Source organism: Sturnus vulgaris, chromosome 8 (assembly GCF_052056855.1).
Source record: "Sturnus vulgaris isolate bStuVul1 chromosome 8, bStuVul1.hap1, whole genome shotgun sequence".
Lineage (NCBI taxonomy): Eukaryota > Metazoa > Chordata > Aves > Passeriformes > Sturnidae > Sturnus > Sturnus vulgaris.
The window spans coordinates 34103986-34221908 of record NC_142250.1 but is presented as its reverse complement, the minus strand read 5'-3'; the positions used below and the strand labels follow the sequence as shown (position 1 = coordinate 34221908).

Genomic DNA, 117923 nt, shown 5'->3' with positions numbered 1-117923 from the left:
TTTATCCTGGCTACTGCCGGCTCAATAAAAGCTAGCGTTTTTAGAATCAATTTACTCTCAAATTTCAGCTTCTTGTCTTCCATTTTTTCATCTTTACTTTAAAATATAATGCATATGAACACATGAAAATCCCCAAAACAGAGGTTCTACACAGTACCTTCTGTTAAACACAATTCTCCTCACCAGAAGTCCGTGATTTTGTGCAGATCATTGCTCTTCCAGGATCAGAGTCATCTTCCACGCAACCATTGTCACCAAAAGCAGAAAATAAACGCTTCTAAAACCGGATGAGTTTGTAATGCATTTCAGAAGTACCAAGCGCATTTAGGAACACAAAAGTGAGACTGAGACAACACACTCAAACATTTACATTAATTAATTTTAATTAATTCTTTGATTAAAGCAGAGAAAATCCAGTTTTCCATTGCTGGTAAATCCTATAAAACAATGCCATAAGTGACAAAAAGCAGAATGCTGGCTGTATTTGCTGCATTAGTTTGTGAAAGCCCGTTCAGGTCCATTTCCCGAGTCACAGACTGAGAACAGCCTGAACATTCCTGCACTGAGCCCTGGGTGGAAAGCAGAACTCGATACCCTCATTCCCTGGGTCTGTGTGTGCCACAGAGCAGCATTCTCCAACTCCAGAAGGTGAGATCCTACTGAAAATTAAATGAACCCCATCTTTTATTTATGGCCTCTTTTATTCATAGCCTCTCTCCTGTGCCGTGCGCTATCAGGACAGAACACGGGAGAATCCCGCTGCTCCAAATTTTGACATATTCAAGTTTCACGGAATCCAAGAATCATTTCAGTTGGAAAAGACCTTTGAGATATTGAGGCCACTGCGGGGGAAGAACCTTTTCCTAATATTCACTCTGGGTCTCTCCAGGCACAGTTTCAGGGTCAGTCTCTTCTTCCAAGCAGTCCGTGGCAGGACAAGAAGACATTGTCTTAAGCTCCACCACGGATTAAGGTGGACATTCATGTTTAGGGTGGACATTACGAGGAATTTCTTCTCAGAAGGAGCGATGAGAATTGGAATGGTGGGAGGTGGGGAAGTCAGAGGTGTTTTAGGAAAACCTGGACGTAGCACTCGGTGCCAAGCTATGGTTGGCACGGTAATGCTGGGTCACGTATGGCACTCAGTAATCTCAGATGTGTTTTCCACGCGAATTAACCCCGGCTCTGAGGTTCCCCTCCGCCACCCCCGGGCCCACGGCTCCGCTCCCGCCCCCGGCGCTCCCTCAGGCGGTTCCCGCCGCTGCCCAGCGCGCACGCGCGGAGCCCCCGCGCGGCGCAGGCGCGTCCGGGCCGCGTTGGCCGCCGAGGCTCGGTCGGTGCCGCTGCCCCGGCCCGGTGTCCCCGCCGGGCGCTGCCCGCGGCTCCGCCATGTCCAGCGGCTGCGCGGCGGCGGTGGCGGAGGAGGAGGAGGAGGAGGAAGAGGGAGGCCGGGAGCCGCGCTGTGTGTCGGCGCGGTGCTCTTGGCCCTGCGCGCCGCCGGGCGGCCTGGCCCGGGCGCTGTGCCTGCGGCGGGGTGCGGGGGACGGCGAGCCCGGGTGAGGGCGGCGGGCGGCGAGAGAGGACGCCGGGCCGGGCCGGGCTGGGCCGGGCTGGGCTGGGCTGGGCTGGGCTGGAGCGGGGCTGGCGGGACAACACATTGTCGCTTTCCCCCCGCAGCAGCGAGGCCGTGCTGGCGGAGCGGCGGGTGGACGGAGAGGAGCCCTGCGAGCTGCGGCTGCAGTGCCGGCCCGGCGCCGAGATGGTGTCGGTGGGGATCGTGAGCCAGGCCCGGAACATGGAGGTGTACGTGGGTGAGGAGTACTGCGGCACCGGCCGGGGGCAGAGCCGCGGAACCCGCCCGGCCCCGGGGTGAGTGGTGGGCACGGCTGGGGCTGGGTCCCGCACACGCTCCAGAGCCCGGAGCTCCGTGCGTGTCTCTGTGGGTGCTCCTGCTCTCAGAGACCTGGTGTCTTCAGCAAGGCTGAGACAATTGAGGTTGTTCAGCCTGGAGAAGAGAAGGCGCTTGAGGAGGCTGTAGAGCCATTTCCACTGCCTGAAAGGGCTGTGAAGGAGCTGGAGAAGGATTTTGGACAAGGGCTTGGAGAGATAGGACACAGGGAATGGCTTCACACTGGCAGAGGGCAGGGTGAGGTGGGATGTTAGGAAGAAATTCCTCCCTCTGAGGTTGGGGAGGCCCTGGCGCAGGGTGCCCAGAGAAGCTGTGGCTGCCCCTGGATCCCTGGCAGTGCCCAAGGTTGGATGGGAATTGGAGCACCCTGGGATAGTGGAAGGTGTCCCTGCCCATGGCAGGGAGTGGAACTGGAAGACTTTCAAGGTTCCTTCCAACCCGTTCTTGGGTTCTATGAAAGACCTCTTGTCTCTTTGATAAGTAGTCATCTCACACTTCAAAGAACAAGACAGAAGATTTAAAAAAGAAAGAAGGTTTTGTTTTCCCCTTCAGTACTTCCTTCCGTGCTTTGCCAGGGGAAGTAAAGCAATGTTTCAGTTTTGTTTTTAAGTCATTACATGGCACATCTGCTGCTTAATTAGCTAAATAGAAACCAGTCATCTCAGAGCCTCAGGGAGGATATGTGAATAATGTACTGAACCTCAGAAGCTTCGCTAGTGCACAGTGCATGCACACATACTAGTAATTTTTTACATAAATATTTGATAAGATTCCTTACAAGTTGCATGTAAGCATTAAAGCTGCTATTAGAAAGAAAAAATTGCTAAAAACTAGAAACTAAAGCTGCTGTTGGAAACCATAAATTTGCATTAGAAATGTGTTCCAGTCAGTCTTGTTTCTTATCTAAATATTTACCAATATAGTCTATGTCTGCCAAAAAAGTACCTTGTATATTGATGTCACAGCTTGCTTATTTTTTTTTTCTAGTGAAACTGAAGAGGTTACTTTGTACCACAAGTACCTTAAGTTTGAATGCCCTGCAGCCTCCTGTAGAATTAAGGTAGGGAGTTGAGCAGCATTGTTTTATTTATCTTTTGTCTTTTTAATCACTTGATCGACTAAATTACATTCCTCTTAGTAAAATTATTTGGTTTATACTTCATCTCTTCACATAATCACTTAAAAATCTATTGGCTGGTACTTTGTCTTGATGGCAGAGTGCAGCTTTTAAACTGGTGTCTCAGTTTTCTTTTCTTGAAGACTTCATATGATACATATAATTTAGTCTTGGAGAAAAAAACATAAACCAGTGATAAACTGCAGATCTGTGATTAGAACTGTCAGCTCTGGGGTTAAATAAGCCTGTGAAAATCGTGTGGCCACTACTCTTAAATGCTTAGAAAATCTTTATCTTTGGAACAGTGGTACCTGAGTGCCCCAGTCAGAATTTTATGGGGAATAATAGCAAAGAGAAATTGGCTTAATTTCCCTAGAAGAGTTCAGCATAGTTTTTCCCAAGACTCTAAAAACCAATGCATTGTCCCCTATGCACAAAGAAAACATGAAATGTTTTTTTTCCCTAACCAAATTATTTTTTTTCCTTCTTGCAATAGCTGCTCTCCTTTGGTGAGAAACACAGAGTACTCATCAGTAAAATAATTCTAGAAGTGAAAGCAGTGTCTGCAAAACTAGCAACTGATTTTCCTTCACTAGGCTCAAGCATAGATCTAGACAGAGTGCAAACTATAATGGAATCCATGGGATCTAAGTTGTCTCCAGGTGCTCAGCAGCTCATGGACATGGTCCGGTGTCAGCAGAATGTAAGTCACTTTTCCACAAGCACAAACTGGCACTTTACCACTTGGGAATGTTCTGAAAAGGTTTGGGGGTTTTTTAATCTGCACTTTCTGCCTTTTTCATCCTGATTTATCTGCTGCCACTCAATTGACTGCAATGAGTAAAGATTGTGTGCTCCAGGATTGTTATTATATGTGCATGGTTATAATTTTAAGCTTCACTGGCACCCTGCTCTCCTTCTGCCTCTTTCCATTGTAGCTGCTGGTCAAGGATGGTGGGCATTTTCCCTGGAAAGTTTGGGGTGTAGATAGCTGGGCTGGTTTGTCTCTAATGGTCGTTATAACCATGTCACCTTCAATTAAAAGGAATATGCTCTCATAGAACATTTACTATAGATCCTAATCCTGCAAAGTGGGCTGTATCAACAGAATTCTGACTCCATCTGATGTTAATAACTTAGTTTTGAGGTCACAGCATGGTAGAAATGAAGTCAGTAGAGCTCTTTTCTTACTTAGACACTGACAAGATAATTAATTCTTCATATTTACAAGGAATGTAATTCCAAACTACTTTTAAAATCTTTACTAGTAGAATACTGGGTTATAAAGTATCTATTGTTGTTATATAATTTCCAGTATATTTGAATACTCAAATACTCTTTTCTCCCCATCAGAACAGTTTCTCTCTTGGAGACAAACTCAGTTGGATCTTGGGGAAATATTCAGACTTTGGAGGTGACCGTGCAATGGATGGATTGCACAGTGCAGCCCTTCAGTCATCACTGAGTCCATCAGCCAGTGAAGCTTTGCCTGTTAAAAATCATTTAACAAGTGAAGCAGTGCATAAAGATTTAAAAATAACTCGTGATCTGAACTCAGAGGTACCTGAAAGAGGGAATACTTTGGATTCTGAAAGACTTCCTACCCAGCAAAATGCAGTTGACCTCAGGAATGATTTGAAAGTCATGGGATCTTTGCAAGTGAAGCAACAAGGAGGTGACACTCCAAACGTGGCCAACCCACAGGTGCTTCTTCCTTTTCTTCAAAACTTGTGCACTCAGGTGAATCACCTTCGGCTCAAGGATGGAGAGAGGCACCTCAGGAAGAGTGCAGTGGCTAAAGAGGAAGGTGTTCAGAGTGCTGGGTGAGTTAAGTTTGGTCAATCTCTCCAAGAGGTATTGGCTATTTCTTGACAATTTTAAGCAAAATGCATAATGTAAGAACTTTCTTCTCATTAGCAGCAGTAGTTAATCTTAGAATTCATGGTTTTGAAAGCTGTGTGATGATGAGTGTTACAGTTTTTCAGATGAGCTGCTTGAATGTAGGTGTTTTTCAGAAGAAATCACATCATTTGTTGTTACTAAACTATTTTGTCTTCTACCTCCATTTAATCTAATTTTCAAAGGATGTTTCTTCATACACACATAACTTGTCTTTCTCATCTACTATATTTTCATTTTAAATACTTTTACCCCTAAATTCTTACATCTTCCTTTGTTCACACAGTGTGCCTCAGTCTTCCTGCTGTACTTGGTGTGTATCATCCCACTGATCTTCCTGTTCCTCCTCACTTGTTGGCATTTACAGTGCAGGTGTCACAGTTACCCAGTTTAGTACCTCAAGAACAATAGTGGAAATCGTGAAATGTGGAAATATTGTGTAGGAATCAAGATTTAATGGAGACTGAATATCTCAGCTCCAGTATTTTTAAAGAATGCAGATGCAAACCCAGAGAGTTGCATAGTTTGGATAACTCTTGAAGCACTTTTGCTGACAAGGACAGTCTGCCATGCTGACAGAATACAAACTGTGTATATTGTTGACTTGTATGGATTTTTTTTTAATGTACTTAAGGTCTCTAATGCATAATTAATTGAGCCTTTGGAAAAACAAGGTTGAAATAAGATGACTATATGCAATAGCGTGTTTATAAAAAAACATTGAGGTTTAAAGTGTGGCAGGTAGGGTATTTTACTTGTGCTAAAAACCTAATGCCTGACAAAGTTCATTGCCTAATAAATGAAATTTTACATTTAAAAGATGTTCAGGTGCCCAGATTTCTATTTTGCCCCTTGTCATTAAGAAGTAGGTTATACTTATTCTTATATTTGCTCTTCTTACAGAGTGGAACAACAGCCTATTTGCTCCTATTTGGAAAAGATAATTTCAAAAAATCTGGATCTGATGGAGAAGAAACTGATGGACTATATTGACTGCCAAATCCAGGCTCTTCAGACACACATAGACAATAAAATGTTTCTCTTGATGGACTTGGTTCAGAACTCAAAACCAAACAAAATTTCCCAAGCACACTATGATTCTAACGAGGGGTTTTCTAATGGAGAGAGATAGAGATTCAGAGGTAGGGTTTCAATGTGAATACATTGAGTAATTACACTTTACAAAGCTTAGTATTTATGCAGTTAAAACTATAATGAACCTCAGTGTTAACTTGCATTTTGTTACTGTAATTCTATATCCACCGTTGTACACACTTGTTAGTTTTATGAAAGATCTTAAGAGTATGTGTTTTTTCCTGAAAGAGAGTTTTGTATGCCCTTTGTGGCTTATTTATTTAAAGAGCATTGCTAGAATCTGTATGACCAGTCCCCCAGTTCCAGTTTGAACAATGGAGTACTCTAAATAAACTGAGTTACTGCTTATCTTTTTAACTACATGTAATCAGTTCAATTTTTTTGGTTGTATTAATTTTTGATGTGAAATGTGTTCTCAGTAGAACAGAATGTAGTTTGTTTGTGGTTTTGTTTTTTTGGCAGTCCTGTTGAAGACATTTATTGTTCCACCTCTGAAAGGAAGGTTGGATTGTCATTGCCTAATTTGGGCAGTTTGTGGAGCTGTCTTTAGAGAGCTAGGGAAGTGTGAACCCAGCCTGTGTTCTTTGGAAGCCTTGTTGGCTGTACAGGCACCTAAATTAGGAATCCAGGCTCCTTAGGACATACCTACAAGACTGTGATACTTTTTTCCCTTCTAAACTACCTGAGTGTGCAGGAACAAGTGAAATGAATGTGTGCTCAGCAGACTTTATCCAGGTTTCATTATCCTAAGAAGTGCAAGTACTTCATCCATGGTTCCTCTCAAGTGGATGTTGTTCCCAGACAGGATGTGCTGGGGTAACTCCAGAAGACCAGAGGAGTTTTCCTTACTGCATCACACTTCCTTTAACCCGTTGGGATTGGTTTTGCTGTCATTTGGGGAGGTAAGAGTGTGACTCCAAATCCCTCTTCTGTGGAAGGTTGAGTTTCAAACTTCATTCTGTTTGTTGCTCTTGGATTCTGGGGTGCACCATTTAAATTGGAGGTGTGGGGACTTTATGCTAAACCCCTCAGTATGTGCACAAACATTTTTGGCAAAAGCTGTTGATGGGGAAGCAAGTGTTGACTCAAAAGCAGCTAAGCATGTACAAGCCAGTATCTTTATTTTCTCTGCCTGATATTTTCTTCTCCAGGAAAACTGATGTTTTTTGAAGACTGTCAGATCCTGATTGTATAAACCCACAGAAGTAGATTTGGAAGAGAGGATAATGTACTTTGAAAAGACATCTTGCAGTTGTCCCTGATCTTAACTCCTGCCTGGTGCAGTTTCAAAGTAATTCAAAAAGATACGTTTGTGGTTTTTTTTAAGACAAAAGGACCTTAATTATCTTGTACTTCATGCCTGTAAAGGTATAAAGTGTATCCTGAGGTAGACACACTCTTTTTCAACTCAGTGACTTGAGATGGTGTACTAAGTTTAGAGGTTTTTGGGTTTGGATTTTTTATTTGATAGCAAAAGAAGCTGAAATGGATTTCTAAGTGTTGTTGAGTTCCAATGCTGTTAATGTAATTTTTTTTTATTTTTTCCCTTTTCCCTCTGGTTGACAAATATGAATAGCAGTTGACACTAAACAGAAATCTCCAGTAGTTAAAATGGGCTCTGGACATTTTGATAGCTGTATCCTACCTGATGTTTGTGATGTCTTAGTGTCACAGCTACCACAATGAGAATGTTTGAAATTAAAACCACAAATGCCAGAGTGTAGAAGTTGTATTGTTGCAGGTTTGGTGTTTTTTCAGCTTCCACTTCAGTGAGGGATTCTGTGTAGAGAGAAAAATAAAGTGTTTAAAGTTTAGAATACTATATGATTTAACTGGGAATTAAATAAGCATTTTTTGAGTTATTTTCATTTGACATGACCCACACAGAGTGCAAATCCTGAATATGTAGTGCTGAAGAGTTGTAAAAATTGGTAATAAAACAATCCTGCAGAACATCATGATGTTCAATTCTTTGGTATTGCTGCAGCCAAGTTTTTGTCAAGCAGTGCTGTGACCATGAGAGAGATTTGAGACATTTGCTGAAGCAAGGCTGGGCAAAAAAAAAAGCTACTTGTGGTTCATGTGGTTTCCTATCTGCTCCTCGGTAAAACTCATTTTTTAAATTATACCTGATGTGATCTATTTGCACTTGAACCCTTTTCACATTAATATGGATGCAAAGTCTTTCACTATTGAAATAAATGAGAACATATCTGAAATGTTGCTAGAGTTCAGAAAGGTTAATTTAAAAAACCATTCTAATTACTATTAAGAGCAAGATTAATTCTAAATATTTCCTAGATCTGATAGCTGAAAGCAAGTGGCCCAATGTGCTTTTCTCAGGTGAAGCTTTGGGCTCCATTAAAGTGAGAACGACGAGCACAGTGGGAGTAGCAATACAAGCTTTTAAAAATAGCTTTTTGCATATTTTGTAGTTTCTATTTGCTCTCAGTACCTGACCACTGTAGATCAGACTGCAAATGGCACCTAAGCTTGGTTGTCTTACAAACACCTCTGCAGCTCTAATTTAAAGGCATGGTGCTTTTGGTTTCTGCTCTCAAGACTTCTTTTTATTCCTGTTCTGGCCAGTGCATGAAATGGGAGGATTAACCTTGCCTGGAATAAGTCAGCTGTCTTTATTATCTGCAGCACCAACAATAAACCTGAGTGAGGTGCACACATACGAATATTTTTATTTTTTTCCTTCTTACCCGAGTGCTCAGCAGCCCTGAGATCTCTTTTCAGGCGGATGGGCCCCACTACAGTGTTGGTTTTCCATGTGTATGGGGAGATGGCTCTTTTCTGCCTGGAGATGCAGCCCCTGGCACAGCGAGAGTTGGTGGTGTTGCTGTCACAGATCACAATGTCACAATGGAGATAAACTGATGGGAAGCTCCGCAGGAACCTGAAGGCCCTAAATTTGAATCTTCCATGGTTTCCAAATGCTGGGTAGGTTACCACAGTGTCATCTTTATTGCAGCTGCAAAAGAATGTACAAATGTGTTAAAACAGTCCACCTAGAATAATCACTCTTGCTAAGTCCTGTGAACTGTAACTACAGTATTTAACCACTGTTAAATATTTTTACAAGTGGGCATTCAATGATTGCTTTTTTTTCTTTGCCCAGTATAATTTGGTGCATATTTTTCCTAGCTCTGTTAGTGGAAGATCTTTAAATTTTTCTGCAACTCACTTCCAATCACAGCCTACTAAAGAAGGTACGTGGAAGAGACAAAATGGAAGTGCAGTTGACATTTGGATTCCATTTCCTCACACCTTAGGAGACTGTAATAAAATCAGCCTTACCCACTCCTGATCAAGTCATATGTCAGTGATCCAAAATCAGGCTGTGGAGATGCTGTGCAGGTATCAATGAACACCTGGAGATTTGGGTCAGTGGAATGAAGAGTCACTTCAGTAAAGAGAGTTTGGTTCAAGTCTACGTAGTATGGGGAGTATTGTATGGGCTTGGAGAACAAATCTGACTCGTAGAAGGCCATGCTGACATTGTACCTCCCCCCAGCAGTCAGGTTCTGGATGGCATTGTTTGTTGTGGTGTAAATGACTTCCAGGGTTTCATTGTTCTTCATTCTGCATTGTGCAATGATCTCAGTGTTCCTCTGGCGGGTGATGATGGCGTTGCCAGCTGGAGCCAGGGAGATGGTGTTGGTATAAGTGATGCTGTGGCCTTCATCCTGGGAAAGGAACCGTGGGAAAGGCTCAGCTGGGATTGCACAGCAGAGCAGTTGAAAGGAATTGTAACTAAAATTACAAACCTGTGTTTATCAGAGGCTCAAGATACCTTGGAAATGCGAAACAGGCTGCAACCAAAAAATCTTATCAGCCCTCTGCCTGGTTTTTTCCAAACACTGAACCAATCCAGGAAGCAAAAAGGTTGAAGATTAGAGCATGGAGTGTGGGAAGTACCAAAGCTATTCTCTAACCACCCTTATCAAAACAGTGCTATGAACTAGACCCTGGGAATCTTTTGGGGCTAAATTTGTGTGGATTCTCCCATATTTCTTTTGAAAGGTTCCCTGATCATCAGATTCTTAAAGAGGAAAAAATGTTCTTTGTACTTTAAGGAAACATGGAATGGGATGAGCTAAGTGAAAATAAAATCAGTTTACTTACATGCTATTCATACACTGCTTTTATCAGCACTTATCTTTCCTATGCTCTTGTTAGCTTATTCATATTTTTATCCCCTTTACCTTTTTAATTGTTCCACAGCTGGCCAATGGGAAGGAGAAGATCACTGAATCTGTTACAACTGGTCTGCAGGATGGATCATTCAGCTGCAGGTCAGCTTCCCTAAAGCCAAGGGAGGCCAGGTAAGACTTGCTCAGAACAATTCTCATGCTGTCTGAAAAGCAGGTAAGGGTTGCTGCCATTGAAAAAGAGCAAAACAAAACCAAAAACACATTAGGACAAACTGCAGTGGTCATTTCTCACTTTGTCTAAATCCTTGAACCTGTCACATGATTCTGGATTTGCCAGTGAAAACGCTCATGACCACTTGAGGTCATGCAGAAGTTGCACCAAAATTTTGTGCTTAACTTCAGAAGTAGAGCAAAACCCCATAAAATCCATGCTGAAAGTTTAATTTAAAATCCAGTAACACAGAATGGTCCTCTGCCTTTTTAAAAGGGAAAGGGAATCAAAGTGCTGTTGCAGAATGGTGGGTAAGGAAATTGATTTATCTCAGATATTGAGGCTTTAGAAACTCCTTTCTAGCTCAGTTAATGGGAAGATGGGCATGCAAGGATATAGGAACAAAAGGACAATAAGGTCCAGCTTAGGGGGAAAGGAAATTGCAACCCACATAAACTCTGACCAGTGCAGACCAGGGAAATTCCTGAGTACCTTAGGCAACAAAGCCATTTAAACAAACCAGACAATAAGAGTTTATCTTTGCATCTTAGCATGATAACAATGCCTGCTTTGTACAAAAAAGGGAAAACCTCAGATTTTAAATGGTGCCAGCCAGAAAAAAAGACCCAATAGTGAAAGAACTGTTTTTCTTTTGGAGATGGGTCAGGAAGTAACTTCTGCTCTATAGGTGAGATAATGTGGGATTTTTGTGTATAAAGAGGGTTGAAAGGCTACCAGTTAAAAGGCTTAACTCCTCAGTAGCAACCATCAGATCTTTTGGATGTTTGTAAGAGAAGAATCATGTCATAAAAAGAATCAGCATTCTCTCCATGTAGCAAGGGCACTCACCGTTGGGCTCCGTGGGACCTGGCAGGGAAACACTGGAATACTGAGCTGAAAATCCTCTGTAGGAGTTGGTGTCGTCTGTGGACAGCACAACTGTCATTGCGTTTGAAGAAGACTCAAATGTGGGCCGGGCAAGGCCACAAGCTTTCCCCAGTAATCCAGATTTTGTGGTGGAGCCATCATAGACTGCTGTGAAGTCAAGTTGGCAATTTCTGTCCAATTCCAGGCTGCAGACACAGAAAAAATCGTTACAGGGAAATCTGTGTGCAGACAGCTTTGGTTGTACTGGATAGAGGATCCAGTGCAGGTAAAGTGTCTGAGAGTTCAACTGAAGTAAAAGAATGGAGAACAGAACACCACAAATAGACATTATTAAAACCTTATTTTAAAAAAAAAGATGTTATTAAAAAAATTGGAAAATATTTTTTTAAGTATAAAGTTGGCTTCTGTGGGCCTCTGGAACCTCTTGTGTGTATCACAGATGAAGATTCTTGCAATTTTTCACCAGTGGGAGGTGGATTCTCCCAGAAGAGCATTGGCAGATGGACCCTGGCCAGGAATGCTCAGAGCACGTTCCACCCTGTGCAGAATTTATCATCTCAGAGGGTAGTGGTCAGGGTGATGATTTCCTGTGGAACCCTTTACATTTCATACTGAATTCTTGCAGGGCATTCTGCAGTCTGAATGTCTCAAGAAATGGACCTACACCTCGTGGTTGGTCACCTGAGGTGTTTTCTGCATTTCCCTGACTGGCCCTGTAGCAGCTTTAGGGTAATGTCCAGGCATGTGAAATACTTTGCAATCATTTTATCATAACAAAACCTTTTATTTTAAAAGTGTACAAATGTTCTAAAAGTTAAAAAGCGCTTCTTCCTGTGTTTGACAAAGTAATGCCTTTAAACAGAATGAATAAAGAGCATTAGGGAATTTACTCACAAAAAATCCTGGAACTGTAAGTTTATCTTCGAGTTTTTTGGTGCTTGTATGTGCCAGACACAGTATCTGAACTGAGGGTAAGGTGCTGGGTAGTTGGGGCTGCTGAATGTCCCATTGGGACCAGTTAATTGTCCCCCACAATTTTCATTTTCTGGAAAGGAGATATATTGGTAACAGAATAAGTCATATAATGAGTCATATATTTAAAAAAAACAAACAAACAAACAAAAAAAACCCCAACAAATCGTTATGTAACTACCAGGATTGATTATTTAGGACTCCAGTCCTTTGGAAATTATTAAAGGTACTAAAGATGGAAATTCTATAGGGAATTTGAGGTCAGGTGGAATTACAAAATGGAGCCAGTGGTCACTATTGCTGTGAGGCTCAGTGTGATGACACCTGAGCTGCCTGTAGATGAGTTCACTTTGCTACTGGGAGCAACTTAGTGAGAGCCATATTTTGGTTAAATTTGGTGCCCTCTCAAAATGATAATGAAGATGCTACACCAACCATACCTGGTCTGTATGGAAGTGCAAAATCTGCAAGTATGAGAGAGATTTTACTTGATAGGCAAAGGCAAAAAAAAAATCAAACCAGTGGAACTTCAGACAGATGTAGACTAGAAATAGGACAAAACTTTTCAGCAGCAAAATTAGACTGGAGCAGCATGAACTGAGATTTGGTAACTACTCTGTAAAGTTGTACTTTGAAAGAGCTTGATACCATGCCACCAGGTCAGCAGAAGCAAAGGGACTGGTCACAAGCTAAGATTGATTTTCTCTGAGCTATTCTTATCTTTTAAAAGAAAAAAAGTAAGGAGCTTCTTGAATTAATACCCTTACTGATTTCTGTGATCTGTACTTGACAGGAGTTCTGACTAGATGGTCAAATTCTCCTGGGTAAATGCTGTAATATATTTGCAAGCTGACTACATTTCATAGAAGTCTGGAAGTAAAAGTCCCATAATACCTCCTTTGCCATCACTTTTCTAAGTAAAATTTAACTTTTTAAGATCTCTGTAAATGCATTGTTTGTGCCCCTTTCACTGATTTTTGCCCCATTCCATTCTCTGAAGCCTGAAGACCTGAGTGAGACTAATTAAAGTTTCTTTTATTATATTTCATTGCTGTAGTTCAAATGTTATTTAATGACTTACTTGACCCTGGTGAAAAGAAGTAGTAGTAGACAAAGAAGTTTCGTGTGAAAGCCTCAGCGTTGGTAGTTATGAGAAAAGTTAAACTGTTTGAGGATGATTCAAGCACTGGGACTGCATCTGTGTCATCACACACTTGTCCAAGAAGAGGCGAATCAGTGGAGGGACCATCAAACACTTTAATGCTTTCTGATTCACAGCTTGAAGAAGGAGCAAATCTATTGGAAAAAACGTAGTGAGAATCACCTGATAAATGTGCACATGGGTTGGGACAGTCCCACAAATACAAGCTGGGTGGAGAATGGGTTGGGGAGCAGCCCTGAGGACATGGATTTGGGGATGGTGGTGGTTGAGAAACTCAGCATGACCCAAAAGTGTGCATGTGCAACTCTGAAAATGAATGAGTGTGGGCTGCCTCAAAAGAAGATTGAGGGAGGTGATTCTTCCCCTCTGCTCTCATGGGACCCCACCTGGAATGCTGCATCCAGCTCTGGCACCCCAACACAGGAAGGGTGTGCTGGAGTGAGTCCAGAGCAGCCATGGAGATGGTCCCAGGGCTGGAGCCCCTCTGCTCTGGGACAGGCTGGCAGAGCTGGGGGTGCTCACCTGGACAAGGCTCCAGGGAGAGCTCAGAGCCCCTGCCAGAGCCTAAAGGGGCTCCAGGAGAGCTGGAGAGGGTCTGGGGACAAGGGGGATGGCTTAACAGTGCCAGAAGGCAGGAATAGATGGGGTTTGGGGAAGGAATTCTTTTCTGTGAGGGTGCCCAGAGCAGCTGTGGCTGCCCCTGGATCCCTGGAAATGTCCGAGGCCAGGTTGGACACTGGGGCTTGGAGCAGCCTGGGACAGTGGAATGGGTTTTAACTCACATCCGACCCAAACCATTCTGGGATTCACTGGAGTGCACAACACAGATTCAATAGAGAGAGCCAATGCATTTCTGTGCTATATTCTAGTGAAATGAAACAGTACAAAAGCATACAAAAGTAGGAAATACTTACTTGAAATGGGAGAAAATGAGCCTAATTGTTTGATTTACATTCCTATGGATTTGCCAGATGCAGTTTGCATTTGCCTTTAGTTCAATCCTTAATGCTTTGTTGGGCTCATGAAGTGAAGTCCCACAGCGAGGCACCCCTGTTGAACAACAGCAACCACAAAAACAGCTTGCAAGGGTAAGTTTTCTCTTGCAGTAAATGTTTCATCCCCCATTATGCAATGACTGGCAGAGTCCATGAAACAGATATGAAAAATGCACTAATTGTAAAAACCTTATTTATATGCCTTCAGTTTATGAAATCTGATTAATCAGATGGTAAAAGAATATTTAAAAACATGGTTTATCCTGGTTTTCCTAGTAGCAGAGAAAAGGATCATGCCAATAGCAAAACTGGAAATGCCAAGTGATGAAGAACATGTCAGCAACCCTCTTCAGCAAGATTTGTCAGCACAAGTAATTCAAGCCTTGGGACTTGTGAGTTCTCTTATGAAAATAACCCACAACTTAACTATGTCTGACATCACTGATGCAACTTAATAAGTTGTGAAGTAGTTGAAGTCATGGCCATTGGATAGGAAACTTTAGAGAAAGTTTATAATCCACTCTGAGCATAAGATCTCATTTCTACTTTAATGTTAATGTAAAAATAGTGGTCTAAAGCAGTCAGAACAATTTTCTATAGAGTGCATGCAGACCCAGAAAATAAGTTCAGGCTTTCTGATGGACTCCAGAGGGAATTGAAAGGTTTAGGAGAGATTTTTACCATCACAAATGAAACCTCCTCACTGTAAGAGCATTACAGGTCAGTCCTACCCTCCTGCACTCTGGGGGAGGTTCTGTGGTCAGACACCACTGGAGCAGCTCAGGATATTTCATTATCCTACCATACCTACCCTCCTTTAATCAGCTACATGGCTGATCTGAGCACAGAATGGTGAACCCAGACTGAGCAACAAACAGCTCTTTATTGCTTCTGATTGAACAAAGGAAAAATGAGCAAACCTCTTTCAAAAAGTAAACATTTCCCAATTAGTCTCCTGATTGCTGTTATTCCAATCTAGTATTAATTTGTAAAAGCAAATTTATATTCCAGAGTAAAACTGCTTCAAAATCAAGTACTTAAACTAAAATAGCTGCCATAGGGTGGAATGTATAGAATTATTTTTTATTTTTTTTCATTTTAAATGCTTGCAGTCACATTTAGGTGTCACTATCATGCCATTGGCACATTAAAGTAAGATTTTAGAGGTGTTTAACATTTTGCCCTTCAGTTGCCTATATAAGACCTATTGTACAGGAATCAGTATCACAGATAAACAGATTTCCATACCTGCGAATTCTATTGAGTTGCCTTCACTGAGAGCCAGAGCAGAAAAGAGTGGCAGAAGGAGGAACTGCTTGAGCAGCTGCATTTTGAGGGCAGCTGGAGAAGGCAGGCTTTGGCTTTTCTGACTTTTATACCTTGTGCTATTTCACAATCCTGTGGTACAAGGTATCCTGGAGGGAGGGCTTAATCTGTCAGTCACTGTTCCTTTTTAACAGATATAAATGAGAAAGTAACAGGTGGGCCCATTTCTTAAACAGGCACTGTGTGGAGTAAGTTTAAAGTGCTTTTGTCAGCTCTCATGGTTCAAAGCACATTTTTCAGTAGATTTCATTGAGAGTGTGTTTAGGGGTGTTGACATGAGCAGGAATGTTGTGGAAGGGGTTGACAGACTCCCTTGGGAGACACATTTGCAGTTTTCTCCTAGCACTGCTCAGCAGGAGCTTGGTTTCTCCCACCTTCATTTAGACATCTGTCTCTTTAGGTTACACTGGGCAAATCATTCCCTGTCCTTGCTGAGGAGTCCTCAGGTTGTTAAGTGCAACTATTGTAAAAGAATTTTCATTAATATATTGCTGAAACACCCAGGGATGAGCAAGGGCAGGTTCATCTTTGTCACAGATTAAAAGAAGAAGTTTGCACTGCAACCACTTTGCAGACAGAATTTCTTAGCCCCACACTGTGAGCTACAGAAGAAAAAAGGAATCAGCCTTTCCTTCCTGAGGCAAGGAAACAAGCACAGCACTGAAAGCCTGAATTCCTTTTAGCACAACTTAAACAAAATACCTGTTCCAATATATTCACCCTGTTTTGTCTCATAAGGACCAAAGCTCTGAACTCCAGGGTATTTCTCAGTGCAGCAGTGAGTGCTCAGTCTTTAAAGCTCCTGAGGTTGTGCCAGTGCTCCAGGTGTGCTGTTACCTGGCCTTGGCTCATGGTTTGACCTGTGGGGTGTGGGAGCAGCCAGGGCTCCCTCAGGAGCTGCCTGTGCTTTGTTCCAATACAGGCAGCACAAACCCCACAGCTGTGCAAACAGGGCTTCCTCCAACTTTTCTAGAAAAGTCAAGACCTTCTTGAAACACAGCCAGGTGCCTTTCTTTCATAGTATTGTTTTTTGGGTTTTTTTGACAAAACCATTGTCTTTTATAAGCAAACTGATATATAATGCATATAATGATACTGTATTTCTAATATCAGACCTATGCTTTCTTTAAAACATCTCTCTCTCTGATTTTTAACTCCCTTTAAGGATTTTGAATGCAACAGTCTCTTCATCCTGAAATGTACTTGCACTGCCTTTGAATGTGAAGGCATTGCATACATGTTCAAAGATGTTGCAGAGCATTTGAATTCCCTTTGGCTTCTGGAAATGCTAAATTTGCATTTACTGTGTAGCGTTCTATTTCTTAAACAACCCACACGTACTTGGAAGGAATTTTCAGATGTTAACATCCCTTTTGTGACTGGGTGTGAATCTGCAGTGAATGTGTGAGCTGCCAGTCAGTGCTGTGTCCATCAGAACCAAATGCCCTTTAAATCACTACCTGTGAGAAGCAGAGCACAGGGTTATGAGTGTGGTGGGGAGAGTTTTGTATGAACTGAGCACAACAAGAACTGAAGGAACATTGAGAGGGAAACAAAGTCTCGATGAGAAAAAACAGGCAGGTGATCCAATTATTTTTTGTCACTGAGAGTATTTACTGAAGTTTAGGCTTTTACAGATCCACTGTATAGACCCAAAAGATCTGAAATTAAAGAACCCAAGCTCAGTTGAGATTAAATACCTTTAGATTTACACCCGCTACAGTATATTTTTAGAAATCAGCAGCAGATCTTGGGACACAATGAACAGGTCTAGAGGTGGTCAACATAATGCCATGGTCAGAAGGTTCATTGCTGGGGGACAACGACAACAACAATGCCATCGTTTGTGCTTCTCTTGGCTCTTCTAGAGCCTGGGAAGAGAGGGCCTCTGTTCCCTGGGAAAGGTCGGGGAGGAAAAGGGAGCCTATTCCCTGGGAAAGGTCGGGGAGGAAAAGGGAGCCTGTTCCCTGGGAAGGGTCGAAGAGGAAAAGGGAGCCTGTTCCCTGGAAAGGGTCGAAGAGGAAAAGGGAGCCTGTTCCCTGGAAAGGGTCGGGGAGGAAAAGGGAGCCTGTTCCCTGGGAAGGGTCGGGGAGGAGGAGGAGGAGGAGCATTGCACCCTGACACTTTGCACCGTAGGCAAACTCCGGGCTGTACGGGAGCTCTGTAACGGAACTGCACAAGCCTCTGGCCTGATGAAAGGTGATTCCCACACGTTGGGTCCTTTACACACCTGAAAAAGGGAAAAAAACCCAACCCCACCATGAATTGTCATGTAATGATGGTGACGTGCTCACTAAGCCCGTTTATTTCCTCAGTTGTAAGAAACTTTCTTCCAAAAATGTCCAGCTGTGATGTTAATCTCAGCTCACAGCACTGAACTCCTGAACACAGATGCCACTACATGGAATTTGGTTGTCTGTTGGTGTAATGGGCATCACAACACATACAAATATCACACATGTAAAGTACCTAGTGGAATTTTGGTAATATGTACTAAATCATATTTTAAACTGTAGAGTGATGAGGTAGTGGAATTTTCCTGCACACTCTGCTATGGTTCATGCTTAATTAAAACAAGCTAAAGGATAGTCCAGCCCTGGAAGGAAGGATTTTGCATTTTGAAAGCTTAGAGCTGTCCATGAAGGATTCCTCTGGACAGCCAAGACAACATCAGCATCCCAGCCCCTCTGACATGTCCTAGAAACCCTGCCAGCATCATCTGGTGCCATAAACCAGTGACTCCAGCAAGAATGGCTCCAGGAACATCTGGATCAACAGACATGCACTGAGAACGCTGCAGAAATAGTGGTATTTTGCAAAATTTTAGAGTGATTAGTATTGGTAGTATGGGTATGACTGAATAGTCAAATCAAGTTGTACCTGAGCATTTGAGGGGTGTAAGAAAATGGTGTGAAATCATGTTTGGCGTATCCCAGCTTGGCTGGGGCATCTCACATGCATGAATAAATATTTACCCTTCCACTGTTATTTTTGGCATCCCAGGTCTCCTTGGCTGGCACACGCTATTTAGGTATATCAGCAACAGCTGCTTCACGTAGTTGGGCAGTGGAATAAAGATTGCTGCAGAGGAAGGAATTGAATGTTGATAAACTCGAGATAAACACAGAGCAAAATGCAGCCATATTAAATACTGGCCTGCTTTGTAAATTTAAATGCAGGCCTGGAATAGCAGCTGAGTGGAGAGGAAATTAATTTCTCTCTCTGATGATAGTCCATTAAAAGCTCATTTCTTCCTCCTACAACTAGCAACTAACCCCAGGGTTACTCCTTGGTGTTGTTCTCTCCTGGAAGAGGGTGAATTTGCCAGGATCATGAGATGTCTCTGCCCGTGAGACAGGGCACTGGGTGGGCAGCAGCTGGCAGGCTATGGGAGGACATTTCAAATGTCTTTTGACCATAAATGATGCAGATCTAGGCCAGCTCATCCCCTTGGCACTCACCACTGAGGATGGTTCTGCTGCCAGCCCTGTGTTAGCAGTGTGTGATCCCTGGCTGAGCCATGACATTCCCAATCTCTCTGCCTGCATCCAGCCTCTCCCACTTCCCCTGGCAGATCCCCTCTGCCAGTGAACTGCCAGCCCTTCCCAGCTCACATCTCTTATCCAGAGTATCCTGCCCTTAGGAAGAAAAGTCATTGAAAAGAGGAAAGAATCAAATACCTTACCTGAGCCTGTAGTTGCTGCATTTGTCTCTGGCTGGGCTTTAAATAAAAAAAAATAAAAAAATTAAAAAAGAAAAAAAAAGTGAGCTGATTGACTAAAATATGTGCTTTTATGCCATCAGATAATAAACATTATAATGAGCAGAACACATTAGGACCAGGAAATATTATTAGCAACAGTTATGAGGAATAGAATTGTCATGGACAAAGTTTTCATACTAAGGAAAGTGTGGGGGCTTGAGTACTACAAATGACATATTACTGGCATTAATGGGAACAAGATTTAATTCTGTTTATCCCTCTGTATGGGGACATAATCCCATGCTCAAATGTCTGCTTTTCACCTAAAGTTCACTTTCTTGCATGCTTTACCAAAGCAGCCAAATGCCTTTTATCAAAGTGTAGCTGATATGGCCAGACTCTAAGGGAATCCCTAAGTCTGCTCTACGAGAAACTGAGGCAGAACGTTATCAATTGTGAGCAGAATTTGCTATTCCATTTTTTCAAAAGATAAAGCCCGCTGTGGAAAGCTAAGGTTCAAAGCAAATACCACTGAATATGTCAAAAGGATCCCCAGTGACTCAACTTCCATGAGGATGAGACTTTGAAAGTGCAGGGGGGATGACTTTATAGGAGTGAGGTGGTCTAGAGGAAATCCAGTTTATACTGGTGTAGTGTATCTGCTCCAGTGAATTCCAATTCCTAAGAACTTTCAGCAGAGCAGGTATTCCTCCCATATCAATACCAAAAATTCAGATACCTCGATTTGTATGGAAGCCAAAAAATTATCCCCAAAGTTCAATATTAATTTCATGAGGTGATGCATGCAGTGGAGACAGGGAGCCTTAGCAGCACATCATCAGATCCCAGCTTTGGTAGAGAATTAAGGGTATAAACCAGGGTAAATCTGCATCACTTACTAGTGGCAATGGCTGTTGTTTCAGGAGTTGGAGGGACTGATGGAGCAGGTGAGCTTGTCACTGTGAGAAGAGAAAATATGAAGTTAAACAATGTCCATGTTTCAAATGCATGGATGACTCACATGAAATATAGTACAGTGTTCTCCACAGCTGAAGAAATTACCAGAAATAAATACCTGGGCTTTCAGCTCTTGTGGGTTCAGTTGTGACTGTCAAAGAAAAAACAAAACTACACTTCAGGATCTGTTCCATTATTGTGTGAGCAAAGCCAGGGCTGCCAAGGGACAGTGGAGCAGGATTTTACTCAAGTTGATGCTTTATCCCGAAATTCTGACCATTATACTAAAGTTTTCCATACCTGCTCCTCCAGGTGTTGTGTCTTCTGCAGGGGCTGATCAGAGACACAAGAGAAAGCAAAACTGTTTTAAACAGGTCAAAAAATGTTGTCCCAGATACCCAAACCTCAGAGAACTTGCAGGTCTCATGGTGCTGCTGCCCAGGGTGAAGTTCCAGAGTGGGAGCAGCCTCAATGGGAGGAAAACACATCCCTGTGCTGCCTCTGCAGGGCTCTGGCCATGGGGCAGCTCTGGGGACCTGGGGGTGTTTGCTGAACACCAGTTTGGGGCTGCTGGGATGAAGTTTCTATCGCCCAGTGCCTGCACAGTGCTGTGTGCTGGGGGGCACTGGACCTGTCCAAACACATCCCAGGCTGTGCAGTGATTGGGATGCAGCTCTGGGGAGTGCAGGAATGCTGATTTTCTGGGAATGGGAGGATCAAATACAAATCTGAGTTTATATTGCTGTCGTGTGTCTGCCCCTTCCCGAGTGCTTTCATCAGGGCCAGTGTTTGTCCTTTCCCTCCTGCTCCTTTATTGTGTCTGGAAGCCACAGGAAGGCCAGTTGGGATTATCTCCAATTCTAATCCCTGAGATTTTATTATTACGGAGACAGAGAGGCAGTCAATACATGCTCAGAGCATGGTAGACAATTAAACATGTAAGCCAGAACAACACTGTATTACTTACCAGTGGTAGTGTCTGCTGGTGCAGCAGTGGATGCTGCTGCTGTGAGAAAGAAAATATTAATTTAAATATTGTCTGCATGTTAAATGTATATTTTCCTCCCTGACACCCATAGCATGTAGGCCATGGTTACTCTTTATTACTTACCAGGTGTAATGTCTGCTGCTGCAGGGCTAGGAGTGACTGTTGCTGTGAAAAAGAAAAGATTAAATTAAATGTTAAGTATATACTTTTGCTCTGAGACTTGTAGCATGTAAACCACAGTAACACTGTATTACTTACCAATGGTTACATCTGAAGGTTCAGCAGTAGAAGAGAGTGTTGCTGTGAGGAAGAAAAGGTGAAATTAAATTTATCTGCGTGTTAAATGTATATTTTTTCCCCCAAGACTGATAGCATGTATGCCACAATAATGCTGTTTGACTTACAAGTGGTTACATCTGCAGGTTCAGCAGTAGGAGAGAGTGTTGCTGTGAGAGAGAGAAGGTGAAATTAAATATTGTGTGCATGTTAAATATATATTTTTTCCACCAACACCCATAGCATTTAAACCAGAGTAATGCTATATTACTAAATACAAAACGAAAAGGTGAAATTAAATATTGTTCTGCATTTTGACTATATACTTTTCCTCTGAGACCTACAGCATTTCCTGTTCATAGGAAATCAGGGCTGAGATATAACCGTGATAGAGCCTAATTTTTCTGGGCTACCTTGCTAATTTAAGGGATATGGCTTGGGTTTGTTTTCCCCATCCTTTAAATCCTGCCTGGTCCAGCCTCTCTCGCCATCCTCACTGCACTGCAGAGGGCTGGCACAGCACCATTTCCCCACAACAGTGGCAGAGCTGTTTCCTCAGCCCAGGCTCATTTCTGAGAGCTGGCTGCTTACAGAACACTCCTCACATTTATCTCCTTTTCACAGGCAAAGCCTTTCAGAGATCTGAAGTCCCAAATTCGTTCTGTGGGCCTGGGGTGTATTTTTCTTTCAGAGAGAGAAATCAGAGATGCTGCCAACAACATAATTCGGGTCTGTCCTGGTTTGTGGCCATCTCAAACTGCACCATGTGCTCACACCTGTCCCACCCCCTGAGAGTCACGGGGTTTTCATTTTGGGATCTTTTGCTGTCACCTGGCAGCTGTTTGTGACCAACTAAGGCACATCCATCCCAGATGAGGGCTGTGTTTCCTGGGACTCTTTGTCCTTAATTCCTTTTTGCTGGCCATGATCAAAGCTCCTTCCACCCCAGCACCATGCCAGGAGCTGGCTGGGAAGAGCTGTCAGCAGGAATGTGCTTGGCTCCTTCCCCAAGATCTAAACAAGACTGCCAAATACGAGATAATTGAGAGAAATGCTAATTAACCTGTTGAGCCAGGTGATGAGTATTCATCAGAGACGGTGAAAGGTGTAAAATAGAAAGTTCAGGACTATTTTAAGGATGCATTAGCTGTCTAAATCCAGGTGGGGATAGTGAGAAAGAAGCAGATTTAAAATTTTCTATTCAGATCCAGGCCTTGAATTGCAGGCAGAAATGAATTTGTTGTTATTCAGCTGTTATTAAAAACGGCTTTATGGGAGGGAGGCACCTCTCTCATGGAAGTTTCTAAATAAATTATTTCATTAATCTGAAATATGATCAGCAATCTGAAGTTTTTAGGGGGACTTTTTCAGCAAATAAAGGACTGGTTAAGTAATAGTCTCAAGCATCTTTAGTATCTTCTTGTGGGGTGCCTACAGAGAGCTGAACAGCCACTTTTCACTTTCAGCGAATCAGTAAAAGAAAATAATCAATATCTGTATCTCTTCTCAAATAAAATTTTTTGTTAAGTGTAGGATATAATCAAAGGAATCACTGAGCACTGAATTTTCCTGAGACTTTAACATAGTTTACCTCCATTATGTACAAATTTAAGTAATAAAGTTAGTAGAACTGGAAAGGAGCATTTTTTCACTTTAACCATTGAACAGCATCCCAGTTACACACAGTGTCTATAAGTAAAATGAAATTGTCTGAACAAGGAAGGCAAGCAGCAAAATCTGATCAAAGCTCTGTAGAAGAATCTTCTGAGAAGGAAAATTTTTGTTTCTATCCTTTTGAAAGTGAAATGACTGCCAGGAAAAAGGCAGAAAAAGAGTGACTGATATTTCTTCACTCTCTGGTGAAAGTCTGGTTTGAATTTTTTTTGATACCTAAAAATTATTTCATGAATTCATTAAAGGAGCTCATTCATTAAAAGGTTGCAAAGTGTACTACAAAATAGATGCCAGAAAAGGTGGGCACACACACACTGCAGCACCATCAGCTGTGCCTGGCTCTTTCTCACCTTCCCTCACTGTGGGCAGTGGTGCTGGAGTCGATGGCTCAGGGCTGCCTGTGGCTGGGGCAGATGTGCTCAAATTTTCTGCTTCTGTGACAGAATAGTCTGTTGAAGCTTTGAGGGGAACAAAAAGCAGGAGGAACAATGAACAGAATTGCCCGACGTGAACAGCAACCAGAATTAAATTTTGATTAAACCGTTTGGGTTTGTAATGTTGCTAGAAAAGCGTGAAGTCTTTATTACCACATAACACCACAATAAATAAATAAATATTTATTAGTTGGATTGTTAAGCTTCTTATCTACTGGAGAATGAAGCAATATGTTTGTAGCCCTCCTTATTAAACTTCTTTGCATAATTTTGGCATACAGTCTGGCTGTCCCTCAGCTCACTTAGGTTCCAAATTGAATTTGCCACTCAAACTTTGCCTATGTAAGCTGTGCTTAGAATTCCTCGGGTAGTCACTGCCTCAGGCTCTTCATTCACTGAAGTGGATGCAAAGGAGGAATACAGGGTTTTGAAGTGACCTTACTTGAGAAAAACTTCAATCAGTGATAGAAAATGGAGCTGGTGATTGCTGATATGCTTTTGATTATGTCCTTAAAAGAAAAGAGACAGATTGTAGCCTCTAAAATTTGGTCATTTGAGTCAAGACACTCAGGTGAGGTCATATTTTGTTAAATTTGAATTTAAGCTGAACTTTTCTTCACTGAGCTAGCAGTTGACTGATCCTGAGGTTTGTTCATTTACTTTTATCCTATCAATGCAATCTATTTTGAACAAACTTAAGCATTATTATTAGATTTTATGGCATTGTGTCTGTACCTTACCTTCGGCCAGCGTGGAAAGGATTTCTGCAGCTGGGGTTGTCACATCTACAAACTCAGCAGGTGACAAGTCTTGTTCTGAAATATTTCCAGAGTCTGTGAGAAAAAGGAGGAAACACAGAAATGAGAGGGAAAGAGCACTCAGGTAAGGCTGAATTGATGAACTTAAACGCCTTCAGATTCCATGGTGTGGATTCCAAATCCCCATCCAGCTCCCCGGACAGCAGGGCAGTGGCAGGGTGGCCAAATTCGTAGACAAACATGAGCTGCACTGAGAGAAGCTGATTTTGCAGCATATTTTGGGCTTCTCCACTGAAGTCCTCTCCTAACCACCTTTTTCTGACATGCTGCATGTTGTGCAAATGCCCTTGACCTGTCTGTGGTGTAATTGGGATTTCTGATGTCCTGCTTTCCTCTGTGGTGGTGGTGAAAGGGAGGAAGGCAGTTGGATCAGAAATTAAATGGCTGCAAGCAACAATTAAAAGCTAAAGAGTGATTTTAAGAGCTTTCAACTTGATTTAGGTATCAGGTTTAATAAAAAAAAACCACAACTGATCTATCTAGTCGGTGGTGTCTCTGTCCATGGGAGAAGGTTGGATCCAGGTGATCTTTAGGGTCCTTTCTAACCCAAACCATTCCATGATTATCACTCTGCTCAATAACTGGAGAGGATCATCCCCCAGCTGAGGGAATGAGTGCAAATGCCTCTCTGTGATCCTTAATGTTTCCATGTTTCCAGCTTTTATGAATTTTGGACACAGAGAATTACAATGATCTGGATGGTTTTTCTTTGCAAATTTGTAAGTGTATTCTTTATAACACAGAGGTATTAATCAGTAAGTGGATATATCCCTGTGTTCTGACAGGCTGATATTTTTCAAGTGAAGATGTTGTAAGGGGATTGTTCACAAAAGAGGAACCAAGGACAACTATATTGTCTGCTATGAGTATTTACAGATTTAATTTAGCTGAAGACCCCAAATTAACAGTGTTTGTTTTAAAAAGCACATGTGAAATGGTTGTTCTTACCTTCATCAGCTACGGTTGGGATTTCAGGAGCTGATGTGCTAATTTCCTCTGTGACAGCAGTGAGTGCAGATGACACATCTGGGGCCAGTTGAGGAAATACAAAGCACAGAGAGATTGGCAGCAATTAGGAGTGAACATGTGAATGAAAGTCTTGATGAAGGTAAATAAATTTGGGCTTTGTGGGACAATAAGTCATTGCGCAGCCTTTTATTTTTTGTTATAAAAAAAAATTACTTTCACCTCATTTAATATTTATTCACAAAGGCAGTCGGTCTTTGTGTTGTTCCTGACTGCATTGTTTCACTCCTAGAGGTGCAATAATCATTTGGAAAGGTGCAAAGGAGTTGTAAGGAAGAATAAAGCACGAGATTTGTCATGTGCTTTGGGGGTGACTTCCAGCCCATAAATGTGCCTCACCTTCCTTGAGGGTTGCCAGGGTCTCAGGAGCAGGAGATGTCTCAGTCTGTGCTGGGGTTGGGCTGGGAGCAGGGGAGGAACCTGCAGAGACATTGCAGGCATCTGTGACAACATTCACACTTTGGGTTTCATGGCAAAGAAAGTCAGATCCCTGCACTTTAATTTTTGGTCATGTGGCTCAGAACAACATCTTCCAGCAGTCACTGTGAGTGAACCTGGGAGATTTGTGCTCCTCCTGTCTGCTTTAAACAAATTACATCTGTTGCTCAAAATTTCCACACATGACATTTGCAGCTTGTTTTATAGCCTTGCTTCGCCCAGCAGAAATCAGGGGTTCTGTGGTAGTTGTCACAGCTGCTACTGTGTTAAAACCCTAAGAATAAATGGTTTTGGGAAGCAGCTTTTCATTTCTGTGTCACGTACAATAAAGCATATACTCACGATTCTATGAATCTATACGGTAGAAAACTGCATTTTAACCTGCTGTTCTGTGACTGTGTATTATGAAGAGCATAATTAACACCTAGAAATCTACTAAGAAACATTAGTAGAGTCTGTACTTTAAGGTTTCCAGGGTGTTATTGAAAGGAATGTCGAATTTGTCTTTACAAATGAGTTGTGGATCTGCTGGTAGATAAGACTAACACTGAGAGATAAAAGAAACAATGGGATGGATTTCACTGATTGATGAATGGAAAAAAATATTTGCCTTTACAAACAAACTGTAGGGCTGGTGATAAATGAAATTGGATATCGAAAGAAGCAACGAGGGAAAACTATGAATTCTATAAGAATTAAAAATTAAAAGGGAGAGCTATACATTAGAGGGGAATCTTAGGTGCTCCGGGAAGTCTGGACCTCTCAAGGACCTCAGCCAATGGGGAAAGAGAGAGGGAAATGCAGATGGGAAATTAGGATAGAAAGGAGGTGCGTCCTCCAAAAATTTGATAGATCCCAGGGGAATGTCCCATGGCCTCTCTCTTTATTCAAATAAAGCAAAAAGGACTCCTCTGTCTCCTTTTCGGACATAAACCTCTGGTGTTTGTGGATTAATTTTCCTGACATTATGATTATTTCAGCAAAAAAAATGGAATCAGAAACTTAGACCTGGACTGTAAAGACTTGCCTCATGTTTTCACTAATTATTAGTAGGTATGTGGCAAATACAGTTTGTATTAGCAATGCAAAGAAATAATGAAAATATAAAGAAATAATGTTGCAGTGGATGAGCAAATAGTAATTTGGAGCAATAACTTTCAATTCAGAGTATGTGCCTTTGCAGAAAACTGTCCGCCAAGGAGCTGCAATCACACGATTTTTTGAGTTAAAAATTAGACTCTGAGCATTGGGGAGACTGTAAAGAGCTCATGCACTGGGGAGACTTTAAAGAGCTAATTTTGGGACTCCTGTCCAAAGCGCTCAGCCTTACCTGTTGGTGCAGCTGTGGAGTGCATTGCATCTGTGAGCAGCAAAAAAAGCAAAAGTTTGCTTTATTTGGCAGTTATTTTTATTATATATTTATTGTAAGAATTATTCTAGTTTCCTCTCACACATGCCTGATTCACAACTGGATGGGCCTCTACTTTCTCTTTACTCTTTGTCTTTCTTGTCTCGGGGGTTGGCTGTAATCAGATGTTGACTAAAGTGGTCCTGAACTACCTGCTTTTGACCATTTTCATACTCAAGGCTTGCTGTCCAATCTTGTTATTTCGTGCAGGACATCCTTTTGCTCCTCCATCACTCAGACTTAAACATAAAAAAGCCCCACCAAGTCCAATTTTCAGCCCTGCCACTTTCCAAGTTCTACCCTGATTTTTCTTGCATTTATGGTGAACAAGAGTACAATTTTTCCTCTTATCATTTTAATTTTTACCTGAGCAGATGACACCAACATCCTCATTGAGTCCACAGTTGTGCTTGCCCCAGCCGGCGTGCCGGCAGTCCCAAAGGTGGGATTCAGTTCCTCTACACTGCACATCATCCAACTGGATAATTTTTCCACTGAGGCCAAAGTAAGACAGTCCCAGGACAGAGACAGCTCGGCCACAGTTAAGTTGTCTGCACACAACGTTGGCACTGTTCATATTGAAATAATCATCACAGACCGTGCCCCATTTTCCATCATGAAAAACTTCAACCCTCCCGGCACATCGGTCCTCTCCAGATTCCAGTCTCAGCTGGGGCTGTGGTGGAACTGAAGCAAAAATTGACAGGTAAATCCCAATTTGTTTACTTAAAGCTGAAATTCTGATGTCTAAATTGGAATCCCCATGGCTGTGCCGTGTACAGGACCTGGTTTACCCTGGCAGGGTAAGGCTGGCTGTGCTGCTGAGGCACAGCTCAGCCACAGCTGGCTCAGGGGATTCTGCACATCTGCCAGGTATGTTCACACCCAGGAGCACGTCTCTTACCTTTGGGCTGAAATTTGTCCTTAATCCATTCGGTAAATTTGTTCCATAGTGAGTTTGGGTCTCTGTCTGGCTTGTTCCACCAGGCTCCACTTGCTGTGGCAGAGAAGGAAACACATTAGCCCTGAAGTAATACATCATACTCTTCTTTTGGAAATAATTCAATACAGACAGCCTTTAATCTACATTCTGTGAAATCACCTTTTTTAAGGGATTGTCAAGGCTTTTTTTATGGTGCCTATGGTGATAAATAAACCTCAAATTATCTCATTAAAACTAGCAAGATTATACGTTTGAAGGAACATGTCATGCAGAGTGTATTTCCACCTGGGTCTGGCAGACTGCTCCGTGTGTCTTTCCCCCTCTTTCTCTACATTTAAAAATGTACAGTATAGAATAATTTTAATTAAAACTAGAATATTAGGAGAAGACATTCAGAAAACAGCTTCCATAAGCTATTTCCCTCATGAAAAAAAAAAAACAAAGGAATATTCTTCAGCCTTTTCCAGTCTGTAAACTTCATAGGTTATATTTTGAAATATAGCTTCTTAATATTACATTGCATATATTATATGTGTTGTAGCATGTATTTTGAAATACATGTATTTTGAAATACAACCTATGGATTTGGACTGAATCTTTGAAGTAGAAAGACAAACCGTCAGTTCTACAGTGCAAAACTGATCAGCAATATTTGAGAAGAATCTTTGCCACCACTTCCCAGCAAGCCAGCCTGTATTAGTAAATAATTCTACACTCTAACACTTCCCTGCGAGCATGAAAAAGTTTCCAAGGCAGTACCTGGTTCAGCCAGGAGAGTGGTGCTCAGCAGAAGCAGCCAGGTGAGACGCACGTGGAGGTCCATGGCTGTTGGGGGTGATCTGTTCTAGCCCAGCTGCAGAATTTATACCAAATGGGCTCTGGTCTGCATCAAAGGCAGGTGCTGTGCAACCTGATCCCTCCTCCTGCACTTCCAGACCGATGCCAAGGAAGTGATTTAGGGAGGATTTTCCTTGCACGGGGTACATCCACACATCCGGATGAGGAGATCCAGCTCAGGGAGCTGCTCCGGACTGGACACCGAGTTCTTCCCAAACACTCCCTGGGCACCTTTGTGGCCCTGTGTTGATGGTGTGGCTGTTCCAGGAAGCTCTGATTTACTTTTGGAGATTAGGCTGTTTGGTAAGGATTCTCATGCCACCCCATGAAGACAGTTTCCAATTTACAACCATATTAACCAGATTAAATTGGTGTGAGGATTGTGCCAAAAGATTAGCATCCTAGAAATGTCAGGCAAGCCTCAAACAATTTCTCTTTGTTTGCCAAAATTACTCCTGTAACAAGCAGGTTTTTTTATTTTCCTGACTTCTCTTTAACCTGGGAAAGGATCCCTGCAGATTGTTTCAGATCTGCAGTTCTCTCTGTCTGACTTGCAGCCTTCCAGAGCAATAAAAGAGTTTCCAGTCTTCTCCTTGGCATGAGGTGATGGTGTCACCACGGCCTCTGATATCCTAAAGGATGCCTCCAGCTCTGCCTCATTTTGTCCTGTCAGGGAGAGGGGACTCAGCCTGAGAGAGTAAAAAAAAATAAAGCTGTATTTTCTTAGCTGAATTAAAAAATAAACATAAATGCTTTCTTTTTGTGAATGCTTTTCTTATTTTCATTGCACAGTGCAGCTCTATTTGGAGCCCTGATATAGGGATAGAAGGTGACATGGAAGGAACATGGCTGAATGCAACAATCTTTAGTTATTTAGAAGCATAAAGATTTGCTTTTTCAGCATTCCTCTCTCCTTTACAAAACAAGGAAGCCATGCAGATGGTAAATCCTGTGTGCAGCAGGAATGACAGCAGAGCTGACCTTTGTGGTCTTGGAAGAACAAAGCCATTCCCCAGAGCATCTTCTTAAAAAAATCTATCAAAACCTGCTCCTAGGAAACAAACAGGTTTTGCAGTGAAATAGCTTTGGGCTGGAGGTTCAGCGTTAATATTTCTTCACACAGTGAAGTTTTGCTGCACTGGCAGATCCCCCCCTCCCTGGAAATAACTTTCTTTAATTATTTATTATTATTTTTGTTATAGTTATTGTTATTAGGTTTTAGTTAGTTATTTCATATTTAGTGTTTATTTATTTTATACAGTGTTTATTATTTAGCTATTTTATTTCGTTTATAATTTCTGTAAGTGTCTGGGCTTAAAGGGGCTAAAAGTAGAGGGAAAATGTGGAATTCTTCTGGTGGCTGCTGCCACTGGAGGGCAGCGGGGCCCCGTCCTTGGGAATCGAGCACGGGGCTGGGGAAAGATGCTCCAACACCACAGAGCTGCTGTGGTGCCCATAAAGACACTCCACCTGAGCAAATCCCATTAAAAGAATGCATATTTGTAAAGAATTTCACTGAAGTTTTTTCTTTATGAATAATTTAGGGCCGACAACCTTTCAGGAGAAAATGCATGTATTTATTTGTATTTCTCATTCCCTGGGGGAAAAGAAAAATCACTGATGTGTGTGAACTCACAGCTTCTTCCCATGATGTAGCAATATATTTGTTATTGCTTTCAACATGACACTGCACTCCTGAAAAGTTTTCTTATGCAGTAAATCCTGTTTTGTTTTGAACCCATTGTATTCCCAGCAATCTGGGGTGGACCATGTCCAGTGCCTTGCCTCAGTGGAGGTGTTCCCAAACACCAAACTCAATTCTGTACCATTCCCTTCCCCAGTTCTGTTCTTCTCCCTGGACTCACTCCAGCCCCCTCAATGTCTTTGTTATCCCGAGGGACCCAAAGCTGACCCCAAAATCTGAGGTGTCTCAGCAGTGCTAGCCCAGGGGATGCTCAGTGCCCTGGTCCTGCTGGCCACACCACTGCTGGAACAAGCCAGGTTTGCTCTCTGGCAGCCTTTCCACTAAAGGCCAGTGGGTTCTGAAGTGAAAGGTGATTTTTGAGGAATGATTAGAGAAAAGGCAAATTCCAGCTGAAGTAAATCACATCAACAATAACATAACCTGCAAAGTGATTGCCTGTATTTATGGTGAATTTATTGTAAAGTGAAAACTTTCTGTATGAAGCCACTGTCTTTGGACAAAACTGAGTATTGAGTGCTGGCCCAGCTTCCCAGTCCCAGAGCAGAGTTCCCTTGGGATAAGGATGTCACATCCAGCCTCTGGAAGCCCCAGTGAGGGGAAATCTTTATCAGAGGTGAAGGCTGTGCCAAAATCAAGGGGTGTCAGTGACCTTGGTCGCACACATGGCAGGAGAGGTCATCCCATCCTGTCACCCAGCTAAGGCTTCCTGTCAACACACCTTGCTTGTCTTGGCATCTGCTGCATTCCTGCAGCTTTTCCTGCTCTCCACTTTCCTGTGGACAATGGTTTTAATGGAGAGCTTTTCCCAGCTTCCAGCAAATCCCTTTGACCTCAGCAGTGCCATGGGCAGGGTCACACAGAGTGCCACCAGCACTGGGGACATTCTCCAGCACACTTTGAACATTTGTCATCACAAACACGGGAGTGGCCCTGGGGTGTTGGCACCACTGTTGCCTTTAAATTTAATTTAAATTTAATTTAAATTTTGGTAGTAAAGTCAGTGCAGTGAGACACAAGAAGAGTGCAGTGTAACTCTGTAGGCTGCCAAAGTTAAAGCGATTTATTCCCAGCTGAAGAGTGGTAATGAAATTAATCATAATGAAATAAATTACCCGTGTTAGACAAATGATAGTGCATATTTATTGGTATTTTTACAATGAAGTATTTAAATTAATAGAGCAAAATCAAGGATGAACTAACTGAGACAAGGGTGACCAAGACATGAGGTTAACGAAGCCAAAGCAACACAATGTCATCGTTATTTCCTTATAACTGCATTTCCTTTTTCTCCTTCCATTTTAATATTGCTTAAGGGCCTTTGAGTTTCATTAGGGAGTGCAAAAATTCTCTTAGGGTTTTTTTTTTTGTGAGGTAAATCCAGATAATAGATAATATTAAAAATGCTGTTTTATGCAACACCTTTCCTTTTTTAAGACTTGGAACTTTTAACAATCTGATGCAGTAAAGAGGTTTTTCACATACAAAAGGTCACATCCTTCCAGTCCTGCAGCAAATCAGATTTATATATAAGTTTCATATATTAAATCTCCTTAAATATTAAAAATCTATGGCTAGCCTCATGAAAACTCGTGTAAATCAGAATTTTTGCTTTCATTGTGGTCAAAATACACTATATTTTAAGTTTTTCCTCATGCATAAGCTACTGAAGAAACTAAATAAGGAGAAAATCAATAATAATTTAAAGAGAAAGTTTTTTATGGTAGGGAATTTTTTTTCAAGGTAGAGATGGTTGAATAAATATGGAATTGAAAATTCCAGGTATCTCAGTTCTCATAGAAGCTGTCAGAGGAGGAAATAGACAAAATACACATGTAAGCAATTGCAGTTTCTTTAAAATTAACTGTATTTTTAGAAGGTGTTCTTCACCCAGAGGGTGGTTGGACACTGGAACAGCACCAAACCTACCAGAGGTCAAGAAGTGCCTGGATAAATTATAAGTCAGGTGGTTTAATTGTAGGTAGTCCTGTGAAGAGCAGGGAGCTGGACTCAAACATCATGGATTGTTTCCAAATCAAGATATTCTATGATTCTATGATAACACTTCACCTTTTTTGTAAAACCTGTTTTGTTTCACCAGGTGTCCAACAACTGGATAATTAATTATGAGCTGACTGTCCTTGCTAACAACTTGAAAAATCAGCGCAGAACAAGACTTTGAACCTTTTTTACCATAAGGCAGACATTAAAAAAAGTTGTCAAGGTTAAATTTGGGTAAGGACCAAGAAGGGCCAGGAGGTCATGGCCCATCCTTCAGAGGGATCTGGCACAGCTCTGGCTCCTTTCTCTTGCTTTCTGTCCCTAAGCTGCAAAGGAGTCATGACTCTAAATCTTTGCATTTGTTTTATCCTGGTTATCTCACTCAAATAAATGATCCTCAGGTGTTCAATAAAAGCTTTGTCAAGGCAAGATGTGTGGGATTAGGACCAGAAGTTCAGGAAAAGTTTCCTGTGTTAAAGTTTGTTGGTTCTGTGAGGGCAGAATGTACCTGGGGGTTGATTTTGCTGCTCCTCCCAAGCCTTGGTAATGTGCAAATAGAGTTGGTTAAAAGAGGTTACAGGTGCCTAAAAAAGTGTAATAGTAATATAACAGTGCGGACTCTGAGTGACACTGCTTAAAATGCTCTGAAAGATTTTGGATCTTAGTTGGATGGAAGTTTGCCATGTCAAATATGGATTAAAAATATGAAAAAGGAGGGAAACACTGCATAGGACAGATTTGGTGACACTGTGGGTATTAAGAGAGGCATAATGCTGTTGAGAAATGTGTTTTATAGTTCAGGGGAGCACTTTTCAATTTGATAAAATTAAAAATTCACTGTGGCTCCTTTTGAGCAAGCAAAGGTATTTCACAAGCAAATGGCACTGGCATCACAGTGACTGTCACACTTCTCTCCATACCACGCCTTGTGAGAACACTCCCACAGGGATTTCTCATTCCTCCTGCACTGCACAACATCCATCACAATTTTTCTTGGGCTGTGAGCAGAAGTCACATCTCCTGAAGGTGATGCAGCATGTCCACAAACCTGCTGGTTGCAGACAGCTGCTGTATCACTTTTATCCCAGAAAACATCACAAATGTTCCCCCAGGCTCTTTTGCAAAATATTTCAGCCTGCCCTTAGCACTGGTCCCACCCATTCACCACCCTCACTGACATTTATTTGAAAGATAAAAAAGAATTTCCCTGAACCTGGCCATTTAATGGAAAGACAGAATCTGAGATTTATGCAAGTTGGTTTATGCTGCTGGAAGCAGGTTGTTCTGAGTTGTGTCTGTAAGAGCATTGAATACCTCCAGTGTTTTTCTCTGTACAAATTCAGGTCTGAAACATCAGAGCATGATATTAAATGCAATTTCACAAATGTAAGAAGTTTGCCTCTTCCTTCAGATCCTGTTCCAGCTGTGAATGAAACAATCAGTCACTTCTAGGTGGAGTTTGAGTCACTGCAGTAATAACTACATCTAGCAAGGAAATGGGGTATTGCACATGGTGCTGAAGATATCCTTGAAACAATAAGAAGCAGATTAATAAACCTCGTTTCAGGACTGTTACACAGGTCTACAACAGAAGTCAGACCAGTCTTGAAATGCATTTATTTATGACTATAGGGAAAAATATGAATTTTTAAAGTGTTAGTAACAGAAAGGTTGCATAAATTAAACAATGTGATCACTAAAATGAAAATCCAAGGCAAATCAAAGTAAAACAAAAATATTTGATTTGATAGAGTTTGATACTACAGAGGGAATGTTGCTGGAAGGCAAGAAACTGAAAGAACAGCAATAGCCAATGCAATTTCATGGAGTAGAGATACTTTTAACTTCTAAAACATTCTAGTGAATTTTTCTGCAGGAGTTCCTTGCTAATAGCTTCATTTTTTGAGTACCTTAATAATTGAAGCCCTTCTCTTCTGTGGGACCGGTGGTGAACCCCTCCCCTTGGCTGTCCCATGGTGGCCACTGGCCCAAGAGGAACCAGGGAGAAAACCTTACCAGGGCAAAGGACTGCCTTCTCTGCAGGAAACAAAATGCTATTTTTTTCCCAAAATGCAATGCCAGGAACCCCTCAAGGCTGTCCAAATTCTAGCCTGGTGTGTCAAACAGTTAATTTCCAGCTTGATTTTTGTCTCCCCAGCTGTGACACTGCTGCCTTGGGGCAGCACCTCATGTGACACCCGGATGAATCCTTGCAGTGCTGGCAGGGAGCAGCCCTCTTGTCTTCCCCAACAATGCATTCCTTAGCAAAATCCAGTGAACTTGTGAAACAAAGAGGGTTTGTCTCACGCTGGCAAGGCTCGGATCAAGTGTTTGCTCTGTGTGCTCAGAGTGCTGCTCCCAAACCAGCGCTGCCCACGCTGCCCAGGACATGGAAGGGAAATGGAAGCAGCAGGTTCTGGCCACCCTTCTGCAGCTGGGGATGACCTTTGGATTTCTGAGCCTGAATTAGGGATATCAAGATCCAGCATTAGGGACAGAAGGCCTGGCTTTGCCAAACAGAACAGAGATTCTAGTGCAATCCTGTCAAAAAAGCTTGGTTGTGACTTGGTGAGTCTGATGGAGTTAACTGAGAAAATAAAATTATCAGTTGAGTGAAATGATCTCCAGAGTACATTCCTTTAGTTATATAATTGGAATTTGGTGCAAGCAGTGGGGCTTGGGCATTAAAGGACCCCTAAGCCAGAGCTGGGAGCAGAAGGCTGTGCTCAGCTGCTGGATTCAGCTTGGTGTCAATGGAAATCTGTGGGATTCCATGGGAAAGCATAGGGAGAAAGTAATGAAAACAAGGAAATTGGTGTTTCTTACCCATACCCTGCAAACCCTAATTAGCTTTTTGAAATCTCAGTCTACACGAGGATTTGTTATTAACAACTGGAAAATTAATCTACTTGCTGGCTATCAGATGCAGAAACTAAACAATGTTTATTTACACTCAGTTATAAATATTTTTGTGGCGTGTTCCTGGGAAGGAGGACTACAGAGTTGAATTATCTGCTTCATACTCCAAAATTAGAATAGAAGGATAAACAAGACAGGAAATCCAGAATACAGACAAGCAAACAAGGACTTTGTTTCTGAGCTTTGCTTCAATCCCAGCTCTGGCCAAATAAGTGACTTGATAGCCACTGGGAACTGCATGAAGTCAGGAACCTATAGACCCCATGGAATAATTTACTAAAACATATATATGTATTTTAAATCAAATTGATTTGGATCCCTTCTCTTCCCATTAAAGAAACCTACAGGAGAGTTTCTCAGGGATGTAGAGTTTTGTCAGAGTTCTGAGTACTTTCAGCTCTTTGCTGGTGGGATGGGGAAGAGAATTGGGGAAAAATAAGAAAAAAAACCCAAATAAAATAAAATAAAATAAAATAAAATAAAATAAAATAAAATAAAATAAAATGTCTTGAGCCCCCCCAGCCTCCTCACTGGCACAGCAGCACAAGGAGCTGATAAATCCTTGACTGAGTGTGAGAGTTGCTCAGAACCATCAGTGTGTTCTCAACATTGTTCTCATCCTAAATCCAAACAGGAATCCTACCAGTGCTAGGAAGAAAATTACCTGCCCCAGCCAGAACCAGTGCAGGGTGTAATTCAAGGGATTTTCTCATGGTGCTGCAAACAAAATATTAATTATTGGTGCTGAGATGGTCAGTTGAGTGCATATTACTGAGTGAACAAGCAGATGCTACATGGCTGAGCCGTGACAGACACACCAGGAGGAAATGAAATAATCCAAAACCAAAGGCAGTTATTCAAAGGAAAACTCTGCCAAGGGATGGTTGGTGTGTCTTGTCTGCGGGCAGAGGAGGTGACAAAAATAAGCAGCCCCCAGAAATCTAATTTAAAAAGAGTAAAGGAAGTGTCCTTCATGTGCTCCTGGTTCTCCTTGTGTTTGCAAGCACCAGCCTTCACTGTGAGATTGGTAGAATACTGGATCCCCTACAAACCAAACAAAAACCCAAAACAAAAGGCCAAATAAACAATTTTAGCTTACATTTTGGCTTTAATTCTTTGTATTTTTAAAACTAAGACATGAAAGGCAAAAAATCACAGGTCTTGCTTTTCATGTTTTCATGCACCAGTGATAAATGTTTATGTGGCATTTGGCTGTTTGCATTTCCAGCATATTTCAGTCTGGTTTATGAATGTGCACAAGACATTCTGAAAGTCTGGGTAAGTCCTGAGAAACCAAACTCCTCACAACCACAAAGCACACAACCATGAAGGGGAAAAAAATTAAATAGCTTTGTGAACAGCAATCAAAAGTAATAAAAATTGAACAAAACTCTGCCTTCTGGAAAGCAGATATGAAATGTCTTTCATCTCTTGACTGACATTTGGGTGAGAACTGAAAAGCCTCCTGGCTGAGGTTCAATCTCTTGGATGATATTTGTATTTTTGCCTGGTTTAGGATGTATGTTAATGGGATTGATGTAACAAGCTCTTAGAAGAGATTGAGCATTTCAGCCTTAAAGATTGCAAACAAGACATCTTTAACAGATCAGCACATTTTGAATTTGGATTTAGTCAATCTAGAGAAGTTAAATCTTAATGGAAAAATATTAATCAATGCTTAAAATAATTAGAATATTGTATAGCTACAAATTCAGTTGCTGTGGTAAGATCAGTTTTTACTCTTCCTTTCCAGAGATGATCTATTCTTACCAAATTAAATCTTCCTTCCTTTCAGTAAACCTTGAAATATTTTTTGATGCCTCATTCACATTTTCACTCCAGCTCACAACATTTTGAGGCATTAGATAAATGGTTTTAGAATGGTGTGAGAAGAGAATTAAAGAGGAGAAAAAAGATAAAATAATTGTGCCAAACAACTTGTGGCATGAAAGTTGAAATTATTTCTTAATTCTTTAAGATTACAAAGCTATTCTAAGGCATTGTAGCAGAATTTATTGTAGATAAAGACACAGCTTCCCACAAATGTGAGACTGTCATCAGTGAAGCATTTTGGTGGCTCATAATATATAAGGTTTGCCCTGCATTCATCCAGTGAGTGATGCTGACCTTTGCTCTGACATTATCCCATGAGAAAGCAGCTTCTTCAGTGCCAGTCTTGCAGGAAAACCATCAAAAAGAGAAACAAAACTGCCAGGAGGGTGACAGCACCAATCACCAGTGTGAGGGAATTTTCAGCAGCAAGGGGAAGATATGTAAATATTTATATTGAGATAAATTCTATATTAAGATATAGTAGTGTTTCAGAAGCAGGGGCTCAGACCATCACTTGGAATTTTTAATCAAGCAGACCACACTCTGCAACACAGTAAAATATTTGTATTTTAAGCACAGAGACATTAATTTGAGAGACAAAATAGATTTACTGGTTTGTAAACATCCCTTCCTTTGATTATAAATTCTGCTCACAGAACAGATTAATTTTAGTTTTGGAAATCTCTGCATTTTATAAATACCCATCATTGTTTCAAGGAGAAATATAGCACGAAAAGCAATACTCAAAATAATTAGAATATTGTACAGCTGCAATTCTGGTTGCTGGAAGAGCCCAGCCCTATGAGTGAAAGTAATTGGGGTTTGATCTCAGCATTTAAAAGACCAAAGCACAAAGAGCTCCAGTGTTAAATTGATGGTTCCTAGATCAAAGTCAGAAATAAACAAACTCACAGATTCATTGCTTTCAACTATTTGGACAGGCTTCATATTAGCAGGGATGACAACTCAACAAAGTGAACTTCATTAGCAGAAAACAACTGAGGGAATGAAGTGTTTCTAAAGGAAGTTGGGGATTTGCTCCCAGCTGGCTGTCATGGAATCATGGGATCATTTAGGTTAGAAGAGACCTTTGAGGTTATCGAGTCCTATCATTAAACTAGCACAGATAAGTCCACCAATAAACCATATCCCCAAGTGCCATCAAATTCACAATCAGACTGGAGCTAATTGGCACAATTCAAGGAGGTATAGCACTAAAATGGATTACAGGCAACTCTCCTTTGGGAAACCAGAACAGTTACACTATTTAAAAACAGAGGTGAAAGCAGAAGCTTGCAAGGCACCAATCCCTTCCTTTTAATGGCAAAGTTGGCAAAAGCAGATTTCAGCGACAGAGCTGTGGCTTTTCTTGAAGCCTGTTGGCCATCCTAGAGCAAATGTGAGAGAAATTTATTCTGCTTTCCCCGCGGTTCTACTCGGAGCATCCCCTCCTCGGAGCTGAAGGGGTCCAACCACCACATCCACTTCTTCCTCAGCAGAGCTGGTGTCTCTCTTGGCCCTGGAGCTGCAGCCCCGGTAGCAGTGGGAGGAGTAGTCCCCGAGCCTGCAGACCAGCATCTGGCACTTCAGGTACACTGACGGGTGCCTGCTCATGAACTCAAAGGCGTTAAATTTGAACCGAGCAAAGTGGCTGGCAGGGGACTGGTATGTGACATAGGAAGAATCTCTAGGACACCTAGAAAGGAGAGAAAAGGGGAATTACACATGCACATGCACACATGCTCATTCCTGCAAAATTAAAATTCAAATTATTCGATTTATTGCTATAAATTCCTGCAAAATTCAGATTAAAACTGAATTATGTCATAGTTGGGTACTAGAAAAACAGTGGGATAAAAATGCAACTTTCATTCTAGATTATGGACTTTTATAGTACTATGAAGCAGCTGGAGTATTGGCAACTCCTTTTTCCAAGAGAAGGATGCTTTAAGTGGTGAAGAGGGAACAACAAACTGTTAGTAATGTCAGTGTTATACAAGGCATAAAAAAATTAGTCTAATGCTTGACCTGGTTTTATCAAGATATTTAACCCCTAGGATGGCAATTCCTACTGCCAGTTTTCACTGTCTCATCTGCTTTTCTCCCATTACTTTGAGTTTTGTTCACAGGACAAAGATGGGGTAAGCAAAATGAAATGATTGTAAGGTCTAAATATAATTCCTTATTTCCAGGCTCATACTGTAAAAATTAAAAAAAAAACAAAGACCATTTTTTACAGTCTGCTGATAGTGAGTTCTAGGCCCATCAAGATTGGCTCTATTATTTAAAATAAACGTGGGTGATGGGTGTACTTTTGACAACTTGAAGAAAGCTCTTACCCATTCCTGACTAAGTAATAGGCCAGCGTGTTAAAATCATGAGGGTCGGGTGATGCCACACACGTGTCCACAACCACCTTGAGGTTTGGGTCTGAGCTGTGAAGACAAGCCTGGAGGTACAGGTTTTGGTTGAGGTCGATGTAGTAGGGAGAGCTGCGCACTTGCCGCCGGAACGCCGGGGAATCGTAGAAGGTGATGTTCATGTTGTATCTTCCAAACTGGTACTCGTTCACATCCACAGTGTCCTCAGCAGTGTACATCACCTGCTGCCAGCTCTTCCTCAGCATCTTGCAGCTGACGTGCAAGTTGATGTTCTTTTTCCTCTTGATTACATACCCAGAAGATGCGACCCTGATCGTGTTGGAGTAGTTGATTGTGTCGTTGTTCTCCTGTTTAACAACATAACCTAAAATCGGGAATTGCTCTTCTGGCACGTCCTATCTCGGTTCTAAGTTTTGTTAAGCTAAGGTATGCAACTGAGTGCCCAAAATGCGGAGTGTACCTCTTGTACTGTCCCACAGCCGTTGTAGGGAATGTTGAATACAACCTCCCGTGGCGTGACTGTTGCTCTGCAGCGGTTGTCGTTCAGGGTGACCCTCTGTGCTGAGTAGCCCTGAGACTGCAGGTAGCGTCTGCTGACCACTACGTGCATGTAGTCTGGCAAGCACTGGATGGCTGGCAGAAGAGGAAGGTACAATATATTTGTGACTTCAGGAATTTGGTAATGATTTGAGGCAGCTTTTTTCTTAATTTAAAAGTCAGGCAGTTCTCACCCCAACTCGCTGTATTTCATGCACGTTTCCACAAATATCTTTAAATTTACACAGGTATTTATTTTGTAAACAAAAGCAATAAATGGGCCTAATAAGCAATAAATAGGTCTGTTGAGAAACACTGGTCAGGAACTTACTGGTGTTGTGACCAGCTGGAATGGAGGAGTAGAGAGCCTGAAATCCTCTGAAGGAGTATCTGGAATCGCTGTGGAAGCGAACACTCATCATGTTTGAAGAGGACACGTATGTGGGGAAGGAACCAGAACAGAATCTCCCAAGAAGAGGGGAAGAGTGGAGAGGTCCATCATAGACTTCAATGTAGTCGTGCTGGCATGTCCCGCTTTGCATCCTGGTAGAAAAACATCAACATCTTGTCAAATCCATTTCAGAAACTCTGATTTCACTGCCTAACATGTGATAAAGTCTTTCAGCATTTCAAATTTTCTCAGCACAAATTTAATTCGGCTTTTATGCAGCTTTAGCAGAAAATGGCAAATAAAAATAAAAAATGCAACAGCAATTCAGATTTTGATCTGGTCTTCCAACCATGGATGTTATAGGAAACATATTTAAAATTAGGAAGGTTGCCTCTTTCAGATAAGATTTTAAACTTCTCAATAAATTTTGACTTTGATATTTAACCGGAAATCAATGTTTTACTTACGCAATATCTCTAAATGTGAGTGTTACACGGAAATTGTTCTTTACTTGTATTTCCCACACACAGTCAGCGTTGTTTGGATAACTTCCAGGATAGTTGGGACTCTGCAGCACCCCAGAGGAATCTGAGACTGAGCCACCACAAAAATAAGGTGCTGCAGAAAGAAATGGGAAAGAATTTACTTACAGTGACCTCTGTAAAAGTGTGCTTGAGCTTTACGTGCCTCATCCACAGCTATAGAAAAGAAGGTTCCCTGCTGACTGCAGGTCTATAGGAGCTGAATCAAAACTAATATTTGTTTTTGCTTTAGGTTTACTTTCTTGTTGGATTTGGAATTCCCTCAGCAGTGGATTTCCATCCATGGTGTCAGACTACCCTCTTCAGGCTGGGCTGGTAATACCTGGATACTTTCTGTCCCTTTTTAGAGTTGAAGTCAATTCTAGGAGGTGTCATGACTGTTGAAATGGAAGTGCCTTCCTCAACAGACAGCTTCTCATCAGTTACTCTGCTGCTTCTCTTTATTCCCCTAAGGTCTTTGGAGGGTAAATAAGTTGCAAGTTTTCTAGAAAACTGTAATTTTTGGGTCTCAGACTGAAATAAGTAATTCAGCTGCTGAGAAAAGCCTTAAGTACAAACATAGCTGCAAAAAGCTTTAGTGTTCCTGCCAGCATAAATAACATAATCCTTGTTAAACACAGGTAATCTTAAAAATGTCTTTGTAGGAAGGTGAGCACAAGCTCTGAACGTAAATCCTATAAGATGTGACATTTAAAGATGAAAATCCATTTTATATTCTGCATGAAAAAGATCACTCACACTTGCAGCAATATTGTCATAGAGACAAAAGACAAATTTACAGAAATGTACAACAGGGAGACAGACCACAAATTAGCAAGGTGAGAAGTAGCACAGAAGAGCATTACCTGGAGGAGGTGTTGAGGTGGCCACTGGAGCTGTGGATGTGAAGGAAGGAGAGACACAGGTGAGAAGGGCAGGTCATGAGAAAGGGATTGGTGCCTGGACATGGCCGTGCCTTGAGGCACCGAGTGTTAAAATGGGAACCACAGGGAGGCAGGGAAGTGTAAATAGGAGGCCAGGCACAAAGGGCCATGAGCTCCATAGGAGACTCAATTGCCCCCACTGACAATGATCATATTCTCATTTTTACAGCTCATATCCCAAAACCCAGCATATGCCTATGAAACAGCTCTAGTACCACCCATGCAGGAATAGAAGGGGTGAAGGCAGAATGATCCCTGGGCATGTTGATCTGGGTTGCAGAGAGAGGCAATCCCTCTGCAAAGAATTTCATTAAACCAGCAATGGCTGCAGAGCTCCTGGACTCAAACCACAGCTGCCCCACTTGCCAGCTCTGCCCATGCTGTGTTTGCATCCTCACTTTACTTTGTGATAGCCTAAATGGAGAGGCCCAGCAGGGCTGGGAGACTCCCTGCAGTGCAATCCGCTTTGACAAGGGAGGTCAGAAGCAGCAGGGAAAGCAGTGGGTGAAAGTGGACAGGGTTACCTGGTGTGCTGCTCTCTGCTGTGGTAGCCGTTGTCATTGTGGTGGTCAGCAGTGCAGGGCTGGACACCTTGGTTGTGGCAGGATTTGGTTCTGTGGTGCTCATCTCTGGTGGGCTGGATGCCTCTGTTGGGGAGGTGATGAGTTCATTGACAATGGCCATGAAGAGAAGAGTTGGCGGCCAAATGCCAGGAGAGAGGGTGAAGTTCTTTCCTTCCTTTCCTCCATCCTGGCAGTGGCCTGACCTGTCCCCAGTCCTGCCAAATCCTCCATAAAGAACAATCCCTCAATGCAGAGCTTTGCCCTATCAGTGGATGGCAACAGTGAGAATTGTGGAGAGTCTGCTGTTCCATGTCTGTGCAAGAATGGGGTTTTTGCATGACTTGAGCCTCACCACTGCCCTGGCAATCCCAGAACCCTGTTAGAATGAAATGTAAAGGGTTTGTGTTCTGTGCTGGCCACCCACCTGCACAGATGACACTGGCATCCTCACTGTGCCTGCAGTTGTGCATGCCCCAGCCGTTGTGCCGGCACATGCGCAGGGAGGGCTCGTCCCCGCGGCACTGCACGTCGTCCAGGAAGATGCGGCCAGAGCCCAGGCCAAAGCGAGCATTTTGTGGAGCAGCCACGGCCTGGCCACAGCCCAGCTGCCTGCACACCACCTGGGCATCCTGCAGGTCCCACTGGTCGTCACACACCGTCCCCCACGTGCTGCCATCGTACAGCTCCACGCGGCCCTCGCAACCGTTCCTGCCGCCCCGCAGCCGCACGCTGGCCCCTGGCACACGGCACAAGGCACAAGGCACAAGGACGAGCTCACACCAGTGTCCACATGGGACACTGCAACAGGGAGCTTGCAAGGCTGCTGCAAGGCTGGGCATGGAGATGGGTGGCTGGAATTACCTGTGGAATATGGCCCGGATGTGCTGGGTGCTGGAGCTGTGGATGCCAGGAAGAATTTGGTGTCAGTAACAATGGTTCCAAACAAAGTCAGCACAATGTCATGCAGATGAGAATAACACATTTCCTAGGAGCCCCTGGCCTATGATTCCTACAGCATCCTGGAGAGTTCTTTCACTCATTTGAAATGACTGACTTGACTTTGTTGTTTCATACAGGACCTCTGTGTACATAGAGATGTCTCCCAAATTTCAAATTATTTAGGGCAGCAGATTTCTTTACTCTACTCACCACCCCAGTGCCACAACATGTCTGGGAAATAGTTCTGGTACTACCCATGCACGCCTTGAGGCAGTTAAGGCAGAAAGAACTTGTTGCTCCTGGTTGCAGTGAGAGACAATCCCTCTGCAAAGAGTTTCATTAAACCAGCAATGGCTGCAGAGCTCCTGGACTCAAAGCACAGCTGCCCCACTTGCCAGCTCTTCCACACGCTGTGTTTGCATCCTCACTTTACTTTGTGATGGCCTAAATGGAGAGGCCCAGCAGGGCTGGGAGACTCCCTGAAGTGCAATCAGCTCTGGCAAGGGAGGTCAGGAGCAGCAGGGAGAGCAGTGGGTGAAAGTGGACAGGTTTACCTGGTCTGCTGCTCTCTGCTGTGGTAGCCGTTGTCATTGTGGTGGTCAGCAGTGCAGGGCTGGACACCTTGGTTGTGGCACGGTTTGGTTCTGTGGTGTTCATCTCTGGTGGGCTGGATGCCTCTGTTGGGGAGGTGATGAGTTCATTGACAATGGCCATGAAGAGAAGAGTTGGCGGCCAAATGCCAGGAGAGAGGGTGAAGCTCTTTCCTTCCTTTCCTCCATCCTGGCAGTGGCCTGACCTGTCCCCAGTCCTGCCAAATCCTCCATAAAGAACAATCCCTCAATGCAGAGCTTTGCCCTATCAGTGGATGGCAACAGTGAGAATTGTGGAGAGTCTGCTGTTCCATGTCTGTGCAAGAATGGGGTTTTTGCATGACTTGAGCCTCACCACTGCCCTGGCAATCCCAGAACCCTGTTAGAATGAAATGTAAAGGGTTTGTGTTCTGTGCTGGCCACCCACCTGCACAGATGACACTGGCATCCTCACTGTGCCTGCAGTTGTGCATGCCCCAGCCGTTGTGCCGGCACATGCGCAGGGAGGGCTCGTCCCCGCGGCACTGCACGTCGTCCAGGAAGATGCGGCCGGAGCCCAGGCCAAAGCGAGCATTTTGTGGAGCAGCCATGGCCTGGCCACAGCCCAGCTGCCTGCACACCACCTGGGCATCCTGCAGGTCCCACTGGTCGTCACACACCGTCCCCCACGTGCTGCCATCGTACAGCTCCACGCGGCCCTCGCAGCCGTTCCTGCCGCCCTGCAGCCGCACGCTGGCCCCTGGCACATGGCACAAGTCAGGGGTTGGCGTCACTCCAAGTCAGCATCCACCATCTCCCCTACGCTTTTGGAGATTTGGTCACAGGGACCATGATCTTGGGTGATGCAGAGCCCAAGGAGAGGAGAGGACAGTGGCTGAGGAAAGACTTTGGGTATGGAGATGGCACATGTGCCCTGTCCATGGACCTGCTGGGGGCTACTAGATTTGCCTGGGGACAGAGGTGCTCAAGACCCTGGGTCAAGAGCAGAAATGATCTTTGCAACCCTTGCATGTGGCCCATTCACTGAGGGGGACACTCATGCACCCTGGAGATGTCAGGGGCAGAGGGACCAGCAGCCTTACACTGACCAGGATCAGCCCTGTTGGAGCCCCCTCTTCTCTTATCCTGCCAGTTTGGGCTGGCTTTAAACGCAGGCTTAAACTGGGTGAGCTGGACTTACCTGTAGTGACTGGCCATTGAGCAGGAGGAGTTGGCTGAGTGGCTGCAACAAAGAAGGGGAAGTGAACAAATGGGTTGTAAATCGAGTAGGATTGTGAGAATGGATTGATGTGAATGTGGGCATGGACATGGAAGTGGACATGGACATGGACTTCAACATGGGCATGGACATGGACAGAAATATCCAGTCTGAAGGACAAAGGGAAAAGATCATGGATTTTGCCCAGCCTTTCCTCCATCCAGACACCAGTCTGATTTGCTCACAGGCCTGCTCCATCTTTCCCACTCTACAATCTCTCAATCTGCTCTTTGTCACCTTGTCACTCAGCCCCAGCTCTGCCAAGAGAAGTCAGCCTGCCTGCTTTCAGTGGAGGAACCCAAAACCATTCAGATGGACCCTGCTGGCCACCCACCTGCACAGATGACACTGGCATCCTCACTGTGCCTGCAGTTGTGCATGCCCCAGCCGTTGTGCCGGCACATGCGCAGGGAGGGCTCGTCCCCGCGGCACTGCACGTCGTCCAGGAAGATGCGGCCAGAGCCCAGGCCAAAGCGAGCATTTTGTGGAGCAGCCACGGCCTGGCCACAGCCCAGCTGCCTGCACACCACCTGGGCATCCTGCAGGTCCCACTGGTCGTCACACACCGTCCCCCACGTGCTGCCATCGTACAGCTCCACGCGGCCCTCGCAGCCGTTCCTGCCGCCCCGCAGCCGCACACTGGCCCCTGGCACATGGCACAAGGCAGAGGTCGGGGTCAATCCAAATCGGCATCCACCATGTCCCCTACGCTTTTGGAGATTTGGTCACAGTGACCGTGATCTGGGGTGGTGTAGAGCCCAAGGAGAGGAGAGGACAGTGGCTGAGGAAAGACTTTGTGTATGGAGATGGCACATGTGCCCTGTCCATGGACCTGCTGGGGGCTGTTAGATCTTCCTGGGGCCAGAGGTTCTCAAGATCCTCGGTTATGTAACAAAAAGCTCTTTGCTACTCTTGCATGTGGCCCATTCAATGAGGGGGAGAATCATGCACCCTGGAGGTGTCATGGGCTCAAGGGTCCAGCAGCCTTACACTGACCAGGATCAGCACTGTTGGACTGCCTTGTTCTCCCCTTGTGCTGGGCTGGGGCCATGGTCATAAGCAGGCAAAGCTGGACTTACCACTTGTGAGTGGAGTCTGAGCTGGAGGTGTTGGCTCTGCCACTGCAAAGGAGAAGAGGGAGTGAACAAAAGTGAAGTGAAAGCATCAGGTTTCTGGCAACAGGTTGCAGGGATGTGGACATGGTTATGAACATGGACATGAAAAGCCAGGCTGTAGGATTCAACAGGGAATACAGTGTGCAGCTCTGTCCCACCTTTCTCTTCATCCACATACAGGAACCATATCCTGCCCCAAGTCCCTGACTGTGCAACTCATCTATCTGCGGATTACCATCTTGCTGCTCTGCCCCAGCTGTATTGAGGGAGATCTGCTGGCCACCCACCTGCACAGATGACACTGGCATCCTCCCCGTGTCCACAGTTGTGCGTGCCCCAGCCGTTGTGCCGGCACATGCGCAGGGAGGGCTCGTCCCCGCGGCACTGCACGTCGTCCAGGAAGATGCGGCCGGAGCCCAGGCCAAAGCGAGCATTTTGTGGAGCAGCCACGGCCTGGCCACAGCCCAGCTGCCTGCACACCACCTGGGCATCCTGCAGGTCCCACTGGTCGTCACACACCGTCCCCCACGTGCTGCCATCGTACAGCTCCACGCGGCCCTCGCAGCCGTTCCTGCCGCCCCGCAGCCGCACGCTGGCCCCTGGCACATGGCACAAGGCAGGGTTTGGGCTCAATCCAAATCTGCATCCACCATGTCCCCTAGTCTTTTGGAGATTTGGTCACAATGACCGTGATCTGGGGTGGTGTAGAGCCCAAGGAGAGGAGAGGACAGTGGCTGAGGAAAGACTTTGTGTATGGAGATGGCACATGTGCCCTGTCCATGGACCTGCTGGGGGCTGCTAGATTTGCCTGGGGACAGAGATGCTCAAGACCTGCCATTAAGCAACAAAAAGCTCTTTGCTACTCTTGCATGTGGCCCATTCACTGAGGGGGACACTGGACATGCACCCTGGAGGTGTCATGGGCTCAAGGGTCCAGCAGCCTTGCACTGACCAGGATCAGCACTGTTGGACTGCCTTGTTCTCCCCTTGTGCTGGGCTGGGGCCATGGTCATAAGCAGGCAAAGCTGGACTTACCACTTGTGAGTGGAGTCTGAGCTGGAGGTGTTGGCTCTGCCACTGCAAAGGAGAAGAGGGAGTGAACAAAAGTGAAGTGAATGCATCAGGTTTCTGGCAACAGGTTGCAGGGATGTGGACATGGTTATGAACATGGACATGAAAAGCCAGGCTGTAGGATTCAACAGGGAATACAGTGTGCAGCTCTGTCCCACCTTTCCCTCCATCCTCACACAGGCCCAGTATCCTGCTCTAAATGCCTGACTGTGCAACTCATCCACCTGCACATTGCCATCTTGCTGCTCTGCCCCAGCTGTATTGAGGGAGATCTGCTGGCCACCCACCTGCACAGACGACACTGGCATCCTCCCCGTGTCCACAGTTGTGCATGCCCCAGCCGTTGTGCCGGCACATGCGCAGGGAGGGCTCGTCCCCGCGGCACTGCACGTCGTCCAGGAAGATGCGGCCGGAGCCCAGGCCAAAGCGAGCATTTTGTGGAGCAGCCACGGCCTGGCCACAGCCCAGCTGCCTGCACACCACCTGGGCATCCTGCAGGTCCCACTGGTCGTCACACACCGTCCCCCACGTGCTGCCGTCGTACAGCTCCACGCGGCCCTCGCAGCCGTTCCTGCCGCCCCGCAGCCGCACGCTGGCCCCTGGCACATGGCACAAGGCAGGGTTTGGGCTCAATCCAAATCAGCATCCACCATCTCCCCTACGCTTTTGGAGATTTGGTCACAGTGACCGTGATCTGGGGTGGTGTAGAGCCCAAGAAGAGGAGAGGACAGTGGCTGAGGAAAGACTTTGGGTATGGAGATGGCACATGTGCCCTGTCCATGGACCTGCTGGGGGCTACTAGATTTGCCTGGGGACAGAGTTGCTCAAGACCCTGGGTCAAGAGCAGAAATGATCTTTGCTACCCTTGCATGTGGCCCATTCACTGAGGGGGACACTCATGCACCCTGGAGATATCAGGGGCAGAGGGACCAGCAGCCTTACACTGACCAGGATCAGCCCTGTTGGAGCCCCCTCTTCTCTTATCCTGCCAGTTTGGGCTGGCTTTAAACGCAGGCTTAAACTGGGTGAGCTGGACTTACCTGTAGTGACTGGCCATTGAGCAGGAGGAGTTGGCTGAGTGGCTGCAACAAAGAAGAGGAAGTGAACAAATGGGTTGTAAATCGAGTAGGATTGTGAGAATGGATTGATGTGAATGTGGGCATGGACATGGAAGTGGACGTGGACATGGACTTAGACATGGACATGGACTTCAACATGGGCATGGACATGGACAGAAATATCCAGTCTGAAGGACAAAGGGAAAAGATCATGGATTTTGCCCAGCCTTTCCTCCATCCAGACACCAGTCTGATTTGCTCACAGGCCTGCTCCATCTTTCCCACTCTACAATCTCTCAATCTGCTCTTTGTCACCTTGTCACTCAGCCCCAGCTCTGCCAAGAGAAGTCAGCCTGCCTGCTTTCAGTGGAGGAACCCAAAACCATTCAGATGGACCCTGCTGGCCACCCACCTGCACAGATGACACTGGCATCCTCACTGTGCCTGCAGTTGTGCATGCCCCAGCCGTTGTGCCGGCACATGCGCAGGGAGGGCTCGTCCCCGCGGCACTGCACGTCGTCCAGGAAGATGCGGCCGGAGCCCAGGCCAAAGCGAGCATTTTGTGGAGCAGCCACGGCCTGGCCACAGCCCAGCTGCCTGCACACCACCTGGGCATCCTGCAGGTCCCACTGGTCGTCACACACCGTCCCCCACGTGCTGCCGTCGTACAGCTCCACGCGGCCCTCGCAGCCGTTCCTGCCGCCCCGCAGCCGCACGCTGGCCCCTGGCACATGGCACAAGGCACAAGGACGAGCTCACACCAGTGTCCACATGGGACACTGCAACAGGGAGCTTGCAAGGCTGCTGCAAGGCTGGGCATGGAGATGGGTGGTTGGAATTACCTGTGGAATATGGCCCGGATGTGCTGGGTGCTGGAGCTGTGGATGCAAGGAAGAATTTGGTGTCAGTGACAAAGGTTCCCAACAGAGTCAGCACAATGTCATGCAGATGAGAATAACACATTTCCTAGGAGCCCCTGGCCTATGATTCCTACAGTATCCTGGAGAGTTCTTTCACTCATTTGAAATGACTGACTTGACTTGGGAGACTCCCTGAAGTGCAATCAGCTCTGGCAAGGGAGGTCAGGAGCAGCAGGGAGAGCAGTGGGTGAAAGTGGACAGGGTTACCTGGTGTGCTGCTCTCTGCTGTGGTAGCCGTTGTCATTGTGGTGGTCAGCAGTGCAGGGCTGGACACCTTGGTTGTGGCAGGATTTGGTTCTGTAGTGCTCATCTCTGGTGGGCTGGATGCCTCTGTTGGGGAGGTGATGAGTTCATTGACAATGGCCATGAAGGGAAGAGTTGGCGGCCAAATGTCAGGAGAGAGGGTGAAGCTCTTTCCTTCCTTTCCTCCATCCTGGCAGTGGCCTGACCTGTCCCCAGTCCTGCCAAATCCTCCATAATGAACAATCCCTCAATGCAGAGCTTTACCCTATCAGTGGATGGCAACAGTGAGTATTGTGGAGAGTCTGCTGTTCCCTATCTCTGCAAGAATGGGGATTTTGCATGACTCCTGCCTCACCACTGCCGTGGCCTGGCCCAGAACCCTCTTAGAATGTTATGGCAAAGGCCTGGTATTCTGTGCTGGCCACCCACCTGCACAGATGACACTGGCATCCTCCTCGTGCCCACAGTTGTGCATGCCCCAGCCGTTGTGCCGGCACATGCGCAGGGAGGGCTCGTCCCCGCGGCACTGCACGTCGTCCAGGAAGATGCGGCCGGAGCCCAGGCCAAAGCGAGCATTTCGTGGGGCATCCACAGGCTGGCCACAGCCCAGCTGCCTGCACACCACCTGGGCATCCTGCAGGTCCCACTGGTCGTCACACACCGTCCCCCACGTGCTGCCGTCGTACAGCTCCACGCGGCCCTCGCAGCCGTTCCTGCCGCCCTGCAGCCGCACGCTGGCCCCTGGCACACGGCACCAGGACAGGTTTCCATCAACTCTTCACCCATAGCCCCAAACTTCCCCATTGTTTTGTAGATTTTACCATAGTGACCATGAGCATTGCAGACTCAAAAAGGGTTGGGGGAGGATTGCTACTGTGGATAGACTCTAGGCATGCAGACAGCATTCTAGGCCTGTCCCGGCACCCCCTGTTGTCCTGTTGGAGCTGCCTCGGTGCAGAAGTCATTGATTCACTGAGAAATTCCCAGAAACACCCTTTGCCATCCCAGGGAGCGAACTAACCCTGACAGGGACCATTCTAGCACCCTGGAGTTGTCATGGGCCAAGGGGAGCAGAAGCCTTGCTCTGAGCAGGATCAGCACTGTTGGACTCCCTTCTTCCCTTATTGTGCCAGACTGGGCCTCACTTTAAAATTGGGCATAAGATGGGTGAGCAGGACCTACCTGTTGTGAGTGGCCATTGAGTAGGAGTGGTTGGATTGGCATCTGCAAAGAAGAAGAGGACGTGAATAAAAGCATCGTGAGGCTTGTAGCAGTGCATGGATTTGGATATGGACATGGTCATGATCACAGACATGAAAACTCAGGCTTTTGGACTAAAGCAGGAGGAAAGCTTGGGTCCTGCCTTTCCCCCCATTCTGATACTAGCTGGATCTGTCCCCAGTCCTGCCCCATCCTCCCCAAAGAACAATCCCACCGTCCTGTTCTTTGCCCCCTCATTTAGTCTCTGAAGCAGGAAGTGTGGAAAACTCAGTGTGACCTCTCTATGTAAAAATGTGTCTCTTGTATTGCACAGAGTTCATCTCCAGGCGGCAGAAGATTCCAGCCTTGCCTCTGCCCTGACCCTAGTAGGGGAGCTAAGCTTGGCTGTTCCCAGAGGACAGACCTGGAATGTTCTTAAGAGTGATATGGCAAAGGCCTGGTATTCCATGCTGGCCACCCACCTGCACAGATGACACTGGCATCCTCCTCGTGCACACAGTTGTGCATGCCCCAGCCGTTGTGCCGGCACATCTGCAGGGAGGGCTCATCCCCGCGGCACTGCACGTCGTCCAGGAAGATGCGGCCGGAGCCCAGGCCAAAGCGAGCATTTTGTGGAGCATCCAGGGGCTGGCCACAGCCCAGCTGCCTGCACACCACCTGGGCATCCTGCAGGTCCCACTGGTCGTCACACACCGTCCCCCACGTGCTGCCGTCGTACAGCTCCACGCGGCCCTCGCAGCCGTTCCTGCCGCCCTGCAGCCGCACGCTGGCCCCTGGCACAAGACACAACATCAGGTTTCCCACATCCCTGTCATCCACAGCCCTCACCTCCCCACTTTTTTTTGCAGATTTAGCCCCTTTAGTGACTTTGGTTTGAGGTGGTGCAAACCTTAAGAGACCAAGAAAAGGGAGTGAGAGAGCAAGACCCCATGTGCATGGAAGCCAGATGCATAATGAGCAAGGATCTTCTGGGTAATCCCATGAGAACAGCCTGGGGGTCCTGGGAGCTGCTCAGGGCATGGGGGCATTTGCCAAAAAGCCATTTTTGGGCTCTATGATGATGGGACATCCCCTGAGGGGTACCACTCATATACCTGCAGATGTTTGAGGCTATGGGCCCTGACAGGGTATCCACAATGGACTGGCCACCTTTTCTTGATGACTGCAAAGAACAACTGTGACCTGGCATCAGGACAGATAGCTGTGTCTTGGGCTGGCCTGGCAAGCACATGGACTTGAGGAAAGAGATTGCCCTCATCAGCTTGATACTTGCTGCCCCAGCCAGGAGCCATGGAGTGTCTGGGCTCGGACTCGGCACCACTGCAGCTTCCATTGTGCTGAGGCTCAGGTGCTCCCTGACAGAAGCCCTCAAATGACAAGACCCTTTGTGACAAGACCCCTTGATGTGGGCAGAAGGGACCAGCAACATTGCAGTGAGCAGGCTCAGCCCAGCAAATCTCCTCTCTTCTCCTCTTGGGGCAGGGTGGAGCTCACTATAGAAATGGAAATATGCTGGGTGGGAAGGAATTACCTGTTGTTCCTGGCCATTGATCAGGAGGGGTTGGATCGGCAGCTGCAAGGAAAAGAGGGAGTGAATCAAAGAGTACTAAGGGCAGCAAACTTGTGGCAGTGGATGGACATGGACATGGACATGGACATGAAAATGCTAGGCTTAAGGAATAAAGGGAGGAAAGGGCACAGAAGTCCTGCCATTCCTGTCCTATCCAGACACCAGCCTGACCTCCCCAGTACAGCCCATGCCATGATCCCACAAACCTACTCTTTGCAACCACACGGAGCACCTACACCTGTGAGACTGGAGGGCCTGTTATGCCCTCTCTGTGCAAAAATGGGGACTTTGCATGACAGGTATTTCAGCATCGGGCAGCGGAAGACCCCAGGCTCTCCTGTCTGCTCTGGCCCTGCATGGCTGCTTCCCATGGAGGACGCCTGAACCAGTCCGGTGTGAGCTGCTGGAGAGCTGCTGGACTCTGCTGGCCACCCACCTGCACAGATGACACTGGCATCCTCCATGTGCCCGCAGTTGTGCACACCCCAGCCGTTGTGCCGGCACATGCGCAGGGAGGGCTCGTCCCCGCGGCACTGCACGTCGTCCAGGAAGATGTGGCCGGAGCCCAGGCCAAAGTGGGCAGTGTCCAGTGCAGCCACGGCCTGGCCACAGCCCAGCTGCCTGCACACCACCTGGGCATCCTGCAGGTCCCACTGGTCGTCACACACCGTCCCCCACGTGCTGCCGTCGTACAGCTCCACGCGGCCCTCGCAGCCGTTCCTGCCGCCCTGCAGCCGCACGCTGGCCCCTGGCACACGGCACAAGGCACAAGGACAAGCTCACGCCAGTGCCCACATGGGACTGCAACAGGGAGCCTGCAAGGCTGCTGCAAGGCTGGGCATGGAGATGGGTGGCTGGAATTACCTGTGGAATATGGCCCGGATGTGCTGGGTGCTGGAGCTGTGGATGCAAGGAAGAATTTGGTGTCAGTGACAAAGGTTCCCAACAGAGTCAGCACAATGTCATGCAGATGAGAATAGCACATTTCCTAGGAGCCCCTGGCCTATGATTCCTACAGTATCCTGGAGAGTTCTTTCACTCATCTGAAATGACCGTCGTGACTTTGCTGTTTCACACACTGAACAGTGAGTGGTGTTCTCCCTTTCTCTCTTGCAGTCTATGTTGTAGTGGTCACCTCTGCTGAGGTTGTTGTCTCTGCTGGATCATTAATGCTGGTAGAGAGGGTGAAGTTCTGTCCAGTCATTTCCCATAGAGACACCAGCCCAAAGTGCCCTGAGTCCTTCCTCAGCCTCCCAGCTCTGTGATCCCTCAGTTCTGCTCTTTTCCACCTCTCTGAAACCCTATTCCTGCAGGCCAGGACAGCCTGCTGTACTCTCTATGTGCAATCAGGGCTTTTGGTTGGCACATGCTCAGCTCACTAGGCTGCTGCTGAAAACACCGAGGTTGCTGCTTTGCCCCACATCTACCAAGAGAGGTCAGATGTAGATACACAGTTTGGGAGCTTTCCCATGGACTGCCTGAGAAGTACAAGCATTCTCATAAGCTTGGAGAAAAACAGAAGGGAAAGAATCTCAAACAAATATGCACCTGTTATTATTTACAGAATGTGTATCATGAGAAATTGTATTGTTTATGGTAAAAACATCTTACAGGAGGTGTTGCTCACCCTGACCAATGGTCTGTGTTCTGTTCTTGAGTTAGTGTTTAAGTATATTTAAGCAGTGTAGTGTTACAATAAATTTTGTCTCTTTCCTATCTTGAAGGATGACCATGTTGCTGTGTGCTTTATTACAGCTGTTCCAAGGGTTAATCCCTAACTAACAGCAACAGTCAGCATGGCTGCTTCCAAGGGAGGCCACCAAAATCCATCAGCGGGACATGTGCCAGGGGTTAGGGTCACTTGGTAAAAAGATCGGGAGCACTAAGGAGACCAGTGAGTGAGAGATGACAGGATTACCTGATGTGCTTCCCTCTGCTCTCATAGCTGTTTCCTCCGAGCTGGTAATCAATGGTGACGTTATCATCTCTGTGGATGTGGTCATCTCGGTGGATGTGGTCATCTCTACTGAGGTGGATGTCACTGCTGAGGTGGTCATCTCTGCTGAGGTGGACACCTCTGGCGTGCTAGCGTGTAGCGTTGTGCTGGTTGGATATGGTGGGCTGGATGTTCCTGCTAAGGAGGTCATTAGTGCAATGGCAATGGACACGAGAATGGACATGAAAAGTGGAGCTGGACAATTAATGGGGGAAGAGAGCATGTCCTGTCATTCTGGGAGTCTCCCTGCATTGCAATCAGGTCTGGGAAGGAAGTCCAGGGGCACTAAAGAGAACAGTGAGTGACAGAGGACAGGGTTACCTGTTTTGCTCTCCTCTGTTGTGGTGTCCAATCTCTCTGAGGTGATCATATCAGACAGGGCGTATGACAGTGGTACAGTGGTAGTGGATGACACTGACATCTCTGGTGAAGAGGAAATGTCTCCTGGGGAAGTCATTAGTGATGTGTCGTCTAGGGTCATCACTGGCACTGTGGTGGCCATCTCCACTAGGAAGGACTTCTCTGCTCTGGGGGATGGTGGCACCATGGTGGTTGACTGCAATGGGGATGTCGTCTCCTCTGTGAGGACTGTTGATGCTGACACTGTTGTCTCTCTCAGAGATGTCGTTGGTTCTGGACTTGTCTCTTCTGTGGAGGTTGTCTCCAGTGTTGAGGCTGTTGTATCTGTTGATGCTAACGTTGATGTCTCTCTTAGAAATATTGTTGATTCTGTGAGTATTGTCTCTTCTATGGAGGTTGTCTCCAGTGCTGTTGTATCTGTTGATGTTGGCTCTGTTGGTGTTGGATCAGACTCTTCTGTGAAAAAAAGAAGAAAAACACCCCACACATGAGCACTGTGCAATGGATATGTCTGTGTGGTAGCTACAAGCCCAGTTCCTCTAGGATGAAGTGAAATCAAGAACAATTACCCTGATGGCATAGTTCATATTTTCAGGGATCAGTGGAGAGAATGGAGGTGGATAATATCCAATTTAAAATTTTTATTGGAAGTGGCAGGTGAAGTTTTGGCATGGCATCTGCTCCCAGCCCCAGGACACCACAGCCCAGGCACAGCCCGAGAATCTACAGGCTCCTGGCATGAAAAGGGGGACCTGTGGGGCTGCTGGCAGCAGCAGGGCTTGAACTTGTCCCCATTGTGAATGTCCTTCTGCAGAGGATCAGGACATCCCCAGGAACAGTGGGCAGTGGTCTGTGGATGGTGTTTGGTGCAAGGGCAGGAGTGAACCAGGCTGAACCATCTGTTGAATACATGCAGCCTGTAGAAGGCATTGGAGCTCTGAATGCAAGCAAGAAATAAATGGCATTTAAAAAAGCTCTGAACATATCACACATAGATTAATAGAGGTATTGTAAGAATTTTTATTCTTTTTTTCTAAGTGAAAATCACTGGTGTAGTTGGCACTTCCTTCTAGCATGGATTCAGCTCTCCAGGCTCTTACTCTCTAAGGAAATGTGGAAAACTGCTATATAAAACAGCTGAACAATCTGTTGTCATCAGTCATGTCTCGGTTCATGAATATCTGTTGTTAATACATGAGGAAATAAGATACAAATAACCCACATTCTCCTAAAAAATAATGGGAAAACGAAATGAACACAGCAAGGTGAAAGAATACTCAAAATGGATGGATATTTGCTAAGGAAAAAGGCATTAGTGGACCTAAACTAAGGAAAACTTGAAAAATACAGAAACAATCCAAAATTAATTGTGAGCTATGACAGTCTGAGTAGTGATTGTGAAATTATTATTGCCCATAGCAAATCCATTAGGAGTTGACCTAACCCCATTTCTCCCTGATAAATTGCCTATCAGACATAGCTTTGCCTCTAATTTTGAATAGTTTTCTTATTGCTACCACCAGGTGATTAGTTGGAATAATTGTTCTGCATATCTGCCAAGTGTATCTGATCCTTGGGGTTTTTAATTGCTTTGCATGGATGAGCAAGAACAGTTTTCACATGACCTGTAGTAAGAAAAACATGAGCCCATGCTGGTTCTGTAGGGTCAGTGGAGTGAAACGACAGGATTGGGGTAAAAAACAATGTGGGAGTACCTGAACAGATAACAGAAGCATCTTCATAGTGGGCACAGTTGTGGATCCTCCAGCCAGTGTGATTGCAGCGCAGCAAGGACGCCTCATTCCCTCTGCACCTCACGTTGTCCAGCACGATGTCACCCGAGCCTTGCCCAAAGTAGGCACTTCCTAGAGCTGCAATGGCCCTGCCACATCCCAGCTGCCTGCACACAACCACAGCATCTGCCAGGTCCCACAAGTCATCACAAACTGTCCCCGAACGTCCTCTGTAATAGATCTCAACACGACCTTCACATCGGTGCCTTCCGTTCACCAGCTGGACGTATGGAGCTTTGGGAGAGAGGACATGGGCACAAAACAATCATAAATAAGCTGGAAGGGACTGGAAGGAGCATCCGTTCTGCCTTCTTCCCCTATTGCCCCTAGAAGGTGTTTCCCAGACCAGTATTAGGTGCCCATGAGGACACCTAAGTGATTTGTACCATTTTTATTCCCCTCTTCCGGTTCTCAAAATCAGCTATGTATATTTTATGCAAGATCCCTGCAATAAAGGTAGGCAGCAGACTAAGCACAAAGGATTTAAGCAAGTAAAGAAATTTTTTGGGACAAGTTTAAGGACCTAGAGTCAACACATCACCAAATCCTATAGCTTATAAGAGTAACTTTAGTGGAAGAATTCCACTAAATGTTGTACAGAATGGATGATGATCTCAACAGGATTATAAGGATTTCAATAGGAGTTCAGTGGCTTTATTTCTTATATACCAGTAAAATGTCATTACATTTTGATAAAAATAAATAACCTATCATGTCTCCAGCTGATTACTGCATTCATTCAGGTAAAGCCTATCTGCTTTTCAGTTTTATATGTCTTGTTTAGACATTCTGGCGTGACCAGCATGAAAACCCTGATTTTAGAGATCCATTTTTGGTGAAGTAGTTTATTAAAGGCTTTACTACCAAGTGTAAGCAAGCAAATAAATGTTGTAACTTCGGATTTGCAGTATTTACACTCTGAAAATCAAAACATGCAGCTGCACTTGTTATATTTTACTCTGCTGCCAAGTACATATTTACCTTGTTATTAAACACTAAGTCATCCAAAGCAAAACAAATCTCAAAAGTTAACAGCTCCAGGATTTCTTCACTGCACCTAATTCTTTGCTATTGAGCTAGAAGTACAGTCAAAATGGTGACCAAACTAAATTTGCCCTGATTTGTATGACTTTCAAAGGGCAAAGCTATAAAAGTGCCCCTTGACTTATATCTGACTTGTTACTTCAAATATCTACTTGAACCTGCACATTTTTGAACCCTACTCAGAGGGTTCTTGAGAAGCGAAACAGCAAACCTGGCAAAAAGTCAGAGTGGGATTAGGAATGTAAAGCTGACCTAAACCAGTTTTATTTGCTTTCATTCAAGGCCTGTCATCACTTTGAGAGCATAACCATCAGCTGGGGATGAAATTGGATAGGTTGAATCCTGCCTCACACTTCAAAGGTATTAAAAAGACAAAGCCTGTGATTATACAAATACAGCAAATACTCTGCTCTGGGACACAGAGACAGAGAGCAGAGAAGAACTGGAGCAGCCAGAGTGAGATGGTTTATCACCAGAAAAACAGGAGATAGCTGAAGAGAATTGATGAGGTGAATGGTGGCAATATAAATTATCATCATGAAGCTTAAATAACTCATTAGAAAAGTCATCAGCAATTATTCTAAGATATACACAGAACTATTAACTCAAAGTCATCCAAACCAGTCAGGGTGACTATCACCCAGAGATAGAAAGTAATCATGGAAGGGAAAATTCTATGACCATAAAAAAAGTTGAATTAAAAGTATTTAATCTCTCATAATTTTTAGATGCCCATCATTTAATCACAGTTCTAGAGTGTGAAAACTTAACTTCATGTTCTATTTTGTTAAATTGTAATGGTACATAGTACCAAGAAAAACCAAAAAATGCAGGTAATATAAAATAGATAGCATATGTATGCACACATATACTCCGGAATAAAATACACAATGAAAATAAGTAAAGAAATAAATCTTTCCATAATTTTTGGATCAAATTTTTAGAACTGGAAGAATACCTCATTCATGACATACTCAGAGACACAATTCTTGCAATGATACAAGGCACTGGGATAAGTAGGACCCTATGGCAGGAACATGAACTTTACAAAATGGTTAAAATCATTCTTATCATCCACTCTGATGATTAGTTCATAGTTTTAGCAGAACAAAACTCTGCTCTTTCATCCAATTCTCCCTTTTTTCTTTTGCCCAAACCAATGCCAGCCTGAACCTATTTTCTGCTCTTGAAATCAACAGAGATGACTCCAAGCAGTCTTTACCATTCTTTCAATGTGCCCTGGAACAAGTCTAAGTGTTTTACCTGTTTTGGCCTCCAGAACTGCTGGACCCAACAAGAGTAGCCATGTCAAAATCATAGTGGTACCCATCTTACCAGGTGTTGCTGGTAAAAAGGACCTCACAATATATAGTCTCTCTTTCTGAAGGGGAGTGGCCCTACAGGTCTCTTTTTCTACAGAAGAACAATAAATCAACCACAGTCCTCTGATCTGAAACAAACATATGTTTGATTTGTTATTTAATATTTTGTAACTTCCTGGGTTTTGCAAAAAGACAATATCTCAAGAGTAACATTTTCCGTTGCCTGGAAGGAACTATTTATGCTACCGTAGGTTTCACAATCATCTCATTGTACCAAAAAAAAAAAAGAGAGTTCCTGTCCAAAGATACCTTTCAATTCTGGCTGATGCATCTCAGCATTTTTCTTTCATGAGGAGGTTCCTGGTCAGGTATTGGGCTGGCAGTGGAATCTTGAAATTTAGATGTGTTTCTTCCAGCAAAATAGCAAGAGACCCTTACCAACTAATGTGACACGTCTCCCTGGGGAGCCATGAATGGCCTAAAGCTTCAGCAGACTTTAAATAAAACAAGATCACACCTGAAGGTTTTCTTTCTTAAGTGTGACTGGCGGGTCTCTGAAGAACCTTGCAGCTGAAGTCAACAGCTCCAGCCCTAGTATAAGCCTATTTTTTTGGGGCACATTTAAATTCAAGCCAAAATTCCAGTCAAAATTAATTGACAGACAGATTGCAAGGAAGTGTCAGAGAATCAGGGTCAACTGATAACTTTTTGTGTAAAACACTGCGGAAAAAATCAGTGGATTTTATGCATAGTGAAAGAAATTACATAGGTTGAAACTAATTTTGTTCTAAAATTTAATTTGATCCTTTGAACCAACAAATTGGGGAAAAAAATGTTGTAATTTCTTCAGATCAAGAATATATTCCTTGTTTAATTTTTCATAGTGACAGTTACAACTGTATCATTCTTTGAAGAATGAATCCAAGGCTTTTCCACAACGTGAAATAATGTTTAATCCTCGTTCATCACTCTCTTGCCAGAGCCGTTACTTTCCTCTGTTTCTGTGTTTCTAACAATTTAACAAGAAAATCTGATGATCATCCTAACACTGGAGAGTCAAAATATTGTTCTCCATCTCATCCCTACTTCCACAGCCATCATGTCTTGGATGGAATTATCACCAGTTAAAATTATTGCCATATACGAATTTATTACCTCCAGGAACAGTCACCAAGCAAGAAGACCAAAGCCCAGGGGGAAAAGAGAATGATCTAAAATATCTTTCCACAAAGGCCAATATCATTGGAATGGAAGAAGGAAGTGAAAAATAAAGAGGCCAAAGATAACTTTGGAAGCCTTGAAAGTGAACATTCAGAATGGTAAATATGTTTCTTCTTTATCCAAACAACCACATTTGCACATGAATGAGGATATGTACACAACACCTGGTATTCACTATTCATATTCTGGTTTTGACACCTTGACAAGAATGCAAAATCCCATGTATTTGACTTGTCAATCAAATACTGCAATCAGTGAAGCAAGAGTGAGTGATGGATCACAGTTCTTTTCCAAATTCTTGTAATAACTGAAGAAGGGTGAGGAGGAAGGGGAACACGAAGGGGATTCCCAGATGGTTCAAGTGTAAAAAAAAGTCTTAAACCGCCCAGGTAAAACATCAGGATTGATTGTTTGATTGATTGATTGCTTGATTGATTAATTAGTTCTTCACTACTTTCTTCATTAATAAATTTTTAATTTCAAAAATCTAAATATTTCTAGAGATCTTTATTATGAGACAATCTCTGCACAATGGAAATAGACAAATAATTTGTTTTGATTAACCTAAGTTAATTAATGCAAATACCATACAGTATATCACCCTTCCCACTGGCTAGGTAAATCTCTTGCAGCAACACATTTTTGTTCTCAAGGTCTTCTGGCAGCTTAAGGTATTTCCTAGCACTTTACTCTGAATGAAGCTACACTGAACTTTGAGAACACTTTTTCTTCTGCTGACAATTGAGGGCACTTTGCAAACATACTGGGTTTTTAAAGGTAAAAATGGAAACCACTGAAAGGATGAACAAGATTAATCAGCTTTCCCCCATGACTATAGGAAAGTATCTACACTGGAATAAGGATGTCCACAGACTTTTCCACAAAAGATTGAAAGTCTGAATCCAGGCAGGAAGGTTTGTGGCAGAGAGATCATTCACCAGGCACATGACCCTTTCCTCATCATCAAACTCAATATTCTTGAATCCTGCATTGCTATAATGCTTGTGGATCAAGGGATATAGCAAGAAGTGAGGAGCAGCCTGACACACCTACTACCTTTGGCAACGTTTTCTGCAGAAATATTTAATATGGAAACCAGGGAACTTGGTAATTCTACCTTGCATTTTTATCCAGCCTTGGTATTTCTCCGTCTGGGAGCCCTGGCACAGACATGCTATGGGAAAACAGCTCTGAACAGCACAGGGATGCTGAGGATTGGAGACACCAAGATCTAGGCCTGAGATCTTTCTTCTTGTCTGGTGAAAATAATATTGGAACATGCAAAAAAGTGCCATCAAAAAAATGCCACCCTGCAAGATGGTGTGGCAGCAACACCAGAGCAGCAGGGCCACAGCAGGAACAGTGGAAGGAGAATACAGCAATTCTGGGAAGAGCAGAGGGGAAGGTCCTGTTGTACAGAGTTGGGAAAGCCCAGGTCCAGGAGAGTCCCTGCTGTGCTGAGCAGGTGGCTGCATTCCTCTGAGCCTGGACAACCTCTGGTCCAGAGAACAGAGAAGGCAGGTCAGCCTGCTGAGGTGCTGCTCTGCCCTCCAAAGGTGGCTGCAGGCAGAGGGGGAGGAGGACCCCAAATCCTTGTTCCTCCAGTGTGGAAAAAAACTCTCACTTCCTTTGTGCAGTGCCAGTCCCTACTTATGTGATCCCTTCTGTGATCCCTTCTTCACATCATGGAGTGGTGATGAGAAGCCTGCCTGCAATCATGGGGAGAAGGCAGCTTGAAGGAACAGACGGTCCAGGCTGTGGGGCTGGTTCCCATCAGAGCTGCCCTTATCCTCCTTGTCAGGGCAGGGTGTCACTCAAGAGCACAGCTCACCTTCCTCACACGTCACCACTTTGGCTCACCTTGCACATCTGACACTGCTCAGTTCCAAATGAACTTACCTCTTTCACAGCTGGCTGGAAAACAGGAAAGTCTCAAGAAGGGAATTTCTCAATCAATACCAGTGACCTTTCCACCTGTATTAAGCAGCTTCATCCAAATAAATTCTTTCTTTTTTATTTTTTTAATTTTGTTTTCACATAGGGATGGGAAACAGGTGACACTTCCTTATGGGAACTTATGTACATTCTCTCCCTCCCACCCATTCCAGGTGTAGAAATGTGTGAGAGCAATAGCAGGAATCATTGCTTGGCAAAGCCACTTTGTCAGAAGCCAGGTTCTCCAACCCGACATTGTGTTAGCCATGAGTTCACACATACACAGTGGGGTGTTTGCAAGTATAAAAAAATAAGTATTGCCCAAAAAACCATTTTTTTCCCTGCTTTTTTTAATTATAAATGCATGTAATGGGATTGTATTCATCCTCCATACAAAATCTTATAAATTGTCTACATTTACTCAGAGAAATATGAATTTGGGAAGAAACTTACTGCCCAAAGTGAGGAATGCTGTACAGTAATAATTCCTCACATGCAGTCCCTGAGCATATTTGCTTATGGCTCATTATTGAGATTTTTTACTGCAAAGAAACATTTTTCTTGTACTACTACCAGCGTATCTTATGGTGCCACACAGGTGTTTCATCTGCATATCAGCAAGGGCCACATGAATCAGTTCTTGTTTCTCAAGTCACCTATTTCAGTCTTCTCAGACAGACACTCAGTGAGGAGTTCAGTAGAAAAACTTTGAAATATCCAGTACTGAAGATACTTATTAGGATGCTGGGATGAAAGAATCAATCCTTTACACCTTAGGTTTTAAAATCAGGTTGCTTTATAAATTCAGTTCATGGTAACATCAGGTGTAATCTTGGTTCTTCAAACATGGTCTGGATGGTGGAATAGTCAGGAAAGAGCTGCCCTTCACACTGATTGCAAACCCAAACAATGAAGCAGGTGGCTGGTGAAAACATCCTTCCACCTCCACGCCTGGAGCTGCCTCTCACAGTTTCTGGTGTGGGATGGCCTCCTGCAGTTTCTGCTTCCAAAGAAATCCTCCCACTGTGAGAAGAGCAGCTACCAGCACCACGGTGGTCACAGCCAGAGGAACTTGGAAGCTGGCAGCAGGCACTGAGCTCAAAGTCTCCCCTTTTGGCTGAATGTCAGAGGCCAGCTCTGTGCATAAAAAGAGTCAGAGAGAAGCTTACTTCTTTTTTTTTTCCTCCTGAGCTAGTAAATTGTAAAGGTAATTAGGCAAATAAAATTTGAGTTAAAGTGCTCTCATCTGGATCTGGTCAGAAAACTGCACATTGTTTTACAAATTATTCCATGGTCATGCAAAACAAGTAAAGATTGTGGCAAGAAATTAAAGAGAAGCTGGGAGTCTGTAATGATTTCATTCCAAGACCTTAAGATGTTGGTTTCTGGTAGTGGAAACAGCAGCTACAGGCCACTGAGAAACAGCATTTCCAAGAGGACCTAGAGACTGATTGTAAATAAATAACAGACATGCAAATCAGGCACAGACAGCTTTGGGAAATTAATATAAATCCAGCAGGGAGATCTCATCCCTCTTCCCATAGAACTGAATCAATTGCCATTTAATATGTGCAGAACAAAGAATGGATCTAAACTATGATAGAAAGGAAAGAGCAATAATCCCCCATGAGAATTATAGCAGAATTGTAAATAAACCAGCAAAGGCACATTTCAGAGCTGGATTTCATGTCTGAACTGAAATGCAAACACGGAGTAACACACAGAGTCTTACGTTATTAAAGATATTTAAACTTACTAATGTTCCTGTTCTCAGCGTGAGCTTCCCGAAGCTGCACGGGTCCAATAACAACATTCACTTGTTTATGGGAAGAATCTGCGTTCCTCTTGAACCTACTGACACAGCCTTGGTAGCAGCGGGAGGAGAAGTCGTGGTACCTGCACACCACCAGCTCACACCGCAGGAAAACCGACGGGAATCGGTTCACGAAGGGGAAAGAGTTAAACCCAAACCGAGCGACATCGCTGCGTGGCGAGGGGAAAAGAACGTAGGTGGAATCACTGGCACACCTGGAAAGACATAAAATCAACAGCTGTTAACTCACAGCTTCACTTGGGTAGAAGCACTGTTACACCCTCGCTTTGCAATGAGTATCAGCGTTAGATATAAAACCAGGAAGTAAAAGAGAAATCAAAAGGCTTGGGGGGAAAAAAGTGCTTTTAGCAAGAAGAGAATTTATTAAATGTACACAGCACAGAAATTTCATAGCTTAACAAGTTCTATGTAAACATGAATAGCTGAAAAAGGGCTAGTGGTTCTGCTGGTTTCTCTGTTTCAGGTGAGAGCTTGTTATACATTTATAAACAGGATTAACTGTTTGAAAACAGGCCCCCGAAAGTTGTTGCAGAAAGAGAAACTTCCCTTTCTGCTCTGGAAGCATAAAATTAATTTTAATACACTTAAAAAAGATAAACATTATCTTTAGTGCTTCAATGTTCTTTGGTGTAAAATTAGGCAAAGTGTTTCAGGTTTCTAGAATAATAAGAAAAAGCTAAGGGATTTATCTTCTTTTTGAGTAGACAGTTTTATATTCTACTTATGATGCTGTAAAATGTACAGAAATGTAGAGCCATGGACATCTCTCCCTTTCATGCATCTATTTCAGAAACAAAGTCATACCTCGATTTCCACACTGCCTCCTTGAATGAAATCTCAGTGCTTGACTGCAACTTCTGAATGATATTTGGTTGTCATTCTGAATTTTATTCAGGCTTTGCCAAAAAGTTTTTCTTAGAAGAGCATTTGCCCTGAGAACTACAACCAATGTACACTGGTCCTAAATCACCTCATTTCACCAATTAGGCTCTTTTAGAACTACACATAGAGACACTTTAAAAGTAATTTTAAACAAAGTTCTTACCCACTTTTGGACAATTCATAGACCAGTGTTGTAAAATCACCAGAATTAGGCGATGCCACACATGTGTCCACAAACACCGTCAGATTTTGGTCAGAGCTGTGAAGAGAAGCTTGGAGGAACAAATTCTGATCCATGTCAACATAGTATGGGAAGTCATGCACTGGCCACTGGAAAGATGAGGAGTTGTAGAACGTGAGGCTCACGTTGTATCTGCCATACTGGGTTTTGTTGACATCAATGCCATCATCAGCAATGTACAGGACTTGAACCCAGGTGTTCTGCAGCATTTTGCAGCTGATGTGCAAGTGAAGGTCCTTCTGCCTCTTGATGACTCTACCAGGAGCAGACACTTTTATCACATTGGAGTAGGTGATTGTTTCGTTGTTGCCCTGTTTTGACACATTAAACGAGTCTTAAATCACCACATGTGGTCATGTTCACTGTAAATACTGTGAGTATTACAAACTTCTGTATGTGCCAGGTCCTAGCAGTCAGAAAGGACGTGTCACACTGAAAAATCCCAAGCATCCAGGATGGGACTGCTCGCTTAACTCTCCCCTCTATTTTTGTCCTCTAGAACATCATTCTGAAATAGATATAGGGAAGGATATACCTACCCTGGGAAGGATAAGTAAAAAATATTTAACCAACTTCAGCCTCCAGAAACACATGGTCCCTTTCTGTGTTTTGCATTCCTGTGGCCTACAAGACCCTTTTGCAATCCAAGACAATTTTCCAAATGTCTATTAAATTCCCATGCCCAGAGCTCTCCCAAATGTCTTGACACCAACCTGTCTATGTGTACCACAGTCACTGTATGAAATGTTGAATATAACCTCAGTTGATGTAATTTTTGGTCTACATTTAGGGTCTTCCAGGCTGATGCTCCCCACTGAGTAGCCCTGGGACTGGAGATAGTGTCTGTCTACCACTGCATGCATGTAGGTTGGCAAGCACAGAAGGGCTAGGAGGGAAAAAAAAATTATTAGTGATTTCAGGTGCTTGATAATACTTCCATATTGCAAGTCCAACAAATGCAATCACTGCTACCATTTAGAGAAGATAATTCTTAAGCCAAATCACTTATTTTTACTCTTGAAACTTAGATATGAGTAAGCAATAGAACAGTACTGGAACAGGTCACCCAAAGTAGTAGCTTTAAATATTTCATCCTTTGAATATTTCTAGACACACAGCTAGACCAATTCTTAACGGACCTGACCTGGTGTTGGCAGTAGCTTTGTTTTGAACAGCTGGCCTAGGAAACCTCCAAAACTCCCTTCTAACCAACATTTCTATGACTCTGTGAAAGTTGGTCCAGAAAAGTACAAAAATATACATTAATTATGATATGTTACAAAGAAATATGTGTTTAGGAAATAACATAGAAAATCTCTAAGGGCAAATAAACTGAATATTTTTGAAGAATAAAAATTAATTATTTTCTGAAAGTGAGCAGTCAGAAATCACTCACAAATTCAAATAGGAATATCATGTATGCGGGATTCCTTCAACAACATTGACAAATAATTATTTAGTAAAAAAACCCAGTGTATAAAAGCTTCTGAGCCAAGACAAGATTACCAAGAGAAGAGAATTAAAAATAGAATGGAAATTTACTGGTGTTCTGGTCTGCTGGAAAGGACTGATACTGAGCCTGAAAGCTTCCACTGGAATATCTGGAGTCACTGTAAAACCTGACAGACATGAAGTTTGAAGATGAAGTGTACGTGAGAGGAGAACTAGAACAAATTCTTCCAAGCAGAGGAGAAGATTTGGGTGGCCCATCATAGATCTCAATATACTCATTCTGGCATCCACCTTGCAACCTGAGAAAGAAATGAGAATATATTAAAAAATGCATTTGCTAAACTTTGGAGTTTAAATGCTGAACAAACGATATAATAGGATTCTGCAGCCACACATTTCCAAGACATATTTATTATTCATTTATAGGATGGGAAATATGCCCAGAAACTGTGGATGCAAATGAGATCTGGAATTTTCATATTGCCAAAGCGGAAAGCAGTTTTACTTACTGAATGTAATCAAATGTGAGTGCAATGCGGAAATTGTTTGTTACATGTATTTGCCACAAACAATCTGCTTTATCTGAAGAACTCAAAGAAGGACTCTGAAATGTTCCAGAGGACTTAAAAAGTGTATCACCACAAATAATTTTTTGACCTGAAAAACAAAAGAAAAAAATAAGAAAATAAGGGATAGAAGTGATTAATTTAGATTTACTTCTGCTCAAATAAAAATATATTCTACATACACAAACTGTTGCAACACAAGTTCAAATGTGAAAAGAAACAATGATTGTACTCTTCTCAGTTAAGATACAAGAGTGATTAACTCTTCAGAGAACTATGACCCATGCTTGCAGTTATTAACTTTGTGGGCTTCAGGCACGTAGGTATGAAATAAAATAAAAGGTGGTGGCCTAAATACCATAAAATCAGAGAATGAACAAAAGAAAATCTCCCATGTAATCAGCATACTCTGAAATCCACCCCCAACAATAGAATCACTCAAACACAAAAGACGAGAGTGTAGCAAATAAAGAGTTAAAGACACTAAGGATTTTTCCCAGTGTATTGTACTATGCAAAAGAAACAGATCACCTGCAACACAGTAATTATTATACTTCCAGAGTAATGGATGAGAGAAATGGGGAAAAAAATCATACAAACATCTAAACCTGGAGGATTTTACAGAGGGGGCATGCTTGGGGGAACTGTATGTGACAAAGAAAAGGAAGCAGGTGAGGCGCCAGACAATGAAGGAGCATGGTAAGGTTTCCTACCACACCTAGGGATGTTGGACCTACCCTGTCATTTGAGCAAAAGAGAGCCTGGAGGTCTCAGCAGAATGCTCTCACATGGTGGGATCAACCAAAAACATAACCATGCACTTATCCCAAATATACATCTAAAGTCCAGTCAACACAGACCAAAAGGATGAGGCAGCCCATGGCAGGGCCTTGGCATCAATCTATGATTTTCAGGGTGCCACAATTCTCAGTTTCAGCTGCATTCTGCAGTGATCTGCCTAGGCCCTGCTTGGCATTAGAGAAGATTAAACACTAAAATCGGAGGCAGTAATTCTTTCTGCAGAAAGCAGAAGGCAGAAAACACAAGAGAAATTCAGACGCACCTGAAGGAGGGGAGATGGCAGGACTGGATGTAGTTGTGCTTGTGGCAGCGGTAGGGGAGGAAAGGAAAGAGGAAGGTAAGGCCTGTTGGATGAAGGTTTGTGACTGGCACTCTCCCAGTGCTGGGCAGATTACTGCCACCTAGGCACATGGGCAATGGACAGCCTGGGGATGTCAGCAGAATGGTCTATCTTGGTGAAATCAACCAAAACCATGAACTTAGGATCAACACCAACAAACACTAATGCCCAAATAACTAATAACACATTCTGAAAGTGTGCCAGCATGCAGGCAGTCAAATGAGTGGTACCTGAGCACACGACACCAGCATCTTCACTGTGGCGACAGTTGTGGCTGCCCCAGCCACGGTGGCCACACTGGAAGAGGGACGACTCCCAGCCTGCACAGCTGACATCGTCCAGGTAGATGCTGCCACTGCCTTGTCCAAAGGAGGCGCTTGATGTTGCAGCAACAGCAGAGCCACAGCCCAGCTGCCTGCACACCACCTGGGCATCGCTCAGGTCCCAGCCGTCGTCACAGACGGTGCCGCGGCCCCCAGAGTGGGAAATCTCCACGCGACCCTCGCAGCGGTTGCTGCCGTTCACCAGGCTGATGGTGGCATCTGCCAAACAAGGAGGGATGGAAACCTTGGCAAGAGGAGCCAGCACAAAGGCACATTCCCTTGCCAGGACCTTCGAAGCACTCCATGAATTTCTTGTCACCACAATTCCCAGCCATGGCTGGGTTCTACTCCTTTTCCCATCTTGCCATCTCCCATGGAGGAAATCAAACCCCGATTTCTGAAGCACGAATGAATTCCGGAAAAAGTGGCAGTTAGAAAATGCAGGAGAACTTCCAACTCACCTGGAGGAGCAGTGAGGTGAGGACTGCTTGTAGTTGTGGTTGTGGCAGCTGTAGGGGAGGAAAGGGAAGAGGCAGGTGAGGCCTGTTGGATGAAGCGTCGTGATTGGCTTTCTCCCAGTGCTGGGCAGGTTGCTGCCACCTATGCACATGGGTGATGGATTGCCTGGGAGTGACAGCAGAATGGCCTCTCTTGGTGCAATTATCCAACACCATAAAGCTAGACTCAAGCTGAACAAACACTAAATTGTGTAGTCAGACCCAGAGCTGGTCTGTGGATAGGGGGACTTGATGAATGAGGTTTGTTCTGAGAGTTATTCTCTGACCAAGGCCGTTGGCCTGGAGACCATGGAGAGAAGAAGGAGATAAGCAGAAGAAAACCTGCAGCTCTGGAAAGTATTCTGAGAAAGGTCCTGAGAAGAATAGAGGTGGAGAATTTTCTGCCTATTATCATTCTGTTTGCTAATTGCAACCAATAAACAACATGTAGACTCATTAGAGTATATAAATGAGAGCTGGTTGTTGAAATGAGGAGGATATTAGCCTACTGTAACATAGTGTGCCTTTTCGTATGTTACACCTGTGTCTACCATTACAAAATTCCAGTAAACTGATATCAAATTCTGAAAGTGTGCCAGCATGCAGGCAGTCAAATGAGTGGTACCTGAGCACACGACACCAGCATCTTCACTGTGGCGACAGTTGTGGCTGCCCCAGCCACGGTGGCCACACTGGAAGAGGGACGACTCCCAGCCTGCACAGCTGACATCGTCCAGGTAGATGCTGCCACTGCCTTGTCCAAAGGAGGCGCTTGATGTTGCAGCAACAGCAGAGCCACAGCCCAGCTGCCTGCACACCACCTGGGCATCGCTCAGGTCCCAGCCGTCGTCACAGACGGTGCCGCGGCCCCCAGAGTGGGAAATCTCCACGCGACCCTCGCAGCGGTTGCTGCCGTTCACCAGGCTGATGGTGGCATCTGCCAAACAAGGAGGGATGGAAACCTTGGCAAGAGGAGCCAGCACAAAGGCACATTCCCTTGCCAGGACCTTCGAAGCACTCCATGAATTTCTTGTCACCACAATTCCCAGCCATGGCTGGGTTCTACTCCTTTTCCCATCTTGCCATCTCCCATGGAGGAAATCAAACCCCGATTTCTGAAGCACGAATGAATTCCGGAAAAAGTGGCAGTTAGAAAATGCAGGAGAACTTCCAACTCACCTGGAGGAGCAGTGAGGTGAGGACTGCTTGTAGTTGTGGTTGTGGCAGCTGTAGGGGAGGAAAGGGAAGAGGCAGGTGAGGCCTGTTGGATGAAGCGTCGTGATTGGCTTTCTCCCAGTGCTGGGCAGGTTGCTGCCACCTATGCACATGGGTGATGGATTGCCTGGGAGTGACAGCAGAATGGCCTCTCTTGGTGCAATTATCCAACACCATAAAGCTAGACTCAAGCTGAACAAACACTAAATTGTGTAGTCAGACCCAGAGCTGGTCTGTGGATAGGGGGACTTGATGAATGAGGTTTGTTCTGAGAGTTATTCTCTGACCAAGGCCGTTGGCCTGGAGACCATGGAGAGAAGAAGGAGATAAGCAGAAGAAAACCTGCAGCTCTGGAAAGTATTCTGAGAAAGGTCCTGAGAAGAATAGAGGTGGAGAATTTTCTGCCTATTATCATTCTGTTGGCTAATTGCAACCAATAAACAACATGTAGACTCATTAGAGTATATAAATGAGAGCTGGTTGTTGTAATGAGGAGGATATTAGCCTACTGTAACATAGTGTGCCTTTTCGTATGTTACACCTGTGTCTACCATTACAAAATTCCAGTAAACTGATATCAAATTCTGAAAGTGTGCCAGCATGCAGGCAGTCAAATGAGTGGTACCTGAGCACACGACACCAGCATCTTCACTGTGGCGACAGTTGTGGCTGCCCCAGCCACGGTGGCCACACTGGAAGAGGGACGACTCCCAGCCTGCACAGCTGACATCGTCCAGGTAGATGCTGCCACTGCCTTGTCCAAAGGAGGCGCTTGATGTTGCAGCAACAGCAGAGCCACAGCCCAGCTGCCTGCACACCACCTGGGCATCGCTCAGGTCCCAGCCGTCGTCACAGACGGTGCCGCGGCCCCCAGAGTGGGAAATCTCCACGCGACCCTCGCAGCGGTTGCTGCCGTTCACCAGGCTGATGGTGGCATCTGCCAAACAAGGAGGGATGGAAACCTTGGCAAGAGGAGCCAGCACAAAGGCACATTCCCTTGCCAGGACCTTCGAAGCACTCCATGAATTTCTTGTCACCACAATTCCCAGCCATGGCTGGGTTCTACTCCTTTTCCCATCTTGCCATCTCCCATGGAGGAAATCAAACCCCGATTTCTGAAGCACGAATGAATTCCGGAAAAAGTGGCAGTTAGAAAATGCAGGAGAACTTCCAACTCACCTGGAGGAGCAGTGAGGTGAGGACTGCTTGTAGTTGTGGTTGTGGCAGCTGTAGGGGAGGAAAGGGAAGAGGCAGGTGAGGCCTGTTGGATGAAGCGTCGTGATTGGCTTTCTCCCAGTGCTGGGCAGGTTGCTGCCACCTATGCACATGGGTGATGGATTGCCTGGGAGTGACAGCAGAATGGCCTCTCTTGGTGCAATTATCCAACACCATAAAGCTAGACTCAAGCTGAACAAACACTAAATTGTGTAGTCAGACCCAGAGCTGGTCTGTGGATAGGGGGACTTGATGAATGAGGTTTGTTCTGAGAGTTATTCTCTGACCAAGGCCGTTGGCCTGGAGACCATGGAGAGAAGAAGGAGATAAGCAGAAGAAAACCTGCAGCTCTGGAAAGTATTCTGAGAAAGGTCCTGAGAAGAATAGAGGTGGAGAATTTTCTGCCTATTATCATTCTGTTGGCTAATTGCAACCAATAAACAACATGTAGACTCATTAGAGTATATAAATGAGAGCTGGTTGTTGTAATGAGGAGGATATTAGCCTACTGTAACATAGTGTGCCTTTTCGTATGTTACACCTGTGTCTACCATTACAAAATTCCAGTAAACTGATATCAAATTCTGAAAGTGTGCCAGCATGCAGGCAGTCAAATGAGTGGTACCTGAGCACACGACACCAGCATCTTCACTGTGGCGACAGTTGTGGCTGCCCCAGCCACGGTGGCCACACTGGAAGAGGGACGACTCCCAGCCTGCACAGCTGACATCGTCCAGGTAGATGCTGCCACTGCCTTGTCCAAAGGAGGCGCTTGATGTTGCAGCAACAGCAGAGCCACAGCCCAGCTGCCTGCACACCACCTGGGCATCGCTCAGGTCCCAGCCGTCGTCACAGACGGTGCCGCGGCCCCCAGAGTGGGAAATCTCCACGCGACCCTCGCAGCGGTTGCTGCCGTTCACCAGGCTGATGGTGGCATCTGCCAAACAAGGAGGGATGGAAACCTTGGCAAGAGGAGCCAGCACAAAGGCACATTCCCTTGCCAGGACCTTCGAAGCACTCCATGAATTTCTTGTCACCACAATTCCCAGCCATGGCTGGGTTCTACTCCTTTTCCCATCTTGCCATCTCCCATGGAGGAAATCAAACCCCGATTTCTGAAGCACGAATGAATTCCGGAAAAAGTGGCAGTTAGAAAATGCAGGAGAACTTCCAACTCACCTGGAGGAGCAGTGAGGTGAGGACTGCTTGTAGTTGTGGTTGTGGCAGCTGTAGGGGAGGAAAGGGAAGAGGCAGGTGAGGCCTGTTGGATGAAGCTTCATGATTGGCTTTCTCCCAGTGCTGGGCAGGTTGCTGCCACCTATGCACATGGGCAATGGATTGCCTGGGAGTGACAGCAGAATGGCCTCTCTTGGTGCAATCAACCAACACCATAAAGCTAGACTCAAGCTGAACAAACACTAAATTGTATAGTCAGACCCAGAGCTGGTCTGTGGATAGGGGGACTTAATGAATGAGGTTTGTTCTGAGAGTTATTCTCTGACCAAGGCCGTCGGCCTGGAGACCATGGAGAGAAGAAGGAGATAAGCAGAAGAAAACCTGCAGCTCTGGAAAGTATTCTGAGAAAGGTCCTGAGAAGAATAGAGGTGGAGAATTTTCTGCCAATTATCATTCTGTTGGCTAATTGCAACCAATAAACAACATGTAGACTCATTAGAGTATATAAATGAGAGCTGGTTGTTGTAATGAGGAGGATATTAGCCTACTGTAACATAGTGTACCTTGTCGTATGTTACACCTGTCTATACCATTACAAAATTCCAGTAAACTGATATCAAATTCTGAAAGTGTGCCAGCATGCAGGCAGTCAAATGAGTGGTACCTGAGCACACAACACCAGCATCTTCACTGTGGCGACAGTTGTGGCTGCCCCAGCCACGGTGGCCACACTGGAAGAGGGACGACTCCCAGCCTGCACAGCTGACATCGTCCAGGTAGATGCTGCCACTGCCTTGTCCAAAGGAGGCGCTTGATGTTGCAGCAACAGCAGAGCCACAGCCCAGCTGCCTGCACACCACCTGGGCATCGCTCAGGTCCCAGCCGTCGTCACAGACGGTGCCGCGGCCCCCAGAGTGGGAAATCTCCACGCGACCCTCGCAGCGGTTGCTGCCGTTCACCAGGCTGATGGTGGCATCTGCCAAACAAGGAGGGATGGAAACCTTGGCAAGAGGAGCCAGCACAAAGGCACATTCCCTTGCCAGGACCTTCGAAGCACTCCATGAATTTCTTGTCACCACAATTCCCAGCCATGGCTGGGTTCTACTCCTTTTCCCATCTTGCCATCTCCCATGGAGGAAATCAAACACCGATTTCTGAAGCACGAATGAATTCCGGAAAAAGTGGCAGTTAGAAAATGCAGGAGAACTTCCAACTCACCTGGAGGAGCAGTGAGGTGAGGACTGCTTGTAGTTGTGGTTGTGGCAGCTGTAGGGGAGGAAAGGGAAGAGGCAGGTGAGGCCTGTTGGATGAAGCGTCGTGATTGGCTTTCTCCCAGTGCTGGGCAGGTTGCTGCCACCTATGCACATGGGCGATGGATTGCCTGGGAGTGACAGCAGAATGGCCTCTCTTGGTGCAATTATCCAACACCATAAAGCTAGACTCAAGCTGAACAAACACTAAATTGTATAGTCAGACCCAGAGCTGGTCTGTGGATAGGGGGACTTGATGAATGAGGTTTGTTCTGAGAGTTATTCTCTGACCAAGGCCGTTGGCCTGGAGACCATGGAGAGAAGAAGGAGATAAGCAGAAGAAAACCTGCAGCTCTGGAAAGTATTCTGAGAAAGGTCCTGAGAAGAATAGAGGTGGAGAATTTTCTGCCAATTATCATTCTGTTGGCTAATTGCAACCAATAAACAACATGTAGACTCATTAGAGTATATAAATGAGAGCTGGTTGTTGTAATGAGGAGGATATTAGCCTACTGTAACATAGTGCGCCTTGTCGTATGTTACACCTGTCTATACCATTACAAAATTCCAATAAACTGATACCAATTCTGAAAGTGTGCCAGCATGCAGGCAGTCAAATGAGTGGTACCTGAGCACACGACACCAGCATCTTCACTGTGGCGACAGTTGTGGCTGCCCCAGCCACGATGGCCACACTGGAAGAGGGACGACTCCCAGCCTGCACAGCTGACATCGTCCAGGTAGATGCTGCCACTGCCTTGTCCAAAGGAGGGGCTTGATGTTGCAGCAAAAACAGAGCCACAGCCCAGCTGCCTGCACACCACCTGGGCATCGCTCAGGCCCCAGCCGTCGTCACAGACGGTGCCGCGGCCCCCAGAGTGGGAAATCTCCACGCGACCCTCGCAGCGGTTGCTGCCGTTCACCAGGCTGATGGTGGCATCTGCCAAACAAGGAGGGATGGAAACCTTGGCAAGAGGAGCCAGCACAAAGGCACATTCCCTTGCCAGGACCTTCGAAGCACTCCATGAATTTCTTGTCACCACAATTCCCAGCCATGGCTGGGTTCTACTCCTTTTCCCATCTTGCCATCTCCCATGGAGGAAATCAAACCCCGAATTCTGAAGCACTACTGGTTTCTGGAAAAAGTGGCAGTTAGAAAATGCAGGAGAAATTCTGACTCACCTGGAGGAGCAGTTTCATTGAGGCTGGGGATATTTGTGGTATTCGTGGCATCTGAAGGAGAGGAAGAGAAAGAAGCAAGTGAGGCCTTGCTGGATGAAGTAGGATGGCCAGGTTTCTCCCAGTACAGGGCATGTTGATGCCACCTAGGCACATGGGCGATGGAGAGCCTGAGGCTGTCAGCAGAATGATTTCCTTTGGTGGCATCAACCAGAAACAAAATCTCACACTCATCCCCAGCACACACCGATTTTCAGCAAACAGAGACTACATATAGGTGCCTTCCCTTGCCAGTGACCAGGCAATTCTCTATGCATTTTGGGCTACTACAAGTGCCAGTCTCAGCTGCATGCTTCTGTGCTATTCCAAAGGCATGCTCTCTTTTGCAGAAGCCTAAACCCCAAAGTCTGAGGCACTAAATGTTTCTGCAGAAAACAGAGGTCTGAATAGCCAGGAGAAAATCAGACTCACCTGGAGTAGCAGTTTCAGTGAGGCTGGGGATATTTGTGGTATTCGTGGCATCTGAAGGAGAGGAAGAGAAAGAAGCAAGTGAGGCCTCGCTGGATGAAGTAGGATGGCCAGGTTTCTCCCAGTGCAGGGCATGTTGATGCCACCTAGGCACATGGGCGATGGAGAGGCTCGGGGTGTCAAGAGGATGGTTTCCAATGGTGGGTTCCATCTAAACCATAATCCCACACTCATGCCCAACACACACTGAATTCCAGCCAACAGGGGACACTTTGTGAAAGTGTGCCAGCATGCAGGCAGTCAAATGAGTGGTACCTGAGCACACGACACCAGCATCTTCACTGTGGCTACAGTTGTGGCTGCCCCAGCCACGGTGGCCACACTGGAAGAGGGACGACTCCCAGCCTGCACAGCTGACATCGTCCAGGTAGATGCTGCCACTGCCTTGTCCAAAGGAGGCGCTTGATGTTACAGCAACAGCAGAGCCACAGCCCAGCTGCCTGCACACCACCTGGGCATCGCTCAGGTCCCAGCCGTCGTCACAGACGGTGCCGCGGCCCCCAGAGTGGGAAATCTCCACGCGACCCTCGCAGCGGTTGCTGCCGTTCACCAGGCTGATGGTGGCATCTGCCAAACAAGGAGGGATGGAAACCTTGGCAAGAGGAGCCAGTACAAAGGCACATTCCCTTGCCAGGGCCTTGGCAACACTCTTAGAATTTCAGGGTACATGATTGCCTGCCTTGGCTGGATAAAACTGCTTTTCCATCTTATCCTCAGCCTTGGAGACATCCAACCCCTAAATTCTGAAGTATTCAGAGTTTCGTTGCAGAAAGCAGGAGGTAGAAAACCCAGGAGAAATAGAAACCACCTGAGAAAGCAGAGGTTATCAAGTTAATAATATCAGTCGTTTTGACATCTGTAGGGATGAAAAATAAAGAAGCACATGAGTGCCTTGTGGATGAATGAGCAGATCTAGGATACTTGATGGAACATGGCATATGGAAACCTTGGACCTCTCAGTACGATTGTATTGCATTGTGGTACCAACCAAAATCATGATCCCACACTCATCTCCAACACACATTGAAGTCCAGCAGGCAAAGGCTACAAACAGGTGCCTTCCCTTGCCAGGGTCTTGGCAAATCTCTGTGAATTTCAGGCTACTGCAACTCCCAGTCTCTGCTGCATGTTCCTGCTGTTTTCCAACGATCTGTTCTCCTTTGGAGAAGACTAAACCTCAAAGTCTGAGGCACTAAGTGTTTCTGCAGAAAGCAGTGTTCACAAAACTGGGAAGAAATTCAGACTCACCTGGAGTTGCAGAGTCAGTGAGGCTGGGTGTGTTTGTGGTATCAGTGGCATCTGCAGGAGAGGAAGAGAAAGAAGCAAGTGAGGCCCTGTTGGATGAAGAAGGAAGGCCAGGATTCTCCCAGTGCTGGGCATGTGGCTGACACCTTGGCACATGAGCGATGGATAGGCTGGGGGTGCCAACAGGATGTTTTTTCATGGTGACATGAACTAAAACCATAATCTCACAGGGATACCCAACATACACAGAATTCCAGCCAACAACCGACACATTATGAAAGTGTGCCAGCATGCAGGCAGTCAAATGAGTGGTATCTGAACACACAACAGCAGCATCTTCACTGTGGCCACAGTGGTGGCTGCCCCAGCCACGGTGGCCACACTGGAAGAGGGACGACTCCCAGCCTGCACAGCTGACATCGTCCAGGTAGATGCTGCCACTGCCTTGTCCAAAGGAGGCGCTTGATGTTGCAGCAACAGCAGAGCCACAGCCCAGCTGCCTGCACACCACAAGAGGCTCCAGCACAAAGGCCTCTTCTCTTGTCAGGGCTTTGGCAGCACTCTACATCTTTCAGGCCACACGACTGCCTGCCTTGGCTGGCTTAAACTGCTTTTCCCAGCTTCTCTTCTCCCATGGAAGATATTCAAACCCCAAATTCTGAAGCACTCATCGTTTCTGCATGTAGCTGTGGCCAGAAAACCCAGGAGAAATTGAGACCTACCTGAGGTATCAGTGGTTATTAAGTTGTTCATATCAGTGGTTTTGGCATCTGTAGGGATGAAAAATAAAGAAGCACATGAGTGCCTTGTGGATGAAGGAGCACAGCTAGGATACTTGATGGAACATGGCATATGGAAACCTTGGACCTCTCAGTACGATTGTATTGCATTGTGGTACCAACCAACATCATGATCCCACACTCATCTCCAACACACATTGAAGTCCAGCAGGCAAAGGCTACAAACAGGTGCCTTCCCTTGCCAGGGTCTTGGCAAATCTCTGTGAATTTCAGGCTACGGCAACTCCCAGTCTCTGCTGCATGTTGCTGTTGTTTTCCAGCGGTCTGTTCTTTGGAGAAGACTAAACCCCAAACTCTTAGACACTAAGTGTTTCTGCAGAAAGCAGTGTTCACAAAACTGGGAAGAAATTCAGACTCACCTGGAGTTGCAGAGTCAGTGAGGCTGGGTGTGTTTGTGGCATCAGCGGCATCTGCAGGAGAGGAAGAGAAGGAAGCAAGTGAGGCCCTGTTGGATGAAGAAGGAAGGCCAGGATTCTCCCAGTGCTGGGCATCTGGCTGCCACCTTGGCACATGGGAGATGAGGATCTTGGGTTGTCAATAGGATGGTTTTCACTGGTTAGATCAACCTAAACCATAATCCCACAATTATGCCCAACACACACTGAATTCCAGCCATCTTCGGACATTTTGTGAAGTGTGCCAGCATGCAGGCAGTCAAATGAGTGGTATCTGAACACACAACAGCAGCATCTTCACTGTGGCCACAGTGGTGGCTGCCCCAGCCACGGTGGCCACACTGGAAGAGGGACGACTCCCAGCCTGCACAGCTGACATCGTCCAGGTAGATGCTGCCACTGCCTTGTCCAAAGGAGGCGCTTGATGTTGCAGCAACAGCAGAGCCACAGCCCAGCTGCCTGCACACCACAAGAGGCTCCAGCACAAAGGCCTCTTCTCTTGTCAGGGCTTTGGCAGCACTCTACATCTTTCAGGCCACACGACTGCCTGCCTTGGCTGGCTTAAACTGCTTTTCCCAGCTTCTCTTCTCCCATGGAAGATATTCAAACCCCAAATTCTGAAGCACTCATCGTTTCTGCAGGTAGCTGTGGCCAGAAAACCCAGGAGAAATTGAGACCTACCTGAGGTATCAGTGGTCATTAAGTAGTTCATATCAGTGGTTTTGGCATCTGTAGGGATGAAAAACAAAGAAGCACATGAGTGCCTTGTGGATGAAGGAGCACAGCTAGGATACTTGATGAAACATGGCATATGGAAACCTTGGACCTCTCAGGTTGATCGTATTGCATTGTGGTACCAACCAAAATCATGATCCCACACTCATCTCCAACACACATTGAAGTCCAGCAGGCAAAGGCTACAAACAGGTGCCTTCCCTTGCCAGGGTCTTGGCAAATCTCTGTGAATTTCAGGCTACTGCAACTCCCAGTCTCTGCTGCATGCTGCTGTTGTTTTCCAGTGCTCCCCAAACTCTGAGACACTAAGTGTTTCTGCAGAAAGCAGTGTTCACAAAACTGGGAAGAAATTCAGACTCACCTGGAGTTGCAGAGTCAGTGAGGCTGGGTGTGTTTGTGGTATCAGTGGCATCTGCAGGAGAGGAAGAGAAAGAAGCAAGTGAGGCCCTGTTGGATGAAGAAGGAAGGCCAGGATTCTCCCAGTGCTGGGCATCTTGCTGCCACCTTGGCACATGAGCGATGGATAGGCTGGGGGTGCCAACAGGATGTTTTTTCATGGTGACATGAACTAAAACCATAATCTCACAGGGATACCCAACATACACAGAATTCCAGCCAACAACCGACACATTATGAAAGTGTGCCAGCATGCAGGCAGTCAAATGAGTGGTATCTGAACACACAACAGCAGCATCTTCACTGTGGCCACAGTGGTGGCTGCCCCAGCCACGGTGGCCACACTGGAAGAGGGACGACTCCCAGCCTGCACAGCTGACATCGTCCAGGTAGATGCTGCCACTGCCTTGTCCAAAGGAGGCGCTTGATGTTGCAGCAACAGCAGAGCCACAGCCCAGCTGCCTGCACACCACAAGAGGCTCCAGCACAAAGGCCTCTTCTCTTGTCAGGGCTTTGGCAGCACTCTAATCTTTCAGGCCACACGACTGCCTGCCTTGGCTGGCTTAAACTGCTTTTCCCAGCTTCTCTTCTCCCATGGAAGATATTCAAACCCCAAATTCTGAAGCACTCATCGTTTCTGCAGGTAGCTGTGGCCAGAAAACCCAGGAGAAATTGAGACCTACCTGAGGTATCAGTGGGTATTAAGTAGTTCATATCAGTGGTTTTGGCATCTGTAGGGACGAAAAACAAAGAAGCACATGAGTGCCTTGTGGATGAAGGAGCAGAGCTAGGATACTTGATGGAACATGGCATATGGAAACCTTGGACCTCTCAGGTTGATCGTATTGCATTGTGGTACCAACCAAAATCATGATCCCACACTCATCTCCAACACACATTGAAGTCCAGCAGGCAAAGGCTACAAACAGGTGCCTTCCCTTGCCAGGGTCTTGGCAAATCTCTGTGAATTTCAGGCTACGGCAACTCCCAGTCTCTGCTGCATGTTGCTGTTGTTTTCCAGCGGTCCCCAAACTCTGAGACACTAAGTGTTTCTGCAGAAAGCAGTGTTCACAAAACTGGGAAGAAATTCAGACTCACCTGGAGTTGCAGAGTCAGTGAGGCTGGGTGTGTTTGTGGCATCAGCGGCATCTGCAGGAGAGGAAGAGAAGGAAGCAAGTGAGGCCCTGTTGGATGAAGAAGGAAGGCCAGGATTCTCCCAGTGCTGGGCATCTGGCTGCCACCTTGGCACATGGGAGATGAGGATCTTGGGTTGTCAATAGGATGGTTTTCACTGGTTAGATCAACCTAAACCATAATCCCACAATTATGCCCAACACACACTGAATTCCAGCCATCTTCGGACATTTTGTGAAGTGTGCCAGCATGCAGGCAGTCAAATGAGTGGTATCTGAACACACATCACCAGCATCTTCACTGTGGCCACAGTGGTGGCTGCCCCAGCCACGGTGGCCACACTGGAAGAGGGACGACTCCCAGCCTGCACAGCTGACATCGTCCAGGTAGATGCTGCCACTGCCTTGTCCAAAGGAGGCGCTTGATGTTGCAGCAACAGCAGAGCCACAGCCCAGCTGCCTGCACACCACAAGAGGCTCCAGCACAAAGGCCTCTTCTCTTGTCAGGGCTTTGGCAGCACTCTACATCTTTCAGGCCACACGACTGCCTGCCTTGGCTGGCTTAAACTGCTTTTCCCAGCTTCTCTTCTCCCATGGAAGATATTCAAACCCCAAATTCTGAAGCACTCATCGTTTCTGCAGGTAGCTGTGGCCAGAAAACCCAGGAGAAATTGAGACCTACCTGAGGTATCAGTGGTCATTAAGTAGTTCATATCAGTGGTTTTGGCATCTGTAGGGATGAAAAACAAAGAAGCACATGAGTGCCTTGTGGATGAATGAGCAGATCTAGGATACTTGATGGAACATGGCATATGGAAACCTTGGACCTCTCAGTACGATTGTATTGCATTGTGGTACCAACCAAAATCATGATCCCACACTCATCTCCAACACACATTGAAGTCCAGCAGGCAAAGGCTACAAACAGGTGCCTTCCCTTGCCAGGGTCTTGGCAAATCTCTGTGAATTTCAGGCTACTGCAACTCCCAGTCTCTGCTGCATGTTCCTGCTGTTTTCCAACGATCTGTTCTCCTTTGGAGAAGACTAAACCTCAAAGTCTGAGGCACTAAGTGTTTCTGCAGAAAGCAGTGTTCACAAAACTGGGAAGAAATTCAGACTCACCTGGAGTTGCAGAGTCAGTGAGGCTGGGTGTGTTTGTGGTATCAGTGGCATCTGCAGGAGAGGAAGAGAAAGAAGCAAGTGAGGCCCTGTTGGATGAAGAAGGAAGGCCAGGATTCTCCCAGTGCTGGGCATCTTGCTGCCACCTTGGCACATGAGCGATGGATAGGCTGGGGGTGCCAACAGGATGTTTTTTCATGGTGACATGAACTAAACCCATAATCTCACAGGGATACCCAACATACACAGAATTCCAGCCAACAACCGACATATTATGAACTTGTGCCAGCATGCAGGCAGTCAAATGAGTGGTATCTGAACACACAACAGCAGCATCTTCACTGTGGCCACAGTTGTGGCTGCCCCAGCCACGGTGGCCACACTGGAAGAGGGACGACTCCCAGCCTGCACAGCTGACATCGTCCAGGTAGATGCTGCCACTGCCTTGTCCAAAGGAGGCGCTTGATGTTGCAGCAACAGCAGAGCCACAGCCCAGCTGCCTGCACACCACAAGAGGCTCCAGCACAAAGGCCTCTTCTCTTGTCAGGGCTTTGGCAGCACTCTGCATCTTTCAGGCCACACGACTGCCTGCCTTGGCTGGGTTAAACTGCTTTTCCCAGCTTCTCTTCTCCCATGGAAGATATTCAAACCCCAAATTCTGAAGCACTCATCGTTTCTGCATGTAGCTGTGGCCAGAAAACCCAGGAGAAATTGAGACCTACCTGAGGTATCAGTGGTTATTAAGTTGTTCATATCAGTGGTTTTGGCATCTGTAGGGATGAAAAATAAAGAAGCACATGAGTGCCTTGTGGATGAAGGAGCAGAGCTAGGATATTGATGGAACATGGCATATGGAAACCTTGGACCTCTCAGGCTGATCGTATTGCATTGTGGTACCAACCAAAATCATGATCCCACACTCATCTCCAACACACATTGAAGTCCAGCAGGCAAAGGCTACAAACAGGTGCCTTCCCTTGCCAGGGTCTTGGCAAATCTCTGTGAATTTCAGGCTACTGCAACTCCCAGTCTCTGCTGCATGCTGCTGTTGTTTTCCAGCGGTCTGTTCTCCTTTGGAGAAGACTAAACCTCAAAGTCTGAGGCACTAAGTGTTTCTGCAGAAAGCAGTGTTCACAAAACTGGGAAGAAATTCAGACTCACCTGGAGTTGCAGAGTCAGTGAGGCTGGGTGTGTTTGTGGCATCAGCGGCATCTGCAGGAGAGGAAGAAAAGGAAGCAAGTGAGGCCCTGTTGGATGAAGAAGGAAGGCCAGGATTCTCCCAGTGCTGGGCATCTGGCTGCCACCTTGGCACATGGGAGATGAGGATCTTGGGTTGTCAATAGGATGGTTTTCACTGGTTAGATCAACCTAAACCATAATCCCACAATTATGCCCAACACACACTGAATTCCAGCCATCTTCGGACATTTTGTGAAGTGTGCCAGCATGCAGGCAGTCAAATGAGTGGTATCTGAACACACATCACCAGCATCTTCACTGTGGCCACAGTGGTGGCTGCCCCAGCCACGGTGGCCACACTGGAAGAGGGACGACTCCCAGCCTGCACAGCTGACATCGTCCAGGTAGATGCTGCCACTGCCTTGTCCAAAGGAGGCGCTTGATGTTGCAGCAACAGCAGAGCCACAGCCCAGCTGCCTGCACACCACAAGAGGCTCCAGCACAAAGGCCTCTTCTCTTGTCAGGGCTTTGGCAGCACTCTGCATCTTTCAGGCCACACGACTGCCTGCCTTGGCTGGCTTAAACTGCTTTTCCCAGCTTCTCTTCTCCCATGGAAGATATTCAAACCCCAAATTCTGAAGCACTCATCGTTTCTGCATGTAGCTGTGGCCAGAAAACCCAGGAGAAATTGAGACCTACCTGAGGTATCAGTGGTTATTAAGTTGTTCATATCAGTGGTTTTGGCATCTGTAGGGATGAAAAATAAAGAAGCACATGAGTGCCTTGTGGATGAAGGAGCAGAGCTAGGATATTGATGGAACATGGCATATGGAAACCTTGGACCTCTCAGGCTGATCGTATTGCATTGTGGTACCAACCAAAATCATGATCCCACACTCATCTCCAACACACATTGAAGTCCAGCAGGCAAAGGCTACAAACAGGTGCCTTCCCTTGCCAGGGTCTTGGCAAATCTCTGTGAATTTCAGGCTACTGCAACTCCCAGTCTCTGCTGCATGCTGCTGTTGTTTTCCAGCGGTCTGTTCTCCTTTGGAGAAGACTAAACCCCAAACTCTGAGACACTAAGTGTTTCTGCAGAAAGCAGTGTTCACAAAACTGGGAAGAAATTCAGACTCACCTGGAGTTGCAGAGTCAGTGAGGCTGGGTGTGTTTGTGGCATCAGCAGCATCTGCAGGAGAGGAAGAAAAGGAAGCAAGTGAGGCCCTGTTGGATGAAGAAGGAAGGCCAGGATTCTCCCAGTGCTGGGCATCTGGCTGCCACCTTGGCACATGGGAGATGAGGATCTTGGGTTGTCAATAGGATGGTTTTCACTGGTTAGATCAACCTAAACCATAATCCCACACTCATGCCCAACACACACTGAATTCCAGCCATCTTCGGACATTTTGTGAAGTGTGCCAGCATGCAGGCAGTCAAATGAGTGGTATCTGAACACACAACACCAGCATCTTCACTGTGGCCACAGTGGTGGCTGCCCCAGCCACGGTGGCCACACTGGAAGAGGGACGACTCCCAGCCTGCACAGCTGACATCGTCCAGGTAGATGCTGCCACTGCCTTGTCCAAAGGAGGCGCTTGATGTTACAGCAACAGCAGAGCCACAGCCCAGCTGCCTGCACACCACAAGAGGCTCCAGCACAAAGGCCTCTTCTCTTGTCAGGGCTTTGGCAGCACTCTACATCTTTCAGGCCACACGACTGCCTGCCTTGGCTGGCTTAAACTGCTTTTCCCAGCTTCTCTTCTCCCATGGAAGATATTCAAACCCCAAATTCTGAAGCACTCATCGTTTCTGCAGGTAGCTGTGGCCAGAAAACCCAGGAGAAATTGAGACCTACCTGAGGTATCAGTGGTTATTAAGTTGTTCATATCAGTGGTTTTGGCATCTGTAGGGATGAAAAACAAAGAAGCACATGAGTGCCTTGTGGATGAAGGAGCAGAGCTAGGATATTGATGGAACATGGCATATGGAAACCTTGGACCTCTCAGGTTGATCGTATTGCATTGTGGTACCAACCAAAATCATGATCCCACACTCATCTCCAACACACATTGAAGTCCAGCAGGCAAAGGCTACAAACAGGTGCCTTCCCTTGCCAGGGTCTTGGCAAATCTCTGTGAATTTCAGGCTACGGCAACTCCCAGTCTCTGCTGCATGTTGCTGTTGTTTTCCAGCGGTCCCCAAACTCTGAGACACTAAGTGTTTCTGCAGAAAGCAGTGTTCACAAAACTGGGAAGAAATTCAGACTCACCTGGAGTTGCAGAGTCAGTGAGGCTGGGTGTGTTTGTGGCATCAGCGGCATCTGCAGGAGAGGAAGAAAAGGAAGCAAGTGAGGCCCTGTTGGATGAAGAAGGAAGGCCAGGATTCTCCCAGTGCTGGGCATCTGGCTGCCACCTTGGCACATGGGAGATGAGGATCTTGGGTTGTCAATAGGATGGTTTTCACTGGTTAGATCAACCTAAACCATAATCCCACAATTATGCCCAACATACACTGAATTCCAGCCATCTTCGGACATTTTGTGAAAGTGTGCCAGCATGCAGGCAGTGAAATTAGTGGTATCTGAACACACAACACCAGCATCTTCACTGTGGCCACAGTTGTGGCTGCCCCAGCCACGGTGGCCACACTGGAAGAGGGACGACTCCCAGCCTGCACAGCTGACATCGTCCAGGTAGATGCTGCCACTGCCTTGTCCAAAGGAGGCGCTTGATGTTGCAGCAACAGCAGAGCCACAGCCCAGCTGCCTGCACACCACAAGAGGCTCCAGCACAAGGGCCTCTTCTCTTGTCAGGGCTTTGGCAGCACTCTACATCTTTCAGGCCACACGACTGCCTGCCTTGGCTGGCTTAAACTGCTTTTCCCAGCTTCTCTTCTCCCATGGAAGATATTCAAACCCCAAATTCTGAAGCACTCATCGTTTCTGCAGGTAGCTGTGGCCAGAAAACCCAGGAGAAATTGAGACCTACCTGAGGTATCAGTGGGTATTAAGTAGTTCATATCAGTGGTTTTGGCATCTGTAGGGACGAAAAACAAAGAAGCACATGAGTGCCTTGTGGATGAATGAGCAGAGCTAGGATACTTGATGGAACATGGCATATGGAAACCTTGGACCTCTCAGGTTGATCGTATTGCATTGTGGTACCAACCAAAATCATGATCCCACACTCATCTCCAACACACATTGAAGTCCAGCAGGCAAAGGCTACAAACAGGTGCCTTCCCTTGCCAGGGTCTTGGCAAATCTCTGTGAATTTCAGGCTACTGCAACTCCCAGTCTCTGCTGCATGCTGCTGTTGTTTTCCAGTGCTCCCCAAACTCTGAGACACTAAGTGTTTCTGCAGAAAGCAGTGTTCACAAAACTGGGAAGAAATTCAGACTCACCTGGAGTTGCAGAGTCAGTGAGGCTGGGTGTGTTTGTGGTATCAGTGGCATCTGCAGGAGAGGAAGAGAAAGAAGCAAGTGAGGCCCTGTTGGATGAAGAAGGAAGGCCAGGATTCTCCCAGTGCTGGGCATCTTGCTGCCACCTTGGCACATGAGCGATGGATAGGCTGGGGGTGCCAACAGGATGTTTTTTCATGGTGACATGAACTAAAACCATAATCTCACAGGGATACCCAACATACACAGAATTCCAGCCAACAACCGACACATTATGAAAGTGTGCCAGCATGCAGGCAGTCAAATGAGTGGTATCTGAACACACAACAGCAGCATCTTCACTGTGGCCACAGTGGTGGCTGCCCCAGCCACGGTGGCCACACTGGAAGAGGGACGACTCCCAGCCTGCACAGCTGACATCGTCCAGGTAGATGCTGCCACTGCCTTGTCCAAAGGAGGCGCTTGATGTTGCAGCAACAGCAGAGCCACAGCCCAGCTGCCTGCACACCACAAGAGGCTCCAGCACAAAGGCCTCTTCTCTTGTCAGGGCTTTGGCAGCACTCTAATCTTTCAGGCCACACGACTGCCTGCCTTGGCTGGCTTAAACTGCTTTTCCCAGCTTCTCTTCTCCCATGGAAGATATTCAAACCCCAAATTCTGAAGCACTCATCGTTTCTGCAGGTAGCTGTGGCCAGAAAACCCAGGAGAAATTGAGACCTACCTGAGGTATCAGTGGGTATTAAGTAGTTCATATCAGTGGTTTTGGCATCTGTAGGGACGAAAAACAAAGAAGCACATGAGTGCCTTGTGGATGAAGGAGCAGAGCTAGGATACTTGATGGAACATGGCATATGGAAACCTTGGACCTCTCAGGTTGATCGTATTGCATTGTGGTACCAACCAAAATCATGATCCCACACTCATCTCCAACACACATTGAAGTCCAGCAGGCAAAGGCTACAAACAGGTGCCTTCCCTTGCCAGGGTCTTGGCAAATCTCTGTGAATTTCAGGCTACGGCAACTCCCAGTCTCTGCTGCATGTTGCTGTTGTTTTCCAGCGGTCCCCAAACTCTGAGACACTAAGTGTTTCTGCAGAAAGCAGTGTTCACAAAACTGGGAAGAAATTCAGACTCACCTGGAGTTGCAGAGTCAGTGAGGCTGGGTGTGTTTGTGGCATCAGCGGCATCTGCAGGAGAGGAAGAGAAGGAAGCAAGTGAGGCCCTGTTGGATGAAGAAGGAAGGCCAGGATTCTCCCAGTGCTGGGCATCTGGCTGCCACCTTGGCACATGGGAGATGAGGATCTTGGGTTGTCAATAGGATGGTTTTCACTGGTTAGATCAACCTAAACCATAATCCCACAATTATGCCCAACACACACTGAATTCCAGCCATCTTCGGACATTTTGTGAAGTGTGCCAGCATGCAGGCAGTCAAATGAGTGGTATCTGAACACACATCACCAGCATCTTCACTGTGGCCACAGTGGTGGCTGCCCCAGCCACGGTGGCCACACTGGAAGAGGGACGACTCCCAGCCTGCACAGCTGACATCGTCCAGGTAGATGCTGCCACTGCCTTGTCCAAAGGAGGCGCTTGATGTTGCAGCAACAGCAGAGCCACAGCCCAGCTGCCTGCACACCACAAGAGGCTCCAGCACAAAGGCCTCTTCTCTTGTCAGGGCTTTGGCAGCACTCTACATCTTTCAGGCCACACGACTGCCTGCCTTGGCTGGCTTAAACTGCTTTTCCCAGCTTCTCTTCTCCCATGGAAGATATTCAAACCCCAAATTCTGAAGCACTCATCGTTTCTGCAGGTAGCTGTGGCCAGAAAACCCAGGAGAAATTGAGACCTACCTGAGGTATCAGTGGTCATTAAGTAGTTCATATCAGTGGTTTTGGCATCTGTAGGGATGAAAAACAAAGAAGCACATGAGTGCCTTGTGGATGAATGAGCAGATCTAGGATACTTGATGGAACATGGCATATGGAAACCTTGGACCTCTCAGTACGATTGTATTGCATTGTGGTACCAACCAAAATCATGATCCCACACTCATCTCCAACACACATTGAAGTCCAGCAGGCAAAGGCTACAAACAGGTGCCTTCCCTTGCCAGGGTCTTGGCAAATCTCTGTGAATTTCAGGCTACTGCAACTCCCAGTCTCTGCTGCATGTTCCTGCTGTTTTCCAACGATCTGTTCTCCTTTGGAGAAGACTAAACCTCAAAGTCTGAGGCACTAAGTGTTTCTGCAGAAAGCAGTGTTCACAAAACTGGGAAGAAATTCAGACTCACCTGGAGTTGCAGAGTCAGTGAGGCTGGGTGTGTTTGTGGTATCAGTGGCATCTGCAGGAGAGGAAGAGAAAGAAGCAAGTGAGGCCCTGTTGGATGAAGAAGGAAGGCCAGGATTCTCCCAGTGCTGGGCATCTTGCTGCCACCTTGGCACATGAGCGATGGATAGGCTGGGGGTGCCAACAGGATGTTTTTTCATGGTGACATGAACTAAACCCATAATCTCACAGGGATACCCAACATACACAGAATTCCAGCCAACAACCGACATATTATGAACTTGTGCCAGCATGCAGGCAGTCAAATGAGTGGTATCTGAACACACAACAGCAGCATCTTCACTGTGGCCACAGTTGTGGCTGCCCCAGCCACGGTGGCCACACTGGAAGAGGGACGACTCCCAGCCTGCACAGCTGACATCGTCCAGGTAGATGCTGCCACTGCCTTGTCCAAAGGAGGCGCTTGATGTTGCAGCAACAGCAGAGCCACAGCCCAGCTGCCTGCACACCACAAGAGGCTCCAGCACAAAGGCCTCTTCTCTTGTCAGGGCTTTGGCAGCACTCTGCATCTTTCAGGCCACACGACTGCCTGCCTTGGCTGGGTTAAACTGCTTTTCCCAGCTTCTCTTCTCCCATGGAAGATATTCAAACCCCAAATTCTGAAGCACTCATCGTTTCTGCATGTAGCTGTGGCCAGAAAACCCAGGAGAAATTGAGACCTACCTGAGGTATCAGTGGTTATTAAGTTGTTCATATCAGTGGTTTTGGCATCTGTAGGGATGAAAAATAAAGAAGCACATGAGTGCCTTGTGGATGAAGGAGCAGAGCTAGGATATTGATGGAACATGGCATATGGAAACCTTGGACCTCTCAGGCTGATCGTATTGCATTGTGGTACCAACCAAAATCATGATCCCACACTCATCTCCAACACACATTGAAGTCCAGCAGGCAAAGGCTACAAACAGGTGCCTTCCCTTGCCAGGGTCTTGGCAAATCTCTGTGAATTTCAGGCTACTGCAACTCCCAGTCTCTGCTGCATGCTGCTGTTGTTTTCCAGCGGTCTGTTCTCCTTTGGAGAAGACTAAACCTCAAAGTCTGAGGCACTAAGTGTTTCTGCAGAAAGCAGTGTTCACAAAACTGGGAAGAAATTCAGACTCACCTGGAGTTGCAGAGTCAGTGAGGCTGGGTGTGTTTGTGGCATCAGCGGCATCTGCAGGAGAGGAAGAAAAGGAAGCAAGTGAGGCCCTGTTGGATGAAGAAGGAAGGCCAGGATTCTCCCAGTGCTGGGCATCTGGCTGCCACCTTGGCACATGGGAGATGAGGATCTTGGGTTGTCAATAGGATGGTTTTCACTGGTTAGATCAACCTAAACCATAATCCCACAATTATGCCCAACACACACTGAATTCCAGCCATCTTCGGACATTTTGTGAAGTGTGCCAGCATGCAGGCAGTCAAATGAGTGGTATCTGAACACACATCACCAGCATCTTCACTGTGGCCACAGTGGTGGCTGCCCCAGCCACGGTGGCCACACTGGAAGAGGGACGACTCCCAGCCTGCACAGCTGACATCGTCCAGGTAGATGCTGCCACTGCCTTGTCCAAAGGAGGCGCTTGATGTTGCAGCAACAGCAGAGCCACAGCCCAGCTGCCTGCACACCACAAGAGGCTCCAGCACAAAGGCCTCTTCTCTTGTCAGGGCTTTGGCAGCACTCTGCATCTTTCAGGCCACACGACTGCCTGCCTTGGCTGGCTTAAACTGCTTTTCCCAGCTTCTCTTCTCCCATGGAAGATATTCAAACCCCAAATTCTGAAGCACTCATCGTTTCTGCATGTAGCTGTGGCCAGAAAACCCAGGAGAAATTGAGACCTACCTGAGGTATCAGTGGTTATTAAGTTGTTCATATCAGTGGTTTTGGCATCTGTAGGGATGAAAAATAAAGAAGCACATGAGTGCCTTGTGGATGAAGGAGCAGAGCTAGGATATTGATGGAACATGGCATATGGAAACCTTGGACCTCTCAGGCTGATCGTATTGCATTGTGGTACCAACCAAAATCATGATCCCACACTCATCTCCAACACACATTGAAGTCCAGCAGGCAAAGGCTACAAACAGGTGCCTTCCCTTGCCAGGGTCTTGGCAAATCTCTGTGAATTTCAGGCTACTGCAACTCCCAGTCTCTGCTGCATGCTGCTGTTGTTTTCCAGCGGTCTGTTCTCCTTTGGAGAAGACTAAACCCCAAACTCTGAGACACTAAGTGTTTCTGCAGAAAGCAGTGTTCACAAAACTGGGAAGAAATTCAGACTCACCTGGAGTTGCAGAGTCAGTGAGGCTGGGTGTGTTTGTGGCATCAGCAGCATCTGCAGGAGAGGAAGAAAAGGAAGCAAGTGAGGCCCTGTTGGATGAAGAAGGAAGGCCAGGATTCTCCCAGTGCTGGGCATCTGGCTGCCACCTTGGCACATGGGAGATGAGGATCTTGGGTTGTCAATAGGATGGTTTTCACTGGTTAGATCAACCTAAACCATAATCCCACACTCATGCCCAACACACACTGAATTCCAGCCATCTTCGGACATTTTGTGAAGTGTGCCAGCATGCAGGCAGTCAAATGAGTGGTATCTGAACACACAACACCAGCATCTTCACTGTGGCCACAGTGGTGGCTGCCCCAGCCACGGTGGCCACACTGGAAGAGGGACGACTCCCAGCCTGCACAGCTGACATCGTCCAGGTAGATGCTGCCACTGCCTTGTCCAAAGGAGGCGCTTGATGTTACAGCAACAGCAGAGCCACAGCCCAGCTGCCTGCACACCACAAGAGGCTCCAGCACAAAGGCCTCTTCTCTTGTCAGGGCTTTGGCAGCACTCTACATCTTTCAGGCCACACGACTGCCTGCCTTGGCTGGCTTAAACTGCTTTTCCCAGCTTCTCTTCTCCCATGGAAGATATTCAAACCCCAAATTCTGAAGCACTCATCGTTTCTGCAGGTAGCTGTGGCCAGAAAACCCAGGAGAAATTGAGACCTACCTGAGGTATCAGTGGTTATTAAGTTGTTCATATCAGTGGTTTTGGCATCTGTAGGGATGAAAAACAAAGAAGCACATGAGTGCCTTGTGGATGAAGGAGCAGAGCTAGGATATTGATGGAACATGGCATATGGAAACCTTGGACCTCTCAGGTTGATCGTATTGCATTGTGGTACCAACCAAAATCATGATCCCACACTCATCTCCAACACACATTGAAGTCCAGCAGGCAAAGGCTACAAACAGGTGCCTTCCCTTGCCAGGGTCTTGGCAAATCTCTGTGAATTTCAGGCTACGGCAACTCCCAGTCTCTGCTGCATGTTGCTGTTGTTTTCCAGCGGTCCCCAAACTCTGAGACACTAAGTGTTTCTGCAGAAAGCAGTGTTCACAAAACTGGGAAGAAATTCAGACTCACCTGGAGTTGCAGAGTCAGTGAGGCTGGGTGTGTTTGTGGCATCAGCGGCATCTGCAGGAGAGGAAGAAAAGGAAGCAAGTGAGGCCCTGTTGGATGAAGAAGGAAGGCCAGGATTCTCCCAGTGCTGGGCATCTGGCTGCCACCTTGGCACATGGGAGATGAGGATCTTGGGTTGTCAATAGGATGGTTTTCACTGGTTAGATCAACCTAAACCATAATCCCACAATTATGCCCAACATACACTGAATTCCAGCCATCTTCGGACATTTTGTGAAAGTGTGCCAGCATGCAGGCAGTGAAATTAGTGGTATCTGAACACACAACACCAGCATCTTCACTGTGGCCACAGTTGTGGCTGCCCCAGCCACGGTGGCCACACTGGAAGAGGGACGACTCCCAGCCTGCACAGCTGACATCGTCCAGGTAGATGCTGCCACTGCCTTGTCCAAAGGAGGCGCTTGATGTTGCAGCAACAGCAGAGCCACAGCCCAGCTGCCTGCACACCACAAGAGGCTCCAGCACAAGGGCCTCTTCTCTTGTCAGGGCTTTGGCAGCACTCTACATCTTTCAGGCCACACGACTGCCTGCCTTGGCTGGCTTAAACTGCTTTTCCCAGCTTCTCTTCTCCCATGGAAGATATTCAAACCCCAAATTCTGAAGCACTCATCGTTTCTGCAGGTAGCTGTGGCCAGAAAACCCAGGAGAAATTGAGACCTACCTGAGGTATCAGTGGGTATTAAGTAGTTCATATCAGTGGTTTTGGCATCTGTAGGGACGAAAAACAAAGAAGCACATGAGTGCCTTGTGGATGAATGAGCAGAGCTAGGATACTTGATGGAACATGGCATATGGAAACCTTGGACCTCTCAGGTTGATCGTATTGCATTGTGGTACCAACCAAAATCATGATCCCACACTCATCTCCAACACACATTGAAGTCCAGCAGGCAAAGGCTACAAACAGGTGCCTTCCCTTGCCAGGGTCTTGGCAAATCTCTGTGAATTTCAGGCTACGGCAACTCCCAGTCTCTGCTGCATGTTGCTGTTGTTTTCCAGTGGTCCCCAAACTCTGAGGCACTAAGTGTTTCTGCAGAAAGCAGTGTTCACAAAACTGGGAAGAAATTCAGACTCACCTGGAGTTGCAGAGTCAGTGAGGCTGGGTGTGTTTGTGGTATCAGTGGCATCTGCAGGAGAGGAAGAGAAAGAAGCAAGTGAGGCCCTGTTGGATGAAGAAGGAAGGCCAGGATTCTCCCAGTGCAGGGCATCTGGCTGCCACCTTGTCACATATGCAATGGAGAGTTTGAGGGTGTCAGCCAGGATGGTTTTTCAATGTGGGATCAGCTAGAAACATAACCCAGTACTCATCCCCAACACACACTGAATTCTAGCCAACAAGTGCCACAAGTAGTCATCTTTCTTTTTTGGGGCTTTGGCATTTGTGTACAAGTTTCAGGCCACCAAGTCTGCTCTTTTTGGCTTCACTATGATTTACTTGTTCTGGGCTCTGCTGTCCCACGGAGGAAACGGAGCCCCAAACTCTGCTGAAATTTCTGGTTCCTCAGTAGTACTGGCCAGAAATTTCAGAAAGATTCAGACCTTCCTGGGGGAATGGAGGACATCAGTGTGGGTGTTCCAGTGGCTGTGCCTTTTATAGGGATGGAATAGAAAGAAGCTGGTGATTTGTGAAGGAGCATGATGAGGTTCCTTCCAGTGGTGGCGATTTTGGCGTTCCCTGTCAAATTGGAGGTGGAGAGCAATGTGTCAATCTCAAGGATGATTTTTTGTGGAAGGAGTAAGGAAACCAAGAATTTTTGGGCACATATTCAAAACACTTTTTTTTCTATAAAATGAGTCCAAATTTTTTGGTTGCCCTGAGATATTCTGGATTTCCCTTCACTGGCAACTTTCTGTGTCAGACATGGCTCTGAGCATCTGTTTTGAACTGTCCCTGCTTATTTTTGGAGGTTTAAGACCGAAGATTATTAAAGAAGAAAAGAAGAGGATGATTATTATTGTTATTATTATTATTATCATAATTTAAAATGCCTTTTAACTCAAATCATTCTGTGATTCCATGAGTCTATTACTTTAGGATTCTTGTATAGGGCTGCTTTCAGTGACTGAATTTACAATACATGGGATCAACAAATTCAGATGAAGTATGTTTTCCCTAGAGAGCTACATCTTCTGGGATGCAGGGCAAAGCTCTGGTCTCTGTAAGAGATAGTTAGCAATGTCATATTCCACAAGGGTGTGGTAACCTCACAAAATTATTTTTCAATTAATAAAAGGATGTAAACAGAGAGAACTGAGGGCAAATCTGTCCATTAAGAAATCTATTTTTCATACATGCATGTTTGGATTAATGTTTGGTCAGACTAAAGAGAATTATTCTGATTTTTGACTAATATCTGAATTTTCTAGTGGAAGTTCTTAATGAGAGTTTGCTAGGAACTGACAGAATTTGCTGGGGGATCAATAAACCAAATATTGAAGTCTTACTGTTAACCTAATAAAGTTAATTACTCAAAGTTTACAGAAAGAGGTGACTGAATATGAGTAATACAGAATATTTGTGGAACTCCTTTAAATCTGTGCTTCTAATTTGAGATACCACAGTGCTTTCAGTTTTTATATACACAGGCTTATCTGTAAAATTAAATGAGTAGTAAAAATCTCCAAAACAAGAACAAAGAAAACTTGCATAAATATATTCTTGATTTTAGTGCAAAAAGAAATTAGTGACATGCTTAGTCAGGGTCAGTGATCTGATACAGCATTCTACAAATGCTGTGTCTTTCTCAAGCCTTTTCTATCTGAGTAGCACACACAAAATACTTGGTAATTCCCAGACATACAGAAAGTGACTTTATACAGTGAGCCAGATATCAAACCCTTTTGGTTTCTTTGTTCTATGATTTCATTGGTTTAAATGTCTCTGATTTCCTTGGATTAGTTTTCATTTCCATGTTTTCTGTTTGTATAATTCAAGCATTTTGAACTGCCTTTTTGAAAGCAGTGGGTAAAATTAGCAATGCACACTCTATCAACAATATTCCCAAAAAAAGACTGATAGTGTTTAGAAAATCCTTAGCAATACTAAATATTGGTTTCTGAGGAAACCTAACCCTGTTTTGTATTTGCACAGGTACAGGCTGGCTTATTACAGTCTCCAAGTTTTTTATTCCACACGCCTGAAAGCCCCAAGTTAGTAAAATGCACACACCTGGGGCTTCCTGATGCTCTACAACACAGCAGCTGTGTCTTTCTGTTGCACTCCCATTAAATTACATACATCTAAATAAGTATTGGGTGGTTCTGTGTGCATTTGAAAGGTGGAATTTGAAGTATTATAATGCAAATATGCATTACAGCCAAAGAAACTATAATCCCTCATAATTCCACACTGAAAGCCACCGATTTATAAGAACAAAGTCTCTCAGTCTTTCATGTCAGAATTCTTTTTAAATTTGGTTCAAGCTTAACTACAAGACACTACTGCAAAACAACGATAATTTCATCACCCTAAATTCGCTTCAACAAAAATAATACTTCATTGTGATATTGATTGGTTCATCTTTTTAATAAGACAACCTGATGTTATCTAATTTCAGTCTGTCTTCTAATCTTTGCAAAGGGTTGATTAGACTGGCCTGTGAGTGCCGTGTATCAACCCAGCACAGCAAAGTAAGACACCCCTTTTTCCTACCTTTTTGGGAAGAATATGTTGTGTGTAGCTGAGGTGAGATGGCATCCAGGAATGCTGCATTTAAGAGGAATAACCACAGCAAGTCCCTGGTGGCACCCATCTGGTCAAGAGATTCCAGCAAAACTGAGCATCAGATTTTATACTCTGCACTGGTAAAGGAGTGGGGCCCCCAAGGTCACCCTGGCCCATATGTCTCATATATTATGCAATATTTTTTATGATTACCTAATCTTTACAGAAGGATTACATAGGAGTGATGAAGTTTTAATTTTCTCGATAATTTGTGTTACTATGGAAAAAAAGTAACTCAATGCCAATCAAAACCAGGATATGCCTTTATTATAAATTATCTTAACCGTATGTGCAGCCCCAGAGTTACCTTTGGAACCAGACTGGTGAATATATCTTTGCCTCGGACATCCCAGTTTTATTTATTTATTGCTAATAGATGATTGCTTGATTACACAGACTGTAACATATTTCAGGATTGCAGGAAGCAACAATTTCATAGTAGGTTTCCTGATAAATTTTTCAGCAGAGAGATCTTGTCTCATAAATGTTTATATTTTTTAAAATGTTTATATTTTAGTTCTCCATTTGAAACTGTAGGTTTGTTTACCTGCTGTTTGTACACAAAAAACCCATCATAAATGGGATTAAGTCAGGAATCAAAAGTAAATTCATGCCAACTTTTTGTAATATACCCTGAGTGGACCTCATCTGCAGGCCTCTGTTGAGCTTGCTCTGCTTTGCTAGTGTCTTCCCTCAGATGTATCCCTTCAATCCCTTGAATCACACAGTTTATAAAAAAGAAAAGAAGGATGGATTGAAATAAAAAGTCCCGTTGAGCTGGTTTCCTTGGTTGGTTTGTGTGAAGTCTTAATGGGGTTATAGATGACTTGGGGACACGACAGCCCACAGCCCTGTCTGCTGGGGTCATTATATTGCATTTCTGCTATTTCTGCTCACCTGATGAGGAGAAATAGAGGTCAGCCAGAAACAGGCCTGTTGTTGGTTTAATATTATTTTCATTACACCCCATCTAGGCTGTATCTCTCTGTTTATTTTGGCTACAAGACCAGCTACAACCAAACTGCGATAGTTGGACATAATTCAATATTTCTGCTGGTATTCCAACCTTCCTTCTGTAGAAAAGCCCAGCTTGGGTCTAGAGCAACGGGAATAGAGTGCTCTTCCCGGAAAGGCTCACAGTGCCCGAATAGAGGAAAGAAAGACAAAAGGCCAGAGTCCAGGAACAGAATCTGAAGCTGTTAAAGCCATTACTGAGAAGAGCAAACAAACTGGAGGACAATGGTAAATACAACCGATTGTACTCACATGCTAATAAAGAAATGGAAGCCTGAACATTGCTATTCACAGCTCTACTGCTCCTGACTGCCTGACAAGAGCAAAAACAATACAGTGTGCTCAGTGGAGTGATCACACACTGTCATTGGGAGAGGTCATGAGGCCAATCCCGATTCAAGATTCTTGAAAAATGAGCCAGACTCATCTCAGTGGTGCCTGAGAAGCAATGGGCATGAACTGGAGTACAATAAACTCTACTTAACCTAAGGAAAGATAAGAAGCAGTGGAATAGGTTGCCTAGCAATTTTACAGATTCCTCAATTCTTCAAGATATTCCCACCAATTGGACACAGTCCTGAGCAGCTTGTTTTCTTTGACCCTGCTTTGAGCAAGGGGATGTGCTTGAGGATCTCCAGAACGTCCAATCATAGCTGCTTTGAGACACTGTGAACAGAAAATGAATGGATGATATCAAGGAGTTTCAACAATTGAGGAGGACTAAATGCACAGTGGTTAAATTTATCTACAATAATTAACTCTGCTAGCAAGGTTCATGAACACATGAACACATCAGGCTACTTCCTGGGTCTCAGCAGTTTTACTGGTGCATTTCTGGCACTTCCAGTAAGTGGTTTTTTATTTATATGAGGGCCTATGCCTTAATAACAGGCACCTTTGATTTGTAGGGGCTAAAATTCCAATATAATCTACAAAATATGCCTCAGATTATCTGCCTTATCTATTGCACACACTGAGATCAGAGCAGCAGGAAGTTTTACGCAAAATAAAGTACCATAAAAGTCTGCAAAAGTTGTGAGTTATGACACTGTATTCCTGCTAGCTGATCAGCAATCCACTGCTGCTCTCAAATCAGAAATAAAACTTTTGCCTTGGCTCTTAACCACTTATCAGTGAGATAAAATACACGGGATCAAATTTGTCTTACTGCAATCTTCCTGTGCACAGGAAGGTTGCTCCTTCTTGAGACACAGGAAACCTTAAGACATTTGTCTTAGAGTGTCAGCCTCAAATAATGCATAATCTGTTTTTTCAGAAGTCAGCTGCTTGCTAGAACAAGTGTTCAATAAATTATACTGTTATAGTTAAAAACCAAATGTTTTCTGTGCAATTTCCATTAAAAAAATGAAGTTTCAAACTGTTGAATTTTTCAATCACAGTTGTCATTTTTAGTGGCTCTTAGAGCTGTTAAACAGTATAGAAAGCTCTGCTGTGTTCATTGATCAATCATTTTCTTTCAGTCTAACGAAAGAATAAGGAGATTTACAATAACACTGTGCTATAGATCTGTGAACTGGTTTTCTGTCATATGCTTCTTGCAGGAGGAAGCTTGAACAAAATTAATCTCTCTGTATCTGCCTAGGAATGCTCTGCAGGACATCAATTCCTATATTTGTCCCTATTAATTTTGTGTTGCACCAGATGGGCCATACCCTGCCAGGGGAGCACCCAACACTCAGACTTCTGCTCTTAGTCTCCTTTGCTTCGTCCCCACAAAAGGAAAAATGTTCAGTTTTAAGTCTAAGAAAGTGGTAAAAATAAATATCAGACATCTTATGAAAAGCCATATGCAGGTGAAATCAATCTGTACCCCACCCATGCCTGTGTCTGACATTTGGGGCGTGTCCTGGCTCCCATGTTCTCAAAACCCCTCGTATGAACAGACCTGCACTTCCCTTGTGACATGACACACGTGCATTTTTGTCACATAACAAATGAATGTCCCCACAGTCAGAACTGCCTGTATTTGAAGGGTTTCTGGGAGAGAGTGTGAGAATAACCTTGGTGATGTTTCCTATTGGGCCATATCTGCTCCTGTCTTAAGTGACCCTGCATCTGAATTCTTTCCCACTGTATTATAGCTGATCCTCAAACCTGGCTTTTGACTTCCAGTCCCTTTTTGTACCCCTCTACTCAAATCCCCCTTAGTTCTTTGAAGTGTTTTTAACTTTAGTGTTCATTTAATGCCAGTTTCCTTTCTGAGTTTTACTGAGAGAAAAAGCACCTGATCTGGGGGAGTCTGAGGCAAATGGCTGCTGGAAGAGAAGGTGTGAACACACAAAGCAACTTGGCTCCAAGATTTCCAACTCTCTCCAGTGTTACCATCTGTTCACCTTCTTGCCCTGACCTTGCCTTTAAGCCAGAAGGATCAGCAGGAAGGAAATGATGCTACCAGTAGCCAAAGGGAGTGGCTCAAGGAAAGTCAGCTCTTCATGTGCAAATATACCTAAATGCAGGAAAAGCCACTGGTGCTTAAAAGAGAGAATCCATCAGAGGTGTTGTGCTGCTGCTGGATGCTTTTTTTTTTTTTGTGATGTATATCTAAAACCTAAGGGAAGTATAGAGGAAAGTAATATGCATTTCTCTCTGTGTGAAAGATCTTATCAAAGCAAGAAACAGAAAAGCAATCAGTCATTCAGCAGTTTCACAGTAATTTCTTCTCAACACCAATCCATTTATAATGTCTTGCTCAACTTTTATGATAATTTAAAGCTGATACAAACTGATAAACATCAAAGTCCTTCTCCAGAAAGCTAAAATTTGCCTTATGTACACCATTCTCTGTAAAGTTCTGTCTCTTTCCAAGAATGTGTTTCTACGTCTGCCCTTAGCCAGCCTCATTATTTCTTTCTTTGTTCTCACAACTTGACAAGAATTACGTATTTCTGAAGCCTTTTAATGACCCATGAGCTTTGAAAACTTATTTGAAACTAATTATTTGGCTTCAATATTATATCTTGGTTAAGGATTTGTGTTCATCCTATATACCAACCAGAAATTATCAAAATTAAAAAGAAATCATCTTAAAGCAATTCTCCTTCTGGTTAAACACAGAAATGCAAGGAAAAAGCTGAATTAAACTACTTTTAAAATAATAAATTGCATTCATTTGGAATGTTAGTAGATTAAAAGAAAAATTGTTACTAAATTTTTGTATGTATAATGTTTAAGGATATTCAAAAGCTAATACAGTAAGAATTCCTTTCTGTGATATGACTGTGATGCCACCTCTCATAGTACTTGTATTTCAAGTCTATTCATGTGCAGAGAAACACTTGTGGTCCTAAGGGAAAGAAAAGCCACGTTAAATTTACGTAATGTTCTTCATCCTAGGAAGCCAACTGCACTAAAGGTCTTGATTACCAAACATGTTTCTAGCCAAGTGTGGTTTTGATAATTTCCCCACTCAGCCCAGATTGTGCAAAGTCTTTCCACAAATTCCCTGGACAGCAGATGTCTACATGTGCTGCTCCATGCTTTGTCTCTTCTAGGAATTTAATTAATAATTAAAATCTGCACCAAAGAAAAAAATTACCAATGAACAAAAGAAATTTCTTCCTATCTGCAGTCCAGTACTCAGTACAACACAATCTAGTTTTCTGAGCTGCCTGTTTTATTTTCTCTGAATCACACATGTAGAAAGACAGGAAACAAAGTGTAGTATGTGCCATTTCCTTTCACATTTTACTTTTTTCCCCACCTGACTGGGCAGATAATTTCTGACAGTGTGCTTTCTATGGTGTGAGGGATGCTCTACGTGTAATCATCTGTGGCAGCAGTATTTACTGAATGAGTGGGCAATGACAACTGCAAATACATCTCACCTTACCCCCCACACTACAAGGCATTCTGTAACAATTCATAGACAAGGAAGAGAAGTTACTTAATTTTGCCACAGTAAACGAAACCAGTTTTACACATATATTGCTGTATTAAATATTGTATGATGGCAAATATGCATTGACATTTAACTGTGAGCCAAGAGAAACCATTAAAATTAAATATTTGAACTATCAAATGTTTAAATAAGATATGTGCATAACTTTTCTACTATGACTAGTCTCCCACATTTTTTGTAAACCACTGGGGCAATGAAGTGTTTGCCTTAACCTCTGCATGATCAGGCCTCCAACACATTTCTTGAAATCCATCCTGAAGATATTTGCTGAAATACTCACTGCTCAAGTGAAGCTCTCAGTTTATAAATTTCACAATGACAGTGCACATTGAGGGCAAACATACCTCAGTCTACACTCTGGAGAGCTCCCAAAAACCAAGCCAGACTGTGCCACACCCTCCTGCACAGTGCAGAGCCTGGCACAACTGGGGCATGGCCATGCCATGCCAAGCAGCAGGTTTTGTTCTTTACCATATAAAGACAGAGATGAGCTCTGCCTGGTGGGCTCCACGCTGTGCTTGCTGTTATATAAATAACCAGGAATTCGTGTGAAGAGCAGAGCCTAGAAGCTGGCTGCACCATAATTCCTGGGCAGGCACTGGCTGCAGTAACTGCCTGCCCAAGTGTTCCCAGCCTGCTGGAACGAGCTGGCAAGGCTTGCTTGCCTAAGCCAGGCACTTCAGCAAACACCTCTTTGTTAGAAAAGATGAATTTTGTATTGGTCTGTATATCTGAATATAATGGAAAGAATAAAAGGGGAAAAGGTGGTGGAGACATCTTAAAAAGGAGAGGATTTAAAATATATTTTTATGGCTTTCATTGATATTTTGATGTATTAGACTGACTTCAAGATCAACAAATATGGTCCCAGAACAGATCAGATCCGTAGAAATGTTCAAAGTACTCTGAACAGATTCTGCATTGTGTTTGCAAGTTAGAATTTCATACATCTCATCTCTTGCTATATCCTATCCTCATCCCTGACCTATATGCTTTTCTTGAGGACTTCACTGTGCTGCAGATCTGGCTTTGGTGTTCTCTGGTCCATGTGAATACAGCAGCACAATGAATCTACTTTGTTCTGGCATAAGGATGGGTGAGTCATCCCTTCAAAAAGAAAAATAAAATAGCCATTGACTTATTCCATTGTTCTCCTTGTATCTGCCACCCTACAGTGTAGCAAGATTGGTGTAGTTTTGAACCAAGCATTTGAGCTAAGAATAATAAAAACATGAGCTTTTACTGAAGTGACCATCAGCCTTGAAAGAGAAATAAATGTTAGCACAAGACTTTTCAATTAAGATTTGGTGCAGCACTTCAGGGAAGTGTGGTTAAAAAAAGAAAATGTGAGAGTAGATGTCATTTATTAATAATCATGATTTGCATTTACTAAGAGCACTATAATGACTACATCATTTGCCCTAAACCTAAAATTTTATGTAGAGTTGGAAAAGACTTATTATACATAGCCAAGGAATGGTGAGGAGAACTTCAGATCTTAATGCAAATATGACAGAGCAAATACCTCTTTGGGGACATTGATATATTTTCTGTTCATTCACCAGTATTTAATAGAGGGGGAAATTATAGAGACATGTGGTGTTTTGCTGCAAGTTTGTAGGTTGTGGTTGCATGATAACAGAAAGTCATCAGAAACCATTAGCTACTCCACTGATTTAAGTCACAAATATTAAACCTTTGTGTGTCATTAAACTTTCATCCAGTGCAATCCTCAGTCCATGTTATCTCTCTCTTCTTAGAGCCTTCCACTGAAAAATTTCCTCAGGCTGTGCTGCAATTACTTTGTCACAGTGGCCCACAATGAGTGAAAGGCATTGAAGTCTGATCTAAGGTTCTTTCCCTTGGGAAGTTTTGAAAAGATTTCCAGCTCCCACTCCTTATGAAGCATGTGGTCCAGACCCTTCCCCAGCTCCTTTGCCTTTCTCTGGACATGCTCCAGCATCTCAGTGACATTTTGCAGTGAGGAGCTGAAAATAGAATCCAGGATTTGAGGCACCTCAGCAGTGCTGGTTTCCTGTACATGCCACATGATGGCACTCAGGATGACAGATACGAGGTGTTACAGACATGAGGTGTTGTGCTGTGCTGATCTCACAGCTGATCTGGCTGTATTTTTCACTGGCAGAATCAAGATAACCATCTTGAGAAGAGGGAATTTATGTCTCATGCACTATAATTAAATAAGAGAGCCTAATATTACAGGGTGGCAACCAATTTGAGGGTTGTTAAACTTTCTCTGGTCTTTTGGCTTCCTTCAATATTGAGTTGTTACGTCAAGCCCATTTCTTTTCATGAAGTGAGCCTCCACCAAGGATAACCTGTCAGGCTTGGATTTTAATCTTGAATCATCAATGAAATTACTCAGTGCAAGGAAATTGCCCAATCCACCAAATTACTCAATGTGACCAAGTGTTTAGCAAGATTTAGATAATCTGGTTTGGAATTACTTCCTTCATTTTCTGCTTCAAGAGAAACCCATCTAGAGTGAAAACAGTGACTGAAAGGAGACCTCATTATGGTCTGCAGCTTCCTCATGAGGCGAAGTGAGGGACAGCACTGGTCTCTGGGGGCCAGTGACAGGACTCAGGGGCATGGCCTGAAGTTGTGTCAGGGAGATTTAGGTTGGAACTCAAGGAAAGGTTCTTCCCCCAGAAGGTGCTGGGCACTGCCCAGGCTCCCTAGGGAATGGGCACAGCACCAAGACTGCCAGAGCTCCAAGAGGTTGGACAAAGCTCCCAGGCATGCCCAGGGTGGGATTGTTGGGGTGTCTGTGCAGGGACAAGATCTGGACTGATGATCCCTGTGGGTCCCTTCCAACTCTGTGATTGTATGAACTGCCAGGGGCTGACAGCAAATATTAAACTATGCACAGGAAATCTCAGATAGAACAGCAGCTGAATTCATATTTTTCTGTATGACAAAAGAATTCAGCTCTGAGAGATCTGAAAAGACCTGGTCATGCTTCATCCCTTATCATGTTATGTCCAAAACATAAAAAATGCTGGAAAATACTATTCTAGATTAACTTGCACTCTGATACATCCAGACTCAGGTGTATATTTATAGAACTTGTTTATAGAACCTAAATTGCAATTTAAACATTTCAGATTTACTATTAAGAAAGCAAACAAACAGAAAGCTTAAAGATCACAAATTTCACTCCCCATAGAACTGCTGAGGTAGCATTTTTGTTATATGGGGATGACTGATGTGAAGTGGGATTAACAGACATGAATCAGTAAGCACAATCCTAGTATTTATTCTAGAGTTTCTGGCAATCTAGCAACATAGTTTCTTCCAGAATTCAATTGGCATTTAAAGATGCTATCTGTCAAAGGAGATAGTTTTATTTAGATCCATATCTATTCCCAATCTCAGAACCAGGTTCCCAGAGCTGTATTGGGCCAGCAACAACAATCACACTTTCTTCTTGGTCAGAGCTCGTCTCTCTCTTGGACCTTTGAACACAGCCTTGGTGGCATCTGGAAGAATAGTCAAAGGTCCTGCACACCACCAGCTCACACTGCAGGTAAACCTCTGGGTTGCTGCGAACGAACTGGAAGGCATTGAATTTAAACCGGAGGGTGTGTCTGTAGGGTGAGTAATATGAAGAATAGGTAGGGTCTTTAACACACCTAAAAAGAAACAAAAAAACCCTCTCATGAATACACACTGCAGTCAGTCATTTACATGCAATAAAATATATGACACGAGAAGTGATTTTTAAATAAAATGAAACCGGTTCAGAAAGCTGCAAATGGGGAAACCAAAATGCCTGTCTTTGGCAGAATTGAACCACATTGCCTTTCCTCAGCCAGTCCTGTGTCTGATATCTGGTGTTTGTATGATTCTGTGAAGCTAGATTACCCTTACCTGAGGTATGTCTCTATTACCTTTCCAATAATAATAATAATAATAGTAACAAGAACAACAATAAATAGTAAACTGGTCATAGCCATTTAATCTACTTGTTATTTTAAGTTGTGGTGTGGGTGTGGGTGTGTTATATTTTGGGTCAATCCATCCCCTTTTTCCCAGTAAACCCTGGATGCCCTTGTCCATTAATTAATTAGAAATTGTCATTAATGTGTGCTATACTCACACTATTCCATTAAATTAAAAAAAAAATGGTAAGAGATACAGGAGTTTAAAGGCAGTTGTATCTGTAATTGTAATGCATAAGAACTGACCCATTCTTGATTATAGCATAGGATCTTGTAAAATTCTGGCGAGTGGGAGATGCCACACAAGTGTCCAGAAACAACTCCAGCGATGGATCAGAGCTGTGCAGGGAAGCTTCCAGGTACAAATTCTGGTTGATCTTGACATGGTAGGGTGAGTCATACACTGGCCGTGAGAAGCTTGAAGAGTCATAAAATGTGAGGTTTACTTTGTATCTCTCATACTGAGTTTCATTGACTTCAAAATTGTCGTCAGCGATATACATCGTTTTTGCCCACGTGCTCTGGAGCATCTTGCAGTTGACATGCAAGAGAAGATTTCTATTTCTTGTGATTAATGTACCCGAAGAGGACCCTCTAATAACGTTGGAATATCTGATTGTGTCTTTGTTTCCCTGTTTGACACATAAAATGTAAAATTAATTAATATAGTCAGGTACCCTATTATACATTCTAAACTTTGCTGTATCCTTACAACAATGTGCACTGTAAAAACATTATTCCCCAGAAAGTCTGATGTGGAAAAGTCTGCATCTAGTTATTTCTGTTCTCAAGATAAGAATCTGTAATCTTCATGTGATATTCAGTGTCCACAGTTTTGGCCTAGAAAACTACTCACAATAAATGCAGACATAATAGAATTAAATACAACTTGTATGACATTAAGTACATGAAGGTTCAGATCCAGCACATTATTTAAGCAGAAATCTGGCTACAACATAATTAGTCTTATTTACTGAAAGCTTTGAAAGCTTTTTAACTCTCACACTCAGTCTGGGACCTTGAAAATGTCAAGTATTTGTATCCTTCCACAGCTTATTCCTTCAGAGATTGATAACAGGCTGTAAGGGAATGCTCTGTTAGCAGAGGCAGGAAATGCAAGTGTAAATAAACTTCATCCTTCAAGAGAGAGGGAGACAACCCATAATCACCTGGACACTTCCAGTCCCTGCAGATCCCAGGTAGATTTCAATTTGTGCTGGTTTACAAAGCAAATTCTTCTGTTTGAATTTTTATATCCTCCCATTATTTGCCCACTTTGCTGAAACGTTCAGTCCTACCTCTCTGACAGTGCCACAGCGGGTGTATGGAATGTCGAATACCACAGAATTTGATGTAATGTTGGGTGTGCAAAAGGGGTCGTTCAGGGTGAGGTTCCAAGCAGAGTAGCCGTGGGACTGAAGGAAGTATCTGCTCACAACCACTTGCATGTAGTTTGGCAAACACAGCAGTGCTAGTGGATGGCAAAGAAAATATGTTACAAGCTCAGTGAAGTGACCAAAAAAGGTTGTAAGTAGTGGATTGAATAAACATTCTCTTTTGCAGAAGCAACTGATATGGCAGAAGGAGTTCAGAATCCAAACCATGGACTTGAATCTGCATGAAAACACTACACATCTAATTTAAAACAACATTAACAAGATTAACAATCAGAGAAGTAGAAAATAATTGAAGAGCATGTTTCTGCTTTAAAGATGAACTTACTGGTGCTGTCATCAGCTGGAGTGGAATAATAGCTGGCCTGAAACCCTCTGTATGTGTGTTGGGAGTTACTGTGAAAGCGGACGGTCAGCAGGTTGGAGGATGATGTGTATGAGTGATAATAACCAGAACAAATCTTCCCAAGGAGGGGAGAGCTGTTCAGGGGCCCATCATAGATTTCCACATAGTCAGAGAGGCATCTGCCACCTTCCATCCTGGGAAAAAACACAACTATTCAGTTTAACGTTTTAAATGATTAAGTTTCATTTTTGTGTTCTTTGTTTTTTGTTTGCTTGTTGGTTTGGATTTTTAGTCAGATTAACCCTTTGTAGCAGAAGAATACATTTGATTGATATGACTGTCAAATATCTGGAATAAAAACTACAGCCTCCAATTTTTGTCTTAGTAGATGTCAGCCACATTTTTGACTAAATAAGCAAAAATGAACACATTTTTCCTCTCCAGATGTACTAATAGCTTTGAAAAAGATCCATGAAATTAAGTAGGCTTTTGATTGGTAAATCCAAGTTGTCAGTCCCATACATTTATCTTCCCAAGTAATAAATTCTTACTCACTGAATATCTCTAAATTCAAGTGTGACAAGGAAGTTGCTCTTTACTTGTATTTCCCACACGCAGTTGGCATTGTTTGGATAATTTCTGGGGTAAAATGGACTCTGTATGGTACCAGATGAAAGGGAAAGCGGGCCACCACAAAAATAATCTTCTGCAGAGAAAAATACAAGAAGAAAAATATATGTATGCACCTTTAGGGCTCAGTTTGGAGTATGTCTGTGTGAAGTTTATGTCTAAATGTGGAGATAGTGACTTCTACCAGCTTCAGTGGCCTCTCCATTAGGTTCATATACATCTGAATGCAGGTTAGGAGATGCTAACCACATTGAATAGATTAATACATTTTATAATGCTGATTTGCAGTGCCTGCACTAGCAGGACACAAATATTTGCCACAGAACTGCATAGTTTTTGAGGCTGGAATTCTGGAGGTCAGCTGTTCTTTGGAAGAGGAACCCCCAATTACAATTGCTGATGACCAAAGGCAAGAGGAAAAAATCAAACTATTTTGTTTCAAAAAAAGAACGCTGATAAATATCCAATTCAAAAACTTACCCGAGTCCTCCAAACCTACCTGAGGTTGATGTGGTTGTCCAGTTGAAAGTAGGGGGAGCTGTAGGAAGAGAGCAGCAGGTGAACACTCACCATTTTGCCTAAGAGGAACAGCCCTGTGGGGGTCACCCCTCCCCAGAAGGGCTCCTGAAGGGACACTGAAACCCCAGACCCACTGTCACTAGCTGGACACATGGCAGGTCCCTGTGTGGCTGCATCTCCAAGCCTTCCCCCTCCACCCACCAGCCCAAGGTACAGCTTATGTTCTGCGTATTCTGCTCCCATCAGCAGGGCCTTGATCTCCTTGTTAATGGTCAGCAGGGTGGGACAGAGTGGACCCTCAGTGTGTTTGCTGGTGACACCAAACTGGGAGGAGGGGATGGTCAAGCAGATGGTGCTGCTGCCATCCAGAGGGAGCCTGGCACTGCAGACTCAGAGCAGCAGCCAGCCTTGCTCCACCACAGCTCCTCAGCTGCCAAAAGGAGGTCACTGCTCTGTGGCTGAGCACATCACTCTCTTTATTTTGTGAAAACAAGAAGTAGCCTTTGGCCTCTGCAGCAATGAGTGTGCCAGGGCTGTGCAACTCCTCTGCCTACAGCATAGGCCAGGAAAATGATGATCACTCAGTGGCAGCGCGGAGGGAGGTGTAGAGAGTCCCATTCCTGCCCACCAGGCACAGAAACAGTCTGGCAGCAGCTTCATGGCCATCCTATCCCAAAAAATGCCCTTGAGCCAGGATGCTTTTGGAGTGAGGCCAGAGGGTCTGGATGCCCACAAAGTGTTGAGAGCCACCAGAAGCTCTTTGCGACCGAGTTTGAGTTTCCGCCCTGGCAAAGGACAGCTCTAGTCTTACCCACGGTGCTATTGAAGGCAAGAAATGAAGAGTAGAAGGCGTGGAAGCCTCTCTTGGTGACGCTGCCATCACTGCGGAACAGGACGGTGAGCTGGTTCCCCGAGGAGTTGAAGACGCGATGGTCGCCCCTGCAGACCAGGCCCAGGCGCCAGGCTTCGGGGGACCCTCCATCGAACACCTCGATGGTATCATAGGAGCAGCTGCTGCCTTCCAGCCTGGGGGGAGAGCACGATCTGCCTGCACCACAGGCTGCAGGGCCCCAGCCCTGCTCCCACCTCACCCCAGTGCTTGGGCAGAGGCTGCCAAGGCCCCGAGCCCACGGCCATCACCCGGCTGGACTCACTCCACATCCGTAAACTGGAGCTCGATCCTGCGGGCCGGGTCCCTCAGCCAGATGCGCCACACGCAGTAGGAATTGTCGGGGTAGGAGCCGGGGTACCCTGGGCTCTGGATGGTGCCAGACAATCCCTGAAGTAAGCCACCACAGGAGAAGTTCCCTGAGGAAAAGAGCAGAGCTTGGGCATGGGCAGATAGCTCTTATCCCATCACCAGAATCCATCAGAGAAGGGCATGGCCCCACCAAGGAGGCTCTGCCACAGCTCCACAGAGATCCTCCCTCCTGGGCACCCCAAAACATCTCCCCTGCATCCCCCCAGCCCAGAGCACGGGTTGTGCTCAGCTCATACAGTAACCCAAATCTATGGGGTTGGCTGTCCACTGGGACACCTGGGGAAGGACATAATCAGAGCCCTTAACTCCTCTGGACCTAAATGTGGTCAGTGAGAGAGGGGAAGTTGAGCTGGAGGTACCTGGTGCTGCAGAGAGAAATCAGCAGGGTTGACTCCCAGCATTTTTCCTAAGAGATCCAACCTGCTGGGAGTCAACCCTCTCCAAAAGCCAGGCTCTTCCCAGTGGTGCCCAGTGAGGGGACAAGAGACCACGGACACAAACTGAAACACAGGAGGTTTCCTCTGAACATCAGGAGACACTTTGTCTCTGCTAGGATGACTGAGCCCAGACACAGGTTGCCCACAGAGGAGCCAAATAGCCAAGAGCCCTCTGGACAGGGTCTTGGAAAGCCAGCTCTGGCTGATCCTGCTTTTAGCCAGGGGGTAGGACCAGATGTACTCCAGAGATCCCTTCCAACCTCACCATCCCGTGATTCTGTGATGTGTAACTGAGGGCAGAAGCTAGTCCAACCCCATAGCTCCTCCGGACATACCTGCTGTAGTCCATGACCCGGGGAGAATCGATCTGGAGACACCTGGTACTGCAGGGAGAGAGCAGCAGGTGAGCAAGCAGTGCTTTTCCTCAGGGGATCGTCCTGCTGAGAGTTCCCCCTCTCCAATGGGAACCCCGTTGAACCCCAGTGAAGGCCAAAGCTCACAGTGCAATGTGGCAGGACTGAGATGGCTGCAGTGCCAACTGCACCAGCACTTGCTCAAGAACATCCCCACTGCAGCACCATGAAGACTGGTGCCAAACCTCTCCCACAGAAGGAGTGGCTGCTCAATCCCAAAGAAACCCAAGCAATCTTGCATCTCCCTGAATGCGAGGGACATCAGCCAGGGTCTGTAAGTGCAGCCTACGCAGAGCACCCCAGAGAAAGAAAATCCCATGGAAAAGCAATATCAAAACAGAAATCTCTGGTTACCTGCTGTTGGAGGCTCTGTTATTCCTGAGTCTGGAAGGAGAAAAGCAGAGGGTGTGAGGCACTAGGATTGTTTGGCTCCCCTTGGAGTATGTATTTAATTTCATGGAAAATTATGGAGGGACCCATAGGGAAGGTGGCCTGAATAAAAACCATCCCTCTCCTCACACCCTGCTCTGTCCCGGAGTGATGCCCAAACCCCAGATTTCCAAGGTACAGACTGCAAACATGAGATTGATGCCCCCTCTGAAACGCCACCCTCTGTGTCAGGGACATGGACCCACGACCTGCTGCTGCCCTGCTGAGCACGGACCAAGGGCTGGACAGCCTTCATCCCACCTCACTCCAGAGAGATTTTCTTCAGGAAAATGCCACCAAAACACAGACACTCACCTGAGCATATGACAGAAGCATCTCCATGGTGGCAGACACTGTACTGGTAGTTGTAAGGGCACTCCCACACGTATCTCTCGTAGCCCATACAGTTCACCTCAGTAATCATGTACGGGTACGAGTTGCTCGAGGGGAAGGAGTGCGTGGCTGTGAGAGGGAAGCCACAGCCCAGCTGCCTGCACACCACCTCGGCGTCCTGCATGTCCCACAGGTAGCCACACACCTTCTCCCAGCCTCCAAAGTAGTAGATCTCCACATTGCCTGCACAGCGGTTGGGCCCACTTCTCAGCCTCAGCTGCAGCTCTTTGAGAGACACAAACCCCTTGGTCAAGCCAGTGGTGCTCTGGGTCCAGGCAATGACATCCCACATCCTCTCTGGGCATGGCTGCATCCACCTGCAGCACAGCCCAGGGCTGGCAGCCCCTTCTCAGCTCCCACACCGTGGGTTGGAGAGGCTGGGGCAGCAGGGGCAGGCGCGTCCCATCCCTGTGCCCAGGGACATGACAAGAACCCTGGCAGAGAGACTCACCATCGTATATGAATGCAGCTGTGCAGGAGAACAAGCAGGGAAAAAAACACACAGAGAGGAAGAGAATTAATCTTTGGGAGCTGTCAGTGCTCTCTACCCTTCCCCCAGTAAGTCAAGGTCCCAGTGAAGGGCACAAGTGACAGATCTTTTTCTTTCTAGCAGGAAAGCTGGTTGCTAGAAGGCAAAGCCATCCCCAGATTCCTGCCTCCCAGATAATTTACTTCTCATGTCCATCCCTGTCCCCACCCTACAGAAAATGTGAGCTTTTTAATCATACTACTTGTTCCCAAGCATAAATACTATAATGAAAACATAAATCTATGATTATTGTATAAAGTAACAATCTGGTAAATTCTACTTACTAGTCGTGGGGACATCAGTTGTTGGGAAACTTCTTGTTTCTAAAGAAGAAAAAAATAAGATAGCATACATGAAGGTCAGCAAGGCAAATTTCAATGCAACTTCCTCAAACTCGGTTTCAGTTTCTTAGAATTTGCAGCCAACGAACTTTAGATCCAGGAGATTTTTATCTTAGCAAATCTCAGCAATTTTTTCTACCATTAACCATCAAGATTCTTTGTGAGCCCACCAAAACCTGCAACTGGCCTCTTGGAACCTGACCAGTTTTCTGGTCCAGTTTTACCCAGCCCCCTGAGCTGGAAGACAGGGGTGGGGAGCAGCACAAACCCCCATAATCCAAGGGAAAGCAGTCAGTGACCTGCTACACCACTTGGATATTCACAAGTCTGTGGGGCTGGATGGGATCCATTCAAGGGAACTGAGGGGGCTCAGCCTGGAAGAAAGAAGAATCAGGGGGAAAGTTATTGCTCCCTACAGAACCAGGTGAGGGTCAGTCCCTTCTCCCAAGTAAGGAGTGATAGGACATAGCCTCAAGTCAGATTGGAGATAAGGGCAAATGCATGCCTGGAAAGAACAGGCTGCCCAGGGCACTGGTGCAGTCCCATCTCTGAAGGGATTTAAAGAACATGTAAATGTGGCACATGTAGACATGTAAATGTGTGGGACTGCTGGGTTAATGGTTGAACTCGATGATCTTAAAGGTCTTTTTCAGCTGGAACGATTCTTTGATTTTATCTGTCGGTCTCACCTGACCTGATCAGGAGTTGATGGCTCTACTACTGATATGAGAATAGGCTGTGAAAAACTGCTTCTTTCTCCAAATCAAGAACAATGAAAATCTCAACAGAAGTCAAGATGACATAAAATATCTGGGAGGTTGTCAGAACAAAGCCGGTGACAAGGGAGGCTGTACATCTCATTATTTTCATCGTGCCCAGCTGCAGGTAAAAAGAAGGTCCCCAAAATCTCCCTGTCCCAGGTTCTGCTCACATTCCCTCCCACTTCCAACACGACTGATTCCATCAAGACCACGCGGCTGGTGTCAATAACTGGGTCAAAGAAGGGTTTCGCTGCTAGGGCTGATGGAAAGCCTCCAGGTGGCACTAAGAGACCAGAGGTGTCCCGCAGGACAGGGCTCTGGCACGCGGAGAAAGGTGATCTCTTTCCTGGAGTTTTTGGATCAGATGACAGTTCCAAACTTTTAACTACAATTAATAACAGCATTTCATGTGAGTCCTGCTCTGTCCCTACGTAGGTCACTGAAAAGCAGTCTACAAAGCTGCATTCAGACAAGATTTGTCTGTTTAAACTGTGGATAAATTTGCTTTGGGCTTTCAGAGATACTCAGAAATTGCTGCATTTATACAGCCTCCACTTTTAACCTGGATTTATTACCCTAAGCTTTTAACCCAAGCAGTGATTTAATTAAACTCTTCATTGCAGTGATAACTCTTATTCTTTCTGTGAGAGGAGCAACAAATATAAAATTATATGCTGTGTTTTAAGTGCACATATGTGCTGCCTTGTGGATTCTATATGGATGCATTCAGCATCTGGGACCCCAGTCTGAAGGACACTGATATGTTGGCTACCACTGGACTACAGGAGTTTTCATCAGCCTGGAGGGAGAATATTTAGCAAGACCAACTCTATAAACAATGTACATTTTTATATAACTTTAAAGTTACCTGTTGTTAGAGGCATTTTTGTTGAAGAATCTGCTAGTGTTAATACAAGAAACGAAAACAAGAAAAAATATGTTGAAAGAACATTACATTTATTAGGTCATGAGGATGAGAAGTTTGCATGCACAGGATCCCCTGGTGGCACTGGCGAAGGGATGTCAGGGGATTTGCAAGGGAGTGGATTAGCTCCAGCTACTGTTGGGGATAAAAATCCTGCTCTGTTTGGACAGCCTGAGAGGTGGGAATATGCCCTCACTACTATCATGTTTGAAAAGACCTGTGACAGTGGCTCTCAAACTCACAGTCTATGTGTTTGAAGTGATTTCTGGATGCAGAAGATCCGGACAGGGGACAAGTGTCATTTATTCGGATATTAGGAAACTTTCCAACACATCCTGCCATGCTGCTCCTCACGCATGCAAGGCTTTAAATCCAAATTAGCTGGATGGTAATAAAAGGGTTAAACAGCAACTCAGTATTTTCCAGCTGAACATCAACATCCCAGCTTAGTTTTCAGTATCACTAATTGCACCTCAAATATTTATGGAGGGAGCAAATAATGGGGGCATTAAAAACCTGAGCCTGGAAACAGCCCTGAATGTTATTTCTTTCTGCTGTGTGAGTGCATAGAAAATGAAAGCAGGTTTTTGCTTTGAATTCATTACTTCAAGTCAAGTTCATTCCAGAACTTTACACCTGAAAGAGGAAGGGGTGGAAAGACAGCAGCTGTGGCAACACTTCTGATGTTTTTCCATCCCTGCATAGAGGATGCAACAGCAGCTGCTTAAAAAGAAAGGTTTTGTCTCTCCCAGCACCAGGCTGGCACCCTGCTTAGTCAGACAAGTCTCACCTGGAAAGGGGAAAAATGTTTTTGAATACAAAAAGCCTATTTCACCCTGTTTGAAATATTCCCCATCCCACCAGACCCACCAGTATTTTTATTAGTCCCCAAAGGGATGAAAGTGGCTGGGCAAACCAAACAAATTAAATTACACTCCTAACAGGAATTAGCCCATGGGAAATTAGGCTAATAAAAAAATACAGTACTTTCCATTATAATCTAATAATTATAATAATAATGGGGACAGGGATATGTGCCATACTTGTTTTATCTAGGGCACTGTAATTAAACACCAAAGGGTTAGATGTAACAATGTACCTAATCAAATACAAACCCCACAGTTTGTACACCTCACCCTCTTTAAAATAAACTTGTATTTAGTCCAGAAAACACTTATTAGTCTTTAAATCCTTTATCCCAATATAAAGGATCAAAAAACGTTATCATTGGCTTTGCAGTATATTCATTTTAATTTCCTTTTCTAGGCTCTATACGAAAAATGATGGGAAAAAATTAAATTCATTAAGCAGTTTGATAACATTAATTTGCTCAGCTCAAAAGTTTGACCTGCTCATTGTTTTAAAAGTGCTGAGCCATGTTGGTAAATCCGCTTTTACCATTAAACCTCAGAATTAGCCCAAGGTGAAATATAACTACAAAGGTGATTGAAGTGAGGTTCTTTACCTGCATCCACCTGAATGTGAAGGATTATCATCACCATCCAAGAGAAGATCCTGATGGCAGCCATCTCCTTGGAGCTCCTGATGCAGGAGGACACCAGAATTTATAGGCAGAGTCACCAAGGGGTGCAGCTCAGCAGCCCAATCCCCGGGTTCTGTAGCTCAATACCACATTCCCCACTGCTCTCACGTCCCTGACTTCCATCACCACATATTTGATTTGTAAACCAATATTTTCAGCTTCCTGGTTCTACAAGAAGGCAACACCTGGCATCTGATCCAGGGAAAGCAGAGGTCAAAAGTGGTTGCAGTCACTGCTATTTTTCCATCCCATTCCTCTTTGGCTGTTGAGTTCTCTTGCTGTCACTTATGTAACTTGTCCCTTTCTTGGGTTTGCACTGTATCCGAGCCAAAACTGCTTTTTAGGCTGCAAAATGTGCTTTTCTTTTTGTGACTGAACATGTGGAAGGGTAGGACAACAGTGGGAAACAACCCAAGGACTTATGGAAACCCTTTGTACACTGTTCCAATAGATGACACAAAAACATACAGTAAAAGTGAGTACATTCTTCTTTTTCTGTTCTCCCTCTGTTCATCCCTCAGCGTGCTCTATCCTCACCAGGGCAACAAGATTCATCTAAAGTAATCTTTTGACTTTTGGCACAAACTCAAGCCAAACTTCAGTGGTCGTACACTGATCATTGTTAAACTGCACAAAACCTTCCCAGAGAACAAGGGCTCTAAGTCTGGAGATGGGGGTAAATATAGAAAATAAGTGAAAATTCATCCCAAATTCTCTATTTCTGAAGCTCTTAAGAACTTGGCAGAACTCCTGACACAGTTGTCCCCCTGGGATTTAGAACAGATTTAAGGTAATAGATAAGTAAGGGCATCCAATGGAACTTACAATGGATTTTTATGAAGAGAAAATATCTCAGGTCATTATGAAATTTCAGTGGATCCAAGTGCTCATCAAAGAACTACATTTGCACGGCAAATTTGGCAATGTTTGAGCAGTATATAAAACCTCAGAATCACAGAACTACTTAGCCTGGAAGAGCCTCAATTCAAAGTAGAGTTATCTTCAAAGTTCAATCAATCTTTTAAAAGTCTCAGGGTCTTAGTAATCTGTGTAACTCAGAATTCTGTATTTTCTTTTCTAGAGAGGACGTGCAAAAACTTCTAGTAGATAAAAATTTGACATCCTGGTTGTTCCTGCTGTTAGTTTTGGATTTATTACTGATTGGCAAACAACTTCTCAGAAGCCCAGGAACAGGTTTCTTGTGCCTCCTGAACCATGCAATGCAACAGTCCGGGACAGCCAATGACCAAACTCAACCTCACACAGCACAGGAGAGCCAAAAGAAGATCAAAAAGAGAAAGGAGGCACAAACTCCATTGTGAGGATGGGGAGAAAAAGGAAAGGATTTGTTAGACATGCAAACAGTTTGTTGACTCTGTAAACATGGGGAGACTTTTATTCTCATGGTTTTGCAAGGCAGGTGGAGGAAGTCCAGTCTTTTGGAGGGACTGCAGGAAGTAAGGGATGTGGCTTGGTAAACACATTGGGGCAACTGTTGCAGACCTGGAGAGATGAAAGAAAAATAAAACCAGACTAAAACCATTTAAAAGTCAATGAAAATTGGTACTATTTGAACAGAAAAAGAAAACATGTGAGACAATTCCAAGTTCAGGGCGAGTTCAGATCCCAATGGCAATCATGCATGACCAGCCCACTCCAGGACTGGCATTCTCTGTGTGGAGCCCAGCTCTCAATTCCTCAGATAACAGGCAAGTGTGGTGGATTACCTTTGGCTGGCTGCAAGACACCCACCTGGCCCCTCTCTCATTCCTCCTCAGGAGGGCAGGAGGAGAAAAAAAGGTGAAGAAGTTCATGGGTTGAGATAGGGACAGGGAAATCACTTACTGCCACATGGAAAACAGATTCAGCTTACAGAAAAATATATTGATTGCCAGTTAAAATAGACTCGTGTAGTGAGAAATACAGTTAACTTAAACAACACCTTCCCCACTCCCTCTTTTTCCAGGCTCAAGGTCATTTCTTCATTCCCCTCCTCACTCGCCTTCACTGAGTGGCACAGTGGGACTGTGGTCAGTCCGTGGCAGTTTGTCACTGCTGCTCTGTTCTCCTCACCCTTTTCACGTGCTCCATTGTGGGTCCTTCCCCCTGGTCTGCAGTCCTTCAGCATAAACCAACAGGTTATCCTTCAGGATAATCCAGCATCAGCTCTTCATGGCCACAGCTCCTTCAGGAAATGTGCTCTCGCTCCAGCACAGGGGCCTCTGTGGATTGTGGGGACATCTCAGGTTTGGCACAAGGAGAACCTCCTCCTCCATCTCCTCTAACTCTGGTGTTCACAGGGCTGTTCCTCATGTTTTCTACCCCAAATCCCCATTTCCTGCATGTGATTTTGTATTTTCTTAAATACGGTTTAATAATTAAACACAACTGAGTCATGCCCTGAGGTGGGACTGTTGCAGATTTGGCTGGAACACAGCAAAGCACAGAGCTGCTGGGTCAGTAGTCAAGACATCAGCTGGAACCTGTTAAACCACCCCTTCCATTTAATTTCATTTTCTTCATTTGCAGTGGTCACTACTCTGACATTGCAGAACACAATTCAAAGAGCCAGCAGCAAAATGGTGCTCTGGTACTGACCTGGTTTTTGCACAAAAAAACCTTTCCTCCCAACAGGTGGGATGGCTGAAGGAGTGGGGGATTTTCTTGATTCTTAGTTCCTTTAACCAGAGCTGGAACTTGGTGAGAATGTATGGAAACATTAGTTTCAGTTTGGATCCACGCTTGCTTTATAAGTCAACTATTCAACAAAATGCTTGTCCTTTGGATAGGAGAAAGGATGCAAGTTCTTCACACTTTTTTATTAATTGTGATAAGCAGTCAGCTCCCACTAACTTTTTCAAATTCAATTGATACCATAACTTCTATTCTGGCATCAGTGATGTTTCTCCACTACAACAGGGCATGGCAAGGGCCAGAAAGCAGGCACCAATCACTCATCCCAAGCTGAAATAGGCTTCATGTTTCCCTGCTCCCTGTC

The 117923-nt window shown here is 45.1% G+C and overlaps 5 protein-coding genes, 1 long non-coding RNA gene and 1 pseudogene across 6 annotated transcripts; 1 reads left to right on the top strand and 6 right to left on the bottom strand.

Annotated features, from left to right (window-relative positions):
• Window positions 1–1304: 1304 nt before the first annotated feature.
• C8H10orf88 (chromosome 8 C10orf88 homolog) lies at window positions 1305–7975 on the top strand. Its single transcript, XM_088169419.1, has 6 exons — window positions 1305–1556; window positions 1678–1869; window positions 2897–2969; window positions 3523–3729; window positions 4380–4849; window positions 5829–7975. Exons 1-6 carry the CDS (start codon window positions 1390–1392, stop codon window positions 6055–6057), a joined length of 1338 nt encoding a protein of 445 aa, XP_088025545.1. The 5' UTR covers window positions 1305–1389; the 3' UTR covers window positions 6058–7975.
• Window positions 6885–74596, bottom strand: LOC106855150 (scavenger receptor cysteine-rich domain-containing protein DMBT1-like). Its single transcript, XM_088168529.1, is given in 46 exon segments — window positions 6885–6998; window positions 7666–7799; window positions 8732–9000; window positions 9327–9715; window positions 10235–10455; window positions 11244–11467; window positions 12177–12339; window positions 13336–13550; window positions 18713–18818; window positions 19423–19458; window positions 20340–20399; window positions 23686–23793; window positions 24510–24602; window positions 25536–25613; window positions 25953–26033; window positions 27826–28146; window positions 29738–29928; window positions 33863–34115; window positions 39131–39390; window positions 40034–40422; window positions 40536–40708; window positions 40944–41155; window positions 41471–41621; window positions 42391–42420; window positions 43456–43767; window positions 44988–45299; window positions 45741–45782; window positions 46153–46523; window positions 46898–46939; window positions 47169–47532; window positions 48262–48603; window positions 49045–49086; window positions 49475–49779; window positions 50630–50966; window positions 51408–51449; window positions 51908–52335; window positions 53227–53764; window positions 54935–55207; window positions 55334–55828; window positions 57088–57385; window positions 68981–69347; window positions 70239–70547; window positions 71439–71762; window positions 72654–72990; window positions 73894–74354; window positions 74448–74596. Coding segments are annotated over 46 exon segments (10761 nt in total).
• On the bottom strand, window positions 21509–22268 carry LOC148223060 (uncharacterized). The gene is made up of 4 exons (XR_015805209.1): window positions 22075–22268; window positions 21790–21831; window positions 21644–21685; window positions 21509–21550 (listed from the first exon to the last, which is right to left on the bottom strand). It is a non-coding gene; the product is annotated as an uncharacterized LOC148223060 (long non-coding RNA).
• On the bottom strand, window positions 63652–68543 carry LOC148223059 (scavenger receptor cysteine-rich domain-containing protein DMBT1-like). Its single transcript, XM_088168625.1, has 7 exons — window positions 68523–68543; window positions 67606–67700; window positions 67187–67395; window positions 66358–66530; window positions 65567–65955; window positions 64444–64715; window positions 63652–63824 (listed from the first exon to the last, which is right to left on the bottom strand). Exons 1-7 carry the CDS (start codon window positions 68541–68543, stop codon window positions 63652–63654), a joined length of 1332 nt encoding a protein of 443 aa, XP_088024751.1.
• A 440-nt stretch (window positions 74597–75036) lies between the features above and the next one.
• On the bottom strand, window positions 75037–77630 carry LOC148223058 (scavenger receptor cysteine-rich domain-containing protein DMBT1 pseudogene; annotated as a pseudogene).
• A 101-nt stretch (window positions 77631–77731) lies between these two features.
• Window positions 77732–82577, bottom strand: LOC148223057 (scavenger receptor cysteine-rich domain-containing protein DMBT1-like). The gene is made up of 11 exons (XM_088168527.1): window positions 82013–82577; window positions 81573–81620; window positions 81181–81399; window positions 80856–80906; window positions 80441–80488; window positions 79723–80268; window positions 79308–79355; window positions 78832–79134; window positions 78591–78641; window positions 78154–78201; window positions 77732–77931 (listed from the first exon to the last, which is right to left on the bottom strand). The coding sequence occupies exons 1-11, from the start codon at window positions 82575–82577 to the stop codon at window positions 77732–77734; spliced, it is 2127 nt and encodes a 708-aa protein (XP_088024653.1).
• A 23992-nt stretch (window positions 82578–106569) lies between these two features.
• LOC106859494 (scavenger receptor cysteine-rich domain-containing protein DMBT1-like) lies at window positions 106570–111118 on the bottom strand. Its single transcript, XM_088168526.1, has 8 exons — window positions 110749–111118; window positions 110359–110388; window positions 109478–109519; window positions 109048–109204; window positions 108705–108919; window positions 107874–107912; window positions 107300–107450; window positions 106570–106938 (listed from the first exon to the last, which is right to left on the bottom strand). Exons 1-8 carry the CDS (start codon window positions 111116–111118, stop codon window positions 106665–106667), a joined length of 1278 nt encoding a protein of 425 aa, XP_088024652.1. The 3' UTR covers window positions 106570–106664.
• Window positions 111119–117923: the final 6805 nt, after the last annotated feature.

Bases quoted from the DNA above. Each gene is read 5' to 3' on its own strand.
- LOC148223059 (XM_088168625.1), bottom strand. From the start codon at position 68,543: ATGGGCTGCCTCATCCTTTTG. The intron at 64,716-65,566 runs GTAAGAACTTTG...ATGTCTTTCCAG, and splicing joins TATGAATTGTCCAAAAGTGG to GTGTGCCAGTGATTCCACCT. The intron at 63,825-64,443 runs GTAAGTTTAAAT...TTTTATGCACAG, and splicing joins CGCTGAGAACAGGAACATTA to AGCTGGCCTCTGACATTCAG.
- LOC106859494 (XM_088168526.1), bottom strand. From the start codon at position 111,118: ATGTGGGATGTCATTGCCTGGACCCAGAGCACCACTGGCTTGACCAAG. The intron at 110,389-110,748 runs GTGAGTGTCTGT...TTCTCCTTCCAG, and splicing joins TGCTTCTGTCATATGCTCAG to ACTCAGGAATAACAGAGCCT. The intron at 108,920-109,047 runs GTGAGTCCAGCC...CTCTCCCCCCAG, and splicing joins CTCCAGTTTACGGATGTGGA to GCTGGAAGGCAGCAGCTGCT.
- LOC148223057 (XM_088168527.1), bottom strand. From the start codon at position 82,577: ATGCAGAGTGCTGCCAAAGCCCTGACAAGAGAAGAGGCCTTTGTGCTG. The intron at 78,642-78,831 runs GTGTGTTGGGCA...CCTCTCCTGCAG, and splicing joins GAAGATGGCTGGAATTCAGT to ATGCCGCTGATGCCACAAAC. The intron at 77,932-78,153 runs GTAGGTCTCAAT...TGTGGTGTGCAG, and splicing joins AATAACCACTGATACCTCAG to GCAGCTGGGCTGTGGCTCTG.
- C8H10orf88 (XM_088169419.1), top strand. From the start codon at position 1,390: ATGTCCAGCGGCTGCGCGGCGGCGGTGGCGGAGGAGGAGGAGGAGGAG. The intron at 2,970-3,522 runs GTAGGGAGTTGA...TTCTTGCAATAG, and splicing joins CAGCCTCCTGTAGAATTAAG to CTGCTCTCCTTTGGTGAGAA. The intron at 3,730-4,379 runs GTAAGTCACTTT...TCTCCCCATCAG, and splicing joins TGGTCCGGTGTCAGCAGAAT to AACAGTTTCTCTCTTGGAGA.